Here is a 119,644-nt window from a genome sequence, read left to right as displayed (position 1 = left end):
CTGAAATATCATCCATAGTAATGAATAGTAAATAAGTCACAGTCCAGATTTGTTTGTACCAACTTTATAGCCATGCCTTTAAAAGTGTACTCTACAAATGTAATATTGCTTACAGCCGTCCACAGTTGGATCAGAGTATGCTAGCAGCTGCTAATGTAGCTTTGAGCTTCTTGTCTTAATTGTAGAAGTGTATTAAGTTGCTGTGCGTTGAGCTCTCAGGGCCACCGTACAATAGAGGTCGGGTATGTGTCTGTCTGTTTTTGAACTTGTAGGTTGTGTCCGCTATCAGACAGCAATCACTCATGATGTTCTATCCAGAGGACCTTATGCTGAGCTTCTTAGCAAAGTGAAAAACACTTAGGGACACTGCTGGGTTGTTGTTGTTTTTTTCGTTCAGTGTAATGCATGATGGTGTACAGCAGTGGCTCTCAACTGGTCTAGCCTCGGGATCCACCACCACCTCCTTAATGGCAGTTTGGACCTGAGACGGAACGAAACATCACGACATGTCATCACAAAACACAACAGTATAATAGTTAGCCAAAATGACCAGCAGTGCATAAAAAGAACATATTCCCTCTACAATTCATTCAGTTAAAAACCTTTTTTCAATATAAATAAACTGAAAAAGTGCAACATAAATGCAACGACTGCAGGGCTCATCAAGTTTCAAGAATGTAACTGTAGATATATCAGCGGATACATGGAGTGTGAATAAACGACTCTACTACTGCACTCGTGTCAGATATCCATGTTCTTCATAATAAAAGCGCAGCATGGACTTTTTGCACACATCCGCGACCCACTGAAAACAGCTCTGCTACCCACTTTTGGGTCCCGACCCACCAGTTGAGAACCAGGGGTATACAGTATAGTGATTTCTGAACTCTTCCTAAGTTAAAACATTAGATTTCTGCTGTTAACAAATGAACATGAACTTGTTTTCTTTGCATTATTTGAGGTCAGAAAAACATATTTTTATCTTAACCAGTCGTCATTTTCTGCAAATAAAAGACCTAAATGAGAATATTTTATTTGTAAGTTGGAGAAATGTTGTAAACAATTAAACTAAAGTTAATTTTACACAAACCTATAAATAGAAGAACCAGAGAAAAACTTTCTATGTACAGTAATCTGCTGTATATCAGGACAGTGATACAAAATATTAAACTCACTATATAGTGAACTAGATTTCAGACACATGCACACTTATCCGATCCAGTCGACCTGGACTCAAGTGACATCACTTGAGGCATAGATTATTTTTGTCCAGCTCCCTCTGCAGCCACAAAGACTTTCTACATGTGACAAAAAAAACCGACCTTACTGTGTGAAATTCAATGCAAATTAAATATTTCTTCAAAGTTATAAAAATGTTTTCAAATCAGATGAAACTGCTTTATTTTGTTTGAACAACCAACATCAGTAGCAGGGGTGAAACTTTTGCAGCTGGCACTAACTCTTCATCCCTAAGTGTCTGCTCTGCCACAGAGTGTGTATGAGCCCCAAAACACAGTTGTTTCTCTAAACTACGGTAAGCATCCTTTTGGATAAAGTGAAAAAAGTAGACCAGCAAACGACTCTTAGACAGTGCTTATTATAAGGTTATTGAACAGTAGCTGTTGGTTTATTGTCTTGGGATTGTTGGCCAAAGCATTCAGTTAGTTAAGCAGAGTCACAAGCCTTGTGCAACACTTATACACTTATATATTTAGAAGCAATTTTTATATTTAGCACAAGGCCTTCATACTTTCCCTTGTATTTTCTCAAACTGTTGCACAAAACAAAATAAAGGAGTTAAGCAAGAGGAAGATGAGAAAACACTGCAGGGGGGCAGCCGGGACGAGAGAGAACTGCAGAATAGTGGAATATGGGGCAGAGACAGGGAGACAGGCACTATCTGTTTGCTTGGTTCTTTAGTTCATTTCAGGTTAATTGAATCCTTTAAAAGTGCAGAGACACGTGAAAGAGGAGAGCGGGAGGTACGGCTACAGAGAGTAAGAGAACCGCCCGCCACTGGTAATGGCCTGGTTTGTTTGTTTTCATATCCATGGCGGAGAACGTGACCCAAAAGTAACGCTGCGGCATTACTCTGACAGTCCCTCTTAGTGCTGTCTGCGAACACAAATACCTCAGACCTACACACACACACACACACACACACACGGCAGGAGGAGAAGAGATGTAGCCTGTATCAAACCAAACTTTTGTTAGATAAGTTGGAGCTGTATCAATCACACTGCCGCCTGAATTCAATCACTTCTCCTGCTCTCTTTGCATATCTCTCTTCTGTGGATGCATCCTGTTTTCCTCCCTCCTCTCCGGGCGTCTTGCATTGCTGTTAGCTGATCAGGGAATTGCTCCTTTCATTGGCCGATCCTTTCATTCTCTCCTTTTAATCAAGCCTGTTAGTACTTCTTAATTAAGACATCACAGTCGCGTTTGATCGCCCTCGCTCGTCTTCGGTGTGTGAGAGAAATAAAAAGGGCATGGAGGAAAAAGAGTGGGGGGATACTCTAGCACACACTACTCTGTGTGTGTGTGTGTGTGTGTGTGTGTGTGTGTGTGTGTGTGTGTGTGTGTGTGTGTGTGTGTGTGTGAAGATGACTGAACAGCTTCAATTGGGTGCACATACACCTCCTCCAAACTCTGCCAGCTCTTGAGGCTTGTGGTGTGTACATCTCCCAAAGCCAACCTCCAGAGATCCATACTAGACAGATGGTATTGGAGGCTATCGAGCTCCCTACTGTCAGTTTGTTGTGATGATCACACACACCAGGCTGTCAATACTCACAGCCCACTAATCAAAGAGGGAGCGGAATAAAAAAACACAGCACAAAGACTATTTAGAAGGCAAACTTCACTTTTGCTTGATTTAATTCAAGCAAAAGTGAGACTTTTTGTTTTTTTACACCAACACTTGTAACTTGTGTCTAAAGCGTTATACGCTGAGGAACATTAGCCGGCCTTTGGCCTGGGTGTTTTTCCCCCCTAAAGGCAGCCAACACTAATAGTGCTTCTTCCCTCTAATGGTGCGGGTGGGTGGGATTATGTGTGTGCGTGGGGGGCCTCTGCTGTACATACAGTACGCTCACAGAGGGTCCTAATGGAAAGCTATGGGACCTCTATCCTCGGGCAAGGAGTGATGCATAGAGGGGAGGAAGAGGAGGGGGATGACAGCAGCCTTAGTCTGACAGGCCTGACCTATATCTCCCCTTTGCTTAATAGAGACAGGGAGATGGTAATTGGCAGATACACATTTGTAGTTATGAGCGCTCTCGATATAAAGCAGGAAGTGAGGGCGAGGGGTTTCCCTCAGCGCTTCAGACTCTTAAGGAAATCTGTTTGGAAAAGACACAAGATAATAAGACGCCTTTATCACACAAAAAATAATGTCATTTGCGTGATCATGAGGCTAATGGTGCAAGCAAAATGTGTGTCTGTCCCTCTCTCTGATTTGTCTGTCAGTTGTGTGTGTGTGTGTGTGTGTGTGTGTGTGTGTGTGTGTGTGTGTGTTCGTGAGTCAGACAGATGAAGGTACATTGTGTGTGTCTGCGGTCCCACTGGCATGTCCTGGATCCTGTAGCGGGATACGCAGCCCTTTCTGCCTGGTTTGCTGATGGGGCCTGTTCGGCTTCCACACAATTTAGCAAAGGAAACTCTGCACAACAAACATAAACAGACACAACCGAGTGATCCAGGGAATAACAAACAGGGAAAAAAACTAAACATAGAAGCACACAAACAGGCAGTGACACACGTGTAGATGCGCTAAGAGAAGATGTTTTTGAACATGAAGGGCAGGGATGACCTCATGGATGATTCAGCGATTGATTGGTATCAGAAAGGCTGCAGGCATGAAGCAAACTTTCTCTCCCTCTACGCTGATGACACTTCGCTCTCCACACGAGCCTTACTCCTCTACGATCACTCTCTCTGCTCCCACACTTTTTTATCTGAAGCTGAGGAACCTCTCGGGATTAGAGCTTGCAGCATCCCCGTCTCTCAACAAGCAGTCCATTTGCCCCTGAGGTAAAGGAGGATCAGAGAAGAAGAGAGAGGTCAGGATGGAAAACAACTTAGATCCTTAGAGCGGGGCATGGGCCCGAGCGGCGACGGAGCGCTGGCATGGGGAAGCAGAGCATTGCGTGCGTGTGTGTTTGTGTTCCTCTTCGGTCACTGTAGTTCAAAAGCTGAACCGCGTCCAAGCCTTGGTAATGATGCAGCCGGCCACAACAGACTACAATAACCAACAGTCTGTGGCTGGCCAATTACTGTCCGCCGCAATTATATTTCCAATTCAGAGGTAACAGGGGAAAGTGGCCCAACTCAACTAATCATTTCGAGCAATTACTTTTAAAACTAATTAGAATGTCAGGTTTTAGCTGTGCGTGCCTGAGCTCGGGGGAGGTCTTTGTTTGTGTTTTTCTTGCTGTTTTCACTTTGTCAAATCGGCGGGTTTGAAAGGAGAGAGCAGGAGGAGGGGGCGATAGCAGCAAGAGTGCAAGGCAAACATCAGCCGCTGCCATGGAGGGAGAGACTTGGTCATTATGGTAGTTATGTGAGTTTGGTGGGGAAGCCATTGTGTAAGAGAGTCTGTTGATGCCAGGCACTGTGGTGGACGGGGAAAAGTTCTTGGTTATGTCAGCTGAAATGCTGAGTGAGGGCAAAGCGTCCACAGATCTGTGGAGCCTCTGAGCCGGGATGGGAAGAAGTCTGAGGTAGACTGCACATGTCATACAGAGTTGATATCTTTATGTCAATATTGTAAGTAAAAGTGGACTATAGATATTACACTGAACAAGAAAAAGATTAACATTCTGAACAATTCAAAATTCTCATGTGCAAGCCAAGTTTATTTATAGAGTGTCACAGCCTGGCTCAGGGGAGGGACAAGAAGGAGAGGACCACACATTACTTATAACCAAAGATTTATTTAACCAAAGATAACTCGAACACTACCAAGGTTAAACGTGTTTATCAGTAATGACCAGTGTGTTGAATGAGTGTAAATGTAGTGTAAGAAACCAAGGAAACTAAATAAGGAAACAGTCTAACCCAAACAACAAACCATATGCCCAGGAAGAGAGAGTGAGACTGGCTGAATCCAGCAGCTTATATAGCTGAGGAGCAGCAGACACAGGTGCAATGATTAGCCGATTGCACTTCCTGGTTCTCTCCTAACAAAGGAAAAGACAGCCCCACACAGGAAGAGGGCTGTCACAAGAGCACTACTCATACATAGAGCAATTCAAAGTGCTTTACACAGTTAAGAAACAGAGAATTAAGAACATATAAAAGAAATGTGACATTAAGTAGAAAAAACAAAATATATTATGATATGAGTTCAAATCCGGTCAGAACAATACAACAGTATGCTTCAGCTTAAGTCTCCTCTCTCTTTAATTATAACTCGTCGGTTATAATTTTCTTTGTTTATAGAATTCCCAGAATTCTTTACTGTGGCAAAGTTCCATCTTCCCCTTTATTGTAATAGGCATACATATAGTAAACAGGCATATACACAGTGAACAATATATGTCTGAATTGAAGTGTGAACATGTTTTTTTGACCCGGTCTTCAACTCAACAACTAATTGATATCCACAGTTTATGGACTGTAACAATTCTTTGTTTGAACCAAATATCACACAACTGTTCCTCGTCTCTTTACCTCTAATTCTTTTACAATATGTCAACCACAATAATGTTTGTGCTGTATTAAAATCTTCTGGGCTTAATCCAAAAGGCAACTGGACTTGGTTGAAGTTCTTGAAAACGTTTGACCTCTCACCCGAGAGGCTTCTTCAGTTCTAACTGGCTGGTGGACGGAGCTAGAAATATAAGCCTCTGTCGGTCCTACAGAATCACCATGATCTGGATGGCCGAGAACCTTCACAGACATTTTGTTAAAACCTCACATCCACATATCCAACCCACAGATTGTAACACACATACTTTTCATTGCCTTGAGCAGTTTCTTAAACTTAAGATTTTAAATTATAATCCCCCTCTCCGTCAAAACACTTTTTTGAAACTTTTTCACTTGGCTTCACTAATGTGTTCCTTCTTCTTTATGTTATTTGTGCCTTGTTAAATTCTAACAGATCTATGAACATCAAGACATTTGAATTTAAAAACCTGAGTCGAACTTAAATATTTCTACCTTATTGTAACCAAAACCAAAGTAAACCCTTCTTTTAAACCATGAAGAGTTTAGAGTCATTCAATTAATAAAAGGTGAAAACTGTTTACTTCTGGGTAACGATCATCCGTGTATTTATCTTCATACATTAAAATGCATGTTTTAATATCAGCACAGTGTCTGACCTTGTACAGAGAATAGCAAGTCACTGAACTTTAAAGGCAAAAGGTGCAGACAGGAAATCTAAAGGACACATTTAGTTAAAAAAAAATAACCACATGGATAAATCATAAAACATGCTTTAGTCAATTCACCTTAAACTGAAAAACATGAACGACAGGACTGATTTTTCTGAGTTGTCTTGTAATTCCAGTGCAACATGCAACCTTCACATAAACTGTATTTTTGGTGTTTAAGTTCTTTATTACCTGTAATAATAGTGTTATTAATGGGTAATAATGGGACGATTGAGCCAGGTCATGTTAGAATATGATAGCTTACCAGTGTGTGGGTGCATGTTGAATGTGTGTGTCAATGTTTCCAATCGGAAAATCTGCAAGATGGGCTGCGCTCTATATTTTATGAGTCTGGGGGTTTCTTTTTATACCATACCACTCTTAGACACGCAAATACCTGCTATACATACAGCTGGTTAGGACACACACACACGCACACACGCTGACTTGTAAATGTAAAAGCATGCTTTAAAAAAGAAGTGGATGGTCCACCTCTGTGAGACTGAGCTGTCCCATAATGCACCGCTGGGCTACGGCAACTCACGCAAGTCTTATGTACATGATATTTAATGTAGGTTATCCAAACATTAAACACATTTCTCGCTTCCCTTGCATTATTATTTTCATGTCCATCATGATGACAAATGCTCCGCAGGTCTTACAATCTTTTTTAAAAATCCTCGAAAATTTGCATTATTCAGTGTTTGCTTTGGGCCACGAGTGTCCAAATGTGCACACACACACATGCTATACTCACAAATGAACACAAACGCAGAAAAGTGCCTCTGGTAGTTGTCATAACGGACCACCCCTGATGGACTGATGTCTCATTAATGGACGGCTTGCAGCTACAGAACGGCGTTACCTCTCCCACTTGTCCTGGGACATGGTGACAGATCTGCTCTTATCTACTAACAAGTGTCTGCCTCCCTGCTTCAGCACACAGACACATTCCCTGATTCTGTTACAATCCAACATTACATTTTCCCCGTTAAATCTGTGCCACATAATTGATCTGATGTCTCAGTTGAATAAATATGAAGCAGAAAAAAGGTGTTGTTTAGTATCGTTTCCTGTTTTATTTTGTCATTCACTACCCTCCTGTTGCTTTGCTTCCTGCCTTTGTGTGTTTTCCCGCCTTTATAACTGTGTGCCTGGCCCTTATTGTTTTTACCTGTGTCTTGTTAAGGCCTTGCACACCAAGTCCGTTAGCGTTTTATTTTTCCGTAATCCGATAAAAATCGTTACACACATTCTCTGATGTGTTTTCTTATTTTATGCATTTTTATTTTCTATCCGAAAATTCGCAATACGAGACTCCCTTTCCACTTCTGCCTGTCCCTCTCTCTTGTTGTGGACGTATATGTCCTGCAGGTTAAGCCACATTTTCTTTACTGCTTCAACTAACATAACACAAATCAAGGCAAATTGGTAGCTATCATTTAGCTGCCTACAGAGCACAATCATTCTGCCTAATCTTTAGTACATTGTTTATTTTGCGATCAGTACCTACCATCCCCAATTCAAGCTGTTCTGTAATCACCTGCCACAATCTGTCTTTGAATTCTGCATCTCTATATTCTTTGGTAGATTCACCGTATGGAGCTTTGTGCTGGGAGACGAAATGAATGAGCTGATCAGATGCCATTTTGATGATAAAGTTTGCATGTATGGTGGCTCTGAGTGGACAAACAACTCTCTAAAGGCTTTTGACGGATGCAAAAAAACTCTAATTGAGTGTTCCGAAAACGTTCAATGACGGACAGAATTTTTCGGATTCTGTGTGTAAATGTGATTGCCATGGACTTGGTGTGCAAAGGCCTTTAGTCTCACCTGTGTCTGATTACCCCGTGTATTTAGTGTTCCTTCCTTTCTGTGCCCGTTCGTCTTCATCTGTCTCGGTGAAACTTACCTTAATCTTTGTGAAACCGTTCGTTCATCTTTGTGAAACCTTTTGTCAGACCTTCATCAAGTCACCCATCTTTTCTCCAGTGAGTTAAGTTAAGATTTATTGAGTGGACTCGTGTGGATTCTCCTCGTGTTGTGTTGTTGTTGTTTTTTTGATACCTGACTCTAACATGTAAGCCTTTTGTTTTTGTTTTTGTGTTTAAATAAATCATTTGTTTAGTCTGCATCTAGGTCCTCTCTCTTCTTCGAAAATGTGACAGTATCTGAAAATGTTCTAATGTGGTTTTTATATGAACCCTTTGGAGGGAGAGAACACTTAAGCTCATAAAGATACAATTAAAGTAAAACACCAAACCAAAAAAACGAGCCTTGTTAAGGTAATGGAGTGATCAATGACAAACCTGCACAAATTCTGTGCTTTCTTCTAGACAAACCAGGCATTTAATCACAACATATTGTAAAGTGCGTGTGCCACAGTTCAATCTGTTGCCATGTAAGAAACGTGTTACAGGTTTCCTTCCCCTCATCCCCTCAAGGAGAGACACCGTGTATGGTTCAGTGTACCTGCATTAGTACCTCCCACTTTATAAATAGAGGCCTGGCTGAGGCCTCCTCCTCTGTAGCTGTGTTCATACTACAGCCTAAAAGCCTCCCAATTCCTTTTTTCTCCCTATGTGACACAGATCAGACTTTTTCATCAGTGTGAACAGCAAAAAGTTGCATGATGTCGCAATTTTACAATTCTGACCTGGGCTACTTGAATATGTTGTACTAAATCGGAATCCAAAACATGCAACCTGCATGCGACTTGTATTTGAACACTCAAATCGGAATTGGTCCACGTTGCCTTGGTGATATGCACATTTCCAGGAGTGATTCTAACAGAGAAGAAGAAGACTTGACCATGGAGGACAATGGAGACGGCAAATAACAGATTGAATTGCTATTTGGGTAGATGCCTCTATCCAATCAAAACTAGAAGGCTCATATCGCAACTGAAGTGTGTTTGAAAATATTTCGAGAGAAATTTGCCGCTCTTGTCCGTTTTGCCCGTCTCTGATGAAGGGGTCGCTTACTTGCACAAAAGTTTATGCACATCCAAAGTCCAAACACCCGAGAGCCATCCATGTTTTACAGAAAATGACTGTCAGCGGATGTGACTTCTATTGTTATTGTTGTTTGCACATGCAGGTCTTTTAAAAATAATTTTCTGTTCACGCTGATATCTTACTTGGGTTACATTCTAAAAGAGAACAGTGACCCCAAAAAATCAGATACGAGCCCCAAATCTGAATTTAGCATGAAGGCCTGCAGTATGAATGCAGCCATAGTCTCCAAACATTTCACCAGGACCGAGTGTTTGTAGGTGTTTTTGAAACAAATAGACAATCAAGTGCGACCCTTGTTTCCTGGTGGTTTGTGGCTCCGATCAGAACCCTTCATCCATTACACAACTTGATGCCTTAATTCACAAGTTCATGTTGAGGAAAAAAAAACGCAGAGCCAATGTGTTATTGTCTCATATTCATTATTTGTATATTTGTATATTAATTCTGTAGAAAAACAAAGTTTATACTGGCCTCTTTGAATTCGGCTTTTCCACAAAAGGCAATTATTTTTGCAGCATAAAATCAGGGAACATAAACATATTAACATAGGAATAAACATTTCACACGCAATAAATGCAGCGTTGAACCTGTTGCACATGTGTAATCCTGTATGTAACGGGAGAAGAATCACCTTCCTTTGATTGGTTTCAGCATCTTTTCATTCATTCATTGTTTTAGACATCAGTCGCACTTTTCTTTTCATGCCTTGATTTTGTTTCCTCTCTGAAGCTTAGTTTGTTATTGTGTTTTAAATTGACGGATGGATGATTTAGACTCCTAGTTACAAAATGAGCAGATAGAGAGGGAATGCTCTTTATTCTCATAACAATTAGTTTCATGCCACTGCACAGTCATGTAATTATCATTGTTGTAAATACTAATTAGATAAAAGGGAACTACAATTGTTGTTTGTGGTTATCTAATGCACTGAGGAATGACAATGAGAATTGTTAGAATAATATGTTTGTTTTTTTGCTTCTGTCTGATGCTTCATGAGCCGACCCATTAAAAAGCCTTATTATATAGCGTTACACATCTGTAATTGATGTTTGTCTTCATCGGTGCCCAGGCCGAGTCTTGTCGGAGCATCATGTTCCCTGCGAGAATCTCCAGGCTGGAGATGTGAACCAGAGTTTTCTGTGGAGTTCACGCTGTGAGGGCGAGGAGTGGAGATGGAAGAGAGAGGGAGACACAGAGAGAGGAGGCCGAGCAGCGACCAAAAGTGGAAAAAGAGGAGAGGTACTTTGATTGACAGTTGTCTGGCCTGGTGCCTGCTGAGGTTGTTCCCCCCGTCGACTGCTATTATCAGCTGAAGGACTTCCCCGTCGCCTTGGCAGGGACCGTGTCACCCCTCTCCCCTGGAGGATGCTATCCCATTTGGGAGGAGATGAATAGGGGTCCCCTCGCCCCGTATGAGGTCTGTGTGGACAGAATCTTTACAGAGGGAGCACAGTGGAATAAACAGGCTTTATGTCAACACCAGCATCTCCGACATGTCTGTGGAAAACACACCGCCTCATGGCAACATGGCCCTCCAATCGTTGGGCTTCAAACCGGTCCATTTGGGGGTTTTGTCTGTTAAGTGGCCCTGGAATATTTGAGTGTATCCACCTGTGCATTTACAGCATTGTAAGGTGCGTTCAGGTACACAAATTACAACAGTTGTCTGTCATTATCAGGTTTAGCTGATCTTAAAAGCTCTGACATCTTGAAATGAATCTTGGATTACAGCACGGTGATGGGGTGTGAAACCAAACAGTAGCGGAACAGCTCTCACCTTCGTTTGTGTGCTGAATGAATCATTACAGTTTAAATTAAATATCTTTTCGACAGCGTTCAGCATTAGTCATTCCGCTTATGCTAATTAGAAACTATCTGAGTGATTTTGACATGTATGTGATGGAACAGCTTGTCACGACATTTGTCCCCGGTTTAGCATTTTAAAGCTGCGTGTCTGCGAGTATTTGAGGTGCGCAGTTAATTTCTAAAGGAATGCAGACAGCTCACAGACAACACACAGACAGCTGCACTGTGCGGTGATTGGCAGGTTCAATGTGCTGTGTGTAATACAAGTAAATCCTTCACTTAGGCAGGTGTGTGTGCGAGGGAGGAAGAGAAAACACAAGAGACGCGGGGAGAAGGAAAGTGTGTGTGCAGGTGTCATGGACGGGTTTATTAAATTTTGTTCTTTTGACAACATCCCTACAGCGGTGGGTGTGGAGGCCCTCCTGACTCGCTCTTACATTTACATGTGTTGTTTTTCTTTCGCTCTTGGATCGGCGGTGAACGGGCCACCAGGAGGGGAAGTCTCAGGCAGGACACATGTGAGCGCAGACGGCTACAGTTTGAAGTCCATATCTCATATAATCAGACATGTGATTTTCCTTCATTGAAGAGCCATCTGGGTAAATGGTTCGGCTTTTATCTGCAGCATTGTGACCTAATGTGCTTGGTGAGTGTGATAAATGCAGAGGACAGTGTCCCTGGTGAGAAACTATAGAGATGTATTGCACACTTTATGTACACCAGTACACCTGAACCCACTCACCTCCACTGTCATCGTCTGCAGCAGCCTATAGATGACCAGATTTGGATCATGCAGAAACCCTTCTTCCTTTCACCCCCCCTCTCTCCGTACACACACACACTTCACTTCTTCACTCTCAATTTAACCCTGGTGTGTGTGATGGGGCCCGTGGTTAGGCTCCTTGCGGGTGTTAATGGCCAATGGAGCAGATATCGTAATGAGTGATCAATCTAGTTGCTTGCCGTCACAGCAACACATTAGCCATTCATACAGATTCAGTCCACTCGCCCAAGCAGAAGATCTGGATGCATATTTAATGTTTATCTTTTACAGATCTCGTTTAAGCGGACCTGTTCTTAAAGCAAAGTCTTTGAAAAGGTGGAAAAGTCCGTGTGAAGCCAGCGCCGGCGTGACACAATCAAACAAGTTCACCTTGGATCTCTAAGAAGTGATCCGCTTCTTTTTAATGAAGACGCAGAGAATTCCTCCTCTCTGAATGATAATGAGGTGATTATAACGATCTGTTGAAACGAACTAACAATTAGCACTAAAGCTTGCAAGAGGCACATTAAACAAGACTAAAATAATGTTGCAGGAGCTGAAAGAGAGCTGATGCATATAATGTCAGGAGGATGGAAGCGCACGAGGAGAATCGCAGCGACCCTGGGAGATCAGCAGAGAGGAGGAGAGTCGCTGAGTGTGTCTGCTTTTAAGTACCTCAATCATGCACCTGTCACTCCGTTTCCTCACGTTCACGTCAGTGTTTACCAAAATGAGGCCTGACAGAAGACATCAGTGCTGGTTTGTGTGCAAACAGCCTGTGTGGACGGCCTCATGGAGCCAGCCACACTGATGCATTTTTTACCAAATTACAATCATGCATTTAAAGCTGTTTGATGCAGGACAAACGTTCACTCGTCAGGAGGTGATTCAGTGTGAGTTTGCTGCAGGGGCATGGGCACAAGACATGCAGTGTTAATATGTAGCCGTTCCACTAGCATGCCTTAGCAGCAGGCTAATTGTAGCTGTCATCTCAGGGCAGTGGAATACAGTACGAGACACATGGAGCACCTCTGTATGTTAAAAATAACCCTGAATACATTTGCAATGGAACCCCCATTTCTGAGAGCGCAACAATTGCAGCATCATGCATCCCAAGTCACCCGAACCAAGTCTGAAAGCAGGTTTCAGGCAAGGCTGGTTCCAATTCAACTGTGATAAATGGGCAGATAAGACAATCAGTGCACACCGTGACACAGTGTAGTGTTAGCTGTCAAACCGGCGCTCTGCTGCGGAGGCCAGGTGCACCCACGGCCCTGCAGACGAGGAAGGAGGGAAAAGTGAGCGCACAAGGAGGCGTGTGCGTATAAATACCCAAAGTACAGTATTAAAGGGAGTTTGCACCCAGTTTCTTTGTATGTTATTGTTTGTGTGCATGTTATTCAGGCCTGTAAACATGGAGACTGATCTTTTTGGAGCATTAAAACCAGAGTGAAAGGACTTGTGATGCAGGATACGATCACAGTGACCCCTGACCCAGGATGGAAAGCAGGCCTGCAGTTGAGAAAGGTGCACCTGTGTGAAGTGGTGAGTTGGCCACATACCTGAATACCATCCGCCAATAACTGACAAATGTAAATTGTGTGCTCGGCTGGCTGAGGAGTCCATGAATGGGGCCGGCTGTTTGAAGTGCGTCTGCTGTATTGTTGCGGGAAACGTGTACATGTGTACATGATGCACTGTCTCCAAAGGGTGCCAAGCCACAGCAGGGGAGTGCCCGCGTTTGCACTTCTCTCTTCTCCCGGATACAATAACGAGTCTAATTGTGTGTTTGCACTTGTACACGTTGTGCCGCTGTTATTGCTGCTTTTTCTAGCGTCAGAACAAGCGTTGCTCTGCACGCAAAGCTAAAACACTCTCCTCCGTATAACTTAAGTGAGATGCACACACACACACACACCAGAGTCTGACAAAAATAATCTGATGTGGATTCATGGTTGGGATGATGCTGCTTTAATGCCCTCAGCTGTGGGAGGACTTCACCTTTGTGGCATGTACAGTAACTGCTGTGTCTTCTTGGAAAGTACTTTTACACTAGACTAAGATTTAAAGGAAAAAGGGAGTTGTGTTTTTTATTTCGACTGTTAGTTTCAACTTCAATAACGTTCTTAAAAAGATGGTTGGTGGTTAAAGTACAGCCAAATGGATGTTTAGTTGTGGGTTTTGGATAAATACAGATCTTAAAGACGCTTTTCTGCAGGATCTTGACTCCAGAATATCCTTGGACTTCAAATATTTTATACATTCTCAATATTTTTTCCTGCATTGTGCATTGTATACGATCATCTCTTAGTAGCAGTCATATTACTCCACTGTGGATGAAAACTGTGGATGATTTTTTGGGGAGTTTAGCAAGAAGCACAGAGAGGTTTGTTTGAGAGGTTGATATGACAATACTGCCACCTAGAGGCATGGAGAGGAATGAAGACTGACTTAAGCCTCATGCAGTCCTGCTGCAGTTGATGATAAAGGCCGATGCTGATCTATATATGTATGTCGCTTTCATTTTTACAGTATGACCACTATATATTACCAGTGTAAATTAGAGGGTGTTTGTGCATGCGTGCATTTATGTGCACCTGCATGTCTCATGAATCTGCTTATCAAAAGGAATCTAAAAGGCCTCTCTCGCTGCATGATGGTAACATCAGGTGGATCCGCCGAATGTCATCTCCGCTGAATCCCATCTGGCCCGCAGACGTAACCCGGCACATGCTGACCTGCTCTCATTTGCAGGACGCGCGGACAGGACTATAAAGAAGAGGAGATGCAGAGGAAGAGAGAGGGCTCACCTGTGAACCACAAATGCCCCGGTCAGGTGGGACCTGTTTTTGACCTGTTGCCACGGGGACCCTAATGTAAGAGGTGAGGGGGGGGGGGGGAGTGGCCATCTGGTGTGTGTTTGTCAGTGTATGCTTTTGTTTATGTGACCATCTAAAGGCGTTAATAGGCCAATGGAGTTTTTCAAGCATCTGTTACTATAAAAGACCTATAGAGCTTTCATACATGCAGGTAACATTTATTTAACTGTATATAAGGCTTGTGAGCTAAACTAGTTGAACACATAAAGCCTTTCTGTATCTCATTTGCATTGAAGTAATATCCTTTCCACAGATTTAGGCGACCAAAATAGACACTTAAGATGTTTGTGCGCATGTGTGCACGACCTTTGACCTTTCGTTTCAGTCCATTCTGAAAACCAGTCCTTGTTTGCATCGCCAGTACAGATTTTTATCATCAGCATCGACTTGCTTTTGCATGTGAAGAAATTTAGAAAAATCCCCTGACACTGACAATAATGTGATCCTCTATTCTTTACAGTCAAAGGTCATCTGCTTGTACCATCGTAACAATAACAGTCAAAACAGAATCACACACACTAATCGCAACAATAACATACACCGACTCAGACAGGGAATGACCTTTGTTGTTTGTACGGAAGAGCTGGTTGTCTGACGATCCACACGCATGCACGCAAACGCACCGACATATACGGACACACACTCACCTCTGGAGAGCATCTGAAAAATCTAATTGGGATTTAAATTGGCTAGAGGCCTGGGGGCCTTGTTTGGCTGCGTGGTTTTTGTCTGTCTCTTGGTTCTTGCTCTCGGAGGTCATTTAGAAAGTGCCTGTTTAGGGATGAGTGATTAGCAGAGATGTCCAGGGGCTTCCTACTCATCTGAGGCTTCCTGGAGAGGCAGGGGAGACCTGCTACAGTCGCACGAGTGAAGGCTGGAGGCTCCGGGGCTTTGCGAACCAATACAGCCGGGATTCTGAATCAGTGTCGCAGAGACTCTCTGTTTAAATTGCACCCTAACATTACCAAGTTGTGTTTGGGAATTTGCAGCTAAGTGAAGGTATTTTCTGCCATGTTTTATCCTCTTACCCCGGCCCTTTAATACCAAGAGACAACATGTTCCCACATTTAAACGACGGCATTGAAAGCGCGCACACGCGTTTTTGCACACGCGGGCCGACACACGCACCCAAACAGACAAGCATTCGATGGAACAAAGTCCTCCGTTGACCCTGACATCCAATTTAACAAACACCAGTTTAAAGTCCTGTTGACAAGAAGCAGGAAGCGAGAAGAGAAAGAGGATATGACATGAGGAGAAATCGGCTCCTTCTGTTCCTTGTCACTCCATATTATTGAAGACTTACCCAACATGCACCTGGGGGAATCAGTGTCTGTCCACCCGAGTCTCTCTGTCTCATGTTGCTCTGCCTCTCTCTAACGCACACACACGAACGCACACACACACACACACACACATTCGCTCTCCTTCTCTTCCCTCTCTCCCTCTTTTTCCTCCCTTTTTTAATCAAATGTGCGTCTATTGTACGCTTTCTTCTTCTTTTTTTGTGTGTGGTTTAAGTGTTGGGCTCGAGCGTGGGCATGTATGTCAGCCTGTGTATGTTTATACATATGTGTACATGTGTGAGCAGATGTTTGCCCGGGGCGGTCTTGTGTGTCCGTCCCTGATAGCTCAATAGAAATGTGGGACAAACTTGAAATCACAAAAGAACTTGGATGCATCCGGCACACATACGGAATAACTAACACGACTGCGATCACTTCATCTCCATCAAATCATAGCGTCCTCATTTTTTTGCGGCCTGACTATTCATTACATGACAATTTATTATAATTTGCATTATTTCTATGTGTTCAAGGAGGAGGAAAAATACATCTGTTAATAGCGCAAATCCCTTGATAACGTCCCTGCAGAATAGGCCTCTCCTCTCCATCTGATATTAATAGGCCTCAGATAGAAACACAGCTACAGTTATTACAGTTATTTATATATTTTACTTCACAAAGCCGGCATACCTCAGTGAGCACCAAATATATTTTGTCAAACTCTTTAATGGTAATTTAATGAACCGTGACCTTTCGGATGACAATTAATGCCAGATGTATTTCCTCAGCGTTCATTTATTACCGGCTAATTTTACCTTGCCTGCATTTTCTCCCCCGTGCAGAGATTCATGCAAGTCTAAATGAGCTCTCCGTCATTAGTTAGCCCTTCGCCAGGACAAAGGCGGCCCCCGTCCACTTCCTGGAACGCTGTTTGAAAACCCGGCTATCAATTCTTAATGAATGTGTTTATGGAAAAAGAGAGGCGGATATATAAGCTGCCTTTTTTTTTTTTATCATAACACGAGATTTATAATTGGGGTACAAACTATTTATAGATGTGTCACAAACTTAAGCAACCTTTTAAGACAAATTGAGAGCTAATTGATCCAGAACCAATCACTCTGACATTGTGTGCTTTTGGCATCCTCATGAAGTTTTTTTAAGCCTTATCATAAGTCTGGAGCAGTTTTTTTTTGGATCAAGTGAGACAGTCATCACAAGATCTCAGAAATATCTAGTTTCCTCTCCCCCCCTTTTTTTTCTCTCCCCTTCTCACTATGTTTCCAGTCTATCATACATCCCCCCCTTACTGGGATCAGTGGGGCCATCACGCGCGCACCTTTGATGTCTCCCAGAGTTAAGCTGGTTTTGAAGTCAGATTAGTGAATTGTAAACACCCTTTTAGACCTTCAGACTCTCCACAGAGTGAGCGAGGGAGAGAAAGTGAAAGAGTGGTGGGATTAACCCCGTACACTACGGCTCAAAGGTGAGCCGACGTAAAAACCCCGCTCCATACTGCATCTGCAAAAATCAGAAAGCGAGGTGTTCAACTCGTTTATCATTCGCCTTCCTCTCCACCGTCTCCCTCTTTTTCATTTCACTTTATTTTCCGGATGCTATGGAAGCAGACAGTAGATATGTGTGGGAGCAAGAGCTGCCCTCTCAACCCACTCACACACACACACACACATGCAGACATGCATACACACACATATGTACACACGTGTGCGGAGAGAGGGCAGTGTTTTTCAGACGAGAAGCCCGTCTGTCTCTTTCACATTCCATTAGTTCCTGGAGCTACATCAGAGGGCAGAGAGAGCACACAGACATTCCTGCAAGACGCAGATGTCAGGATCAAAAGTCAGACTGACTCCTGTACGCAGCGGGGGAGGAAGACAGGGAGGAAGAAAAGAGAGGGAGAGAGCAAAGGAAGGGAAGGAATTTATGCTTGGTGTACGGCGAGAGAGCCGGGCTGCATCTTTTTGAACGCGCCGTGTGTGGAGGCCCATAAAAGCAGTACATTTTCTGCAAACAAAAGCCTCATACACTGTGCTGTGTCTCCATCTACACCTGTAATGCTTTGTGTATTTACTGCTCTCACGGCGATTGTTGCTATTGTTACTTACCGCTCTCTCGCTGCCAGGCTGATGGGAAACCATGCACCATGCTGCCTACATCTTGTGCCTTGTTTCAGTTATTAAAAGGCACGGGACCAGATGGTGTGTGTGTGTATGTGTGTGTGTGTATTCGGTGTGTGTGTGTGTCTCCAGGTCTACACTTTGGCTCCAGGCTCTTCCAGAACTGGCACAAGCCCAACTGGGTCATCCATGCAAAGACTCGCTCTCTCGCTCTCTCTCTCCTCCTCACCAAAAGTGCATCTGTGTAGGCCTTTACATGGGAAATGTGTGTGTGTTTTTGTGTGTGTGTAGTAAGGATACAGTCTGTGTTATAGAAAGGATGGGGGGGATGCAGGGAAACGTAACGCCGCTCCTCCACAAAACATAACTTCTGCTCTGCATATGTCCGTCTCTCCTCCTGGGTCTCTCTCTCTCTCTCTTCTCTGTGTTTATTTTCCATCTCTTTGTTTTTTTTTAGCTCTTCCTTCCCCTTTCATCTCGAGCCAGGTGAACACACAGTCAAGCGATCAAGTGATGCTGTTTTTTATTTTGCGAGAACTATTGGAAGAGGTAGAGACAGAGAGAGGAGAAAATGAAAGGGGGGATGTGGGATTAGGAAAGGCCCAAAGAGCAAGGAGGAGTAAAGGTGAGTGAGGGCGAGCTGCAGACATATGTGCAGGGACACAGAAGTTAACGTTAGAGGATGGGAGGGTAAACACTTTCAGAGCTGTGCTGAGGAAAAAGACATGAAGACAGAAGGAGTTAAGAAGAGCCATGGGCCTAGCAGAGCTGTCAAGACGGCCGGGGAGCTGCAGGACTACAGACTGTCAGGAAACATCGCGTCCCTCCGAGAACAACCAGAACTCGTCTCCTCTCTCAGCGCGGCCGTGATTTTACACATATAGAGCACTTTTTTAATGTCTCCTCGTAGATTCTAGTCAGATATTAACATGTCAGTGTTACGCTAAGCAGGCCGGAGATGAGACAGGAGAGACTGGGACTCAGCTCGGAGCGAGGCCGCAGATCTTTTATCCTTCACATGATGTGTATTTTTGTTATGAAGTAAAAATGTAAATTTGAAAGGAAAGAGACTGCCTGTGTTTGCTCTGAGCGGTGCTTTCACTCTGTGTAACCTCTGTTTAAAGTCCTTGTATTTTATACTTTACTCGAGTGTTTACATTTAATCTACTTTATACTTCTGCAACAGACAAATATTTTGTTTTTTACATGAATTTAAAATAGGGTTGCACACTATCCGTATCTGCAGATAATGGCTTGAAAATTACATATCGAAATCGGCAGAAAATATTGGCAGAAAAATGACATATCTACTGACAAACAACACTTTTATTATGCCTAAATGTTCAATGATTCCCTAAAAAAGCTTGACATAAAGCTACGACATAATTATAGATTAAAAGGTCACAGAAACTCGAGCCAATGACCAGAAGTTAAACAACTTTCACAAATCTTAACTAGCTAACAGTTAGCTCACATTCTCGCTATTTTACCGGACTTAACAACATCAAACTCGCCAAAAATACACTCGTAACCAAAGCCAACGCTAACAGAGTGTAACATAAACATCAGTGCAAAACTAACTTACATATTCATGGACGCACACACGATGAAAAGAGTCCGTTGCTGGTCACTGACGTCTCCGTAGTAGGTACAATAAACAAGTCCGGGCAAGTCTTCCTCATTGCCGTGTTTCGGGGGGATGCTGCATTCAGGTGCGCTCAGAAACTTGAGTGATTAGACACATGACCTCTTGTACATTCCATCATGCGTGAAGAAGGGTGCAAGATGTCTGCGGTATGGTTTTTGGCCACTACAATAAGAGTAGGCATGATATCAATTCCACTACAGGGGAGACTTGATGTTCTCTGCAAGTAGGTGGAAAAAAATTACATGTGCCAAATATATCAGCATCAAAAAAATCCAATATCATGCATCCCTAATTTAAAACTAAAGTTGCTTTGCAGATTCCCATTATTAATCCAAAATATATGCATTGAAAGGTTTAAAGTCGAGCTGAAACGGCATTTTGAGAGTATCTAGCTTCCGTATCGTGGCGTATTTCCGAGTGAAACAGGACGTGCAGGCGGGACATATCATTAGAGGGATTTGATTTGATCGTTGAGAAGTGGGCGTAGACAGACGTTCTCCACAGCGCAGTAGCTAGCTAACTGACCGAGCGATTGATTGACAGGTGGATGTCATGATATTATTGGTTGAAATTGGTTGGTCCTAGCTTACGTAAGCACACGTGATTTTTTTGTTTTACAGGAAGAAAAAATGATCGGATTTTGATATAAGAATATGAAGAAATTGATTTTCAGTATTTGTTTGGCCTATATTGTCAAATAGATGCACAATATTACCGGGGATGTGATCTAAGAGGATTAAAATGACATTTTTCATTTCACCTCGACTTTAACATTATAGTGATTCACTCACAAATTCATTAAGAAATACATTGATCAGCCATAACATTATGACCACCTGCCTAATATTGTGTGTTTTTGCTGCCAAAACCGTCTGGCACCAAGACGTTAGCAGCAGAATCCTTTAAGTCCTGTTAGTTGTGAGGTGGGGCTCCATGGATCAGACTTGTTTGTCCAGCACATCTCACAGATGCTCGATTGGATTGAGATCTGGGGAATTAGGAGGCCAAGTCAACACCTTGAACTCGTCGTGTTGCCATAAGGGAATATTGTTTCCATGAAGGGGTGTACCTGGTCGGCAACAATGTTTAGGTAGGTGGTACGTGTCAAAGTAACTTCCACATGAATGGCAGGACCCAAGGTTTCCCAGCAGAACATTGCCCAAAGCATCACACTGCCTCCGCCGGCTCGCCTTCTTCCCGTAGTGCATCCCGGTGTCATGTCTTCCCCAGGTAAGCGACGCACACGCACCAGGTCATCCACATGATGTAAAAGAAAACGTAATTCATCAGACCACGCCACCTTCTTCCATTGCTCCATGGTCCAGTTCTGATGCTCACGTGCCCATTGTAGGTGCTTCCAGCAGTGGACAGGGGTCAGCTCGGGCGCCCTGACTGGTCTACAGCTACAAGGCCCCATACGCAACAAACTGTTACATTTCCTCACAAAATCTTCACTTGCTGCCTAACATATCCCACCAATGACCATATTTGCTTAATAGTTACTTTTGGAACTTTATTTTGAAGCTCACAGTCTGATTTACACTGTGGACTTGCTTTAACTTAAGTACCTCTTCCACCACCAAAAGCCTGGTGTCGTTGTTTTCCTGTGCTTCACCCTGCACAACACAACACACAAACTGTAAATAAACAGTATGTTATATCTAATGGATCCTGAGTGCTTCACTCTTGCTCGTTCTCCCACCTGCTAACCTCTCCCTCCACCACCTGTGTCTCTGCCGCCGGAGGCAGAGGGCACTGATTGCATTAGTCCTCAGAGGGCTGACCGGATCGATACAGAGTCACTGTTCAATCCAATACAATCACAGCCGTCGCTAATGAGAGGGAGAAACAGACAGGCGGAGAAAAGAAAGACTGGTAAAGATCTGCTCATCACTGTGTCATAGATTTTGTCTTTTGAGGCCCACAGATATACTCCATTTTACCTTCATCAATACTGCATCCTGATTCTGGCATTCCCTGTAGTCTGCCTCCATCTTTTCTCTCATCCGATTCCCTCCGTCCTTCCTGTCTCCGACTCTCCCATTGTCTGTCACCGCCTCTCTTTTTTTGGCTCCCTCTTTCTCTCTCTCGCACATCGCTGTTTAATGACGGTAATTTTCTACCCAGGTCCGAGTGTGAGCTGATGTGGCGAGGCTCTTGGCCCCCCGCTGTTCCTGATGAGGCATGATGGGAAATTACCCAGAGCTCTCTGTTGTCAGATTGTAACTCACTGTTTGGTTGTAATAAGCAGGCGAAACCCCTGCACGCGTGTTCGCGCACACACACGTATGCAGACACCTCTGATTGTGTGCATTAATTACACTGTGTGAGATCACCACAGTGACCACAGCTGTGTGGGCCACGCCTCGCTTTCCGGGTCACTTGGGTCATCAACTCCCCGTAACAGCTACAGCACCGTCGCTGTCAGACACAACAGCACGTAATGAGAGTCTGAAACACTCTCCTCCATCCATCATCACTTCCTTTCCTCCTCTTACTCTCCCTCTTTACATCCAGGCTGCGTGTGTGTGTGTGTGTGTGTGTGTGTGTGTACGGCCGCCTGCGGTTTATTGACTGACGTGGCCGAGGTGCAGGGCTCACAGGGGCACCACCGCTGGGTGAGTGGATGTTGGTGGAGAGGGTGGAGGAGGGGGGGGCTGCCCCTGTCACCGCGGTGTGTCACCTCTGCTGCAGCGCTGTCACCAACTAATGGAGCCGCAGTGGAGCCCTGTAAAGAGTCCTGCTGAGGTACTGTTTGAATCAGCTTGGGGCCAGTGGGGGACTGCAGGTTCTGTTTGATCAACATCAGCGGATGTTGGGAGGATGTCCACTGTCAGCTTAACTACAAATGACCATCCACAGTCAACACAGACAGTGGGGATTTGCTGTAAGTGGTTGTATGTTTAGGCGGGGTTTAAGAGACACACATACAGAAAGTAGCTTCAATTAGACGGCGCTGTGTCCTTTAATTTGAAGACAGAGAGGAGAACTGCATATAATCAGAATCCACAAAGTTACCGGAAGATAAAAAAGCTTATTTGATGGTTATTTGGTCACTTCAGTTGTTAACACCAGCTTCTTCCAGCTAAAACTCTTAGCTAAGGTAAAGCCTGGTCTCTGTCCAAATGACTCTGAGAGAGTGATCCATGCCTTTATTACATCCCTGCCTGACGACTGTAACTCTCTGTATGTGGGTGTAGAAGAGTCGTCTCTGCGGCGTCTTCAGCTCGTTCAAAGCGCTGCCGCACGTCTGCTCACAGGGAGGAAAAAGCATGACAGCATTACACCAATTTTGGCCTCTCTTCATTGGCGTCCTGTCCATTTCAGGATTGATTTTTATATATTTTTAAGTTTTTAAATGGAATGGCACCTTCTTATCTCGATCTCCTGCAATACTATACTCCAGTTAAAGCGCTTCTCCTTGAAGTCCCAAGTTCTTAACTTAAAAAAAGACGGGATCGAGCCTTTGCTGAGGCTGCTCCTAAGCTATGGAGCAGTCTCCCTATCCATATAAGAGCTGCTTAGTCGCTTCACATTTTCACATCTCTTCTCGATGGCCTTCAGTTTAAGTTGAGCTTGGCTCCTCCTATTTATTTTATTCTGTCCAGCAATTATGTTTTTATTTTTCTGCTTAAGGTTTTATCTCTGCTCTTTCTTTTATTCTTCTATTTTATTTATTTTAGTATTAGTGTATTATTGTGTATCTGGATTCTCTTGGTTTTACAGCACTTTGGTCAACATGAGTTGTTTTTAAATGAGCTCTATAACTAAATTTGACTTGACCGAATACAAGCACAACAGTGCCACTTCAACAATCCACCATGTTTGAAGATGCCCCGAGACATACTTTAAGAGGTATAGAAATTCTCTCCTTTAACTTCTTGAGCTTCCTGTCCGTCTCTAATATGCTTTAAAGACAAACATGTCTGAAGCACTTGATCTCATGAGTGCACGTTTTAAACCTGTTCTAGATTCACGTTCAGCTTTTTATGTAGCACAACGAGCAGATACACAGTTTAGCATTTAGCATCCATCAAATAAGGGGAATCAGTATGTTTTTAATGTCATTATCAAACTCATCAATACACTTCTGTTCATGATATTACTGAAATGAGTGCCTGTGATGTGATAATGGGTGCACATTTTTTATCATATATAGATATTTTAGGTTTGGATAAACGTTTCTATTCTTCTTATGGAGGACAATCATTATATAAAATACAAAAACGACTAAACAATGCTACGCAGAGGTTGATTTGATTCAGCAGGAGTGAAGAGAGACAAATAAATAACAGTCTTGACAAAGGCACGTTCATTATAACTTCTTATCCAACTTAAAGTCCCTCTACGGAGAAATGTGTCTCTTAATTTGACTTTATTTAGTTGTTTGACCGTCACACCTCACACTTACAATGGACTGTAAAGTATGAGACATGCTTCATCCAGCAGCTAAATTCATTTAAACAGAAAATATTAGCAAGTACATACATGCTGCAGTTTCTCATGGGGGTGAAGGAGCAGGACAAGGTGTGTATTAATTGATTTTCAACAAGTTTGTATGTTTTTTGGAAATAAGCCTTTATTTAAAATCATGATTAAATCTGAATCCAACATACAATATATCTTAATATCTCTCCACTCATGATGATCAAGTACTTGTAGACATGTACTGACTTTTAAACACATTAGGCACACCTCAGAAAGTCCACAGCTGAGACTGATAGGACGTGTAAACTGACTTTCTAATCATGTTAAAAAGAGACGCAGGATTAGGATTGTTCAATAATTTAATCATATATGTATGTTGTGTAAAAGCAGCTGGATTATTTAGCAGACTATTTATAATTTTAGCTGCACATTAACTGAATTATGCCAAAAAGAAGATATAATGAGCTCTATCAGAGCACCAGTTCTACTGTGATGCACCGTGAACGTCCACATCCCATCTTTGATATATCTGAGATATCTGTATCATATTGAGGGCATAGTAATTACATTTCTCCCCGCAGCGCTGGCTGCCGTGCACAGCACCTCCCTGCATCTCTGTGGAGGAACCCTCCTCAGAGGAGCTGCAGCTAATGGATAACGGTCAGCATTACCACTGTCGCAGTGCCGCTGGCTGAATGTGGACAAAATGGCAAGGCCCGACTAAACTGGTGTGACTGAGACCGGCCTCAGATAGGGCAGAATCAGTCTTCCTCTTACACACACACACACACACACACACACAGCCAGGGGCCAGGAGCTGACAGTAAATAAAACCAGAGTCCCTTCTTAATTAGCCCTCGGCCTGAGGGTGGAAACACAGAGAGAAAGTGTGTCAGTCTCTCCCCGTGTTGGACGCTAAGCTGCCACCCCGGCCCTCTGACCACACAGCCAAGGAACACATCAGCATCCCTCCTCATGTGCAGATGAAGCTTTATTTACTTCAAATACGAGGCTGTTTCAGATCCAGCCTTCCTTTCCTCATTTTTATCCGTTCTTTGTCATTTTTTAATTGTCACTCAGTGCAGATGCTGCAGAATGAGCAGTGACAGCCTCACGCAGAGACAGCAGAAATAGATAGTTAGACATGCACTCTAATGGTATGTAATTAGACGCAGGAATAAAGTGAATTTAAATTTAGGCCAGGATGTCATGAGATATCTGAAGTCACTGAGGTGAATATTATAAATGCTGATTAAATTTAACAATTACAAGGTAACGTCTGCCTCTACCTTTGTGCTTCAGTGACGTCTCAGCCTCGCACTCTAAGTTCATTATGAATCAAAATGAGCGCTTTCCTCAACATATCGCTCCATGAATTACTGACCCTCAGTGACATTTCTAATATTTAGCCTCAGCATGAAAATAATCATCTTTAATAATATCTCCTTTGTTTATTGCTCGATGGTTTGTTACATTCCAAATTAACCATCCAGTATAAATATAAAGAATACAGACAATTAATGTACGTCTTAAAAACATTTCCTACATTTAAAACAATCAGTGTCGCACACGTTAAAGGATGGAGCAGCTGGCTTGTGAGAGGAAGCCCTTCAAGCTGGTGATAGAAGTGCACTACTGACCCCTGCTGGTGGGATGTTGTCCTGTAAGAGTCAAGTGAACTATAAAGTCTGCGAAATGCTTCTCCTTAAAGTGTCTCATTATTTTCTATTAACATTTTAATCTGACCTAAATTAATCATGCTGTATTACAGTACATATAATAAGACACTGTCTTTAACATAAATCTATAAAATTACATTAAATAACTGAGAGTTTGAAATATTTTTGCAGTACTTTTCATTTTTTTATTTTATATAAAACATGATATACATTTATTTATATTGTATTATTGCTGCTGTTGGATGTCTGATAAGTACGACCGGTAAAGAGACAGGAAACGTGGAATAGATTACCATTATCATTTACGTAGTACCTAAAAGAGAAGGTGTAGAGTGGGACATCACTATATCGAAGGCCAACTTACATTCTCTGTAAACACTCTAAATACTACAAACCATCTAACTCTTGTATACAACAACCTGATTCATGACCTTATTTATCTCAGCACCTTTGTGCTCTCCATATTGTCTAGTGTCCACAAGTCTATAAGTGTTTTATGTCTTTTATATAATGCATATATATATATATATATATATATATTTATATATTCATACTTTTATATTTCTATTCAAAGGCCTTTTTGAATTTTAATGTCTGTGTTACCTTAATAATGTTAAAAAATAATAATACATTTTATTTGTATAGAACTTTAAAAGATACTCAAAGGCACTTTACATGATAAAGTAAAAAACAAAAACAAGACAGTAAAAGCGTATAGTCAGTGAAAAAAAAATCAAAGTACAGAAATAGTTGTTAATGGTGATCCAAATAGTTAAAAGTCTCCGGTTAATGTATTCTTGTAACCTGCACTATAACAAACAAACAAATCCTTTCTCAGCACAAGTGGACATACAGTACACTTTCCCAGCCAGACAGGCGTGTGTGTCACACCTGACTTAACTGTGGCAGGGGTCTGTGGGAGCAGCGGATTTACACCTCGCTGCCCATCTGATGTCACTAAGCCCCGGGTCAGAGGGAGGGGGAGAGAGCTTGTAAGTGAGACCTCTGGGGGAGAGCAGGTTCAGGAGGTTAAACCCATCTTGTAGTGGACAAAAGCTCAATCAGAAGGGACACGGAGGGCATGTGCTGGGACTGAATCATCAACAGCAGCAGGAGTGGATCATCCTTATGAAGTATTAAAAACAGAAGTATGACTGTCTGAGGGTTCATACCCTCCTCTGACCACAGCTGAGAGTCGTCTGAGACACATCTTTGCAGCTGTATGAGATCAGACAAGCACAGGACACACGTCATTAACAGCGCATGGCAGTGGCCCCGGAGCCACGGCGGGCTATGAGTGGACTATCAGTGGCCACTGTAAGGGAAGGCCCAATTAAGAACATTAATTATGCTTCCTTGGCACTAACTCTATCACTCTCTTTTTAGCCCGGAGAGCATTTAAGTCTGAGGCCGCGGCTGCACGCTCCCTCTCGTGCTCTAATCCAATCTAGCTGAGGAAGTTTGTCATGTTTGGCAGAAGTGGACTTTGCGGGGTGAGCTGGGATATCCAGATGGACAGGGGAGCAGAGTGGAGCTCATCCACAGGGTAAGGATGTGAAGTCGCACAGAAAATGCGCTGTGATCTCAAAGACTGATTCTACAAGGTTCTCCTAATGCGCTGTGAAAAACCTGTGAGGGAGGCAGATGCAACATGTTTCACATCAGCACGCCTCACAGCTCACCACTGACGCAGAAGAGGCTAAACTGATACAGGCTTAATGTCAATTAGAATTTCTAAATACAGTGAAAGAGAGGAAACAGTGCAGGATGTGTGCAGTAATTCCCCGTATACACTGATGTTAATTATAGGGAGTGAACTGTGCTTTTACTGTTAACAGCCCCAAACTGCCCGAGGCGCGCTGCCTTAATAAATAAAGGCTTTTATTTGTGAGGCTTCTTTTTCCTCTTCAGACCAAGTTCCCCTAACCCTCTGTTCACTAATTAGCAACATAATCAGGTTTACTAAATGTCATAGATTAGCTTGTCTTACTCATTAGGAAAGGCTTCATTCTTTTAACTATGCAAAAACTTCAGAGATTTGAGAAGAGTTACTAATTTGCGCTGGAATAAAGATGACATCTCTGTAAGAGAGGAAATGACACTTGAGTTCAGAGCACCACCTCGAAACAAAATACACTCTTCTGATTTAAATAAAACTAGGAACAAATAACATGGGACTTCAATAGATTTGAAGTAAAAATAGCAAAAATGTAGCACAGTCTCTTTGTTGTTAGTGAAACATTTATTTGGGGCCTATAAGTGAGATGAGTTTTCCCTGCTCTAGGCTGCTTTCACTTCTTCCTCCTCTCTTCTTTAAGTTGTGCTAATCAGCTAATGTAGCTAATGCTAAACCTCTTTGCTCTCTGTGGTTGTTCATTCCTGTAATAGAGGAAATTAATATGCGTTACGATGACCTTTGAGGCCACTGAGCTTGGGAATTTCACAAACTGAACAGGCACAGTGCAGCATACCTGTGGTAAAAGAGTAGAGATTTTCAAATAGCATGCTAGCAGGGCGCTGGTTTAGCTAAGTCGGTAGAGCAGGCGCCCCATATACAGAGGCTACAGTCCTCAATGCACTGATCAAAAATTCGACTCTCGGTCTGCTGGTCATTTGGTGCACGTCATCCCCACACAATGCAAAAAGTTAAAAAAAAATAGCATGCTAGCAAAGTTTAAAGTGATAATTTCAAAGATCTTACTTTGTTCTATTTGGCGGCATCTTATGGCGATAAACCGCAATAGAGGGAGTACACTTCCCAGATATCCAGACGTCCACGGTTGGCTCCCTTTGTTACGGTTGTAACTCTTGATTTTCCTGGCTGACGGTCGCCTTCCTTTAGTTTGCCTTCATCTGAGCTTCGAATTTGTTTCTTTTTCTTTGGATTTTCACTTCTTTATCACTTATTTGTCACTTATAAGTTGTATCTGTAGTCATCGATCTTTTCTTTTTTTGTTCAGCCATAGTAGATTACTGTTTACTCGCAATGCTTACAGAGACCGGAAAAGCAGCCGCTTAGCTCCGCCTACCCTCTCTGGCAGTCCAACCACTGTTGGGTGAAGGAAAACACGTCACTAACTGGGCACCGTTTGTGATTTTTTCCACGAAAGTCGCACCAGACACCCAGTCTGTGATACTGCAAATGCAAAGGCTTTCATCAGTGGGCCATAGGCTCAATCACCATTGTGTTACCTCATTCAGTGATAGATAGTGACTTGTTACAATGTTACAATTTCATTTAGCAGATGCTTTTTAATGATCAGCAGCATCAACAAGTTCAATATAGTCATCATCATCATCATGAATATCCTAATCAGCATCAACAACATCCTCAGTGTCATCATCATCATCAATAGCATCAATATCATTAAGTGCAGAGGTGTTCATGAAAGAGCTGGGTCTTCAGCTTCATTTATTTAAATGAAAATCTTCGAGATTATATCTTTAACATTGGTGGGAACATTTTTGTTGATTAGGTCAAGAATATTGTGCCTGGAAAAAATGGCTTAAAAATGTCATCATAATGGTTAACAATACTAAAACTATGCTGGATATATCATGTATGTGCCAACAGCAAGAGCTGCTGATGATGCCAACAGAAAGGAAATGTCACACGGGTAAATGTCCAGGTATAGAAAATGATGAACGCATTTTACTGATTAATAAAAGATCAGTCTGGTGAGGGAAATGCATGTTTAAAAAGTTTATCTAAAATCAAAAGCATGTTTTCATTATTCAGTACAAGTTTAAGTTTTTTATCTCCCTTTGTGACTGCAAACACTTCGATACTATGCTTCATGGTTAATAAGGACAGCGACTAAAAGCTTTTAGATATCTGCATCCTGCATCATATCTGGAATATGCTGTAACCACCAATGCAAAATTAAAAAACAGTAGATGGTCTTAAGTAAAAATCTCACCCCACATGACCATGGAAATGATAGAAGAGATGATTTGACTGATTGAAAGTTACAAAGTTTCTTTTTGATCAGCTTTAATGTCCACAGCTCGTCCCAACCTGCGGCTCCCACCCAAAGCACAACTTCATCATGATCCCGCTCAAACGTAAAACCAGACCTTAGTTTTCATGGCCAACAGAACATTAGCATGCTTATTGCTCTCACCGATTATCCTCACTATGTACGCTACATTAGCGAACTGTACGATTGGCCAACCCCCTGCCTGCACAATCAACAGAGAGCGTGAATGAATGATCAGCCATTAGCAGGTCGGGTGTGAACTGTGAAAATGGGCTCTCACACCAATGACTGCAGGAGGCCTTGATTCGCTTTAGCCTAGCCTAGCATCCCGCTAGCAAGGCCCTGCACTTGTTACACAGTGGCATCAGCTAGCGTTAGCCTGCCTCTGCCCAATGTAATGCAGTGGAATACAGACTAGTGTAGCGTGCTGAAGCCCAGTCTAGTGGAGTACACTGTGCAAGATCATAGTAAGACTCCTTGCTAGCATATGCTTGTGTTTAATGCAGCGACCTGCTTCTGCATGGTGAGTTTACACATACCCTGCAGTGAAGGTAGTGTGTGTGTGTGTGTGTTTGTGTGTGTGTATAATATCAGTAATCAGTGTACCTCAAACAGGCAGAGTATAACTAGGCCTGGTGTGGTGAGAGTGCTGTAGACCAGCTCTCTGCCGGCCCGTGTTGGCTGTTTCAGCCGCTGTATATGTGTGTGTGTGTGTGTGTGTGTGTGTGTGTGTGTATTCGTGTATGTGTGTGGTCATGGATTCTAAAATTGGAGACTCCACCTTGGGATGCGACCAGGACAGCAAGGCCCGAAAGGTTAAGGTAACAGGGAGAGGTGTCAGTGTATGTGTTGTTTGTCCTTCACAGTGTGTCGTGTTTTTTGTAGCAAAAAGTAGTTCCTCTGCTGGGAATAAATGTGATTGTTCATGTGCATTTTGTTCTTTAACACACCTTTGACCTCTATGTGTGTGTGTTCCAACTCTCACTGTGTGCCTGCATGTGTGTGTGTGTGTGTGTGTGTGTGTGTGTGTGTGAGTGGATCGAGCAGTGTAAGTCAGGTCTCTGTGGATGGGATGCTATCAGAGTTGCCAGCATGAAGGCAGCAGCATGTCGAGGGTTGTAGGAGGATTTCAGATGGACAGAAAAACTCTGAGAGAATCGCAGTAAATGTAAAACTAACAGAGTTTATTAAAGAAAAATAGGCTTGAAAGAAAGGTAAAAGCCGACAGTTGTGGAAGGTAGCACGTGTGGAAGGTCATCGCAGGATAAAGGAAAAATAAAACATATAGCCAAGAGATCCTCGGTGGCAGTTTGTCAAAATAAATTTAAAACTTGCCCAAAGGAATAAAGAGAAAAACACTTGTGAGGAAGTTAAAAAGTTAAGTACAACAGTCAATGCTTAAAAAAGTAAATAAAGTTTCACTCTGGTTTTCAAACATAATTCTCATACATTGGCAGAGAGATTTGTGCATGGCTTAATAATTCAGGTTGGAGATGAAGGAGACAATGTTTCAACAAGCTTGAGGCAAAGGATGGGCACATTAGTCACAACAGACAAACCAAGATACTTCCGATCATGAACAATTTTCTTCTTTATCGAGTTTGACAGCATGGAGGCGCGGGGATGAGACAGGCGAGAGAGCGTGATACCGTGCTCCAACCTCATGCTTATTTGGTTTTTCCACTTTCACACCCCGGTCTAATTTCACAGCACAGAGTCCTGGCTGCACCACGGCTCGCTGTAGTCCCTCGAAAAAAAATCAGTGGACCAGACTGGACCCGGGGCCCCTGACTGAGCCGGCGGCTCACTGATATCAGCCCAACACGAGGACGCCTGCGTGTGCACGGTTAATTTGGTTGTTATTGTCGCTTACGTGTCCCCACGGAGCCAAGGCGCGTTGGTTTCATGGGCCAGGTTTTAGTTCCACTCACTAGTCTAAATGCACACATGAAGGCTGATGCGAGGTCCCTCTGGGCCGCTCCCTTGTTCATGTGTGAAAACCTGAAACTCTGAGCTGACACTGACTACATTAGTTTGGTGCTTCTCATTTGAATGATAGAGAAGGCGAGGCCTCGGTGAGAAATTTTGTGTTAGTTAATGGACACATTTTATGATATAAAGGAATAAAATCCACTAATTGCATCATAAAGTTAGTAATCAAAGCTTCTCATGGAGCTTTTATTTTGGTAAACTTTGTTAAGAGTTTGTTTGTGCAATAAGAATAATGTATAAGCAGCCGATCCAAAACAGTGAACACACATAAACCCTGCATTACACAGTCGAGCGGCTCTATCTGTTCCAGCACTATTACTTAAACGATGACCGCTCTGTTCCCCGCTGCTGAACAGCCTGAGGACCATCAAATCCTAATCCCACTCTGTCATATTCACATCACAGCCCTTATCATGCTTCCTCTGTCCATCAAGAGCAACAAACATTTCATTATCGCTCTAAATCACTCGCAAATAACTCACTCAATCCATCAAATCCAGACCCCTCTGCACCTAAAGTTCCTTCGAATATTACCATCTCACTTCCTGCATCCTCAGGTCCTAATTGGCTGAGCTCGGGGACGTGGTCAGTGGCTATGTGATCTGGACATTGTGCGCGTAGCAGTCGAATAATGAGTAAGCTTTAAAACAAATAATGGCTGAGCTTTACTATTAAACTCTCACACTGGGGATTTGTAGATTAGTGTCGCTTTTGCGATCTCATACCCTCGACCCGCTGATGTGGCATCACAGACGCCGTTGCCCTGATCTTCATGCAGGCTTGGAGTCATGATAATGAGCAACAGGATGGGTGCAACAAGGGACCGTGAGACAAATACTGGGTGCATGTGCTGTAAAGTGTAAACACTCTTAACTGGATTCACCTGATTTGTGCCGGTTTATGCCTCAATGTGCTGAGCTGCGTTAGATATTCAGCACCCCGGCTCATTATAAGACCTAATTCAATTGACCTGGAGATGTATACACATGTGTGTGAGTATAAGAGGGCCAATTAGGAGGGCCGCGACTCTGAACTGCGCTGATTTGTTGTCCTGGGAGGATAATCGCCACAGAGGCTTAAAAGTAATAGTAAGAAACTCAGGCTTGTTTTGTAGTCCCTTGTCAGAGAGGGAGACAAAAAGAGGGAGAAGGAGAGGGGGGTCAGGACAGGCCCAGCTAGTGTCCCATGCTTACTTGGGTGTAATGACCCATCAATGGTGACATCTTGTTTCATCAACTTCTGCTTCCCTTCACTTGTCTGTCTGAGCCGGGTCTCTCTCTTTCTCCTGCCCTTCTCCCCTCCTGCCTCCTGAAATCCATCTTCCTCTCTCATGTTTTCACGTCAGTGTAACTGCCTGTACGCTTCTGCCACATGTAAAGGAGAAGCCTGAACCCTGTACAAGAGGATGTCAGGATTCAGTGCATGTGGTTTCTTTGTGATACAGTGTCCTGTTCTGGTCGTAATGGTTAAAATCAACATCACACATCAACATAAATCCAGATGACAGATCCTTTCCAGGATATAAACAAATGAAATATATATACTCAACCATCTCCTCCTTTCCCCCCCTTTTTTTCTTTCCATGTATTTTTGTAATTGACTGAATATGATGTTACTTTTTTATAAATGAAAATGCGTAAAATTAAAAGTGTAAAATTAATTAAAATAGTTAGTCTGGTGTTCATTAAGAAACTCTACTGAAGCTTATTTTGTAATGTATCCAGCACAGTTTGCCTTTAATAATTAATGTGGACGACAGATGATGTCTGTATGATTACAAAAGTCCCAAAGTGTTTCAGTTTTAAAAGGACACATGATGACATTGATTTATTGATGATTCTGCACCGACGTGACCAGCTCTCTGAAACTTAAGTCACCTGGCTTTCGTGCCGTTGCTATTACCCCTTTCCCACCAAAATTAGCACCTTGATGCAGATTCTTCAGACCTGGGAAGACCCGCTAATAAATGCCGATTGTCTCTGTTCCCATTGCCAGTGGAGTATACTCCTGTTGGTCCCTTTTCTGCTGCGTCACCGCCTGACGTCAGAAACGCGCCCGAAACAGGGTTAGTAAATAGTGAAGATGTTACGGGGGTTAGATCTTTATTGTATCTATTCCTCATTCAGTCTGTTTATCAAACTCGGCGCTGACAAATTTGGAACGATGTTCGAGCGCTGCTCGGACGGAGACGAGCGGAATTTGTAGCTGAGATGACACGGAGAAATTACCGATGGAGAATGGCATCACGCAAGAAAGAGGGGCGGAGATTAGCGTGTCGACACGAGTTTGGTGTTCCCATCAATGCCGATCGAAGCCGACGCGATACCTACCCCGGTCTACTGCAGAGTCATTTGACCCGGGTCTGAATGCCGATTGTAACCTTTCCCAGTAAGCAAAAAATCCAGGTGTTAGCGGGTGTTTTGACCAGTGGGAAAACGGCTTAAATTGTGTATCAGCTTGTACGTCTTGGCAGCGCACACACTGAAGAGAATTGAGCGTTTCTTTTCCTCTTCGGTAATGTCATTTTCCAGGAAAAAGTATTCAAGTCCCTCCACATACTCGACCCAGTCGCCGTCCTTCTTGACGAACTCCGCTAGCGAGCCGACCGTGACCATGATGCTAACTACTCACAAACTTCTTCTTCGTGTCCTACTCAAGTAGTGCCAAAATGTGTTGTAACCGTGCAGAAATAATGCACATACACTTTATCACCGTTCAAGGCACTTGAATTAAAACTGTTTGTAAACATACAGCTGCAACAACGACATCACAGTGCGGGGATGGTTTTACGACTAAGAGTCTGGGGGTGACACTGATAACGCCAAGGTTCCTGGGGGTTGCTGCACCCCAGTATATGGTGTATGCAGTATATACTGACATGAACTTAAACTGTAACAGAAATTGATTGGGTAACAACAATTAATCAATTAAGAAAATAAGTTTCACTTTAATTTATAATGAAACTTGGTTTTTATTGCAGTACAAATTGAGTTATCACCGCACCTTTTATTAGATGGAGCATGTAAATACTGTCTGTGCCTTTGCTTTTATTTTGAAAAGTTGATTTGGAGGAAGCAAATAATACAAAAAACATGAGAATTTTATTTTAAGGAAAATATCCCAAAGAGATGGAAAAGAGGTGCAAATTGTGTGAACTCAAAACACCATAACAGCATAAACTGCATTATAATTTCCTCTGTCAGAAGTGTTTATGTGTGTGCGTGTGTGTATGTGTGTGTGAAGAGGCAGGGGGGCCCAGCTGACGAGGCCTCTCACTGGGACACTGTCAGGCCTGACCCGCCGCAGGCCCGGCTCTCAGCTCTACCTCTGACAGGCTTCATACTTATTGCTCAATGACATTCGATGTTTTCCTTCAGTTTGCTGTAAGATTGATTTCCCAGATATGTTTGAAATATCTCCAGAGCCCTAGAGCAGGGTGACTGGCACAGTGGCACCAAGAGAGAGAGAGGAAGAGAGGGGGTGCAGAGGAGGAGAGGGTTGAAAGAGGAAAGGAAGCAAATTTTAAAAGCAAATATAGACTTCAAAATGTGTCTGTCACCTGCAGAATACTCAAGGTAATTGAAGCAGTAGACTATTAGATAAAGGGATTAATCACTTGATTATTTAGTTACAAATGTCAGAAAATAGTGAAAAATGCCCATTTTTGTCTCCAAATGTCTTGTTTCATCCAATCCACAGCCCAAACCTCAAAGATTCTTATTTTAGATTCATAAAAAACCATAGACTGTATATAAGAAGTGGACGTAGTGCCTTAAACCTGCATTCTTTCTGATGGCCAGCAGGGGGCAAATTTACTGGTTTGTCTGATTGCATTGAACCAGTTGAAAATGACTCTACTTCTCAGTAAATGTATCACCTAAACAAGAGTAAAATAAAAGATAGTGATCGAAAAGTCACTACCACGGTGTTACAGCAATGTGTATCCACCCCGTTGTCAATATATGGTCACTTTTGGTGGCAGAAAACAAGGTCAAAATGCCGACAAACAATCAATACCCAATGGTTCACGACACTTACAGCTAGCTATATACAAGCTAGCCCTGTTGCTCGCTTACAAAACAGCAACAAAAACGGCTCCTGCCTACCTGAACGCCCTCATCCAGGTCTGCACTACGTCTCGCCCACTACGCTCTGCCAATGAAAGGTGCCTGGTACTCCCATCACAACAGGGCTCTAAATTGCTAACTAGACTCTTCTCCTCAGTTGTCCCCTGTTGGTGGAACGAGCGACCAAACTCCATTCGTCCTGCAGAGTCTCTTTCACCTTTTAGAAACAGCTAAAGACCCAGCTCTTTATGAACACTTCCGCACTTCCACACTTCATGACAATGATGCTATTGATGATGATGATGATGATGATGATGATAAGATAAATAAATAAATCTGCTTCTTTACACCCTGTGCGTTGCCTCTGTGCACTGCCTGTTGGCACCAGCCGCACTTGAAGCTGTTTGTTGGCTCTTACTGACTTTGTTCCCTCCTGTCTTGATCGTTGCTTGTGTTGTATTAACTCTCAGATGTACGTCGCTTTGGACAAAAGCGTTTGATAAATGAAATTGTAACACAAGCTATAGTGAGGAACTTGTTGTGTCGACCTTGGCGACCCCTGTGGACAAAGTGGTACTTTTTCTGTCTTTGCTGATCTCATAATGTGTAAGTAATGTTTTCTGACAAATAAATCTCGTCCTGCTTTCTTATTCATTTGTAACATATGAGTAATAGTGAATCTTTGCCATGGGAAAAAAAAGGCTGCTTCAGCAGCGTTCTGTTAATCGCCTTGTCCGACACGAACCTGGTGGCAGTAAATAACGATATAGAAAATGTCAATCTTCTTGCTGATGGCCTCTTACGGTTTTGTCGGTCATAAAGAAGCATCAGTATATATTTTAGGTTGTTTCATAACCAGCTAAAAACCTTTTCTCACAGGGGGAAATTTCTTAAACACAGTCTTTGTACAAATCACAGCAGATCTTCATATCAGAGAAGCAGTTAAACTCTAAGATGTTGCCTGTTAAATCGCTTTATAGACAAAATAATAAGAAAAAATGTTCTCTTCCTGTTGCTCAATAAATCAGTTAATTGACTGATTGTTAGAGCAGGGAATTACCTATCTGGCTTTTGTTGAAGTTCTGTTGGTTTAAGATTTCCCCTGCTCTTCACGCCGAGCAGAGTCAGTGGGTTCAAAATAAGGGGGACATATATGACCAGGACCCAGAGGGGCCTGACACTCCCTCTGCGTGACTCCTGTTGTGGCATCAAGTTCATCTCCCTCTCCTGACGTGTTTATAATGATTCGATGAGGCCTCATGATGAAATTTTCCCCTTTGTGGAAATGCGTCCTGGGTGCACATTACATTATGACATGTCTCATCACTGAGCATTTGAGCACATTTACTGCTTTGTTTTCTTGGGAGCGGGGGGAGGGGGCCCGTATCTACTGTTTTAAACTCTTTAATGCAATTTAACAATGCCACGTATTCTTTTCACGTTTCATTGGGGTCCTTTACGTGTGAAATTGCAAAGGCTTGCCTAGCCTGAGCGACACGGTGCAGCGGAGGCAGGGTCACACCGAAGCGCCAGATGTGGGAGGGAGAGCGAAATTAATTGCTACACAATGTTCAGTGGGTGTGTATGCACCTTCAGTGAATTAAGCGCTCTCAGGGTGTGACTGTTTGAATAACGGGAATTAGGTATGAGGCCTCTCACTCACAGCTGAAGCCAACTGCAGGCATTGCATCCAATTAGCTTATCTGGCCCCGAATTCTCATGCTTAACTTGCCGTTTGTCGGTGCATAAAGAAGGAAAACACTTTTGTGAACAACACATCGTATATGGTTGTTATTGTCTAGCTCTCTGCAAAGTTCTCACGCATACAATACAACTGTCTGAACTCTTATTTTGGAATATATGTGCAGCTGGATCCAGACTAAAAGACATGTAATTAATTAAATACTGCGGAAAGTGTAAGAACAATTAAGGACCAGGCACCTTATTCATGTGACATACACAGACAGTTGTAACGGTGACGACCTGAAAGCTGTGCATTAGGTGAAAATGGCAAAGCAATTAGAGAGACAATCACTTTGAGCCCATTAATGTGAATCTTAATGCTGTCCGTTCACTCTTGTGTTGCTATCAGATTAGCCTTCACAATGTGGTCGAAGGCAGAGGTAATGCACATTAATGACAGTTGGATGGCAGACATCAGGAGCATATGGTGCTCTCCTATGGCTATTACCAAGTTCATACCATCCCTTCACCAAGAGGCAGGGTGACAAGAAAATCAGATCCATTTAGAGGATGAATCCTCCTAAAATATGTATAATGGATACAGCTTTTTATCACGTTATTTCTCATGTATTTTTAATGTAGCTATATTTTACGACAATTATTTATTTTAATTGCAGTCAACCTGATTACCTAAAGGCAACAACATAGACTTTGGGGTCAACTGCAACTTCTTGGAGCTTCAGGTGGAGCCATTGGTTATTCAGATAAGTGATAATGGATATCTTGGCCAAGATTTCCTTTACCGTGCGTTTGTCAATGTTTACAGATCGACGAGCAAGTTGAGAGGCCCACTTGAGTTGGAGTTGTTAGACGACATGTACAACCGGATTGTTAGCTTTATACCTTTATGCTGATTTCTGTTTATAGAGATTGGTCAGATGTTAAACCGTCTTTAAGGATAGCCGATGGGTTGAGATATTGCAAACAGCAGATGCGGCCCACACAGGAATGTTTTTCCTGCAAACATCAAAAGCCTGCTGAAACGCCTGTGAACAAAACTACTGTAAAATCCAGAATATAAATCACACTTGAAGATAAGACGCAGTCTGCTTTGGGGGTATCCAAGAGGGAAAAAAGGTTTTCTATAGCTGTTTATTAATAAAAACGTGTATACAAGTTACTTTAACACTATTTCAGTTTATTTTAATTTAAAACACATTCCAAACACGCACAAATTACAGCCTACCATCAGTTTTCACCATGTCGAGTTTGCAATCCTGCTAGATTCTGGTGCTGTAGCTAGCGGTAGCTGGCAGACGACAACACTGATTTGTGAGGGCGGTGGCTGAAATGGCGATCATGACGGTGCACGTCTGTGACGAAGCGTTAACAACAATCAAGTTACAACAACAACCGGATAGCGCCATCGTCTGGGTAAAATACTGTAACACAATAACATACCTCTCTGCATTGTATACTGGTATATTGGTTGCACCGGTATGTCCCACTTTTTCGATTAAAAATGTATCAAAAGTGTGTCTTATACACCGAATGTTACGGTACTTGGACTTGGCCAAACTGAAGCTAACAGAGTGTAACATAAACATTAAGGCAAACTAACTTACATATTCATGGACACACACACAATAAAAAGAGTCCGTAGGCTATCACTGATGTCTCCTATTAAGAGCAGTACACAAGTCCGGGCATGTCCCTCACTGCCGAGACGTGCGTCGTTCAGGTGTGCTCAGAAATGAGAGTGCTCATCACATGAACTTTTTTACACTATATGTGGGATGTTGTGTTACACTGAAATCCAATGAATGTGTCATAGGTTACATGAAAGTAAAATGTGTGGCAGTGTCATGTTTGTTTGTTAAGTAAAACAAAGCTGAGTGTTAAAATGTTGGCAACAGTTGCATCATTGTTTCTATTTACTTTGTTACAGTCAGAAAGTGAGGAACATCTGATGAAAATTAAATATGCTTTTAAAGTCATTATGAGAACTGTAATGATATTATCAAGTATCAGTGCAAAAATCTTCCTCTGCCTGTATTCATATGCAGATGTCTATTTATAGAGATTACCTCAACACCTGTGGTATTAGGAGTGGCGTTGCACCATAGCATTCCTCTGAGTTCTACACTTACCATCTAAGCAGCTCACACTGACCCTAACCCACTCTGCCAGCATCATCTGTATCAGAGGAACTAGTAGTGGCATGCCCACTCTAATCATGACCTCGCCAAAGTCTCCGGTGTCGCAGCTTCTTCAAGCCCAGCCCAGCACAATGGAGCACCTCTTCCCTCCACCTGCCCCCTCCTGTCTCTCTATTTTCCTGGGCGATAGGAGGGTGGAGGGTTTGGGGGGACTTGCAGGGGTGGCTTGATGGAGAGGTGGTGGGGGGGGGGCACTCTGCTTCCCCTGGGGCTGCCTGCTGGAGCGAGGTGACCCAGCTTGTCGCTCGGTGACCTGTGAGAGGGACATTATGAAGTGTGAGTGGCTGTCACCCTAACCGCTTGTGACAGCACGGCTCCCGGCACAGCTGTGCCAGCCTGCCCCAGCCAGAGATCCAGGGCCCGTGGAGAGGGGGGCGCAGGAGGAGAGGCCGCTTTGGAGAGGGCGCGGGCTGTAGGGTGGGGTGTTCAGAGAGTGTGGGGAGGGTAGGAGTGGAAGGAGAAAGGAGGTGAGGGTGTTTGGGGCCTTTGCTCTTACTGGTGTAATGACTTCTCCATTGATTCTGGTGCTTTAGGGACTCAAGGCCTTGCAGCTCCGCAATGTCAAAGCCAGCACAGTTTGGCTCTAAGCTACAGGCAATGAGGGGATGTGACGGTAGAGGTGTACACGACCAGCTGTTATCCTGTAAGCCAGAGGGGTTACATACATGTTCTGGCATCTATATGTTGGGTCAGAAAGAACTTTCTAACTTCCTCTTCTCACTCAAAAGTGTTTCCACCTCATCAAACATGGTTGAGACACTGATTCTATTTCAAGAATATGTTTGGCCAACATTGCATAGAAAGCATGAGCATGGGTTTTGCTGTGCTCAGACTTATTGATTAATAACCAATTAGCCCCTCCTGACAGTTGGATCTGATCCATAACCTCAGTTGGTACAGATGTTAGGCCCAGAGTATCTGGTAATGTGAGCGGTGTACAGATGCAGGCTTAAACCTCTAGAGAGGCTTGCCCGCTCATTGGGGCTGTCTTGATAATATCAAACATGTTTGAATTACTATTTAAAATCTGGATGTTTTAGTAAGTACTTCCAAGCATAACCACATTATGAGAGAAATGCGTGATGCCAAGTAACATTGGACATTCAAGCTTTTGAGGCTAACGGTAGCTAGCATACAACTGTTGACCAAAAACGGACAGGTATAATCTCACCTCCAGTTTTTGCTGAAGAACTCTCTCTGAGTGAGTGTGCCTCCGTTAAGTAAACTTGTGAGTATTCTCCAGCAGCAGAGACATCTGAGGCATCTGCTGAAGGTTTAGACAGTGATGTCACAGTCATACGGAAGTACTGCTGTCCACTACACATAAACGTCTGTGTACGCGCTGAAGACATTTACTGATCCTTAACAGTTACATTTCGGACCGCAGCAGAAAGGTCCATCAGTTCTGTAACTTTGTAGCAGGAGAATGTAACGTGTGGACGCTATCACACTTCTTAATAAATAAAAGATTGAAGCTACTGAAACGCTATCTCATTCAGAAAAAAATTGATGCTACCATGAAGCTACAGAGAAATGTAGTTAAACTACTAACACCGCGATGTTACTACCCAACACTGCAATTGCATTACTTGTTTGTATATGCTGCCGGCCAATGTGGCTAGCAAATTCACTCGACATTGCACAAAAACACCCGCGTTTGGCGGGTAGTGAATTTCCAACCACTAGCACCACTTAACTAACTGCTTATCTAAAGAGCCATTTTTATATCTCACTGTCGACACTCCTTTAGTTTAATTTTACATTAGCCAGAGATACTCAAGCTAACGTTAGCTAGTTTAGCCAACTCCCCGCACACGAAGACTGTAGTTTCACTGTCAGCTATGAAACGTTACAAAAAATAACGTCATCCTCATATATTAAGAATGTTGACGGTAACTCACGTCCGCGTTGTCTAGTTTGACGTTACTTAATTACTTAATTAACATTAATGAGATTAATGTTGCTTGCTCTTTTAAGCTAGCCATCGACTCAGTCACGTTAGCCCTTTAGAATTCGGTATTTTAAGATACAAAGCCAACTGGAGTGTACGGTGAACAACGATATGAAGTTATTCTTAAAGTAAGAATCTCAAAATTATTCTTGTCTGTTATGGTTAGAAATGACGAGAAGGTGGGCAAAGCTTTCTTACACCACGTCCTCTAACAACAAACATTTACACCAACACTGGGGGACATCACTCCAGCAGTTTAGTTCTGTATAGCTAATTTCTCTAGTCATTACAACTGTGGATTGATTTTTTATATAACTCACCCATTTTAATTATATTAAGCTGGCCATCTGCTAGACGTCAACAGCTAACAGTGTTGGGAATTACGGCTCTTTGAAGGGAGCCGGATCTCATGGCTCTGTTCCTTTCCGAGAGCCGTTCAAAAGAATGGTTCATCGTCTTTATGATACAACGCTGTGTGACTACAGAGATGTCAACCAAAAAACAACTAACTTGGCGGAGGGTTATAATGTTGCTCTTCGTCTGCACTATGCTGTGGTGACATGATTCCGCTGCACGTGACCTAGTAGAGCGGAGTTGGAGTTGAAAAAAGCTGCCTGTGGTAATACGACATAAAGAGGAGTGGATCTTGGGCAGGCAGGGAAATTTAGGGACAAATATCCTGTTTCCTGGTTCCTGATGTTCGCATCAAAGAGCCGTTCAAAAGAATCTGATCGTTCGTGAACGTCACAACACTAACAGCTAATACAGACACTAAACTTAACCTCTCGGCCATGTTTGTGTTGTTAAAAACCTTTTGGTGATTTTTTCATGCAAAAATTGGACTCTATGGCTATCAGTAAACTGTGTTCTTACTTATGGATGACTCCTCTTGAAGTGTTGCCCGGCTCTAAATGAGCTCATGTGTCTTACTTCCCTTTCCCTTTTATTCATAATTTAAAAATGGCAGAATGGAGCAAAAAGGTATCTTTATGGAAACAATTTGACAGTCTTCCTCTTTTGTCACACATTTGAGTCCCCTGTGATTGATAGTCTACATTAGCTGTTACTAAAATGACCCCTCAACTGTGCCGCCTCGCTGCAGGCTTGAGATGAAAAATATTCAAACAGAAAAGATGACAAATAACTAGAATAAACCTATTAATGGGAGAATATTATTTTCGTATTATACAAGAAATTATATCATTAAGAGGAGAGACAAAACAACTCTTTTACCCAGTCTGACTACCAAACTGCCAATCCATGTACAGCAGGGTTGGAAATGAATCCATTACAGGCTTTCATAAAAAGTTTGACATGATTAAGATAAACCAAAATTCAGTCTAATTGGCTCATACATGGGGCGCACGCTTTAAACACTGACCTAAACCAGCGCCCCTTATTACACTATGTTATGCATCCAGCAATACTAAAGGAAAGTGTGTGTACCATGTGTATGTGTTTGTGTAACAGGCTTTGCCAAACAGGTGGCAGGTCTATGATGCCTGTGTTAACATTTACATGTGACAGAACTTTTAATTCAATTATCAAATGTTGCAAACTACCGTCTTTAATATATAAGACATATTTAAATTCATCATTTGAAACAGCTGCGTCAGCGTCAGTGAAGAAAATGGAGCAGACATCATGTATGGGGGAGGAATTTCTAAGTAATTGGGGCAAATTGATAGAAATTATCTCCCCCTGAGAGTAAACAACTGTATGGATAACATTTGTCAACAATATTTTGAACTGTAATAGACAAAGTGTTGGTAGCTCGTGACCATAAGTATATAATGTTAATTATCCTCAGCTGGATAAACCAAGCATTAACTTGATATTTGTAATTCCAGGTTCTCTAATCTCATTTGCAGCGCAGTACATTTTCAATCTGCTTCCTCTGGTGTAAAAGGAGGAATAACCAATTAAAATATTGGTTTTATTTTATAAGATAAAAAAAGAAAAGTGTAAAAATGAAGATTTGTTTCATGATGTTGAGCTTTCTCTCTTTTTTTCAGATTTTGCACAACCTATCTATTGATGCATTCAGTCCTTCCATAACTTTCCTCTCGCAGTATGTTTGAATCCCTGCTCTGTATCGAAACCTTGCACATTACTCCACACCTCTCTCTCTCTCTCTCTGTATGTATCCCTCTGTCACGGCTGACCTGCGTCCTCTCTCTGCAGGGCCTCTCCTGGTAGCGCCCAGCTGGCGCACTGTGGATCGGCTGGGCAGAGGCAGGAGGCAGTGCCAGCTCTACTGGTGCAGAAAGGGGCACACCAGGCAGACAGGCCCAGTGTCAGCAGCAGCAGCAGCAGCATGCTATCCCCCCGGCTGCCACAGTCACAACACACACACATATGTCCCGCATATATATTGTTGCAACCCGAACGCATGCACACCAGCATCAGTGGACCAATGCCAAATAGGTTTGGTCCGACTGGGACCTAGTTAACTGGGACAAAACATTTGTTTACACACTAGGCAAACAGGCACACAGACACATTCACATGGCAGGAGATGGGAGGCCGAGGAGCATAGCTGGTCTTTGGTGCTGTTTTCAGACTCTTAAGTGATTCATTTGACAATCCTGATGTCTGCCTGAGGCCTGTCATCCCCTGAAGGAGTCTGAACTGCATGATGGAAGTAATAGAGCACGTATCGAACGGCACGCATGTTATTGGCTTGTTTCTGTCCTCAGGGTCGACACTCGGAGCTCTTTGTAATTAAGAAGATGCAGACCGGGCCTCCTGCCTGTAGTTACCCCTTTGTGTCTTAAGCCCTGGGTATTTCTGTTCATTCTCTGCCTGTGTATTCAACTTGACCTTCCTCTTGTAGCAACTTTTTAAACCTGCGGCCCTGAAATCAAGCCTGCAGAATGAAGAGCAGCGGGGAGACAAGAGAACTTTTGCACCTTGATTTACATCTTTTATAACTCGTGGACTCAGGTGGTTTGGATAGAAATGTCAAGAAATATACAAAATAAGGCAACAATATTGTGATATATGCACCCGGCATGAATTTTAATAGCATCTATAGTTCGTCTTTTTCATTCATATGGGAAATGTTTGCCTGCAGGGAAATGAACTCCTTGATTTGCATACTGTTTGATTACATGACTCCTGAGTATTCATCCAAACTTCCTTATTTGTGTTTGTGCCTGTCTCTCTCTTTCTGTGTGTGTGTGTGTGTGTGTGTGTGTGTGTTCTGACCTCTTTCACACAGAGAGACCCCCAATTGTGCTTCAGTAGCCAGCCGCGCTCAGTGAAGCAGTGCCTATATGCTCACTGGCATTTCACACACCCAAACGCGTGCATGTAAACACACATGAATATCATTTATCCAGCTGGGGTCCCCATGCGACACACACACACACACAAACACAGATGCACACAGACATCAGCTTGGATATGGAAATAGTGGTTGGGGTCTTATCCCCTAATGCACGCCTTGCATGGCACCTCTGTGCGGCAGAACCCCCCCCCCAGCCACGTCCCCCCTGTCCGACTCCCGCTCCACTCTGCAGGTCAGCCCACCCTCCGCCGTCCCCGGGATTCGAGGCGCACTTCCGCCTTAAAAGTTGTACACCACTACCTTTGATAATCAAGATAGAAACTAATTGAGCTCACCCATGCGGAAGATGCTCTCGCCTCTTCGCGTACACACACACTTTTTGAGGAGACGGGGGCCTATACTGTTTCAGCTCATCCAACTGTGAGATTCTCCTTTCCCCTTTGCAGTCCTGCCATCATCTCACTAATGGTGTTTCTATCTCTTCTCCATAGGAGGTAAATGAAGCTTTTAAGCAGGGTGGAGGGAAGGGGGACCGCTGGAAAGATTAATTGACTTTCTGCAGAGCTTCACTTATCCTCCGCCGGCACCTTTTGACTTGTGAGTGTATTTGTGTTTGGATTACGTGATTATATCGCTGTTATTGCTGCAATTTGTGGTTTGTTCAAAACTGTGTCAGGAAATATCAAACTGTGTGCCATCAACCGTTTTATCCACACTGACTGCCTGGCACCTTTATGCAATTAGGGCAAATCTTGGTTACATCGTTTTATAAATATTTTGTGATAACAAATTAATGTGATAAATTTCATTCTGAACTCATTTGTTTTTAAATATGGTCAGATGAGCAGTCAGATAGTCAAAATGCAGTCACAGGAAAGGAGATAAAAGTTGCCGTAGACATTCTGTCTTCACTTTTTAATCTCTTAATTAAGTTTGTCCCTTATTTATTCTTAGATAGATGTAAAACATCTTATTCTAAGGAGCAGAAATAACCCAAATACAACATATCTGGCTGTTATATGGTGGCTAAGAGAGCTCAGTGCAATGCACTGATACATATATGTAGATACAAAAGTGAAGTTAAGGGGAAAGAGGGAAACAATTTGTTTAAGAATGCATACTGTAGGTCTTTCTGAATCCATTTATCATTTTTGTGTACCATATAATTATAACGAAGCAACAAAGCTAGAGGTGTGGGAGGAAATGGGATAATGAGTTCTGCATTTTATAAATCTGATGCGATCAAAACGTACCTACATTTAAGAGGCACAAATGATAATAAAGTTAGTATAATTGAACTTTCCTAAATATTTATTAGGCACATTCATGTTCCAAGGAATTGAGTCATGTCAACACACTGTATGTATTTTGTAAAGAAAGGTTACTCAAAGAACAATATTGCACCTATGGGGGCTTAAGCAGCCTGAGGTGGGACACGTTTATGTGGATTATCGAGGACGATCAATCGTATTTCCTGTTAACTGTAACTGTCATGACCAATAAAGCCTGCAAACACTTAGGTCAGTAAAAAAAAGTATAGAGAGTCATTACCTGATATCAAAGCTTTATTGTAATATGATAAAATATAAGCATTTCAAAACGTCTCTTAACAACAGCTCCATGGAAGACGGTCTCACCTGCTGACCTCTGTGCGTATCGTAAGGATGCTTATGCTTATATAAGAATGGCAACCAAGTGTGGAAATATTCTTACAGTTTCAGCCCTCTTTAATCATCACGAAACACCAGATGGTTGCTAAGTAGATACTGTACTGTACAGATAAGTACCCATGCCATTAATGTAAGTTATTATAAAGTTTGCACATTGTAGCCCTCTTGCTGCCTAACCTCACACTTTGTTCCCCGGCTGCAGGTAAAGAAATGGACGACTGAAGTTTTAAGGTAAATGATCGTGAGTCTTAACACTGAGAGAAGGCTCTCTTCACATGATTCAAGAAGAGAAGTGTTGCGCTGCTTGAAATATCTTAATTTTGTTTGTCTGGATGTGTCTATGAACATTGTGATGTGTTTTACACTCTTTCCTTTTGCAGAGTAAATCCCCTTTTGGTCTGACACACAGTAACAGAAAGTGTCACTCTTTTCTCTTTCTCACACACACACACACACACACGCACACACACGTATGAGGACAGTCCGTACATATACAGTCCTATCAGTTTCAGGCTGAAGTAACTTTGACTTTGACTCCGTACACTGGCATGGTGAGAGGAAAGAGCCAAATGTGTGAATGTACAAAGAGTTGTCTCCCCGCCCCCCACCTCCCCGCTGTAAACTCCACCACCCACAGCTGCACGCGCTTCTCCTGTCACGGTGATAATCTCTTTGTCAGGAGCCGTCTGTTACAGATTTGTCCGTCTGATTCGCTGAACGTCCGAGTGGCAGGTCTGGCTGTAGTGCCACAGGGTGTCCGAGGGTCTGTGTGTATGTGTGTGTGTGTGTGTGTGTGTGTGTGTGTGTGTGTGTGTGTGTGTGTGCGCTCATCCAGTGCCATAGGTGGTGGGATCTCCGTCCCTGTCAGAGTGTGTATGTCGCTTGTCTTCAGAACTCTGTTTAGTGACAGAGGAGGAATGTGGAGCAGAAGAGGAACAGAAACAGATACCAATGGGAGAGTTTCAATCTTGTATCTAAAAGCCAGTTCAATATAATCAGGGATTACCTACATCCTCCTTTATCTCTCCTTATTTTGCAGCCAGTGTTGCTCTGTGTTATTCACAGCTAAATAAGAAGTATTAGAAGGATTTAGTTTCCATATTTCAGTGTAATTTGCCTTCCACTAGATGGCTCTGATTTCTGCTTAGAATAACGTCTAATTACTTTATTCACAAATTAATCATTTCTCTTCTGAGTTCACAAAAAAGGTCATTTTTTTCAGGGACAAGATGGAAAATTCACAAACTAATACAGTGATACAGTTTTCTGCAGTGGTCGAGGGAAAGATATTGGAGTATCTTGTGATATTTCCAATAATCAAAGTGTTTGTAATGTGCAAATCTCGTAAAGTCAGAGCTGTAGTTCTCTGTTGACGTAAAATTAAACTGTTCGGTCTCACTTCTGCAAACTGTATCATAATGCTTGACAAATTCCATAAAGCCTCCAGGGCCGTGTTTTCCTTCACCAACTGTGACACACAGCACTCCATCCTCCTGTTTGTTGGATGCAATAATTAGTGCGTAAGATTTTGTCCTTAATTTTCTACAATTATGTGCATATTTTAGAAAATATATCTCCATCAAGAACAGTAAAACTCTTTCCCGTAGCATTTTCAAATTCTAATTGACGCTCGTACCTTGTAGACACATTTACTCCATGTAGCGCTTCTTGCACTGACGATCAGCTTATCACTGGGAAAACTGCCGCCACACAGTTGCCAACTGAATGCTGCTCACATTTCTTCACGTCTGATGGTGTTTTGTCCTTGCTTTGAGCTGCACTGTCTCTTGTTTTTGTTTTGTTGTTTTTTACCCCTCTGTTACAATGTTACAGCTTCATTTAGCTTTTGTCTAAAGCGACATACATCTGAGAGTTAATACAACACAAGCAACAATCGAGACAGGAGGGAACCTTCCCTCCGCAGGAAGGTCGGAGGTCAAGCTCTGCTACAGAACCACATAGCAATGACACTTCAGTGTACAAGGACCTGCACATGTCTGGTTAAAGGACGGCCAGGTGCAAACCAGGTTGATTAATAACTATAAAAATGTATTTCTCTTAAATGTGCTCTCTTTTAAGGAACACTACATCCCTAACCTGATGCTGTATGCTTGTATTACAAAGTAAGACTAAACGATCTGCTAATGATTGAATGAAATACTAATGATCCCATACAGAGCTGTTATAAGATGCTAAAATGTAAGTTTGAAAGTTGTCCCTTTATGAAAGCTAATCTAAATTCTGACAGTGCTGTAATTGTTGGGTTGAGTTATTGTTTCCCAAAGCTCTTCTTCTGTCTTTTGCCTTTCATCTCTCCCCTCCCGACACCTTCCCCTTCCTCTATCTGTTGTTTGGTCTCCTCTTGTCACTCCACTGCAATCATCCTCGCAGGGGGGCTTGTCATCTGTATCTACTCATATCCCAGCTTCCCTTTTGCTCTGAGCACTACTGCACTTAAATGTCAGGGCTGATGAGCCTGCCACACCCACCTGACACATCAGCTCAGTGCCTGCTAAAAGCTTTTATGGACCAGAGTGTGAGCCTGGTGGTTGATATAAATTAAAGCGTTCTCTACTTTTCTTTTTTTTAGGGATTATGGCTCTAAAGGGACAACTTTAGGTTAGAAATGGAAAGACAGAGAGAGAGGCGATGGTAGGCTGTGATTGGTTGCCATCTAGTGGCGTTGACAAACACTTGCTGCCACATTATCATGTAACTGAACTTTCTGAAACAACAATGTAACATTTCACACTTATTAAAGACAAAGCAAATGATGCTGATTTCCACCACCTTCCATTCATTTTTTAAAGGTTACTTTTTGGGGGCTTTTGTCAGGAGTCAAACCTGCAATCAGTACGTTGAGGATTGTACATTGGGGTACACTCCACCAACTGAGCTAATCCAGCGCCCCCACCTTCTATGATTATAAATGATAGAAATTCAATTGATTTTAATGCTTGACATTTTTTTAGTTTTAAATAATCAATATCTGCAAGAAACTCAGCCCTACTAATTTGTGTTGAGTCAATATGTCCTCAGTATCTGAGTTTCTGTGTGCAAGGACAAAAAGTTGTCTGGGTTTGGAAACTTTCAGGTGCTGTGCTGCATGTTAACCATGATGATGCTGCACTGATTAAAAAAAACTGTGACCTCAACATTTTTTTTTAAGATTATTTTTTTGCCTTAACTGATAGGACAGCTGAAGATAGACAGGAAATGTGGGGAGCAGAGAGTGGGGGATGACATGCACCAAATGATTGGCAGAACTGGATTTGAGCCTGCGATCAGTGTGTCGAGGACTGTAGCCTCCAGATATAGGGTGCCTGCTCAACCACCTGAGCTAAACCAGCACCCCAACTTTAATTGCTTTTCATATATGTTGTTTTTCTAAATATTAAGCATTTATGTTTTATATTGAAGTATCAAATGCTTTCTTTTAAAATGTTACATATCTCTGTCTTAACTAATGTATGTCTGTTTTGAACTATACCTTTAAGTTATTTTCTTGCCTCATGTAACCACTCATTTCCCCCCCAAATCTCAGAAAGAATACAATAAATAAAGACGACAGAGCTCCATTTAGCGCCTTCAGTCAGTTCCTTGTTTTGTGCACAATGGCTCAATATCACACGTACATGTCTTACTGGGACAACAGAGATAGACGACGCCTGCGAGCTAGTTCAGGCAGGCACCTCGAGCTGCACTGAAGTCACACTTGACATGCGTCACTCTCCACAATCACCTGACAAACACTTTCGGCGCTCTATTTAAGCTGCAAGATTCTGCAAGTTATTACCACCGCTGCTCGGCACCAGTACAGCGCACAACCCCAACCCCAGCATCCACCTACAGGCTCCGGCCTGAGGGGTTTAAGATGTTATCTCGGAGCTGCTGCGATACACATTTCAAACTGTAACAAACGTCTGACTGAAATATGTTAGTGTTACTAGTTTGTGCTGTGTGATTAGTCCAAATGTTTGCTGTGAAAAAGCCCTGTTGTTATTTTGAAATGCTTAATTTGTGACACACTCTTCTCGGTAAAAGATCAAGTAATTAAATGATTGCACATGTTAGAACATAAATGTGACTGCTGGATAAAATAAATCCTCTGATTTCCAATGCTGTTTCCGTTCTTTTCCTTTATTTGTAAAACTTTGGCATTGTAGCCAATAAACTGAATGATTGGCCAGGTATAGACAGTATGTACACTCTGAGCAATGGATGCACCACACAATATAATATGTACAATCTCAATATATTATCTGCAAACACAGTATTTACAGCCTGAAACTGTGCAACACATTTATATACAATGTAACCTCTTCTCTGGATGTTTAGCGTGACAATATATACAGTCTAAGTAATTAACAGTATTTACACCTTTAAACATCTGCATCCGTCCTCTGCATCACAACACATACAGTCTGTTATCAGGAAACATTGTATTTACAGAATTACTGTATCTCTGCTACAGTGGGTTACACATCACATCATGTTTAGTTTGACCAGTAAGTATTTGTATGAATTTAAGAGCGTCATAAATCTACAATCCTAAACTGTACAACACACAGTGTGCTAGTCGTATCTACAAACACCCTGTTCAGTCTTACCTCGTATTTGCGATTGTACAACTTATTAGATACAGTTAGGGCAGCAGTAGTAGGCAGTATGTACAATCCTCTGACACAGCGCTCCTCAAACATGTAAGCTTTCACACACTAACAGCAAACAGAGGTCCACTGACGGCAACTTCACACACTCGAACACATGAGCTATCACATGAGCTAACACAAACTAGCATAAGCTGCAGAGTTCTGCTATGACGGGGACATTTACCAAAAAGCAACATGATGCTCTTCAGACGGCCCTGCCTCTGTGTTTACTCTGAAGCTAAAGTACATTTTTAATATGTAATGACAAAACAACAAACTACGTTCAACATGACTACCTCCATACATTTAACAAGAAAGGCTGCACTTATGGAAGACAGCAATTCGTACAGTAAAGTATTATGAACAATAAGACTTCAATGGCATTGTTAACATAATGTATAATTCCCTTTGGTAGAATATTTACATCTCTAACATGCATAACTCTGACAGGAGGAAACATCATAATCTGAATGACAGTGCCCCATTTAAATAGATCTTCTGCTATATCTCTAATGTTGTATAAATGCGAGAGTAATGAAAGTGGAAGACGTGTATGTGTGTGCTGAAAATGACAGTAAACACTACTTGGCGTGCCGTTTGTGGCACTGAATACAGCTCTTTCTGATTTTGGTGATTAGACTTTTTGGTGATTAGTTTCATTATCGGCTGCTGGAGCTTCTATAGATGTTCATCAAAGTGGGAAATATTTAGTCCGTGTGTGATGTACTGAAGCTCTAATCGTATTCAGCATGCAGGACCGTAAAGAAGTAAATGTCCATGTGTTTGCTCTGAACATCAGATCAGCCTACTTTCTTGCAATGTTACATAGCCACTATGAGAAATATTATTGTTGTCAAATTACAGTTAAATGATTACTTTTTTTTTTACACTAGGGTAACTATCAAGTTAAGCTTGTTATGTAAATAGGAACTTTAATTAATTAAACCCTCTATGTTCAGGATGAAAAATGGTTGATTTTACGCCAATAATTGTCAAGTCGTCCAGCAATTCACAGTTGATCAATTTTACAGTCACATGTCATGTGCATGTGCGCATACTAAATATTATTTCACAGTATAAGATGTGTTTTAAATGTACACTTTGAATTGAGACAGCTAATGCTGATACCAGTGTTAAACTTTGAAACATGGTTTGTGCTTGTGCAAAAAGACTATATTGTTGATAATGTGGGAGTACGTTTCATATCTCTTGAGATTCATTTGGATAGTAAAGGCTGCTCCTTTTCTTTAAGGTCAGAACCACCTTTGGGACTCCCAAGTTTCTTCATCCCTCTCCTCTGAGCCAGGCTGGAGGACTGAACCGGCTCCAGGAGCGGAGCAGGGGCGCAGCGCCTCAGAGCGGAGTACGTGGCAGACAGTGCCCCCTGGTGGAACAAAAGCAGAATACATTTTACCATATGAATTCTTGCCTAATCCGTCCAACAGCTAAATTATGAGCAAACAGTGCCCCCTAGTGGACTGACAGCTGAACATTTTAAAACTCGAACACATCCTCACTACATGGATTCAAGGCGCACAAAAAAAAAAAAAACAATTATAAACATCTCTTGTGCTCTTACAATTAGGACGTAACTCAGAACACACAGAAACACTGAGCATCTGAAAATAACAGGTATTTGGTCTGATGTATGAATGAAATGTACTGTATAATTTATACTGCACCTTGACAGTCAGTGCATCTTGTCTGGTGAGAGCTTTATCAGAGAGCTGGTCTTTGTCTACAATCCAGGGGTGACGGAGAACCTAAAGAACCACATACAGGGATAAAACTGCATTACAGAAGGCTTAAATACAAAATACAATGTACAATAGTCTGACTTTATTATGAGGGAACATATGTATGTGTGGGATAAGTAAATACTGTGCTGTGTGTCAAATGATTACTTGATTAAATAAAAAAAAATGTGTATCTTTGGTGCATTTAATAATGTTTGTAGTGCAAATGATAAACCTATTAGCACAAAGAATAGTACCTATAGCCTACTAACTCATATAAAGTCACAGTATGGACCTACCTGGGGGGCGGTCAGGCGCTGATGAGGGTCCACATGAAGCATTTTGATCACTATGTCCTGCAGACAAAGCCAAGTGATATTAGTATATTTAGATACACTGTGATATAACAACCATTTAATTTTTGTGTGTGTATATAGGTCCCATAAAATAAAGTAAATTAACCTTTGCAGCATCTGACACCAGGTCCCAGTTCCCTCCTGTGATGATGAATTTCCCGCTGCCGATTTTAGCCAGAATTTCCTCTGCTGTGTCCTCAGAGCTGCTGGCAAACGGGCTGAAACTGGACAATAAAAATAAAGATTTACAGAAAGCAAGTCAACAGAGGTTTAATCAGACGATAGAGAACCTTATAAAACCTACAACTGAAATAAAACCACTGATATTATTGAATCTAGAGACAATAAAATCCCCTTGAAGAGAAGGTAAAAAGTAATAACCATTGATGTGACAGGGGTAAAATATGTTGTCTCTTATTGTTATTTCACTAGGTGGAGTGTATTTAAAACACATCCTGTTTATAGCAGCAGGGGGAGCTGTAGATGCAGTTTAATCACTTATAACTGAACCATTTACACCTTTTAAACACTTTGAAACTTTAAACTGACCCTGCGATCATGGTGTAGAGCAGGATCCCCAGACTCCAGATGTCACAGGCTGCATCATAACCTTGCTTCCTCAGGACCTGCACACACACAAACACACGCATGAAGCAGGCTTTTCAATAGTGCATGGTGGCATCAGTTACTGTGTGTGTTTTTGAAAGCTATGTCAAGTTTTGGTGATATATTACAGACTTGTTTTTATGATTACCTCAGGAGCCATGAACGTAGCTGTGTAACAGGGGATCATCAGTAAGCCATTCTCTGCCCTGAGTTGTTTGGCAAAACCAAAATCACAGATCCTGATGCTTTCTGGGAGTCCACTGTCGTCAGAATAGCGAATGTTACTCGGCTTCAGGTCTCGATGCACAACCTAAAGAGGGAAAAGACACACACAGTCGAAAACGCACACGTTTAGTGATTTTTCTGCAGTTGTCTCAAAGGAAATCAAGGGTTTCAACAGATCTCCGTCTTACCCCCTGTGAGTGTAAATACTCCACAGTCTTGGTCAGCATGCAGATGATGTCTGACGCATCTCTCTCTGTGAAGTTTGGCACAGTCAGAGCTCTGTCCAGCAGCTCGTCGCCTCTGATTAAATCCTGAACCAGGTAGACAAACTGGCCGTCGTCGAACACCTAAAGGCAAGAGCACACGCACGCCTGGCTTATTAAAAACTGAAAAAGCTGAAGAAGCTCTGCTTGTCATTTTAGTAGGGCTTTAACACTTACATCCTTCAGAGTAACAATATTTGTATGCTGTCCGTATCTTAACAAAATCTCGATCTCTTCTGCTGGATCTTTCCTCGCTCTCTCAATGACCTGAAACAGGAACAACACAGGGTTTGTTATTCATTTGTACTTCTCTCTAAATAGACATGGAGAGGATGCACAAAGGCTGTTGCTTGGGTGCAGCCTTTTCCCACAATACATCCATCGCCCACCTTATTCATATTTAATTTCTACATTTACATTTTGTAGCTTGGATTTTAGAAGCGTGTTTGAGGTTTGGCAAGCTTGGATATGCCAGGACAAGAACTCTAATGCTTTAAAATGCCTTGTTTATATTGTAATGTTAAATGGTAATTCTGATATTTTTAACCCTGGCCCTTTTTTCCCCAACATAATTTACATAACTAGAACTCTTTGTTACAGAGTAAGATGCTATTTTTAAAACCAGAAACAGCTGTGACATCGCTCTCTTCTAGGTCACCAGACTCCATTAACAAAAACATTGATTTTACCGGCTGAACAAGGGAGTTGATTTTTGACCACTGCCAAAATCTGTTATTTTGTTTGTGTTATTTTGTATTCAAATAATGTTGTTTTATATCTGAACTAACTTTTTAAAACAGTAATGATATCAAACAGTGACCCAAACAAACAAGTTAAAGCAGCAGTAGACAAGCAGCTCTCGGGTTCTGCAAGGTTAAATTACTGCTTTTGTCAATAAAGTCTGGTGGTTATAAGGAGAGCAGTGAAGACACACTAAAAGGTCTATCTCTGTCCGGATCAGTTCTGTTATTTTGTCAGACACTTAAGATAAGACAGAATAAAAGTGAGCCTGTCAGGGACAAAAACAAGCTCTAAAGTGGACACACTCAGATCAGGATATGTTGCAGCCATTACTGCTTGTTTCATGGCTTCAAGCTGAAGCAATCTGACGGAGCAATTGCAAAACCTTTTGTACCTGAAATCTGTAAAAAGTCTTTCGTTGTTTATCTTAATAATATCCTATAAAGCCCTCATGTTCACTACCTTCGCTGAATACTCCACAGCTGTAACTCTGTGCAGACATCTTCTGTAGACAGAGGCCGCCGTCTGTCCGACTTCCTCCTTGAGCTCATAAACATCACTGAAGGCCACATCACCACGGAGATGCTGTAGGGGACACAGACACACACACGTTTTTCCAATATTGCAAACATCTGTCATAGTCAGATGTGTCACAGTCATATATAAGTTTGCAGAATAATAATTGCTTTCCTCAGCAGTCATTTAATGTAGTAATATAGCTGACAGTGATTTATGAGGGTAGTGTTGGGAAAGGTCAGCCCATTAAATGTCCAGTCTCTTAATTATTCAATCAGTTGACTCATAAAAGTGATAAGTTCAGATTTACATAGTTCATTTATTATCCAATCAGTGTGCGGGTGAATCACTTGATTACATTTGGAGTGAGGGTGTCAGCTGTGTGCTTAAAGATGTCTACCTGTGCAATCGGATTAATGTTGCTCAGCTCCTGACGAGAAGGTGCCACAGTAGCAACACTGGACTCTGGATTCTGATTCTGTGCAACAAAGCTGAAACCTCGAAACAACTGGTGCGTGTTTGCGCTCGGAGGGATGCCAGGAGAATCTGGATGGGCAAAGACACAAAGATACAACCATGAGCATTCAATACGACTAATACATAATAATATATCAGTCAAAATGCAGCTGTAACAACCACTTGATACGTGTATTCAGTAAATGTCTTGTTCTATTGACACACACGTGTTAAAATATCAATATAGGTGTATGTTTGTGTGTGTTTGTATGTTTTATCACCTGTGGGTGTTCTGGATGTGAACTCCGGGTCAAAATGGAAAGTGTCTTCAGGTCTTCCAACTGTGGGTTTGAACGGAGGCCTGGTTTCCTTCTTGTACAACCTCTATAAAAAACAACGACACAAATATCAGCTCCTATTAGCAACAGCTGCTTTTACCACTAAACTGGAGCAAACTCACAATAGATACATGTTATAGTTAGATAGTGAAAAGTATGAACACAACACTTTTCATTGAATCGCTGTTTTTAATTCTTATGGCCCCAGTGAGAACAATGAAAGGTTGAGTTCCACAACAGGTAAGTCAGCAGTGGCAAAGATGGATCTTGGAACTTAATGAGGAGGGCAGAGAATAGAGACACTTGGGAAAAAGGAGAATAAAGTAAAGGTAATGCATATCCAATCATCCATCCATCCATTATCTGTACCGCTTATCCTGTTCAGGGTTGTGGGAGGCTGGAGCCTATCCCAGCTGTCATTGGGCGAGAGGCGGGGTACACTGTACTGATCACCAGTCAATCGCAGGGCTGACACATAAAGACAGACAACCTTTCACACTCACATTCACACCTACAGGAAATTTTAGAGTCACCAATGAACCTAACGAGCATGTGTTTGGACTGTGGGAGTACCCGGAGGGAACCCACACATGCACGGGGAGAACATGCAAACTCCACACAGAAAGACCCGCTATGTCCAAACTGGAACTATATACAAATCATATTGAAAATAATGTTTTTCAATAGCTCAAAGATCATTACAAAATCGAATTTATATAAAAGATGTGATTTGATGAACACGTAGTATGCTTATGCTGTTTTTTATTTTACCTAAATGTATTACTGAGCGTGGCCTGCAGGTGTCACCCTCGCAACAGCAGTCATTCCCTGTTTTGAACAGTCCGGATGGGTTTCATATCAAATAACTGTGACAGAAGCCACCCGCATTTGGAAAAAAAATGTTGGAGGGACTGTTGTCAGATATACTGTACACACTTTTATCTGCTATTTGATTTGCAGTTAATACTAACTGTGATGCATGGCTGATGAGAAGGTGAGGATGGAGATTTTTGTCTTTCTTCAGTCAGGCTTTATGAGAGAATCTCCTGAAAGATCAGGATATTTGATGAGAAAAGTCAATAAGATCCTGATGGACAGCAGAGGAAGCGTTTTGCCTGATTTAATTAACACAGTGTGGAGGCCTCTTATTGTTAGCTTGCCATATCAAGCCTTAAAAGCACCATCTGTAAACGGACAATGTAGTGGCGAGTAGTTAGCACAGGAGTGAGGAGTAACAGTGAGAGCAGGGTGAGGGCTGAGATTAGTGGGCAGGCAAAGACTATAATAGTGGATTTTGTTGTGAGTACTGAAATTACAGGGTCACTTCTAACAACACTGGATAAACAAATGTCACATGACCTATGACAATCTGAAAGCAATGGGCGCAACAGTCAAAAGAAATGAAAAATATGCTGTTTTTCACTCAATAAAACAATAAATCAGCGATTACTTTGCTGAGATTCAGAGTCAACAGTCTCGCTGGTGTTCACGTCAGTAAATCTAAACATAAGACTTTCTTTTCATTGGAAACTGTGTGACAGGGTTTCTTCTTAACCTGCATTTATTCAGGGAAGGCTGCAAGAATAGCACTCAAGTTTGCCAGAAACAAACAGAGTTTCAGAGTGACACTCACTGATGTTTGACGGGCGACTTAAAACAAAAGAGTGTTTGCTGCTGAAAGAATGATCCCATTTAACTCAGAGCACGTCTGAGGAGTGGATGTCAAGGTTAGATCATGATAGCACAGGTAATGTGTGTAACCAGAACATTTATGCATGAGCAAACTTCCTGTGAGAAAGCCTATTATAGATAAGAGGATTAATTACTATAAAGTTTGGCAAGAATGGCAGCAGGAAAAGCAAAGTTAGGGATTTTGCCGCTAAGTAAAAACCTCCTGCTGAAGATGTTTAATGAGTCGTGATTGTGTGTAGTGTGTGAACAGCTGCAGGTTTTCAATGACATCATGCAACTTCTACAGTCCAATGTGACTCAGATTTGTTTTTAAATTCAACCAGACAAGTAGTCTGAAAAAACAACAGCATTTCACATCTTAAACTTTTGTACACATAAAAGATTGTACTCACAGTCCAGTCTATCGAGGCAAAGAAGCGGTGTCTCTTTATTTCTTCCACTCCCTCCGGTCCGGCTCCTATTGGTCGCACAGATTGAGACAAATTGACAGAATAAGTCTATTATGTTCGCTGCCAAATTCCTAATGGATCTCCATATGGTCTGGCTGCCTGGACATTGGTGATATAAATGGTATTGTTTAACATTATTTACATACTATATGAAGACTGTGGAAGCTGAGAAAATCTTGCTGTGGCTCCAGGCTAGTGATTGTTAAAGTTACATTAGCACAAGCTGGCTATGAACAGTCATGATTTACAGAATATTTATTCTCCCACAGCTGGATGACGTTAAATAGCATCAGCAGACCAGGACTGTGTGAAGTATCTCATGCCTCTTACTTTTTGCATTCCTCCAGGTAAGAACTGAGCTCAATAACAGGTGATCCAAAGCGGCACTACAATCAGTCTGAAAACATATCTGCTTATGTGCAAGGTTTTTTGTAAACACTACCTAGTCGATTAGCAGGGTTCCTCTTGAAGAGTGCTCTTAATAAGCTCTGCACTTCAGGACTGAGGAACTGAGGCATTCCCAGCTTAGCCCTGCAGAGACAAGACAATGCACAGGTTCATGCATGCACAGATGTTTGTTATTACTAGTTTAACTTTTACTGTAAAAACTTTACTGTTCTGTTCCCATAGTTATAGCTGGAAATTCTGAGATTGATAATTAAAGATTCCCATAAGTAGTACTTAAAGGCCTATGAGACAAGATATGCATTCTTACAGGGAAAGCAGAAATCAATCAGAAATCCAAATTACAATAACATCCTGCACATGCAGCATATGACGACGAATTGACAGTGTTAAAAATTTGCCTATGATAACAGCGCTTAAAATAATAGATACAGAGAACACTAGTAGTCGGTCATAGTTAGAACTATTTAAGGAAAACAACAAAAAGTGAAAATAGTCTTGTTCTTACTTTAGAATAAGCGCCATTGTCTCTTTCCGATCTTTTCCTTGGAATGGTAACGATCCTGTCAGCATCTCAAACTGGAATACAGAAGATAACAAATGTCAGAGCACATTGTAGGTGACCAGTGGAAGGTAACACAGATGTGGATTGTTTAGTTGTTGTGAACAAGACTTTCTTGTGACTGATTAGACTAACTTTTAGAAACATAACATCCCACTGTCGGCCTGTTTTCGTAATATATATGTTGCTGGTAGGCACAAAACTAACATGAAATGTAGCTTTTGTGCTAATTCCGGCATATTTACTTTGAAGCATATTTCTGATAGGTTGATTCATGTGCACTGTCATAATTAAAAAAAAATACTCAACATGTTATAATTAGAGGAATTTTTATCTGTGCCCTTAATCAACTTCAGTGACCTCTCAGAATAACTTCAGGGAAAGTTGTATACACCTTAATGTCTCGCAACACCCTGAACCTGACCAACACCACTACTCATGAACAGAGAGTCCTATTTTCACAGCAGTGATAGTCAAAGACAAAATCCAGCAGAGATATGAGTTGATTCAGTAATAGATCATAAAGCACTCATGATCATCAGTTATGGATCTTTTTCAAGTGTTGCTTTGATTTATAAAAACAGAACAAAGTAAGTTGCTTAAACACAATTTGTTGTTTATGCCCATACTATATAAGAGGACTACTTTATTTGTAAAGCTGGAAGTTTTGCTCTGTTTTCATGGTGATCATCTCGACCATCACATGCACCTATCAGGTTCCACAGCTGTGTAAGCTACTGTTTTCCACATGGCTTTAATTAATAAAAAGAAATAGGCTCCTTATACAACTGACGTTTTTCCGAAGTCTGTCCAAAGTCCAGAGGGAGTATTTAGAAAAGCTAGGCTATTGCTTGTTTGCTTTAATTCTTTCTATTAATAGCCAAGGTCAGATAGGGCTGATGCCTTTCCCGGGTGCCCTGATGTGGCTGCCAGCCGTCAGTGAATGTAACCTCCTTTTTGAGTATTAGTCAAATAAGCCACCAGCCTAACAAAACAAGCAAAATCCAGCAGATGCACGATTACTGAAAGTGACGGGACCTAATCTGCCAGATATGGTAATTAAGCAGCTTTACTGCGAGAAGAAAGCCAAATTAAAAACCAGTACACTGGCTCATTATCTAAGAGCTGAGTCCTTGGCTCATAAGAAACAGTTAATTTATGTCGGCTGTTTTTGAAAACATGATCAGACAAAACCTGTGAGTCTGTAGAAAAAGGGACGATGTGCTCAGATCACAAGAAGCTAAAAGAGGCCGTTTAAGATTCGATGGTTCTTACCATAAGTACCCCAAATGACCACCAGTCCGCACTTTGTGTATGTCCCCTCCTGTTCACCACCTCTGGAGCCATGTACTCTATCGTCCCACAGAAAGAATATGCTCTTTTGTCATGGTCGATGGCCTCCTTACTCAATCCAAAGTCTGAAACAGGGAGGCAGAAGGAGGTCAGAACAAGGTTAGCAGAAAGTAAAAGATCCCTAAAGACAGGGGTTTGTTTGCAGTTGAATGCACTGACCTGTTATCTTTATGTGTCCTTCTTCATCCAGAAGAATACTGTTGGGGAAAATTAGCATTAAAATCCACGTTAAAGATCAGTTGGTTAAATATATGGATACAGAAGAGGGAGCCTGTATGAGGTAGTACTTTTCAGGTTTGAGGTCCCTGTAGATGATCCCCAGGCTGTGTAGATGGTCCAAGGCCAGAGCCAACTCTGCCAGGTAAAACTTCACATCCTCTTCTGTAAACATGACCTGAAAGGAAACAAGCCTTGTCATTTTACAAGGTAATACCTGATAATAAAACAACAATGCAACTTAATTCACATGGGACAGAAATATGCAAAAAATCATCAAATTATTATTATGGCTTATGTTCGCATTGGACTCTAAATCACCACAACACAACACCACGCCTTGTTTTTTAAATAGTCTCCCACTGCTGCAACAATAATGATTGATTTAGATTTTTGGTTGTAAATTGAGAAATAAAATATAACTACACATCTTTTTAAAATGTATCCAGCAAACCAACAAACCTGTGGTTGCATTCTTTATTTATTTCTTTATTTACCAATAAAGCATCAGCATTAAAGTAACAGACACCAGGTTCCCATCTACAACATTCACAAGGAGAATAACGACATATGTATTGAGTCCCAGCAGCCCTGGTTTCATAAAGCCCACAGGAGACCTTGAAAAGTAACACCGTGTAATTTTATTGGTGGAGATTAAAGATGAAGAGACAGGGAGCCAATCGGGAGCAAGCGCCTACCTCTTTAGACAGACGAGTGAAAAGATCTCCTCCTCTGAGAAAGTCAAGGATAAGATACAGCTTCCCCTCTGTCTGAAAGGCTACACACACACACACATACAGAGGAGTTATACAACACATACTGAGGCTACATGGTAGAAAAAGTGTATTTTGTGCAACATAAGCAGGGTACAGGTGAAGGACAAAATCAGCATCATTGCATTTTAAACACTCATTGCTGAATAGTTTTCCCTTTTTAATTGTAGCTGATCAATAACAATATAATAAGAACAACTCCCAGTGAGTAATAAGCTTAGGGAACAGCTCCAAAAGTAGAGTCTGAACACAAACCTATTGTAAATGTGAAGCCAGAGGGCTGCAATAAAAGGGTCATTTTTGCACGACAACGCTCAGCCTCCACTTAACTGTTGTATAAAAAAAAGGAACTGCTTTTTATTGTGGGAACTCACAGGGATTTCAAGGGAAATGTTTCAAATCAACTCTTAAAATAAGTCTGTCAGACAGCCAGACTTACCATAGTGCAGTTTAACTATAAATGGATGGTTCACTTCTGCCAGGATGTCTCTTTCCATCTTCGACCGCACGCGATCGCGAACTGAGAAGGAGATAATGAGGCAAGAGAAATTAGTTTAATAACATAATGTTCAGTTATTTATATCAGCCTGCATAAATCAGTACACGCCTCTAATAACGTGAGTAGGTTTTCTGTAGGCTGAAACAGCATTTACTTGATTAAAAGTGTAAACTGAATTAGACCCATCCCCTGCTGCTGCTGCTGATTGATGTGCACTGGAAACAGCAGCACGAACAGCGTTATTGCAGCATCTGTCTCCTCGACGGATTGAAACCATAACTATTTAAATTCCAGGGGTGCAGGTTAAGAGGATTAAAGCTTGTACAAAGATACTAAATCAGCACATGGCATCTCACTTCACGGTACATCCTCGTTTACAATAATCCCATTTGACGCAAAAACAGTTTATCTGTTTCACAAGTACGAACTAACCTCTTTTACCCTCAATCCTCCTGAATGTAGGGCAATCTGAGACAATCACATATCTCTTATCTTTCCTGTGCATAACCGCTGTTAATCTTTGTACATTTCCACTCAGGGACACAAAACAAAACAAAGTTGTTATTGCAGTGTAGTGTGCCTCAATCAAGATTCAGTATTTGATTCCATTTCTGGATGCATGTTACACCACACTGTTTACAAGTACTTGACACTGGCATTAGATCCATTAGAGACATCCTCTTTAGAATCTACTTTGTGTTTGTGATATTTTTCACCTTAAAGCGATGCCTCCCAATGTAAGGCAATATTAAAATATTTTTATATATTATTATTTTATAATATATCTGTTAACTAATGAGGCAACTGGGTAGATTTGTTAAAGTATTAGCAGTTTAACTCACTACATCTTGTATTTGAGCTTTTCATATTTACCTTTCAGTGTGGCTTTCTTCAGGACCTTCATTGCATATAGCTGTCCTCTGTCCACTCCTCTGATCTTTCTCACCAGAAACACCTGAAAACAACATCATCCTCATCATCACCATCCATCATTTTCATCAGCACAGCTAAAACACTAGTTTCAACATTACAAGAGACCTTCAGGAGTTAGATGGAAACTAAGTAATAATGGTTATATTATTTAGAACAGTAAAAACTGTTTGCAGTAATACACAGCAGCTGTGGTGGGATGTAACGAGTGCATTAACTCAAGTAATGTACTGTACACTCTCAAGGGACTTGTACAACTTAAGTATTTAGATTTTACATTACATTAAACAATTACTAGTTTGTCCAACAGCTTAGGTTATTAGTTACTTTTTAAAAAAGTGTGTCTCACATAAGACTTTGATTTCTTGGAAAGCAAAGCCCAACACAGTAGTTCAAATTAGCACGTTACAACTAGAGCAGTGCAATGCAACATATTATTACACCAGTAATATTAATCAAGATAATCAGAACTTTTACTTATATTTAAAAAGTACAATTTGTTATATTATACGAACTCATTTTTACTTTACTTTTGGATGCAGGACTTTTACCTGTAGTGGAGTATTTTCACAGTATGGTTTTGCTGTTTTTAAGTAAAAGTCCTAAAAAAACGTCTTCAACGACTGCACTGTTTTTAAGAGCATGCGCACCTGGTAACGCTACGCTACTTGCTTTACTCCTCAAATGTTAGACACATCCTCACCTGAAGTTTGTCCACAACCAAGCTGAGGTGAGTGCCAGTTAACATCACTTTTCATTTTCACACAAGTAATGCTTAACTGTGAGACACACAACAGCTTTGATATACTTGCCAAATACTAATACAGTGCGTGTACAGCAAGCTACGTAAACATCCTAGCGAAGAAAGCTTAATTACAAAGTAACTTTACAACCTGGCCTCACGTGACTGCCTGCCTGTAGCTTTGTAAAATGCGTTTACCCGCTAACATTTACTGTTACTCATACATAACTGCCCCATGCAGACCTTCAATATACTATACAGTAGCACTGACAGTTTAGTCAGACACTATCATTTAAAAAACACAATTGAAAGTAAGAAGTAAAGTACAAAAACAACGCTGTTCTTGAACGCAACGTAACAGACTAGGTTGGCATCATGGTCTGCCATTGGTTGACATTCGTTTTCATTATAGTTTAGTTTTTATTGTATTTTTTTTTTTTTGGTTAGTTATATTTTTATTATATATTTTCGTTATGTTAACACTAAGGCCGTTATTTTTCTGAATTGGGTGTTATCCATTTCTAGCAGGTGTTGGCAACATACAGATATCCAAAATCAAGGTCACATATTTGAGATTAAACAAAGACTGCATAAAAGAAGTGGAAATTGCCACTGTTAGGTCACCCATTGTTTTGTGTACTACTGTTCAAAAGCATCAAATTTGGCATTTTGGCTGTTGCCATATTGTTTTTCTTTTGAACCAGAAGTGACCATATTTGGAAGACAGTGTGAATACTCATTGTTACATCTGTACCCTGGTGCAGCACTAAAGCCCTAAAGCATACCCAGCTTGATTGTCAATTTTTCTCTAAATGGAACCATAATTTACAAAATAAACATCATCTTGTATTGAAGAAGACTAGAAACCAGTGATTGAGACCATTAACCCACTAGAAAAATGTTTACTGAGGTATGAAATCAACTGAGAAGTGGGGTCATTTTGTCATAGACTTCCATATAATCAGATTTATTCACCCACAGTATCATCAGCAAGTAATGACTTGCAAAGCACTAACAGTACATACAAACTATAATGCTAAACATGTGGACACCTGTACTACACACTGATGAGTACTTTATGTCAGTTTTTGCAGTTGGTTCCAATTAATTCCTATGCAACAGGATAGAGGATACTTGTTTTCTGCCCGTAAAGAAATGGTTTTGCAGTTTTGTATGGAACAAAGCCCTGAACTAACCCCCGCTACAACAGCTTCAGGATGGATTTCAATGCTAACTGTGAGCCAGGCCTTATCGACATAGATGTTAGACTTAAATGCTCTCGTGTCTGAATGGAAGCAAATCCCTGCAGGATCCAAACTCTCCTGGAGAGACTTCCCAGAGGAGTGAAAGCTATTAGAGCAGCATGTTAATGAATGAGTGTGCAATAACTGTCAGCCACATGTGTGCAGCTCAGATATACTGCCGCTGCTGTAGTCTGATTTTGCAGACAATCAAATTAGTGTCAGTATTTTAAACACTGAGTGCAGATGAAGAAGTGCTGCAGCTCTGTGGCACCATGTGATGATCTCCTGGGCCAGCTGGGAAAGTAAGTACAGTTGTGCATTGGGCCTGAGTGTCAATGCTTATCCTTTGGCTGGTAGTATCAACGCTCATTTTTATTGTGTAATTATAGCAGCATAATAATAAATGAGAGAGCTCTTACAGTTACCATATAGTATTTGTGTGCAGTCCAGATATTCTAGTGACACTGTTGTATTTGCCTTTTAAAGACGGTCTAAGTGATGTGAATATGATAAAGACTAAATGCAGCTGAAGAAGTGCTGCCCCTCTGCAGCAGCTAGCCTTGGTGATGACCTACTGGGCCAGCTGGACAAGTAAGGACAGAAGTAAGGACAGCCTGCTGCATGTAGCTGTCAGCATTTGGCAAAGTGTCTTGGCTCATCTTTTGGGTGGTATTGTCAACACTCATCTCTCGTGTTCCTCAGGATTCCGAACCCAGCACTCTGATCCAATGGATTTAAAAGATCCTGCTTTCTCTCTTCACATGAATTGTGGTGTGAGTTTTTCAGATCTCAGCTGTTGTGTTTAAAATGAGAATCTTGTACCTTTCCATAGGAGCCTTGTCCGAGGACCTTTAGCAGCTGGAACTGAGAGGGGTCTGCTTTCTCACAACCCTCCTTTACATGGTGGCTGATGTCAATCTCCTTAAGTATACTGTCCTCCTGAGAAAAGAGAGACACATGCTACTATTAGTATTTAATTCACATATTAAAGGAAAAAAACAAAAAAAATTATTGGGGATTGGGTGATTACTTTTGTCTCAAGGGTGAGACATGAGTGAGATGAGTGAATTACATCTAGGTTATTAATTATTGTTCATTCATGTAACATCCATCCATCCACCCATTATCTATACATCTTATCCTGTTCAAGGTGCGGGAGGCTGTAGCCCATCCCAGCTGTCATTGGGCGAGAGGCGGGGTACACCCTGGACTGATCGCCAGTCAATCACAGGGCTGACACATAGAGACAGACAATCTTTCACACTCACATTTACACCTACTGGCAATTTAGAGTCACCAATGAACCAAAGGAGAACCAGAGGGAACCCACGCATGCACAGGGAGAACATGCAAACTCCACACAGAAATGTCCACTTCGTCCAAACCAGGGTTCGAACTAGGAACCCTCTAGCTGTGTGGCGACAGCACTAACCACCGCACCACTGTGTAGCTCCATCTAACATCCATATTAATACAAATATAACAAATATAACAAAAATACAAACGTACACACACTGGTTGTTTACATACCAGTATGTTTTTTCTGCTAAGTTATGGGCTGATGTCACTGGCAGTGATGCATAGTGTAAGATGCCTTGTTCAGCCAATTCAGTCCACTTAGTGAAGCAAATGATCAAGTGCCAACCTGAGGCATGTTTTAGACTGGTCAGTGTGACAATATACTGTAATTCTGTGAAGCTTTCATTGTCTTTTAAACCAGTATAAAAAACTTACAGGGGTTGGTAAATCTAAAAAGGTTATTGTCTATTATTTAATTGTATTATGATATTTACATAGCATATGGATAATTTTCATGGTTTTTTTGTGCTAAATGTGCTTCCTGGTCTATATTGGTTGAGTAATCGACGAAGTTTCTGCCACTCTCAGGACATTTTGAGCCCGTGTTAGAAATAAATCAAGACAAAATACATGTTTCTAATAAAAACAATAAAATACTATACTGTAATATAATTTCTTGGACAAGCTCCACATGGAGCTAAAAATAGTTTAACTGTGAGATCTGATACTGCTGAGACAGCAGTTCTTTGATGCTATCTCTTCAGAGTGTCATTAACACAGCACATTTGTTTCCTGTAACAGTGCACCCTAATGGGTAGCATGCAGTAAAACTAGTTATTAGGCCTTAAATACAGCCTTTGAGATTTATTTTTATTGCAGCAATGAAAAAAAACTGCCAGCAGGAGAGATATTTCCAATTATAACAGAGCAGTTTCCCTTGTATCAGGAATTTTATAGAAGAAACTATGGATTCATTGCGCTCGTGCAAATAGATTCAAATTGGACACAAGTGAGATGATCTCACCCACTTTGCATTTCCTTTTGTTGTTCAGTGATAGAAATAATACTAAAATAGAGAGTTTTTTTTTTACAAATAGATCCTGTGAACAAGAGGAGAACTCTGCAGAGCGTCCTGTTCATCCTCAGTGAGACAGGGGAGAAAACAAACCTGACAGCATATCAACTGCCGCCGACACGACAGCATAGCAACAGTGCAGACCTGAAGCCCACATAGCACAATCTCTGATGTCAAAGGAATTTACATCCCAATGTTTTACACTTGCTTTGACTCCATTTTCACATCAGTTTGCGCAAATGCGTGAAATAATTTAAGGCTGAAATCCTACTATGTGGAACTGTATGAAATTATAATGATTACATTATGCAAAGTGGATAATACACCATGCATGAAGACTATTAGAGTAAACAGCAGTAAAACATCAACAATATGAGATGTGTGTATTTCAAGCACTGAGCATGTGAGTTGGGGTTTCTGCATGTTGGGTGATAAAGGTCTTTGACAGTTTTCTAAAGCAATCACCTGCTCTGATGTCACTGATTGGGGTGTGGCCTTAAGCGTGACATGCTGGTAAGTTTCAGCCCACAGAGAGTTGTGCAGTATAAGTTTGCTTTAAGTGCTTTATTGCTGTTTTATTTTTTCAAACAGGGCAGCTGGGGTGACGGTAATCAAGCCGATGGAAACATGTTAAAGGCCTGTGCACCAGCTTCTGTGATGCTGACCCTGAACCCTGACCTTCCCATGAAGGGGAAGGAAGCGAAAAGAGAACTTCCCCACATGGAGCATCAAGGCATGACGAAACAGACATGGAGAGTCAGCTGAGCAGGTAAACAAACTCAAGCAGACAGGCATTTTCCAGCCAGAAAGACTAACAGTCACACAAACAGGTAGATGGCCTGACATGTTGTTTAGTCCCCAATCACAACAGCAAAGACAAGAGGGGAGGGGGAGTGTGTTTCTATTTATATCTCAAACGTACAGGTATATGTGCTGCAAACAGCATACTGCCTCCCTCTCCTCCCTGCTGGCTTGTTTGGGCTATAAATAGAAACTCCACTGCTGCTGTGGCCGTCCACTGAATCAATCTGTCTGCACCCATTTATCCATCAACCTGCCTGCTTGGCTGCTTGTTTGCCTGTTAGCGTTTCTGTCTGTCTGACTACATTTCCATGTAGCCTGTCTTTCTCTCTCTCTCTCTTAGTCAAAACACAGTGTGTCTCTCTGCCCCTCTGAATTCTGAATTCTTGACAGGCAGGCAGGCAGAGCAACAGCTGTAAAGATGCTGCAATGACTCCTAAACCCCTCCACAAAATATCACACATTCCTCCCACACCCATCCGCATGTGCTCACAGACTCTTCACACATCCTCATCTACTGTTGACATGAGGCTGCTTCTGTTTTGTTTTTGTCTTTGTCCTCACAAACACACATGGTGCAACCTTAATGCAACCCTCCCTTCCAGCACAGCACAGATTAACACACTCGTACTAATGTCTTGTTATAAGAAGTTTGTTCTGCTCCTGGCTGTGTGTCTAAACAGTGTGACTAACCTCCAGTTGACAGAAGCCTTGGCTGTTCTTGTTCCTCGCTGCCTTGTTCTTCAGGTAGATAGAAAACCATCTCCGCACTGTGAATTTTCGCGTGCTGGTATCCATGGCAATGGGCAGACCTGTGCATCTATCCCATAATGATGATCATCTCCTTGCAGGAGGTCCTAAGGTAGACGCACAGAAAGAGAGCTTTTTTTTCTTCCTTGGTTATTTATTTGTCCTGCAGTTCATCCATCAGACAGCCCTCAACGCAGTCGATGCTTCTTAGTTTCTCCATCGTTCGCATTCCCTGCTCGTCTCTCTGCTGGGTTTCAGCCTGTCGTGTTCCCCCCTCCGTAGCTGCAGTGAACGCCAGCGAGCACGCAGTCAGAGTTGTAACAGAGCCGTTAATCTACGCAGACAGACGGGCGGGTTGGCGGAAGGGGCAGGTGCCGCCGGCTTTGGGATTGTGTTGTTTTGCGGCAGGCTCGCTGCGTGAGTCTGCAGGGAGAGGTGACGAATAAATCTGTTCCGCTGAATCAGGAGAGGTGTGTGTGAGCTCCCTCTTCACATCACTGCCTGAGCGTGTGTGTGTGTGTGTGTGTGTGTGTGTGTGTGTGTTATCCCCTGCGGCCTCTCTCTCTCTCTCTCTCTCACTCTCTCTGCAGAACAAGGGATTGTCACCAGTCACATTGTGTACCGGCAAGCTCCCGACCCCTCCCTCCCTCACTGCCCCCTGTTCCTGCTCCTCACCTCCCTCCCTGTTTCTCCCACCAGCGTACAGCAACAGCTGGCGAGGTCACATGGTGTAACCCAGCTACCTCTCTCCATCTCCCTTTTCCTGTGTCCCTTCTCTTTTGCTCCCATATGACATCCAATATCACACACAGAAACAGACATGATTAAACATTTAAACAAGTTACAAAACAGTCGTAACAGCAGAGGAATGTTTAAAACATTGTGGCTCAGATTCAGTGACATAAAATCTGAAATCAATTTTGAGGACAGCAATCAATTGTGATGACAAGCGAGGACGGCAATCACAGAGAGTACAGCATGGTCTGGTGTATCACTGGGCTCGGGTGTCAGTGTGTGTGTGTGTAGGTACTAGGATCCGTCACATCAGCAGCTTTGCACAACTGCAGTGTTACATAACCAGAGAGAGAGCGAGGGGAGACATTAGAGACCAAGGGTAGGAGAAATTGGGGGAGCTTTATTAGATGGAAGAAGAGGGTTGATCAGGACTTCTGCTCTACCTGTGTCAAGTGTCTGAGATTAAATAGGCTCTAAAATAAGGTTTTAATTCTTCAGCCAGGCTAGTTCACCTCAAACACTCAGTCTGTGATCCCCAAACTTGGAACGTCTCTAAAAACAGAGCTCATAGTGCTGTTTTCATGTATTCTGCAGGATTTGGACCACATTTAGAGCATAGTTGGCACACAGTTTCAGGGCATTTCAGCACTGTTGAAAGTGTAATCAGATGTGTTTAGTCAATCTGCAGCGCTGCGTTGTGGGAGGAGATTCAGGATTATGGAGTGGTGTCTTTGTCCCGGTGGGATTATGGCTCTGTAAGGGGATCATAACATTAATATTCATACTCACCGAGTAGATCTGGACACATACACACACACACGCAGGCTGAGATATAAAACTATAACTAGACTATGCTACGTGCATGGACAGAAAGGTAGAAATACAACCACTTTAAAACAATGGTCCTTCTATATTTATTCACCAGGTTCTATTTATAGGTTCACTTTAATAAATTAAAAATGCAATAGATACACTTTAATCATTATCACGTCTTATGTAATAACTCTGATGAATAGAGAGCAGATTAACAACATATTAAATGTTTATTGGCATTAAAAAAAATGACAGTACAAATGTTCATTTCAGTCATTTCACACCACAGCATTTTTCCACTGCAGCTGTAATTACAATTAACCTTACACTAAAGTGATTTATCTATACTTAGAAACAGACACAACCACACAGAACCAATAGAAACAAATCACTGTACAAATCTGTTGGGGATGAAATAGTGTCTATGAAAACATTTGCTACATCTGTTCGGAACAAGCCTTTTAATTCGAGATTTACTCTTCTACAAAATGTAAAGCCCATTTGATTTAAGCTCTCAAATATTGTCTAAAAGGCCTCTCAGCATCAAAATCACAGACCTAACCACGCCTGTGGCAACTTTAATTAATGTCATATGTACTTTGCAAACATAAGAAGGTTACTAATGATAACTATCACTAGTTTATAATGCCTGAAAGAAGTAGAGATGAGTGCAAAGCAAAATGATAGCCCTTGCAGCAAAGGCTGTCAAAACAATTGAAATCTGTATAATCAACAACAACGTCTGCAAGTAAGATATGAGGCTTCACTCATTTGACAAAAAGGTACAGGAACAGTAAGCTGCCTGTCTGCCTGCCTGTCTGCCTGCCTGTCGTGAACTCCCCATGATGCCCCCCCTGTTGAGCTGTGGAAAAAAACATGCCGTGCACCATCGGACTGATCTACTATAAAGGGTCAGAAAGGGACATAATCCCATTAAAGCACTAGGTGGTAGTCCTGATTATGTTGGATATAAAAAGAACACTGCACTTAAATGTGACTTTTCTTCAAGTTTCAAAGATAGAATTTACACACGGTTCAAAAATGTTTTCAGACTAAAGCCTGAGTCTATTTTTGACTTGCATTATCATTTAAACAAAGATGTTCATTGTTAAGCCTGAGAAAATAAGGCTATTGTTGTTGTACAGTACAGCTGATTGGTAAACAAAGACACCATGATTGAGTGTGTGAAAATAGGAGTGTAGCGTGTGTTGCGCTGAATTTTAAGCAATTATGTCTTTTTTGAAAGAGGTGGGTAGTAAACTGGCATATCATCGTGACACACACTGAACCCAGATGGCCTCTCAGGATCCATGAGAACGTCCTCGTGTCCTTTAGACATTTCTGTGGTAAAATGTTTCTCACAGTCCATGAGGGTGAAGTCAGGGTCGAAACAGATCTCAATCTGGCCCAAAACCTGGACATCATCTCTCTGTCAAACACAAAAACATACAATTTAACAATCTGACATGTGAAACCGCTTAAATAAAGCTACACCTGATATCAAACATGCACCTAAATATTCCTATATAAAACATAACAAAAATTAAACTATGAATTATGATTTCATAAATTGAATAAAATAAGAATACCCTTGATCCGTGGGCACACTGGATCTTCGGTTTTACATTGTAGAAGCTCTCTATGGCGTCTTCAATTTGTGATAACTAGAGAGAGAAACATTGAAGCACAGAGAAAACAAAAGTGAGAGGTTACCAACTTACTCTTATCAAGCATTTTCATGCCAAACATTGTTATTTACACTTTTCTGAGAATTTATAATAAAAAATATACCACAAAATAAGGTTTCAATATACCATAATTTGAGGCTTAACATGGATAGACCTACTTTGTAGTAGTCTTCTGAAGGGATGATGTTAAACTTGCGCAGGATTCTACAGAAACAGAAACACAGAGTGAGGCGTTGCTTTTATTCAGAGGAAAATAAAGTAAGCAAGTAAGAAAGCAAACAGGAACAAGGTACATTGAGACAATAGGCTTGTTCGAGATGAGCGAGGCCTGCACAGAATCCATCACTGCCTTGCCAAGCATATTGCATTACGGTTAGATTGTTGTCCGACTTTGTTGCTCTGAAAACCCGACTGCGCGAGGCTTTGAAGTCCCGCGGGAGCGAGGCGGTCGCAGTTTTCAGGGCCAGGCGCCGCAGTTGCTCTCCACCGACTGCACAACTCCATGCATGATATGAAACGACTTGCTCTGGTTTGAATGAAGCGCCTATTGGCTGAAAAAAGCCTTGACACTCCCCACAAGGAAGTGATGAGACTTCTGTCTTATTCATCATTATTCATTAAACTTCATGAACTGACGGTTTTATCAAAGTACTGTCCTTCACAATGTAATGCTTTACTCATTCCTCATGAACGCTGTCTTAATAAACATAAATGCAATGAAGTTTATATCGAAATAACTATCAAAAGTCCTGATTAAAATATAATGAGAACTTAATATTAAATCAAATTAAAATAACTATATTAATAATAATAATAATAATAATAATAATAATAACAACAACAAATGAAGACTTTATTCACTTCAATTTACAGTGAGGTGTTGGTATTTTAGATGCTTGACGAGGTGAGCAGCAAACTTGTCAGCAACGAAGTGTCCCACTTTATGACTCCTCCTCTGACTGCAGTCGGCTACTCTCGCCTGTTATCGAGGCAAGCCGGCAGTCATCTCGAACAAGCCTAATATTAACTAGAAATGTGTCATCGTTTTAGAGAGGAAATATGTGTGTGTATGTGCCGTACCTGTCCAGATCCAATTTGTGATACAGTTCCAATGCCTTGCTGAAGTACTTATGTTGACTATTCAGAGAATCTGCTCTGGCTGCACATGTTCCATGTTTGTGCCATTCATACTTCCTGTTGAAACAGACAAACAGGTGGCAGAAAGTTATATTATCATGTCAGATATATGTACAGGTAACACACTGCATGATTATTACAATCTCAGTTTGGCCATTTAAAGTAAGATCAACCACAATTATATGATTTTTTTATGACTAGACGTTGCAGATATCTGAAAATGATCCTGCAGCTAAAGCTGGCAAACAATCACTGTGAGTAGTATGCTTACTTACAACTAATCTATCAAAGCTAATGGATAAATGCACAAAACATTTTATAGTATATGTCATCCCTCTTTAAAGCCTGAAATGCACTACACACCATAACTTAGTAGATTATCAAGAAATGCTTGTAGTCATTTAGGCCAGGTGAGGTTTTATTGACTGACAGAAGTAATGGAAGGATTGACTGATGCATTACCAGAACTCAACAGACATGGGTTTAAGCAAGTCAGGCCAACTCTTCCTCATGTCTGGAAGCAGATCCTGAAAAAAGATCAAAAAAGTAGATTGTCATGTTTTTGTTTTGTCTCTGAATTTGATTAGATTGAAATAATCTTTTTATCTAAATATTCTGAGGAATCAAGTTTTTTATTATTTCTAAACTGATGAATGCTTATGTTCCTTCTCAGTATATAAAAAAACAACAGATCTTTACATATTGAAGAACAATGAGGAATTACTTGATTGAATTTTACACTAGTATAAATAGATTTGTGTTGTACCTCTATATTAGAGGAGTTGAAATGCCAGGATGAGTTGCAGTCGATCCCTTTATCTGGCCTGGAAAAAAGAAAGATTCACATGATGACATATCTCACCCGCCCTGTGTAACTCACATGCAGAGAGAGAAAAAGATGTATGACGACCAAACAACATTGACCCAAAATAGTTACACCCAACATGTAGTTAAATAACACTTACTGGTACACTGATAAATAAGAACACTTTATGAGCCAAACGAAACAGCACAGTTCTCATACATACCAGAGTCCATGTAGTGTCCAGTAGCTAATGTTGGCCTTACAGTGTTCCATCTGAAATGTATATATTAAAAAAAGTGTTGTTAAATCCAGCTGGACACATAAGCACAATACTTATCTGACACTTGAAAGATGCAGTATGTCTTGCATACTCTCTATCTATCGTGCCTGCCAACTAAAATAGAAAAGTTCTTCCTTTTTCCACCAAGAATGTCACATTGCTGGGCGGAAAGGGGAACTTCAGCAGTTCTGTTGCTTTGCAGTTGAGGATCTATTTACTGTATAATAAATGTTATATCACCTCAGTCATTGGTATGTCTGAAAAACATTCCCCAATTTACCTGATAGAAACTTCCGTGAACGAAAGTTTAATCATTAAGCAAAACAAAAAGTAAAAAACGGCAATATAATAATTAAAAAGGTGCAGTCAAAAAGCACACAAAGGGGATGTGTGCATTGTGTGACAGGAATGGTTAAAACTGCATTCTCAGTGAGAGAACTAAAGATTGCTTAATCCAACCACAGCGTTAACCAAGTCACACAGCCAGTCTCATGAGTCAGATATACAGATCACATGATATATAAGGATTAAATGTTGACTTAGCAATACAGTATCAAGGAAACATTCAGAGCATTATTAGAAGGCTAGGATACTATGTATTTAATCTTTTTATCATAATTGTTAGACAAAACGTTTTGTTACAACATTGGCTAAACTAACAGTTACAGTTTACAAATGTTACACAGAACCCATTTTAATAAGTGGCTAGCCTAACTTGATGTAGACTGACGTTTGATTTTGGCTAAGCACAGGCGTAATAATATTGATGATGTCTCTGTGTTATTAAAGCAGCTATTGGGCAATAAGTAATAAGAATTATTTTTTTAACACCTGTGCTATGCAGTGTGATATGTCAAATACCCTAATGCATCTTGGGAAAAGGGTTAAGATTTTTAAGAACACAAAGAAAAGGCAGGAAGAAACTCACACTACAGAAGGTGATTGGCCAGTGGTGGGTCAGGATCAGTTTGGTCCACATGTTGTGCTGATGATGATGATGATGTGTTACAAAGGCAGAGGACAGGGCTGCTGCCAGGCAGAGCAGGAGAGGAGCGCAGAGCCTCATGTCTGACCTAAGATAGAATATAATAGACTTTTTATGTAACATCTGCTTAGTGTTGAACATCATGAAAACCACAAGTTCCTCAAACAACTACATTAAAACCTTGACGAGGGTGTTGAGTTGTATGGTTAAACATTTTTGTCTGAGAAAAAATCCTGCATTATCAATACATTTTTATAATAATGGATTTTGTTGTAAAAGTGTATTACAGAATTGTAGATTATAACCAAGAAACAAAAATGTTGCATATACACACAGTAACTGCAGACAACAGGTTGTGGCTTTGTTTAGGGGAAGTGTGTGGCAACAAAAACTGCATGTGACAACTTTATTGGGTAATCAACAAAAACCTTCCACCCAACAATCTTTTCCTTAAATACACAGGCAGTAACAAAGTGCATTTAAAGCCTAGAGCCTGCTGGGCTAGTTTAGCAAGCAGTCAATAAATCCCATCAATTGTGTGAACTCCCCCTGAACATAGCTCTCTTAAGATTGCAGTGAAGTTAAGTTCACAGTGCAGCAGGCGAAGGAAAATCTTTGGTGTCCAGAAATACACACAGGATGAGTTACAACTTTCATGTTCAGTTTTAAAAGACGTTTTAAGTCAATGTCTGATCTGTTGTAGTCGATAAAGCGAGGAAGACTGAACAAGAACTGAAGTTTACAAATGTTGACGGGCAACTTTGAATTCAACTGTCAGGCACACGACATAACCACGCTCTGTGGTCTAAGTTATTTTCTTAATCTTGAATTTAAAGCCACAGCATGTTTCTTAATTAGTGCAAACGTTAAGTTCTAAAAACTCGGGAGTAACAACGGCCGTTGAAAGTTGAACTTTAGCCAGCTCAACTACCGAGTTTTCAGTGAGAGCAATCCCAAACAGACCTCGTAAACGGATTTTATGAAGTAATACATTGCTGTTTCAAAAAATGTAATGTTCGAATGTGTCTTACCTTGTTCCGGATATGTTGCAACAAAGTTACCCGTGCGCCGTATTGTGAATCATTAAAACAGTCTAACAAGGTTAGTGACTCAGGATACAGTGCGAGCTAGGGAACAGTCTGTTGTTTGTGTCCCGCTGCAGCTCTACTACCTGCCTGTCTGCTCAGCCAATCAGGAACGCCGTACACGTCATGCGTCATCACGTGCTAAGATGGGACGCTTGGTTTATTGTGCTGACCCCACCGGCTGCCCAGTGGGTACTTGGTTAGTTTGGCAATAAAAATAGGCTACTGTGGTCGGCGATTTGAAACTTTGTTCGCTGATTTACAGTATACAGTTGCCCCCTATCTTGACAGCTTGTTCCACAGTGTACAGTTAAATCTTAAGACGTTTAAATGATCATTCTAAGCCAATCCTTGCCACATTTTGTTTCATGTTACAATGGATTGTTATAAATACTAATAAACCTTTACAATGCCATGCAAGGGAGACATTACTTTGAGGAAAAATTGAAGAAAATTATTATTAATTATAAAATATTTGCATTGTTAGTAGCCTAATAGTTTATTTTTTGTAACTAACGGATTTGTCTGAAATGTTAAAAGGCTCTACAACAAGAAACACCACAAATACAATTACTCATGGTTTTAAATGTGTGTGTTTGCCTAGTGTTTTAAAATATAAATAAAGTTGCAACAGGGACATGAACAGTTAGACTATACTTACTAAATACAGGTATTCACTGTATATCTACATTGTTAATCTGTTCATTAACACCTTTGCAGTTGCTGCAGTTTTTGACCAGCTGCCATCCTCATGCCAGCTCAACATAAATCATGTGACTTAAACAGAGATTTCCAAAACCTAGAATGAACAACCTCTGCAGTTAAAGAGACAGTAAATTTTCTGTGAAATTGCCTCGGATCACGGTCAGTGTAACACCAAGGTCAAAATCACTTATGATTTCTAAATGAGTAATTGGTTTTACATTAATTTTTGCAGAAATGCGTGTCAGAAAAATCCTTGTAATAGAGAAACAGTTGAACTTTACGTATTTCATATCTACTTAATGTTTCTTTGATTGAAGAAAAAATATAAGTCCAGACTTTTGTCTTTGCAAAGTGCTGCGCACTAACGATTCATAATTTAAAGTTAATCCGACAGGCCTAACTTATTAAATATGTCAAGTGCCCAGGGGCCCCTTTTAAATAATGACTCATTATAAGACGTGTGTTAAATTGGGCAAGTAAGGAGACTCAAATTAAAGAATAATTCATCTTGCTGTATCCCCAGGGAGTGCAATGTCAAAAGGTGCCTGGAAAAGTCAAATTGTCAAATATATTCTGAGGGAAGAAACAGATTGACCATACAACCAAACGTAAGATATATTTTTAATTTTTGAAGATGATTTACCACCACGTCATTACCCCTGAGCCCAGGCTTACCAACGTCTCACTGTCAGCCAGCAGCATGTTGTACCTCAATTATCACCAGGCTTTGGTTACATAGTATACTACCACATGACCAACAGAGGGCTCTTTACAACCACACACGGTCGTCAGCTTTGTTTTTACCACTCAGATACACAAGGACAAAAGGTAGAAAACAAAGACTGTAATAGTACAAAGAAGTACAATTCAATATTGGTAATAATAAAACATGGTTAACTACTAATATGTCTCATGTGACAGTGTATTTTTCAATCAGGGTCCTGTTGGCTGTCAAATTTTCAGATGGATTATTGGATTATTGTGCAAATAGGAAAAATCTGGCTGCCTCAATACTGTTTCTTGTATTTGTCAGACTCTTGGATGTTCCGTCTTTTCATCTATCATTTCTATGTGGCAGAAAATAACTGCTCTCCTCCCTTTTTTAAGTGTCAAATCCCATTTACATATTTGAAGACATGTCAAGACGTGCTCTCACCAAAGAGAACCACATTTCAGACCTTTTATAAATTTCAGCCTTAAAGAAATTTTTGGCTTCTTTGTTGCTTCCATTCACACTCTTCTCTCCGTCTGCATCACTCACACGTCACACGCCTCCTCCCAACACCCCCTGCCCTGCCACTCTCTCTCCCTCTCTCTTTCCTTTTTTCAAAAGTAACTCCATGTTCTCGCATCATATGAATTCACCTCAGATGTGAAATGTGTTTCACAGCCCCTACACTGTGTCAGGAATAGTCGAGCTGTAACTGTAGCTAGTTTTATAAATAGGCCCTGGCCAAAGTTCAGCATGCGACACAGTGCCTGAAGACGCCTCTGAGTGCATATGGAGAAGGAGAGGACTTCAGTGCTGTCTGAAGAGCAGATAGAACCATTTAGCTGGATATGAAAAACAGCCATATAGTGTACATACAGGTTTCCATTGTATCATTGAATTTCACAGTGGCTGTCACAGTGTGATGGTGTATGCTATATTAGATCTGAAGTCTTAAAACTTGCTATAATTCAACAGCTACGCTATGATCTGTAAAATAATAAAAGGCCTCTGGTTTTTATGAAAGCTAACCATGTTGCGTCCTCTTCTGTTGAGCTAAAGTGCTGCTTTGTGTGTGTGTCTTCCCTAAAACCACCTTGTTCAGGTGCTATGCATGGTCTAAATCAGCTGGTACACCTTTCACAACAGTTGATTAGCATCACTTGTTGAGCTAAGATGCCACAAACGAGCAATTAGGCTAACATGTCTTTCACAAAAATAACCGTAATGGACCCGTTCTGTTCATCAAAATGTTGACTAGTTGTAGTGGCCCCGAGTCTTGAAGGATACTGGATATATATAGGCAGCTCTCTCTCCTTATAAGGCCTCGGGGAGAGGCAGGTGGGGGTCGGTTGGTTCTGTTGGCCTGGCGCTTGGTTTAGGCTGACTCCCTGTGGATTCAGGCTGACAACCGAAGTCGCTGCAAAGGGAATCTCAAGGGGTAAGAAAAGCTACAATTTTATCTTCTCGCTGTCTTTCTCTATATTCTCCACTTTTTAATCTCTTTTTGTTTGAATCCCATGTGGGGTCAGTGGGATGGAGGACTGGAGAGAAGATTGGGGCATAGAGGAGCCTCCAACCAGAGTGGATAATACTCAAAGTGATGAATGATTGGATGTATGGATAATGAAGAATGTGTGGCAATTTAATAGGAATAAATGACTTGTTTGAGGATAATAGCTGGTTATTACCTTGTTTGCAGCAGGACACAGATAGCAGGTCTGTGTGTGTTTATGAGGCTCTAATTGGTTTAAATGAGCTCCTACTGGACAGTCAAATTTGGTTTGGACACTTTAACAAATTGCTGTTATGTTGATCTGGGACTCTTAATGTGTCGACTTCATAGTGTGCTAATTTAATCTTTCATTTTAAGCTTATAACATTACAAGTGATTATTACTCGAGGATTACAGCGAGTGTCCAAATGATCAAGCTGCAGAATAACAGAGGTTTGTGCGGTTATGGTTGAGCGTTTTAGAGGTTTTCAGTTACAGATGGAGAGTCTCATGTGTCATCTGGCAGCCATTTGTGCTTTTACAGTGTTGGCCGAACTGAGAGAGGCAGAGGACGGACACTGCGGTATAGGGCCATTGGGACGAGAATATGACCTGCCTGCAGTGTCAGCTTCTCTGTGGGCAATGAATTAATTCTTATTAACTCAGGAAGCACGATGTCTCTCTAAGGTTTCTTTTCTTTGTGATTTTGTTACATCTGCTCTAACAGTTGCTATAAAAAGAAGTCATCCGGATTTCTCCTGTCAATATTGACTTAGAAGGCTGAGGTTAGAGGTCATGGGTTTGGGCATTATGGTGTCATCCATCTGACTGGCTTCTTGATTGGCAGTTTGGGCCATCAGAGAGCAGTTAAACATGATTTGGTGATGGCTGTGGTGACCCTAAAGCTTGGGCGAGTGTTTCAGAGATGTGGAAACAGGAGTGTGTTTGCCAGTGCAGCAACTCTCAGGAGCTTTCAGAGTGTGGTTTGAGTTTCAAGTGACCTGACTTCTGGTGTGCGAGGACTAAGGTGATGTAAGGCAATTATGTTCCAACGACGCGTGCATGATGTAAGACAAAGTTATGCTACTGCTTTGGTGTGTGTATTGTTTATGCTGGACACACAGCTAACAGGGAGAAGGGGTTCAAACAAAGTAAAGGGCATTATTATCCAAGGATAGAAACACTTGAGTGTTTTTATATTGAAATATTAAACAAGTTTCAGTAGAAGGCAGTAAAGCAGTGTCTCCCTCCTCTTCTCTTTTGCAGATGTGAATAAGTGCTCACACCCAGCTATCATCCTTTCATGTTTAATTTAGTATCGTTTCATCCATTTTTCTTTAAGGTGGAAAACAAAGTGGAAAGTCCATCACTGTTTAATGAACATTTAACTGTTTATGCTGAATTCTTTGGACAATCTTCATAGACACGGCTGGTCTAAAAATACACTTCACATTCAGGCCTTTTGTTTATGTATGCACACGTGTGTGTCTGTGTTGCTGTTGTCTTTAAATCATTATAGTGTCACCTTGTCATTCCTGAAGCTGACTATTGTGTTTATGTGTGTGTGTGTGTGAGACAGGGTCACCAACTCCATGTGTCCAAATACCAGGAGGGCATTTCTTTTTATATCGTCCATCATTCTAACTACACGTTGTCACAAGGATCTTTATTAAAGAAAAAAACTGGACTTTTCTTTCTTAATGCCCCGAATGTTCCTTAAAAAAACCCTCTCTGTCCTTCTCTACTTTGTCTTCATTCTTTTGGCCCTAGTGTTTGTGTTTGTTTCACTGTGTTTCTGTTCGTACTTGTAAGTGAGGATCTACTGTACTTTGTTACCATGTCAGTGTGTGTGTGTTGCTGGTCCAACAGGTCAGTATCTACAGTGTCACCATGTCACAGTGGATCAAACGTGGGAGTTACGACCGTGAATATCACCACAAACAGAGCCGATATGTGGTTAAGGAATACAGCAGGTATATGTCCCACTTTTATGTTAAGGTAACTGTAGACCTGTAATGTAGTAAGCTTTGCTTTACTAAACCTGCTAAACAGCCATATACGCTCAATATAGTGAAGACAACCGTGTTTATAAACCAAGACAAGGTTAAAATATAACTTCTTAACATTATTCTAACATCAAAACCAAACTAACCACAAGCTAAACTTGAAAATTATTTCCACAAGGGATGTCCCTGATTATCGGCTCTATTAAGTGAAATCCAAGATAAGTCCATGGTAACTTTCTGATTTTGACAGCAGTCAAAAACACCCCAGTGTGCTCTTGTAAAACAATGTGCAATACACAATGCACTTACTAGTTGTGAGCTACACAGCTAAAATTAAGGTCCAATACTGAGAGCACATATGAGTGAGCAGGTAGGCCAGGCTGCTGAGGATTTGCATTTGAGTTTCAAGTATTTTTCTCATGCAAAGAGAGGCTGTCCAAACTCTCCACAAAACACAGCCAGTTATGATGTAGGGTGACCAGTATAACTTGGAAACTTAAATGTGATATGTCTTCTGTGGGAAACTTCATCATCAGAATATTGGCAAGTATTAAGTTTTGTAGGAATCAGGATCAAGTTCAATAAAAACAAAACAAAGAAAAACTCTTTCACAGTGTTCACAGTAACTTTTGGTCAAATGGAGATAGCCTCACTATGGGGAAATAAATATGTTGCTGATAGATTTTCACTATGTAGCGATTTTAATGTGTGTTTGTGTGTGATTAAAAAGGAGTACCAACAGGTATTCTGGTTGCTGTGTTTCATGTCTTAATTTACAACTTTCTGTTGCTCATTTCTTTCTTGTGTCTTTTTTATCTTTTGCTCATAAGCCGCTAACCAGCGCACTGACAAGTAACAAGTGTTGACTTCTTTTCACTCACGTAGTGGTCATTTCGCTCGTGTAGAGCTTGTTTTCCTAATTGATTTCTTTATCTTTAATTACAAACTCAAGTATGGAGCGTGTGTGTGTAATGTGCCCTGAATAATGACTGATTTCTGATTGTATGCTCAAAAAGATCATTTCTCTGCAGAATAGGCAGAATAGGCACAATGAAACAACCTTAAAGAGGGGATATTTTGTCTTAGGCTTTAAATAAGTTCTTCTTTCGTCGCTGAGGTGACAAAGTGCATAGATCTCCCAATGGTTTACGCAGCCTCATATACTGTGTAAAGTCTCAAAGTCTGTGTAAATGGTTGTTGTACCCCAACCTGGCATCTACATGCAGAACACATAAACTAACACTATTTTTGTTGGGAAGGCCTGACATGCAACATGTCCCCTCCTGCCTCATTCTCATCACAGTGTTCAACTGCTTTGTGTGTTGCTGCCAGCTTGCAGCATCGCCCTGACTCTCTGGACTGCAGGGCACTCTCCTTTATTTTCCTCTGGTGGAATAACTTCACGCCTGAAGGCTTTATGGACAACATTCAGTGATGAAAGACACAGACTGAATGGAATGAAATTTGCTATGAAATATCAGAATCAGAATCTGCTTTATTGGCCAAGTATGTGGGCACATACAAGGAATTTGGATGTTTTTTCAGGAAGTTACAAGTTGGATATTGATGTAGATACACTGAAACCCTGTTCACCACTATTTCATGCCCACTGGTGTGCACAGAGAAATGTTAACCACATCTAAAACTAATGACAATGTGGTACATGTGATATCATAAACTCCCTCAGCCACAAATTACAATTAATACACAGCAAAGTCTTCCGAAGGGCGAGTTTAGACTACCATTTCCTGAACACAGTTTGATGATATCCTGCAACATACCCTCTGAAAAAAGCTTCTTCTGATGGAAGATATGGAAGAAGATCAAATTTTTATTAATCCCTGGGGGGAAATTCAGTCTTTTCTCTCTGTTACAAACATGCTACACATGCACAAACAGGATCTCATGGACATACACTAATGGAGAGATGTCAGAGTGAGGAGGCGTCAAGTGCACATGCGGCCCGAGCAGTGGGGGATTTGGTGCCTTGCTGAAGGACACCTCGACGGAGCCCAGGAAAGGAACCTTATCAGCTACCAGCTACTATCAGGACTTGAACCAGCCACCCTTTGGTTCCCAAGCCAAGTCCCCACAGACTGATCTACCGTCTAGAGAGTCAAGACTCTTTGATGTCAACCACATGAGTCGATTCATATACATTTCCTTAAATTGGTGTCGCTTCTCCCATCAAAAAGGGGTCATAGTAGAGTGTGTGTTGATAGTGTAAGGTCAGGCTCAGTGCGGGAGACTTCACTTTCCTGTCCCCTCTATCTAGATGTCTTGGAAAATGTCTTACAGTCTGTGCATGAACCAGAATCACACCCTGTTATCTTAAATTCTAATACAATAACCAACACAACCTCCAAACATGTCACAACACCACTTCTTAAGTCCTCATGTATGCCAGTTGGGGTCCTACAGCCCATGTTCCTCAGGCTTTGGGTATCAGCCAATACTGAGTACCACTTGTACTAGTGTTTGAATAATAAGCTATCAGCCTTATTGTTTGAAAGAGGATGGTTTCATTATTTTATGTGAAAGGCAGTTTGTAAAAAATCCTCAAAATCGACAGCAATTACTTCTCAAGTGTAAACATGTATATTTTGCAGCGTTACCGTCACCACTTGTGACTTTGGCTTTGGAGATATTACAAGCAGCTGTAGAACTTGTTGGCGTAGTGAACTTGAATACCTCCAAACAGCTGACACAATGGAGGATGAGCAGCGTCTGCCTTCTTCATGAACAAAATAGCCGCCTGGCACGCTGCTGAGGCATGAAGTAGTGCGTGCAAGTTCATGTGGAAAAGTAAAAGAAGAATTAATACCTCGCGCCCATTGTCCCAAACACAATCCAGCTATTTGAGTTGTTATTGGACCGATATCTGATATCGGTACTGAAAAAGGGAGCTGGCTTGCAGAGCTTGCTAGTGGCCTTGTTGCTTCTTATTTAGATGTTATTTTGGCAGAGATGAAACCTTGAATATAAAAAAAAAAGTGACATAGTTTAACAGTATTCATGCATAAATTTGGTCTGTATTCTAAATCACAAATATCTACAAGAATTAACACAATTCTCTGCCTGTATGAGGAGATCTTTGTTTTCCTGATTGTGTTAGTGGAACTGACTCACTGTTTGTCTTTAGCTCTGAGTCGAAGGAGGAAAGATATGAGCACAAAACACGAGTTCACATCCAGGAAATGGTAAGAAGCTGTGAACAACTTTCTCTTTCCAGACTAACAAACACTGGAAAAAAAAGTGTGTAATTATCTTGTACCCGAGATCATGTTATTCCTACAGTGAAGTAACACAGTTATTAGACAGAGAAGTGCGAGAAAATTAAAGTGAATATTATTGACGTGTTTGATGTTTATTGTTATTCTTGTTTCCCTGTATAGATTGCGGCGAAGATGTTGGACAAATATGTGCGTGAGGAGCCCATGATGAGGGGACCAATTTTCCTGGCCAGACTCAGATCCCACACCGTGTTTGAAAACACTCCAGTCAAGATCTTCTGCACTGTCGAAGGCTTCCCCTCACCTATTGTCAAATGGTCAGCAAGAATGAAAAGCTTATTTTTCTTTTAACAAAGTAATCTTATACAGAAACTTACATGATCTATGAATTTAAAACAGATCCTTTCCTTTAGAGGTAATCAGCTTTACACTGTATCCTGGCCAGAGGTTGGCTTATTATCTGTGTTTCTTACAGTAATGGCAGTGATATGTTAGCAGATATCAGTAGTTATTTGAAGATGTCTTGATGATGTTTTTATAATTTTCCTAGGTATAAAGATGATGTGATCCTGAACATTTCCTCTGGAAATTACCTGGTTGAATCCAAAGGTGGAGTCCACTCTCTGGAGATCCCAAGGTATATCAAGGCAAAAAAACACAGACCGAGTTTTTGACCACTCGATAAACAGATTTTCATATTAAAAGAGGCCAAGAGGGCTTCTACTTATTTTACTTGTCACAATTGTGGTACTACTCAGGAACTAAGTACTCTGCTATATAACATTTACTGTTATATTTTACATAAAACCTAAGAGGGAGCTGAGCCTGAAGGCAAAGCTCTCAATTTACCAGTCAGTCTACATTCCAACTCTCACCTATGAGCTTTGGGTAGTGACCGAAAGAATGACATCTTGGATACAAGCGGCTGGAATGAGTGTCCTCCGTAAGGTGTCTGGGCACAGTCTTAGAGATAGGGTAAGGAGCTCTGACATCTGGAGGAGACTCGGAGTAGAGCCGCTACTCCTTCACATCGAAAGCAGCCAGTTGAGGTTGTCCGGGCATCTGATTAGGAAGCCTCCTGGGCGCCTTCTTTTAGAGGTGATCTGGGCACGTCCAACTGGGAGAAGACCCCGTGGCCCGCTTGAGAGATTATATATCCAATCTGGCCTGAGAACGCCTCAGGATCCCCCAGGAGGAGCTGGAAAATGCGGCTGCCACCGCGACCCGACCGTTGATAAAGGGAAGCAAATGGGTGGATGGGTGGATGGATACACAAAACCTGCATTATAAGCCTGAGATATGACGTTCAAAAGGTTACAACCTTTCACATGGAGCAAAGGCCAAATGAAGGTTGTTGCTTTCATTATTTATTTATCATCTGCCCCTCGCTAGTCCCTCATCTTTGTTTTAGTGTTGTACTGCACCACTGGAGTAACCCTTAGAGGAGAAGTTCTGTATTTTTAAACCTGGGCCCTATTTTTACAAATCGGTTCAGTAGGTGGCCTCCGCCGTAGCCGCTATACGGCCGCAATGGCTGTCTTTAACTCATGTTTCCACCATCCTGTTCAGGTAACATCTCACCAGCCGCGGGATTTCAGAGCGAGACTTCTCCTTGGGCGAGACTTCTGTTTCTGGTGACACAAAAAGGATCTTACTCGTTAATAAAAGGACAATCTTTGTAGGGATCATTTTCGTAATGTTGTGGGACACCTGGAGTAACAATCTGAGCCTGTCGGAGGTGAAACAAGCACTTTTAGTGGACGTTCTTTGATCGGGCGCAGTTGCCCCAGGGGATTATGTTGCAGCCATTGCTGCTGTATCGCGGCTACCTCTCATAGTCCATCTACTGGACCGATTCCAAAAGTTTTTGTTCCTATGAGTCATTTTGACTCACAAATTTGTAAAAAATAGGGCCCAGGTTTAAAAGTACCGAACTTCTCCTTTAATTGTATATAGTTTTTCACTATGTACATAAAAGCTAGCGAGGACCAGGACACACAGTTTTGCAAACAGCCAGAGTAGAAACAGAAACTGTTCAATACAGCAATGCACCAATGAATGAATATAAAAGAGCATGCACATGATTTAAACACTTCAGCAGTCTAAACATTAAAACAAATGTTGAAGTAAATCAATGTTATAAGTTTGTTAGGCTTTAAGACTGTAATTAATTTCTTCAGAGTAGACATAACTACTCACAACACTTCCACCTCCTTGGGCACTGACCATCTGACTGTCTTCAACCATCTGATTATCATTCTTGTCGGTCCCCTCAGGATCATCACACAAATTCCAACTAGAATAATAACGTCAGAGTCACCTGACCGACTGTGTGGTTACAGATATTGGGGGAGGGGAGGAACATATCCCGCTCTCCCACCAATCTTAAGAGGCTCAGCTGTTCCACTGCTGACCTCAGTGCTACGTGATACTCCTGGATTCTTAAAGTCATCAGTCTCTCAGTGGATCCAGTCACCTCTAGCTCCATCTGTCTGTCGCTAACGCACAGATCATCCAACAGCCAAAATACTCCAAAACTAAAATAACTATTAAAGAGATTACCATCAGAAATGAATGCTTGCATTTTAAGTGAAAGAATGTCAGAACTAGTGACTATAAAAGACTTGGGTAAGAATTCAAGATATAAAAATAGGCTGACAGGTCTTGGAGGAGAAATCTCTTTTGAATTTCAAATTACCAGCAGCTTGTCATATTTTTAAGACAGGCTCATGACTGAGAGAGAAACTGCAGAATCCCTACCCCCCCTACATCTCAGTCCTAAATCCTTACACCATGGCATTCCTGTACACCCCCTCCTACATACCCCTATACACACACACATGCACACAGATGGAGCATAGTTGCATTTGAGGATTTATTGAATGCTATTAAGATTCATAAGTCATTTGCTGCTTTCCCTCTGCTCCCTGCTAAAACTAGCTGGGGCCACTCCTGCCAATGATGTCAAAGTCCTGTCTCTATGCCTACATCAGCCTACACAGCCTGCTCGGGCTGAAAATCATCATGTTAGATGACAAATTCAGGGAGAGGAGCATGAGTGTGAGACAGATTTACAGAGCGATAGAAGACAGCATAATATATTAAGAAGAGAGGGTGAACTCGGGGTTGAAGTTGAATGCACGGCATGCAGTGACAGTGAGACCAAAACAAGACAAGCCCCCTTGATTCTCTTAGTTTTTTTCTCTACATTTCTTCAACATGCACCTGAGGCTGTATTTTCTGTCACTGCAATCTGAGAACAGAATCGTCTGGATCACGAGCTTCTACAGTTTGCCTCCTTGAGGCTTGCAAAGCTTGTCAAACAGCCATATGGCTCTAGAGGGAATACAAGCAGAGAAAGCTTGTGTAAATATAATTCATAAGAAGCATGCCCATCACAAGAGACACAGAAGGTGATGTTTTACATCCTGCAACTTGATCACTGCATACATTTAGCAGCAGCAGATTTGACTTTAAAATGAGCTTTTCTGTAAAAATGTTCTGAGAATAGATTTTGTTACAGCTTTGTGGCACTTTTTACAAGAAAAATGTTTAATTCCAAATCCAAGTATAACTTAATCCATCCAAAATATGTTAAGTAGGATCAGACTTGACACCATTTTTTTTTCATGCAGGAGCGCCGTGAGATTAAAGCAAAGAATTCCCCTTATAACAGTTTAAGGTCCTGCTCTGTATGTGAACAGGGCGTGGATCTTTACGGTGCTCCCCCAGCTTCTGATCATCTCTGGCAACATATTGCATTATTGTGGGAAATAAAGTAATTGCTTATTCAGTGCATTAGTTTCATACACCATGCAAAAAACAAATCCCCATAGTTTACAAGTAGTCCTGTTGCAGCAGATCCCTGTGGGTATGCAGTACATCTGGTTTGTAGTCATTTCCCTTGTTTCTACAGATTGTTGTAGGCTAATGGGTCACAGAAACACCCAGGGACTGATAGGTGATGGAGAACATTGCTAGGATAGTTAAATTGATACTATATATTTTTTTTATTGTGTATTTTAGATGCACGACTGATGATACGGCCCAGTACACTGCTGTGGCTTGTAACATCCATGGACAGGCCTCCACTCAGGCCTCCGTCATTGTCAAGAGTAAGTCCTTCTATCTGTTTGTCTTGTATCGGATGTTGTAGTGTTGATTAGCAGGACTGAATGCATTCATGCCAGATTTGTCAAGTCTCTGTCAGTTTAATAAAGTCTTGAAATATCTACAGTCGAGTTTTTAATACTTCTAAGATCTCCAGTGATTGTTCAGTCCCCCTAGCTGGAGCTTCATAAGGAACTCATTTGTTACATATTGCTGAGACATCCAGTAAATCTGAGTCTGCACACTGTAGGCCATCAGTGTTCATTACTGCTATCCGTTACCATCTGTCTGCTGGTTCACCAATTTATTTGCCTCAATCATGACAACCTGCCGCTGCTCATAAGGGTTAACTTTGTTTTTCAATGATGTAGGGTTCAAGTTGGAGGATGAGTCTTGTCCATATGCATGGCTGCCTTACGAAGGTAAGCATCTTAATGAGCTTCATCTAAATGTGTCCGGAAATAGCAAGATACCATTTATGACTTGCACCACGACTAGACTATAAAATGTATCTGTCTTTTCAGTAGTGTATAAGGAGCTGTTACCACAAGCCCACGCACATATCTGAACATATCTCTCCCCACTCTTTTTCTTTTTTAATCTCTCAGCTGCCATGATTCCCAAGATCCATTACACCAAAATCCACATCACTTTTCTGGAGACGTTTGGCCCCGTGTTTTCTAGTGAGGGAGGATCTGCCTCTCTGACTGCTTCCATGACCCTGAGCCCCAACCTGGCCAACCTGCAGCCTGAAGCACAGTGGTATAGAGATGGTAATTGTTATAAAGCAGCATTTTATGACATTGTAATGACACTGTAATTGCTAGTAATATATACTGCCTGCCATGGCGTCTACCAGACCCAATGTAATCGTCATAGAGCCAGAGGCACAGCAGTGGAGAAATGAGAATATGTTATGGACACTATTTTTATTGCTAATTAATTATAATGAAATGAGTTAAGTAGACTCTAGTGATATACCCCAATTCATAAGTGATTTAATATGGTGTGTGTCTGCAGACATTACTTAAAGGTGCTATTAGGTATTAAAGCAATTTGTAAGGTTAATATTTTGTATTCAAATCACTTTATGCAGTCAAACCTCATGTTTAATTCAAGGAGACATATGTCTCCTGCTATTCAGAATTGAAGTTTCTAGGAATTATGCAGGAAGTGACCTTGAATTCAGCATCCTGTCTCATTTCCAGACACGCGTCTGTCTGATTCTAAATGGGTGAAGATTGAAACCGGCAGAGGAGTCACCACCTTGACTCTTCCTAACCTCTTCAAAGATGATGAAGGCCTCTACACACTCCGCATGGTCACTAAAGGAGGCACTGCTGAGCACAGTGCATTCGTCTCTGTCGCAGGTGAGGTGTGCAGGATGACTCTACCGTCGAAGACAAGCTCATCATCAAATCAAGTTTATGATGTTTAAGCTTTAAAGTAATAATCTCGAAGATTTTCATTTAAATAAATGTCTGTTAAGTCTCTATCTATCACCGAATGAGGTAACACAATTGTGGTGATTGAGCCTATGGCCCACTGATGAAAGCCTTTGCATTTGCACTATACAATGTTATTACAGACTGGGTGTCGGTGGCGACATTTGCGGAAAAGAAAACACAAGTGCACCCAGTTAGTGACGCGTTTTCCATCACCCAGCAGTGGTTGGTCTGTCAGAGTGGGTAGGCGGAGCTAAGCAGCTGCTTTTCTGGTCTCTGCAAGTGTTACGAGTAAACAGTAATCTACTATGGCTGAACAAACAAAGAAAAGATGGATGACTACAGATACAACTTCAAAAATAAGTGAAAATCCAAAGAAAAAGAAACAAATTTGACGCTCAGATGAAGGCAAACAGTCTAAAAATGAAAGCGACCGTCAGCCAGGAAAATCAAGAGTTACAACTGGAGCCAACCGTGGACGTCACACATGCAGCACTCAGGATATCTGGGAAGTGTGCTCCCGCAATTACTGTTTATTGAGATCTGAGATCTTCGAGATTATCACTTTAATTTCGACCATGATGATTAGTTGTCAAAGTAACACTTGACTTTTTGAATAGTTTTACAGATATGACAGATGTTTGTTGCTTTACAAACTCATGCTATGGTTATTAAAATGTCTCTTCCTGTGTAGATGGCCCTCCCCCTGTCCCCCTTGCACCTGGTGCTCCTATGGACATCAAGATCCACGATGCCAATAGAGACTATGTCATTGTGTCATGGAAGCCCCCAAATACCACCACAGAGGGACCAATCCTGGGATACTTTGTGGACAAGTAGGGGTTACTGATATAAACAACATAAATAGATAAAATGACCAACATAAAGACAAAGTGATTACTGTAAGTCGTCACATGGAGTTTGCCTTTTTATCTGTACATGACAAGGTTGTTGTCTGTAGCTGCAGAGCATCCTTCATTTTGCTTTGCATTGAACTATTGTTCATTTGTTTTAAGGTCTATTCTGAAGATTTATAGATAAGCCTCCAAGAGCTACAATGTACAATGCAGATCTCTATTACCTATTATTATTTATTATTAACATTTATAATTGTAATCATTTTATAAACTACATAGTTATTCCATTATGTTTGCTATATCAGATTAATTGTTGTAATCGTCTTCGATATGTTGTGGTCTCCATTTAAGGCCTTATGTGTTGGGCCATAACAACATAAAAGCTACAAAAAGGCAAAAATATGTTGTCATTTTGGAATTTTCCTGAACTCATTTTCATTATTTTCCAATTCTCTACTTTCTAGATGTGAAGTTGGAACTGAAAACTGGACCCAATGCAACGACCACCCCATTAAGATCTGTAAATACCCCGTGTCTGGGCTCTTTGAAGGACACTCCTACTACTTCAGAGTCAGAGCAGTCAACTCTAAAGGAATCAGCAAACCCTCTCGCATGTCTGATCCCATCGCCGCACTGGACCCCACTGAGTTTGAGCGGCTGCATAGTAGGTTTAAGTGGATTAGTGCAGAGAAAATGTCATCCTGACTTTTATATTACATCATGTAAAGACTTGAAGTTGAATGTCACTGCTGTTTTGGCTTGATTTAGAGGAGTTCTTACATTATCATATAAATACTGTAAATGTCTGACTTTGTTTTTACTCAATTGACATTTATTATAAAGGTAGTTTATGACTGATAAAAAGAGAAGTCTATCTTTTTACTGTGACCTGTTTTGGAGTTCATTTTATGCCACATTGTGCTCAAAGTTTACTTTTATCTTGTAGCCAAAAAACTTGGAGGAAAGCTGAAGGTTGTGTCTTACCATGATGAAGTGGAAGGTGAGTTTTGGCAAACATAAACATATCTGCATGTATTAGTATGATATCCATAACATCCTTCTTGTACAAATATATCCCTGTAAGATTAAAAGGAAATGAGTGCGTGTCCCTCAGTCAGATGTGTACTTTAACATCTCTGTGTGTTTAGCTGAGGGAAAGCCTCCAGGTTCTCCGTCAGGGATGTACGCCTCAGAAACAGACAGGACATACGTGGTTCTGAGCTGGAAAGCTCCTGCATATTCCAGCAAGGCTCCCATGTGGTACTTCTTAGAAAAGGTAACTAAACATGTCATATTGTCACTTGCCCTGCTTGACCCCAGCACTTTACTGAATGGTCACAACCTTAATAACTGTCAGATAGAGCAAGTTCCCAACCTTTGTGATTGCACGGACCAGACAGTGGCTATAATATTTCTGATGCACCAGTGGGTCAGGGGGCAGGTTGATACACACCTGATGGCAATCTACGAGTGTCATGTTTAATATATGAAGCATAGTGAAACCATAATGCCAAATAAACTACTGTACCAAACATCACAACTTTTAACTAAAAGGATTGCATATCCACTCTTTCCCGATCGTTTGCTCCTTTGCAGAGGGGAAATGTCTCTCAAACTCCGCCAACGCTGCAGACAGGTAGTCCTGTATGAGAGCCATCAGGTGCGGGCATCTGCTCTCTCCCGTGTACTCTGTGTATGTTTGGAACATGTCACAGAAACCTACTGAGTTTTCGCAGCCCTGGTACTGGTCTGCAGCCCGATGGTTGGGAACCCCTGAGATAGAGAACCATTTACACTGAATGCTGTGTATTTTAAGTGGAGAAAATGCCTGAAATAACTACTATTTAATGCTTGAGTTAGCATCCAAGTTTTAAAAATAGGCTGACAGACCTCAGAGGAAAAAGCTCTTTTGAATTACAAATCACAAGCAGCTTGTCTGAATTAGGACTGAGGCAGAGACTGAGAGAGAAACACACCATCCTCTCAGTCCTAAATCATTACACCAAGTACTACACTGTGCATACTGCTTAAACGTGCTTACCAGTAATGTAAGAATGCATGCATTACTTTTCACTACAGTCCAGTAAAGACTGATCCAAATCTAGTTCACGTACAGTTTAACAGGCAAACTACATGTGTGACCAAACAGCTGATTCTGTTAATGACAGTAACCATTAACAATCTTCTCTACTGTAGACATGTTTTAATGTGATTAATATAGCAGTTTTCTTTGTGCAGTAGTTCTGATAAAGTGCATAAGATCAGTCTTTTGTGAACTCACTATATTAATCAAAACACTATCTAAAGCTCTGCAATCAATCCAAGCTAAAATGCAGCACAAAATATCATCATGTGTCTGGATGCATTGTAAGATCAGTCCTGCTTCTTCCCCCCCCCCCACAGAGCTTGGCAGGCAGTGGTGCGTGGCAGCGTGTTAACACTCAGGTCCCTATCCGATCTCCCCGTTACGCCGTCTTTGACCTGGCAGAGGGCAAACAGTACCAGTTCAGAGCTTTGTCTGCCAATATCTATGGAATCAGCGAGCCATCCGAGCCCACCGGACTTATCGAGACTCAGGAGCTTAAAGGTGTGTTTCTGTCCATTTTTTCTATATTGACTACACTAATTCATAAATTGACCTCAAAAGTGGAATTACAACACACTTAAAGGGGGGGTATTATGCTAATTTCAAGCTTCTTATTTCACTCTGTGATACCTGTGAAGTAGCTTAGCATAATTTACAGTTAAAAAATGTTTCTCACACTGGTGCTCTGTGCAGGCCCTCATACAGCCTCTGCCTGAAATGACTCTCTGTCCCTTTAAGAAACCCCGCCCCTACAAGCCCACTTTCTTCTGATTGGCCAGCTCCCTGCAGCCTGCTGAGGCTGCACTTTGTGACATCACAAAGTGCAGCGTGTAGAAAAAACTGTGTGAAACCTGGCGTTCACAGCAGCCTGCAGCCTGAGCTGAGAAGCCTGGGGATTACGCCAACATACTTTTACCTACAGATTTGAAACTTCACCCACATTTAGTCTGGACATGCAACATTGTAACATTATATATAGGTCTTAAAATGTGAAACAGCATTTTACCCCCCCTTTAAGCTGCTGTTGTGTAATGATTATGCATTGTTATTTGTATTATTTGTATATGTAATTATTTTTTGCTGTTGTTGTTTTCAGGTGTGCCATCTGCTCCCGGTCAGGTGATTTCTACCAGGGAAACAGACGCCTCAGTCCTCATCCAGTGGGCTCCTCCAAAGGAACCCAACAATCTGATTGGGTATTATATTGACCAGTGTGTGATGGGATCCAAGGACTGGACCTCAGCCAATCACAAACCACACAAGAGCACCAAGTATGTTTTCAAACAAACAAAAACAGACTGTATTTCTTTGGTTGTTTGTCGTAACATATGGAAGCCATCCTCATTGTTTTAATCGTGTTTCTGCAGGTTTGTGGTCAGCGGTCTGACCAAAGGAGAGACCTACGTGTTCCGTGTCCAGGCTATTAATGAGCTGGGTCTCAGTGATGAATCCCAGGAGTCAGCACCTCTGACTGTTAAGGCCGCCCTGAGTCAGTATTAGCACCTTATTTGGTCTAACTGATGCTAATGAATGATGATTATCTGCTTTTTGATATCCTGTTATAATCTTTTTTTGATGGCTGTGAAGAATTGGCTTTGTATTATAAGTATAAAAATTCAGTACTGTTTCTTTAGCCATCCCCTCTGCTCCATACGACGTTGCACTGCTGAACTGTGACGGACATTCAATGGTTCTGAACTGGAAGAAGCCTCTTCGTGCTGGAGGAGCAAGCATCAAGGAGTATTATGTGGACAAGCGACGCAGTGGAACGACCATGTGGAGGGAGATTAATATCCCACCACTCACTGAAAGACTTTACAAGGTACAATGACAGACTTTGCTCCAGCTATCTTCTCAATTTATAAGAAGAATATCTGAGTCTATTTATACTGGATATGTTGTGCTCAATCAGCTGAGTTTGAAAAGTTTGTTTAAAATAATAATGGTGACAATTTACCAACAGGTTGAAGGCTTGACAGCGGGAGCAGTCTACCAGTTCCAGGTGTATGCAGCCAACCTTGCCGGCCTCGGACCAGCCTCCAAACACTCAGCCGACTTCACCTGTGATGCCTGGAACATGCCTGAGCCCGGTTAGTAAATGTCATCCTCTATCTGGCCTTTTCACCATCACTGACACATTTTAAAACTTGCCCAAAAATCATGAAGCCTGTACGAGTTTATGGCAGTCATGCTCATGTGTTTGGCATTAGGAGGAAGGGTATGAATGTCATTGAAATGCTCACACTTAAAAATGTAAATGTGGGTTTGTGTCTCTTCTCCTCTCGTTTGTGCATCCTTCAGGCCCCGCCTATGACCTGACCTTCTGTGAAGTGAGAGATGATTCACTGGTGGTTGAGTGGCAGAAGCCTGTGTACACTGGCTCTGGACCAATCACAGGCTATCACGTGGAGTACGCAAAGAAGGACTCTTCTGAGTGGACTACAGCCAATGAGAAAGCTGTCAGCCATCGCTTCTTCAAGGTGCGAGCATCTTTAATAAGGTTAATAAGGAATAACTTTGGTATTTTTAAACCTGGGCCCTATTTTTTACAAATTTGGGGGTTGAAATGACCCATAGGAACAAAAACGTTTGGAATCAGTCCAGTAGATGGCCTCCGCTGGCAGCCGGTTGCCCCTCTCTCCTCATTCTCTCTTCAATTTCTATGAGCTCTACGTCCGTATACTCTGGCTCAAATAAATAGGGATGAACATTAAATTTAAAATCCTCATCTTCATTGTCGAAATTAGGTAAATATTCAGCCATGGCTTTTTGAATATATTCTTGCTGTCATCTATGTAAACAAATCCTCCCTCCAACTCTAACTCACCATCCTGTTCAGGTAACACCTCACAAGCCGCGGGATTTCAGAACGAGACTTGAGCGAGACTTCTGTTTCTGGTCACACAAAAAGGATCTTACTCGTTAAAAAAAGGACAATCTTTGTAGGGATCATTTCCATAATGTTGTCGGACACCTGGGGTAACAATCTGAGCCTGTCAGCGGCAAAAACAAGCACTTTTAGTGGACGTAGTTTGATCGGGCACAGTTGCCCCAGGGGATCATGTTGCAGCCATTGCAGCCATATCGCGGCTACGGCGGAGGCCGTCTACCGGACCAATTCCAGAATGTTTTTGTTCCTTTGAGTCATTTCGACCCCGAAATTTGTAAAAAAAAAAAGAGCCCAGATTTAAAAGTCCCGAAGTTATCCTTTAAGGTTTTTAGGCAAAATTACAAAACATTTTCATTTTCCACCTTGTAGATTGTAAATGTGGGCTTATGTTCTTAGTAAATGTCTTAGGCTTTGTGTTTGTTTGAGAAAATAATTGACAGATTGATCAATAATTAAAATGATCAGTAATGGCATTCCTAAAGTTATAACGTAGCTCTTTTTTGTTTTTCATAATCAAACTTGTGTCACAAAGTTGATAAATAATCTTCTGCTGTGGCTCTGAGAAAAATGCAGAGACACTAGCTATTTTAAGGCTGCGTGAGTAGGAGTTGATGTTGCAGTTTGTCGAAATAACATTTAAAGTTGGCCCCTAATCCCTGCTCAATAACACCAGCAGATTCCTCATGGATACGTTCTTAGGATCTGTCACCTCGTGTACGCATTTTTATAGAGACCTGTCCTCAAACCACGCTGTTTTGGCGGAGTGCAGGGTCGATGCAGATACTGACATAGACAGACTTCTAATGAGTCTATGGATTCTCTTTAGGAAAATCTACTCAATATGCTTTAACTTAACTTTGCATAAAGTGTTACACTGTCAATAATATTATGGAGAAATGGGATACTTGAGTTTCTGCACTCATCAAACAAGCCTTTAGTGTTTTATTTAACCTACTGTACAATGCAGGGATACACAGTCATTAAACTGTGTGACACTGCCATCTAGTGGATAAAGTTAACAGTTACTGGGTTATAGAACAGGAAGAGCTAAGAAGGAAGAAGAATATACCACACAAAATCAAAATGATATGTAATTGTTTGATGTGAAAAATGAACGGCCTAGTAAAACATAGATTAGCTGCAAAATAGAACAGATTAATAATAATGAATGAATAGAAGTAGTAGTGGTTAGTAGTGGAAAAACATGCTGATATATAGTTAATGGTGCAGTTATCTTAATTTGCCCAGCACGGGTATAGAATAAATCATAGCTCTCCTCTTTTCCCCAGCACTCATTTGTTTTCATGTGTGTGTGTTTCTTAGGTAACAAGTCTGGTGGTGGGCACGAGCTACGTGTTCAGAGTGCGTGGAGTCAACGCTGCAGGAGTGGGTATGGCCTCAATGGCCTCTGACCCAGTGACTGCCAAGGCTGTGGAAGGTAACATTTATTCACAGACAGTAGGAGATCATTATCCACACATTTCTCTTTGATGCGACTCGACATAGTCAACAAATGGCTTTTTCTGAAAGTGCTGGAGGAAAGATGAAAGTGGGAAGTAAACAAATACGATAACAAGGCATTAAAATATAGAAGCTATGGACAATTCTTGCTGTGCCTTTCAAATACAAATGACCTCCTTGTGTGTGTTTGTCTCTTCAAGGTTCCCAGGAAGTATCCTGTGTTGTTGATGAGAAGTCAGGCGACATCGTTCTGGCATTCGAGTCCTGCCAGCTGAACGAGGGCTCTAAGTTCATCTGGAAGAAAGATTATAAAGAAATCACAGATTTCTCCAAAGGAGTGGAGATCAAGACAGAAGGCAGCGTGTAAGAACAGACACACAGACACACAACATATTTGTATGTACACACGTGAACAGTTGAATAATGAAAGAAATGCATTAAAATCTCTCCGTCTTTATCCGTCTGTCTGTGTCTCTCTCCTTCTCTACATGGTAGCTCTAAGCTGATCTTCAAAAACGCAGAGAAAGAGGACTTTGGGTCGTACTCTGTTTCTGTCACCAACACAGTAGGCGTGTCATCCAGCTATACAATCACTTCTGAAGGTAGGATTTACCCATCGCTTTGTAAGTGTGACTGTGGTGCTCAACCACACAGCTGAACTCTGTTGTACAAAATGTACAAAAACTCATGAATTTAATGATTTAAAACTACCACAGGGCCGTGCGGTGGTGCAGTGGTTAGCACTGTTGCCTCACAGCTAGAAGGTTCCTGGTTCAGACGTAGGAGGCCTTTCGATGTGGAGTTTGAATGTTTTCCCTGTGCATGTCTTGGTTCCCTCCGGGAACTCCGGCTTCCTCCCACAGTCCAAAGACATGCTCGTTAGGTTCATTGGTGACTCTGAATTGCCCGTAGGTGAGTGTGAAAGGTTGTCTGTCTATGTGTCAGCACTGTGATTGACTGCTGATCAGTCCAGGGTGTACCCCGCCTCTCGCCCAGTGACAGCTGGGATAGGCTCCAGCCCCCCTGCGACCCTGAACAGGATAAGCGTTATAGATAATAGATGGATGGAAAATTGTAATGATTAAGTAATCTATGGCCTAGACTTAAATATTATTATACCTGCTGACATGCTATGAACTGTTGCCTTTATTAGCTTCATCATCTCGTCCTCATTTACATTGCATTCAATTGCATTAAACACTTGTTTCCTGACTCTGTTAAAATACTGCAAGCAAATATCGTTCATGCATTGATAATGGAAATTTAAACAGCTGCATTGCAACATACAGTCAGGCAACTACATGAGCTGAGGCAGAGTGTAGGATGATATGATGAAAGTAATGAGACCGTGCTTAAAAACACACTGGTATATAGGCAGTGCACATCTTCTCCAAACTCGGGGCAGTGTGTGTGTGTGTGTGTGTGTGTGTGTTTTAAAGCCACGTCGACATGGCAAAGGGCTTTCAGTTAGAGAGTTTCACAATACTTTCTCTCCTATTGCACCACAATGCTACCAGGCTGTTATTCAGCGCGCCTTACACTGATTGCTTCCCATTTGGCCTACAGTTTTTTCATCCTTACTTATTGAAACTAATAAACTCCAAGGACACAAAGCTTCATTTATTTCACTTATTTCACAGGTGCTTGGGAGAGCTCCAATGATTTCATGACGCAGTTTGTTAAAGGAGTTTACAAATGGCCTTTGGGTCCAGTTACAGGCTTTAAACTGGAGTTTTTATGGACTGTCCTATTTGCTCCAGTTTTTGAGTGTTTGGGCATTTACCTGCCTCTTCCTATTAAACACAGTTACAGTAGTCCCAATGTGGTTTTATAAAGTGCCCTAGCAAAGCAGATAGTAAATGGCATCCATGCACAGAAGTGTAACATGTATTTAATGGCTTGTTTGTGCCCATGGCTGCATGAAATGAATAAGTTGTCTCTTTTTGTTTCAGAGTTGGCGAGGATGCTAGCACTGAGCTATGAAATCAGACACCCAAGTAGGTACCTCTGGCTGACTCTTTCCATCTCTCGTAATCTCTCTCTTTGTCCCTTTTAATCTCTCCTCTCTTGTACTTTTCTCTGCTGCCTCTTTAATCTGTCTCACCCACTCTCTCCATTTCTCGCTTTTTCCCTTTTACGCCTCATTTTGCTTTGTTCTGACTTGCTTTGAACCTTTCAGATTTCTTTCTTCTTTTAGAAGCACATTTCTCTTTTTATTTGATCCAAAAAAGGTCTTACCTGCCTTTGCATCACCTGCCTAACCAATATTCATGTCTCCTGTTCGTTTTTGCCTCTTCTCTTTTTCACGTCTCACCTCTAGTCATACCGCTGAAATCAGAGTTGGCCTATAAGATTTTGGAAAGAGGCAGAATGAGGTTCTGGCTCCAGGCTGAGGAGATTTCTTCCAAAGTCACCTACAAATTCTTTGCCAACAACAAGGAGCTGTCTGCAGCTGATGTAAGATACACTGCAGTTTAAAGCATGGGCATAAGAGGAGGTGGAAAAAATGGTTGTAAGCGGAAGAAATTGTCAGTCTGCCCTCTATGTACACTGAACATTATTCAGTCAGCTGCATGCTGCAATATTAAATCTGTAATCACAGTTAAAAAAAAGTCTCCATATTCAAAAAGCCTGTCCTTCAGCGTATTACGACCCTTTTCACAGCATTTAACTCTATTTTTCTGCAGCCAAACAAGATGGGCCATGATGTCGCTACAGGTATCATTGAGTTCATCATGGACCATTTCACTGAGGAGAATGAGGGAACATTTACCTGCCAGATCACAGACGGAGGAGGCAAAGCACAGAGCTCGCTGGTTCTGATTGGAGACGGTAAGAGAGGCCATTATCCCCACTGTCTCTCGAAAATGGTCAAAATACGCACAAACCTGCAAGAAATGACTAAAATCTATCCCCTTAAGAACAATGAACAATTGACAATATATGTTTATTTACTCCCACTGCCCTATTTTTTCAGGTATTATAGTGGCATTAAAAACTCAATAGTAATTGGGGCTCGAATGAAACTCACATCCTTATTGTCCTCCTTACTAATCAGTGGATATGGCAGGATGAACACTGCCTATTGAGACAGATGTAACATAAAGAATAGAAATGCTTGTGTCTTTGTTTGACTTACTGCATATCCAGAGACTACATTATGGAAATGTATTCAGCTGATGAATGTATTGGTGGATATGAAAACGTAATGGTGTTGTTTTTCATAAATGATGATATCACTCTCATACAGGGGACCATTAGCTAGCTAATCCACTGAAAGAATCTATAGCAACTACTCGCTACGCTTTGATCTTTTAATTATTCTCTGTTTACGTGTATCTGTGTGTGTGCGTGCACAGCTTTCAAGGCAGCGCTGGCTGAGGCTGACTACCAGAGGAGAGAGTACATCAGAGTCAAGGAGGGTAGGAAACACAAAACACCATCCACTTTAAAGCTTGTATGAGCTTTACTCTGCTTAGCTCGAGACCAGCACACCACTATGTTGCCTTGGAGACAGCTAATCTAATCAGTGAGTGTATGGGGAAGAAACAGACCAGCATCACTTAAACTCAACCTCAGAATTCAAATTGGACCCATTTCAAATAGCTGCTACATGACAATACGTCTACATTTAGAGATGTACAGAGCAGCAGCCACTGATGCACATGACGCTTCCACAGGGATGTTTTTAACATATGCACAAGGCAGTTTTTAGAGCTCATACATTTAAGCTCCTCTAGTTATTTGTCTTAAACTCATGTCCGTCCTTGCTTTCTCTCCTTCTTTTATCCACCACAGGTCCCCACTTCAGTGAGTTCCTGACACTGCAGGTCGGAGACGACTGCTCTGTCACTTTGGTCTGCAAGGTAAACACAGACAAAGTCAATAATTATCGAATATTTACTCTCTAAACAAATGGGAGGCCGACTTGTGGGGAGCTCATTAGCCATTCCATTGAGGCTGCGTCCAGGATGCAACGACGCTGTGTAGTGATTAAGTCCGTATTGAAAATAACCAGAATCACACTGTCAGGATTTTATCGTGGCTTTGTTAGCATGAAGTATATAATTAAAGCAATTTTAAAAATCAAAGTATTGTTCATATCCCTGGAGACAATCTGAAGCTGTTCAGTCTGTGTCTTCGTTTAACCCAGATAAGTGCTTTTTGAATTATGCGGGAACACAACAAACATGGAGTAAATTAAGTGGGTGAATGTTGTGACTATACACAGCAGGCATTTACCTCTTGTCAAGCATCTATCATTGTGTAGTTGGTGTAAGCATTTTATTATAAAATCTATTCTTTAAAATGAGTGCAGACAAACGTTCGTCTTGAGGAAAGAGGGTTTTTTAAATCCTCAGATTGGGTGAGAGTAAGTGCCTCGAGTATAGACATTTAGGTATCTCTTGGTCCTAATGAGCCACCGCATAAATTTAACTTCACACATGACTAACTTGTTGGATTTGTGTCTTGTAATGGGTTATAAAATGTGAGGCATGCAGCATTAACGACATTGCTAACAGGTATCTAGAAGGTGGAACTGAAGGGAATTTATCAAGGTGATTTTACCCACAGAACACCTCTAATGGATCTGTTACACTTCAACTGTTAAATAGGCCTGGTTGCCATGAAAAGATAAGCTGCAACACATCTAAAATCAGGACTGATAAGTGACTTTAAGAGGAACATTTATAAGGACAGTGCAAAAATGCAGCTTTTAGGCCAGGTCCTTCTAAGGCTATTGCTATAAAATAAGCTACAAGAGAAGCTTAAACCTCCTTTGTTTATGATGATAATATTAAAGATCAGCTCCAGTCATGTTTTCAGAAATATAAAATGTTCTGCTTGAAATACTAAATTGTGTCTAACATGTTTTTTCTGTAAAATATGTTGAATTAACTAAAAATCCTCCCAAGGCATCTCCTCCTTCTCCCTCATTAAAAATTCCTGAATCTGCATAGTCCCCGCCCACTATGCAGATTTCCAACCGCCCCCTCGTCACGAAAAAAAAAACACGTCTCTGCCATCGATTAGTGGCAACTTGTTCAAACTTAGCTAGCTTGAAATGTAGTAATGTTAGTAGCCAGTAGAGAGTTTGCAGAAAGTATGATGACGGTTACAGCTGGGTCGTGCATCGCTGAAGTGGTTGCCATAGGTTACACATAATGGTATGCATAGCGTTACCCCGTCCATTAACAGGATTGGCTCCTTAGGTTTGTGATGTCTCAAACCTGCCGATCTGAAAGCGTGTTGTTCAGCCTGTCCTTGGTACACTGCAGTTTAAAAGCAGACAGGCCCAGCCATGGAGATGACTGCTGATGTTGTTCCTGATTTGTCTTGTAGCACATGAAGAACACCACATGGAGATGTTTACAAGGGTAAACAGTTGATGTTCACTGGACAGGGGTCTTTAATATAATTTTTTTAAATCAAATGTGTTTTTCGTTGCAGGTTGCTAACTTGAAGAAGGAATCAGCTTTCCACTGGTTCAAGGAAGACACAGAGATCATCCCTGATGTGAAGCCTGACCTGGGATCCGGAGTCTGCAAACTGCCAATCAAACTGGTAATTGCACTTTGCTGCATTTAATCCCCCGAGTGCTTTGAAACCATGTACAATACTATTATTTTTATGCATACTTATACATACAAGGATGTAGTGAAATATAGTGTCCTGTACTTAGTCAAGACAAGAAGGCATTATTTTGTTAAGTGAGATGGTTTGTTACAAAAATGTGACTGTTTCTCTGATGGTTCAGAAACATGAACAATGTGTTTTTTCCTGTTTGGTTTCTCCTCTAGTTTTCTCTGAAGACTGCAGGGATTTATAAGGCCACCATCAGTGACGACAGAGGAAAAGATATGAGCCAAATTGACATCTCTGGAAAAGGTAAACACCCTTTTTTTTTTAACATAATTCATCTTAACGATTTATTACAAGAGCAGCTCAGTGAGTGCGGCTGGCTGGTTGTCGAACTGAGCAGGGGTGTAATCGCTGATGAAAAGTATAAACTGAAAAACCAGCTTGATGCTCATTAAAAAGTGGGAGACAGGAAAAAATAAATGATCTGAATTTATGTGCTGCACATGGTAAACTAATGAATTTTTAACAAACCCTCTAACCCCAACCTTGTTTTTCTGACTCCTCTTTAAAAATAGTTCTCGCCGTGTGACGGCTTACTCACCTCCTGGATGTGTTTCTTCCTGAGAAAACCCATTTGAATTTTCCTGGAAAAGTTTGTGTGAAATGTACTTACGCATGTACTCTGTAGGCTTTCATGCATTTACTTATGTATGCGTTTTGATGGCAGAATGAATAATGTCTTTTCAGATCTCCTTTTATCACCTCTGTGTTGGAGGGTTATTTCAGAACGTGAGGGAGAGATTAGCTGAGAGATACAGCTCTTCATACCTTCTTGCCTGGGTATCATTAATAAGTTTTGATGCCGCCAATAAACTGAAATTAAGCCTTTAATTATAGCAACAGCAATACCAAGTCAACATCAATTCTGTAATTGGGGAGTAGCATACACCCCCGATTTTTTAATTTCAACCTTTCTTTACTGAGCTTTGAATGCAGCCACCAGAGGGCAGCATCGCGACTCTCCATCCTCCTGGCTCTGTCCCTTACCTAATGTTTGTCTGCCTCTCTTCTAGTCTTTGAGGATGCCATCAACAAGATCAGCCAGCTGGCGGGTAGGTATCTGCCTTCTACACACACACACAAACACCCACACACATGCACAGAGGTGAATGCACAGGCATCGATATCTCACTAACAGACGTCCACATTACAAACAGTCCTAAACATCGCCATCATCATCAGCTCCCCACTTAAGGGATCAAGTCCAAATTGTCTAAATTTGAACACCACAGTTATAAGAGTTTTAGATCCATCACCAGCCTGATGCATTTCTGTTTTAAAACCTCACTGCGACACACACACACTTACGCACACACAGTTATCAGCATGTGGCAGAAGTTGTCATGCTGGAAGCATTTGGCCATCATGCCATCATGTGGTGAAATCACTTTAAAATTCAGCCGCGCTGTCACAGCGACGGCGTGGAGGAGCATCTTACTCCTATTTTAAGAGACAGTCACTTGACAGCTCCGCAGCAACTGTTACAGCGGTGGTTGCACAGGAGAAGAGGGTTTATTACTGTGATAATGGGAAACCATGGTGATGTGACCAGGTGCATGACACACTTGTACACTTGTAATGCGCAGTGAGCAAAGTCCCACACAGATATAGTGGAGTGGAAAGTCCCCTTTTAGGTACAACAGCTTTAAAAAAAGATACTAAAGCTTGTGATGTTTGAAGTGTTTTAAAGAATGCAGCGTACTAGCAGTGTGCTCTCTTTTTCAGTAGTACAATCCTGCTCTCCGGGCTGGATACAGATAGCATAAAAAGGAAAGTCTTGGAATTAGAGTTTTTCTGATACTGATACCAGAGATGGAAATGCCTGTTATACAACCTAAAATGCTCTATCTTGTGTCAGTGAGTACGCCATTTAATGGGCTACCATAATTTGTTAGCACCCCCAAAACAGATTTGTTTCTTCCTCTCAAAAACAGTGGCCTAAACAGGTATTATATATTGTGGCTGCAAGAAGCAGCTACTGTTTTAGATTGGGAAAAAACATTCTGGGTGAATTATCCTCTGATGAGAGATAAAACAAGAGTGCGGTGTTAGCGGAGAGTGTAACATTGGTCAAAGCTAGCAAAATGTTAGCAGTCAGCGTTTTCCCATCACATTTTTTGAGGCTTTGATTCAATTTTAAAGTTAAGATATTAATACAGGTAAAAACTCAAGAGAAAGTTGTTTCAAGTTAAAATCAGGGGTTTCTCCGACACTTTTCATCTGGCACAGGACGTCAGAAGGGGCTGCCAGCAGATTTGCTTGATTTAAGGTGCTCAGCTTGTTTTAAAGTTCGAAAGCCCTCAGTGTATCGAGCCAGGCTGTAAAACAATGAACCGGTCAGGGTACTTTTTGGTCATTACATTTTCCTTTTAGAAACAGAAATCAAAAAACAAAAATCAAATGGTTGCTTGATTTTCATTTCAACATTATAAATTTGTCATTTGTAGTTTTTCTGGTCAGAACCGGCAGATACAAAATTGAAATACCACTTAATTTTCTTTTTCTCCTTTATAAAACATAAAGTAAAATTGCAAGAAAACTGTGACAATAAAAAAACTATTTTTCATTTTCTGGAACTCGAGGTTCTTTCTTCGGAAGCTCTTTGTAAGCAAGCGCTTTTTGTTCAATGAGAAAACACAATATATGGTTAGCAAGAGAGCTGTCTGTCTGGTTATGTAGCCCAAATACAGCTAGTTAAAGTACAATAGTTATGATTGAAGTGGCTTTCACTAAAAAACAAGCAAGCTAACAAATAAACCAGCCAACTAGTTAGCGATAAATGTAGCTGAAGCATGTAAACGCTAGCTAAAATGTTCACTGAGATAACAACGGTCGCAACACCTGAATACTTTAACTCTAAACTAAATTTTGACTTGAAATATGCGACTATGTTTTTTTAAGAATAGTAATAATAATAATGATACATTTTATTTATATAGCACTTTACATGGTACTCAAAGTCACTTTACATTATTTAAAACAACTAAAGAAACAAAAGACACTCATGTCCTCTACTTTGAGTGACACTCTCGTACTCTCAACGTACTGCTGAAGGTCCATGCTTTGCTTGATGTCAGGTGATTGTGGGAACCAGACCTCTGCAGTAAAGTGAGACCGTCGCGTGTGTGCGTGCTTGATGCCGCAAAACATAAAACTAACAAAGAAGAACTTCTGGTTTTAGAAAATGACAAATAGGCAGTTTTTTTTGTCTTAGTTTTATTTATTGCTTTATAAAGGAAAAAAATAAAGTGGTATATCAATTTAGTATCTGCCATTTCTGATTCATTTTTCTTATTTTGAAATGAAAATCAAATAACCATTTGTTTTTTGATTTGTGTTTCTAAATGGAAAATTCAATGACCAAAAAGTCCACTGATCCATATCACATCCAAACAGGTCTGATAGTACACTATTAAAAGATAAGGGTAATATCTACACTTTTTTTATTGCACTAGTATCAGAGAGGTACTCTGTATCAACCAATACTCAAGTCTAGGTATTGTAATTGGTATCGGGGAGGAAAAAATGGTGTCAGAAGATCTCTACTTAAATTTGGTCTTTATATACAAACGACTGCAGAAAGAATTTAAAAAGGTTTGATTAAATCTGACCCAAAAAAAGTGCTTCCTGTCACTCAACCAGCCAAGAGAGACCAGGTTATCCAGGAGCAGATGGAAAATATGTATCTGATTCTGATTTCAAATGTGCCCTCCTCAACCTCTATCACCTCCATCACCTCCTCCTCCAGGAGCCAGTGCAGCTGAGCTGATGATTCACTGCACAGCGACAGGCATTCAGCTGCAGTGCCACATGAAGTACTACACCTCAGAGATGAACATCGTCTGGTGTCATGGGTAAGGAAATATGTTTATACCTCTAATAACACTACTACTACTATGACAACAACAAATACTGAGGAGGAGAGGTGTTTGTTGTTTTAGGAGGTTAAGAGTAAGTTTTTAAGCCTGCCTATAGAAATGCTCACCACGAACACATTATTGTGCTTCTCTCCCAAGTTAAATCGCCGGGAGTGGCAAAAACAATAAGCCGCCTAATAAAACTTGTGATGGCTGTTGGCAAGTGTTTTCATTATCCTGGTTATTGCAGTAAAATTGCCCAGCTTTGTGACAAAATCACACCCCTATCATTTTCCATAAAGAAGCAAGGTTTCTCTGCACTTAAAAGCACTCTGTCGTACCCTAGAGATTATAAAATGTGGAGGGAGGGGGAGGAGAGTGAGAGAGAGAGAGAGAAAAAGACAAAAAGAAAAAAGAGAGAACGATGACAGGGGTTAGTGGAGAGTTTTGTGTTATTCAATTATTCAAAGAACAAAAATTATGGAGATTAGATTTTTAACCTCTCCTCGTCCTTTCTGTGTGTGTATGTGTGTGTGTGAGAGAGAGCGAGAGTGCGACAGATAGCAAGAGAGAGAAATTGGTATCCCTATGCGTAACATTAGGCAGGCGTGTAAACATAAATTTCCATTACCTCTGAAGCTTCACAAACTCACGCAAACGCACACACACTAACCTCTCCTCTGCTCTCTGCTCCTCAGAGAGGCTAAACTCGGCCACAGTGACAAGATCATGATTGGAGGAACCCCTGCAATGGCAACAATGGAGGTATTGTCGTCCCTGTACAATGCTGAACAGTATATGCTTCTAAGGTTGATCATACTGTATGTGTAAACATGTAGCAATGCACAGGCACTGTTGCCCATCCATGTTACCTAATAGTCCTCTGAGTCTTTTCTCGGGGTGATACCAGGACAACTTTGAGACAAACCAAAAAGAGAATGTCACCTTTAGAAAAAGTAGCTGATAATTAAAGTGATAATCTCGAAGATTTTTATTTAAGTGTCTGTTAAGTCTCTATCGCTGAATGAGGTAACACAATGGTGATTGAGCCTATGGCAGTTAGTGACGTTTTCCATCTGCCAGCAGTGGTTGGTCTGCCAGAGAGGGTAGGCGGAGCTAAGCGGCTGCTTCTCTGGTCTCTGCAAGTGTTAACGAGTAAACAGTAATCTACTATGGCTGAACAAACAAAGAAAAGATCGATGACTACAGATACAACTTCAACAATAAGTGAAAATCCAAAGAAAAAGAAACACATTTGACGCTCAGTTGAAGGCAAACAGTCTAAAAGGGAAAGCGACCGTCAGCGAGGAAAATCAAGTGTGACAAGTTACAACCGGAGCCAACCGTGGACGTCACACATGCAACACTGTCTGGCTATCTGGGAAGTGTGCTCCCACAATTACCATTTATCGCCATTAGTGGCGCCAAAGAGAACGAAACTGAGATCTTCGAGATTAGCACTTTAAAACCATAATACATTTAAAAATACATTTAACTGTGTATCTACCTTTTACATTTTGTCTGATAGCTTTATAACTGTAATCACCTGGTTGATGAATAATATTTTTAAAACCATATATTTGATAAAAGTCACAAGATTACAAGCAGAAATAAACAACCTGACTGTGAGTAGTTTATGTTACTTATTATAATATGACTGATTGTATTCACAGGTGATCGAGCCAACAGAGAGGGACAAAGGCTCGTACTCCATCGTGATCACCGACCCAGAAAACTCACATAAACGCACACTGGACCTCAGTGGTGATGGTCAGTATCCTCCCTCCCTCGCTCTTTTATAGAGAACACAGTAAAAGTAAAGGTGGAAACAACACAGTCGCTTGTTTTTATGGAGCTCTTGGCTTCGATCTGTAGTTTAAGATTGTCAAGTGATGCTCCAACCTTTTGAGTTTCAAACACTATTGAACATTGGTGTTAAAAGTTTTGTCTTTCACAAACAAAGCTGCAGGTGTAGTGAACATCAATTCACATTGGTTACAATAGATTCCTGAGACAAGTACTGCTTTCACATTTCCCTCCTTAAGTTCTGAAGCTATGCCAAAGCTTTTTAAATATCACCCAAATATGTCAGTTTCAACTTTATTAAAGCATGTCATTGCTGTGGTTAATCATGACGGAGCAAGAAACAGACACAGTTTTAAAGCTGTTTTTTAAAGGGATTTTAAACTCAAAAGTTTCACTTAAAGGAGACTTTTGGTGTCGTAAAAAAGTGACAATGTAATTCTGTCTTGTCATTTACAGTGTATGAGAAGGCCTACGCCGAGTTCCAGAAGCTCAAGTAAGACGACACTCAAATGAGTTTCTTTACGTCTGCCGTTCTGTGTGTCTGACTAACTAACACTGCTTTTGAACTGTAAGTTTATTATTTAGTGGCTCAAAGTAATTTTTAATGATTTCCCAGGATACTGTAAGTTAATTTACTGAGAAGCATTTTCTTTATCCTTGTGTGGTTTTGATTAGATTTGATTGATAAAAAAAACATTTAATTTATCTTAGAGAGAATAAGTAGAGTAAAGCCTGCACACCAGTTTAGCCACTCAACTCTAACGCACACATCAAATTCAAACTGTACTGATCTCATTGTTTGCCTGCACCAGAAGTCAGAGCCAAACAATAATAAAGCACATTTAAAAACAACAAAAGTTGACCAAAGTGCTGTACGATCAAACATAAAAGCCGTAAAACCAACACAATAAAACACAAAGACCAAATGCTAAATGCTAGTAATGTCTGTTTAATCCCTCACCTATTTAATTTGTTTTGTGTGTATTTTTCTGTACAAGCTGGCCTACAGGTTTCCATTTCATATATACTTGTAAATAGTGTGAACCCTTGAGGTAATAGAGCTATATTTTCACCAATAATTGGTCAGGACAGCTGCAGTAAAGGTCGCTCTCCAAGCTCTACAAGTTCAACATTTCAGAATTTAAAGTGAATGCAGAATCCCTCAAGCTTTGCTGTCAGAAATACTACAGTGTATTTTAATTTGAGATATAAATCAATGTTAAAAATAGAAGCTGTCAGGTAGCAGAGATCCTCTTTCGTCTTTTGACTAATTGGGCCAAAGAAAAACTCCACATACTGAATTTTACAAATCCATTTAGAAAAATCAATTGAAACTCTGAACACTAAACACTGCATGCAGAGTGGAAACTGTCCAAATCCCTCTTCTAATTAACATTCAAAGAGAGACATTTAAGCACAAGATTTTCCAAACACAATGGAACAAGCGACACCCTGTTGCCCTTTTTGATTGAGCGTCAACATGCCTGGAGGAGAGCAGAGTTCCCCCGGCCATCTGGTCCTGCGGCTGACCTCTGGTCCTCTCATGCTGCTCCGACAGACCTCACCCAGTTATTACAAAGCAATATCATTTTTCCCATAGAAAAAAGATTCTGTTAAGTCCCTGACTGAACTACCGTGCAATTTGGCTCGAAACCCAGAATGCCTTGTGGCAAACCATCTGACCGCTGCCACGGACCCAAAAATGGGACAAATATTATGTGTGTGGTCAGTGAACAGAGCCAGGTGGTGGACGCAGGCCAGAAACAAACCTTACAATACAGGCTTAGATTAGATAAATTCATTACATTTTCCCTTAAAGTGAACTATGAGAAACATCTCTAACTTTTCTTTCTGTGTTTCAGGGCTGAGGCCTATGCTGAGAAGAGTGAGTTCATCCTTACATTCTCCTTCTTTCTTTGTGTACAGTTTTGTTTGTTGCACAAGTTCTTATGAAGGCTGCAGATGTAATTCGTGAAAAAACAGCTCCCATTTACAGAAAGTACAGAAAAACGTCAGGGTTAGCTGCGAGTCATTGTAGCCAAAATGACAAATTCTTTTAACATTGTTGAAACCAAGGTGGCTAAATGTTTAGATGTTTATCAGAATCAACCTCCTACATGTTTTCAATGACACTAAATGCGTCATCTACCACACAGTTTATCCGCTTTTGTGTATCAAATTGAAAACTCTTCAGCTGCTGATTCCAAGACACCAAGGCTTCACATTCCACTTTGTATACTTAAAGAGCTTTTAGATTAGTACGTTACATAAGCAAAAGTATTTGTCTGTTTGTACATTGATCACACACTTCAGTCAACTATATTGAAAAACATTTACACAGCACTGCACAGACCAAATCATGTAGCTTATGAATACCTAACATTTGCACTGTGGAAACTCAATACAGGCCTATCTGCAGTAAGACACTACAGTAACAATGTAAAGGTGACTGCACACTGCCCAGACAACGTCCAGCTCACCTCAACATTCTAAAGTCAGCAGTTGCTGGTTGCAGTCTTTAGAATGTTCCGGAAACCAACTGCCAGCTCCACACTGCCCAGACATTAGGGACTTTAAGCAGTGACGGCTGAGGGGCGGCGAATCTAATGTCGCTAAGCAACGATTTGATCTGGCAACGGATGACATGTGTATAACAAACAGGGAAAACTGTCAAATTAGCAGGTCTTTAACAAATATAGTAATAATCCATGCAACAACTAAAGGTTGATTTGAATATAAACGATTGTGCTGACTACGCCAAACCAGTGGTAGACAGCTGGGCGACAACGACAGGAAGTGCGCAACGTGGAACTTTATTTTTTTCGAATGCTGTAGCCGTCCCTTCAACCCATCGCTGCTTAAAGTCCCTATTAGCTGACAGGACAGACTTTTTGTTCTGTTAAACTAAAGTGAGTGCTTAATGGACAGATAGTTAACTGACTTTACAAGAAGAAGGTTGTGCGTACTGATGTTCCACACACGAGTGTAGGCTAGTTGTCAAGGGAACGCACACTCAGAATGTTGCAGGTTTGTTGGGAAAAGGCGCACACTGGTCTGACTTTCCGCGACTCCACCAAACCCGACCGGACACTTCAATCTCGGACTCCATCCGACAAAAACAGACTGTCGGCGCCCGACAGTTGGTGTTGGTCAGTGTTTTTTCTGGGCAGTGTGCAGCCACCTTAAAGTTACAGAGCTAAGATTTAACATCCTGTCTCTGTGTTTGGCCAACTTCATCAACTTCCCTTGAAGAAATAAACAGCAAATTATCTATGAAATTACAGACGATTGTGCATGTTCATTTGCAGTAATGTGCTTAAGCTTTCACAAATGGTAAATTAGAATAAGAAATGCTCTTGCTGTTGTGCACAAGTAAGAAAATGTTGTGATGATATATTGTTGACAGTTGAGCCAAAAGCACAGTTATTCAGTTACTTTACCTTAGCTATTTCTTGATTTACATATGTTACTGCTTGTTTAGCTGACTAAGAGGAAAGTTCATCATCATTATAGTGAGATAAAGATTGGTAATCCTAACAATGGTTTGTTTCAGATCGTGGTCAGGTGGTGGGAGGACTGCCTGATGTGGTCACCATTATGGAAAAGAAGGTAAGTGTCTAAGTTTATGTTTGTGACTGTTTGATTTCAGCCTCTGAATTTGTTCATGTTTGTCTAAGAGGTCATCTTTGTTCCTCCTGTAGACCCTGAGTCTAACATGTACAGTGTGTGGAGACCCCAAGCCTCAGGTCTCATGGCTGAAGAACGGAGCAGATGTGGAGCCTGACGATCAGGTAAAGGCTTCGGCCAGAGAGCAGATTGGAACTGGGCCTCATTTCTTTCATTCCTAGCTGCTACACAAAGCTGCTGACTGTTAAAGCCTCCACTTCTCTCTCCCTAACACCAGCTCCATCCTTTCTTTCCCATGATTAATTACCTTATTAATCAGACACAATTGCAACACTGTGTTTCTGTTAACTACAGGCTTTCCGGACACAGTGCTTAGGAGTCATATGGGTAGAATCCTAAAGAGCAACATAGTTTATACTTTCAAAATGCAATGCAGAACCAAGAGTATAATAACGGTTTAATATTGTGGCAGGAGTCTAAAGAGAACAACAGATCTTACCTTATTATTATGCACACACTCATAGTAAGTAATATTTGACTGTGAAAATCAGCAAATACCGGAGGAACTATTCAGCTGGTGATAAACGGAGTAGTGTATGTTTCAATTACGTTTTAATTAGTACTCAAACCTAATTAAGTGGATCCACTTTAGCTCCTTGTTGGAAGCTGACTTATTGCACAGCTGGAAGTCTCCATACAGCCTCCATATGTACAATTGAAGTGATCATAACTAAGGGAAACAAAGGGCCTCTATGTGCTTCTGTTGAGACTTAATCACCGTTCACAGTCCCTCACTGGAGGGATCTGCGTACTTCAGGTGAGGTCATTATTGTCAGCACACTCCTGTATAAGTAATCATACAAATCTTCCTCTCATAACTCATTGACCTACTTGCCAACCAGTATAAGTCTACAGTCTTTCCCCAGTCAGTGACGGCTCTTTCAAGAGCATCAGCATCCTGCGGCTCCTCGCGGCTTTGAAGATTGAAGTTTGAAAACCCCCGGTCCAGGTGGAATATGTGTTGAAGTTTGCCCTCTCCTTTATTCATTCCCTCACCTACTAATAATCTGTCAGAAACAAGAACAGACGTCCTTGGTGATGTGTTTTCCAAACCTCTGGAGTGTGTCTCCCCTACAAAGTTAGCACAGAGGCTACTGAAGATAAGAAGAGGAAAACAAACACTGATATACACAGATCAGGTGGATAATGCACCAAATGTGAGAGTATGAGAAAAGATACTACTGTGAAACTTCACCTGAAATCAATAATTGTATATTCTTCACGATGTGTGAGATTTTGGGGTGTTTTTTACCAACAAAACAACTTTAACATTATGTTTTTTATACTGTAAGCATACAGAAGAGAAAGTAGCAATCGTTAGATTAGCATACAGTGGTCTTATAAATGGACGCAATTATCCAAGAGCATGTAATATTTTAATTAGAAAAGGGTCATCAATTGATTTTTATTGTCAGCTTTTAATTCCTCAAATTGAAAGGCAAGTGTTTCTCTTAATAGGAACATAATTAACCTGCTACAAGTGCCACTCCATAAAGATGTCCAGACCTTGCAAATGAGTGGGCAGGTATTAGAGAGGGGAATTAAAATTCTGCATTCTAGCAGGCACCACACACATAAAACAAGTCAGGATATTTATTGTGTCGTGTGTCTAAAGAACATCCTCACACAAGTGTACTTTTAAACGTCTTATTTTGTGGTCTCAAGAAGTATTGATTGAATATGTTTTATTGTCATTCACTGATATTTTGGTTGAGCTAACAGGGCTCTGCAGAAAGAACAGACAGTAGACTTGAACAGATCATTAGTCCACGTGTCCATCAAGCTCATCAGCAGTGCTCAGCCTCTGCTAAAGGGAGTAATCAAAGCTGAAGCTGCTGCTCCGACTAAAAGATAAATCCATATTTTAATAACACTTGGAGTGACAGGACTTTAAATGTGAAATCATGCTTAAAGTCCCTCGGCTGCCTCCCTCACTTTTTCTACCTTTGATTTCGTATTTCAGTACGTGGTCTCCCTGGACCAGGGCAAGTTTGCCAGTCTGACGATCAAAGGTGTTTCCATGGAGGATTCCGGCAGATATACCATGATTGTCCAGAACAAATACGGAGGGGAGTCTGTGGATATAGTGGTGAGTGTCCCTGCTGTGTACCACAAATTACAGGATTTACTCAGAGCCATGAAATGTTTCCGACCATCTGCGGCACAAATCTTGTCTTTTCATTGAAGCCTCACAGCGAGATGTGTTTGTGATCACACGTGTGTAACTCAGAGCTGCCACAGAGCTCATATTTGACCTTGTGATGGATTTCCAACTTTGATTCAGTTTTATTCTCCATCCTGGCCTAGAAAGTCTTTACTTTAGACTCAAGATGATGTGTTTAAATGCAATAGAGTGTCTGCATGAAAGACATACACCATCGAAACTCTTTTTATTTAAGGAGCAATTCGCCCCTAGAAAAATCGACTGTCTGTCAAAGCTGGTGTTCTCTGTAATCGATAGAAGCAATGATATTTGAAATTGGCGTCATAGCTGTGGAGAAAGTTGTATAGACAGCTCGTGGTTTCACCCATCCTACAATCCTACAACACCCAGCATGCGTTGGGCCCCATCCCTCTGAAAGGAATGGCCCAGCGAGAGACGCTGGAGTGAAATACTACTGTTTTCCAGTCAAGGACATTGATCGCTCTGAAATACAACAAGATATACCGGGGGATCGTCTAAAAAATCTTCAGGTCTGCAGTCTACATTTCAAACCTGACGATTTTGACCGAGACGGGACATCGGAGGTGGGCATCCTAGATTGAGGAAGTGTAGTTTAGCAAGCTCCCTGGCCTCCGCCAGATGATGCGTTTTACGTACTCTGGTGGAGGTTTTCCAGGGCCCATTGGAGAAGTGGATAGCGTCCTCCAAAGGCACAGTGCGAAATTGCATTTTTTCTCCCACCAAAATGGCATTAGCGCCCCATAATAGCATGAGAGGACTGAGGTTGAAAATTGGCGAACTGGCCCTTTAAGAGTAAATACATAATGTTTACATATCATTAACACTTCTTTTTCTATCCCTGTGTGTCTTCAGGTCAGTGTGTACCGTCACGGTGAGAAACTCCCTGAGGCCAAACCAACCCTGACCCCCAAAACAATCATCCCTCCCAAACTCCCCATTGAGATGCCTCAGCCCAAGGCCCAGCCCGCTCCAAGCCCCGCCCCCTCCTCTCCTAGCCCCGCCCCCAAGGCAGCTGCAGGAAGAGGGGTGAAGAGCCCCACTCCTACTAGGAGAAAGTAGAAAGCATGACTTTCATAAATGAGAAAGAAATGTGTTCACACTCAAGTAAACCACACAAGCTTGTACGTGTTTTCTCTAACTGGACTGATATTAAAAGTTTAAGAAGAAATGAGCAAACGCACATGGCGTTAAATTAGAGAGAGAAACCCTGATAGCTAAAATTATAACTGTAATAGTTAGAAAAAAAATGTTTTACTGTGATATGAAAACAAAAAAAAACTGGAATGAATCAAATGAAATTTAAAGCTAGTTCATATCAGGAAATGAGTTTAAATGAATTAAAAAGAACTGAAACTTGAATAAAGTTTAAACTTGATGAAAACGTTGCTGGAAAATGAATAAAATATTGTTTTAATTTGACTTTGGAATCTAAATGAAGCAGGATCACTGAATGTGTAGATTTAATGTGTCTGCCTAAAATAAAGGAATGACAAACACAAACTTAAATATATGCTATAATTAGACTTAAAGTCACTGTCACCCATGTTAAAACAACATAAAGATTACATCAAAACTTCATTCAGTATCCTGCGGAAAAGAGATCTTATTTTCCATTAGTGCCTGCATTTTTGATGGTGTGCAACATATTGTGCTTATAGAGGTCCTTGGCAGAAACTCTTATTTACCCCTCACACTTCTTCATCAGTATCGCCCTTTGAAGACCGGGCCAAGCCAAGTCGTGACTCTGGAGGGAGGTGGGCCAGTTGTGCCTATAGGGAGGGGTGGCTCTGCATGTGATCAGTGGTTTGGCTCGGACTCACGGTCATGAGACGAGTTTTATACATGAAGGATTTGATTTACATGTTTCAGAAAGTCTCAATCCTTTTAATGGTTTCTGCAGGATGTTGATGCACAAAACAACACACGCTTAATATAACGGCTGCATCTGGATTTTAGCTGTCCCTTCAGAAATAATGGTAACTGTCAGGACGAACATTTCACCACAGGTACAGAGAGAAACAGTTTGTGCTGTTGAAAGTACTTATTAATCTCACACCTCTGTGAAACGATGGGTGCAAATATATTTCACCGTCCGCCTTGACTTCACCATGTTGAGATATTAAACGTGATGAAGATCAGCTTGCACTGAATCACCACTTAGTAAACCAGAGCCACAGAGCAGAGGAGTCACAGCAACACTGCTGCCTCTGACAACTGTTAGAACTGAATTCAGCTTCACATTGACTCCGACTTTAAGCACCAAAATATTTTGGGAATATCTACATGCACTCTAGCTTCCAGCTAAATATCAATTATGTACAGTCCTCGCGGTCACCAGCCAACAGCAGATAAAGACGCGCACATCTGAGCAGGTTTAAAGTGCAGGAAGAAGAAGATGAAGTGATGGCAGAGCTGATGAAAAGATGGCTGATGAGATTTGTGCTTCATTAAAGCTGATGAGAGGAGCTGACTGAGAGAGAAAGAGAGGGAGGGGAGCAGGGTAAATTTGTTGTTTTCTGTGTTTGCTGTTGCTAATAAAAGAAAGAGATTACACTTTGCTGAGCCTGTTTATTCATTCTGTCAGAGAGAAAGAGAGCGAGAAACAAGAGACAGCTTGTGAGAGAACTGGGATAATGGAGAGGCTGAAAGAGAGGAAGTGAGACAGCGAGGCTGCTATTGTTTTGTGTTACTTTTTTGCCGCCGATGTGTCTGCTCTGGCGGCAGGAGACGAGCCTTGTCACGCCTGTTAACAAGTTGAGAATGAGCTGAGTGATTGAATGAAATGGAGAAAGCTACAGTAACAGGGCTGCTGTTTGTGCGTGTCGCTGCGCGCGTGTAAGTTATTTTGCTGTTGCCCCGTTTATTGGACACGAAGACAAGTCTCATCATGTCATCAATCGTGTGTATAAGTGTGAAAGGAAGGAAGAAACGGACTGAGACAGAGCGCGCGTGTGAGATGAATGCAGATAATTCAGTGTTGCGTGGCAATAAAGGACTTCTGAAGTGTGACAGAGGAAGACAGGAAGAGGGTGAGATGTGTGTGTATTAGAGAGAGAGAGGGAGATCTGAATCATTTTGATGTTTCGCTGATCATCTGCTGTGAGATCATTTTCCTGACTTTTTAATTAATTTTCACATTTTTAATCAACATAATTACCGACAATCCCGATGTTACCATGACTACCAACTTTTTAATTTCAATAAACTTGGGAAAGGACTTATTTCTGCGAAGCACGCAGACACACAAATAGATGCATACATACAGACACACACACACGCGCACACACATGGATACACACACACACACACACACACACATATAGACGGCTGCTATCTAAATGGAATAGCTAGCCAGTACTGATAGCATGAAATTGTGTTTCCAAATATAACACCGTGTCATTGGAGTGTGTGAGTGTGTGTGTGTGTTGAAAACAAGACTATAGAATATGTGCTCTTCTACACTCCTCCACATGGGGGCACTATGGTAACATGCACACACACTGCAACTTTTTCACTCACTTTTAGGCACATGCACGCACGCACAAACACACGCACACACTCACGCGCGCGGGTAGACAGGCCTGTCCTAATTAAAGCAGCGCTGTTCAAACAATGAGATAAACTAGGAGCAGAGACATTTTGTGGGTGTGCACTGACACAGCCACATTTTAAAATATGGCTGTTACACACACACACACACCAGCTAAACGTGCACGCACGCACACTTTTTAATTTGCAATTTGCATTGTGGGGGTAAATGCTGACAATTATTGTGATGATGATATTGATTACTGCTGATTTTTGCCCAAAAGAGAGAGGAGGAGAGATATAAGATGCAAGGGGAGGAGGAGAGAGAGGAGAAGCAAGCAGCATGTTATCCTGTTTCAGCACAGATGATCATTTCTTTACTTTACCGTGAGAGGAAGGACACTTATGGGAGAAGGGGGAGGAAAGGTGAGAAAAATATGGAGAGGGAGGGGAAGAAAGTTGAGAAAGAGCGAAGAGAGGGAGCAGATGACAGGAAGAGGTGTGGGAGAGTCAAAAAAAGGGAGGATGGAGGGAGAGAAAAGCAAAAAAGTTGGGTTGAAATCTCGCCACTTTAAATCTGCACTCATTCTGAAAGAGCGTTGCATCAGATTCCCATTGTTGGCTTTCACCTTTTCTCGACTCGTGCTCATTGAATCCACACTCCAATCAGGCAGCAGCGGGGTGCTACGAACTTTGTTATATCTGAAATTAACCTGCCCCTTTCAGCTCCAGTCTCACAGGAGCTCTCACACAGATCAAGAAATCAAACGCTGGATCGTAAATATGAAGTTTGACATAGTGGAGACAGCTGGAACGTGTCCTCTCATAGATCACAGTGGGAAATATGGAATCTGTA

At 41.3% G+C, this 119,644-nt stretch overlaps 3 protein-coding genes across 3 annotated transcripts; 1 reads left to right on the top strand and 2 right to left on the bottom strand.

Annotated features, from left to right (window-relative positions):
* Positions 1–51,010: 51,010 nt before the first annotated feature.
* On the bottom strand, positions 51,011–69,826 carry rps6ka2 (ribosomal protein S6 kinase, polypeptide 2). The gene is made up of 22 exons (XM_069667011.1): positions 69,501–69,826; positions 66,455–66,571; positions 63,590–63,671; positions 62,657–62,737; positions 62,143–62,222; positions 61,516–61,622; positions 61,388–61,425; positions 61,151–61,293; positions 59,822–59,892; positions 59,351–59,439; positions 58,852–58,916; positions 56,711–56,813; positions 56,374–56,519; positions 55,920–56,042; positions 54,894–54,983; positions 54,642–54,800; positions 54,377–54,538; positions 54,172–54,248; positions 53,729–53,846; positions 53,566–53,622; positions 53,213–53,293; positions 51,011–52,914 (listed from the first exon to the last, which is right to left on the bottom strand). Exons 1-22 carry the CDS (start codon positions 69,603–69,605, stop codon positions 52,747–52,749), a joined length of 2,262 nt encoding a protein of 753 aa, XP_069523112.1. The 5' UTR covers positions 69,606–69,826; the 3' UTR covers positions 51,011–52,746.
* Positions 69,827–71,284: 1,458 nt separating this feature from the next.
* Positions 71,285–77,143, bottom strand: rnaset2 (ribonuclease T2). The gene is made up of 9 exons (XM_069660347.1): positions 77,032–77,143; positions 75,944–76,088; positions 74,959–75,008; positions 74,697–74,754; positions 74,393–74,457; positions 73,874–73,987; positions 72,952–72,997; positions 72,695–72,769; positions 71,285–72,534 (listed from the first exon to the last, which is right to left on the bottom strand). The coding sequence occupies exons 2-9, from the start codon at positions 76,079–76,081 to the stop codon at positions 72,334–72,336; spliced, it is 747 nt and encodes a 248-aa protein (XP_069516448.1). The 5' UTR covers positions 76,082–76,088; positions 77,032–77,143; the 3' UTR covers positions 71,285–72,333.
* Positions 77,144–79,862: 2,719 nt separating this feature from the next.
* On the top strand, positions 79,863–117,795 carry myom2b (myomesin 2b). The gene is made up of 39 exons (XM_069657931.1): positions 79,863–79,940; positions 81,864–81,967; positions 85,143–85,200; positions 85,396–85,550; positions 85,784–85,870; positions 89,260–89,348; positions 89,715–89,765; positions 89,952–90,116; positions 90,552–90,713; positions 91,483–91,624; positions 92,110–92,309; positions 92,592–92,645; positions 92,794–92,921; positions 94,049–94,232; positions 94,828–95,002; positions 95,099–95,220; positions 95,366–95,553; positions 95,695–95,821; positions 96,033–96,211; positions 97,945–98,059; positions 98,283–98,445; positions 98,578–98,684; positions 100,035–100,079; positions 100,403–100,539; positions 100,770–100,914; positions 101,442–101,504; positions 101,881–101,948; positions 103,534–103,647; positions 103,884–103,971; positions 104,739–104,777; positions 107,474–107,579; positions 108,281–108,347; positions 109,256–109,352; positions 109,845–109,881; positions 111,251–111,273; positions 112,942–112,997; positions 113,090–113,179; positions 115,039–115,164; positions 116,113–117,795. The coding sequence occupies exons 2-39, from the start codon at positions 81,885–81,887 to the stop codon at positions 116,317–116,319; spliced, it is 4,242 nt and encodes a 1,413-aa protein (XP_069514032.1). The 5' UTR covers positions 79,863–79,940; positions 81,864–81,884; the 3' UTR covers positions 116,320–117,795.
* Positions 117,796–119,644: the final 1,849 nt, after the last annotated feature.

Source organism: Semicossyphus pulcher, unplaced genomic scaffold, assembly GCF_022749685.1.
Source record: "Semicossyphus pulcher isolate SPU_LCO1_2020_fin unplaced genomic scaffold, fSemPul1.0.p SCAF_1, whole genome shotgun sequence".
NCBI lineage: Eukaryota > Metazoa > Chordata > Actinopteri > Labriformes > Labridae > Semicossyphus > Semicossyphus pulcher.
The sequence above is the reverse complement of the archived record's forward strand: the minus strand, read 5'-3'. Positions and strand labels throughout refer to the sequence as shown.

Bases quoted from the DNA above. Each gene is read 5' to 3' on its own strand.
- rps6ka2 (XM_069667011.1), bottom strand. From the start codon at position 69,605: ATGGATACCAGCACGCGAAAATTCACAGTGCGGAGATGGTTTTCTATC. The intron at 56,043-56,373 runs GTAGACATCTTT...TGTCCCCTACAG, and splicing joins ACATTAATCCGATTGCACAG to CATCTCCGTGGTGATGTGGC. The intron at 54,984-55,919 runs GTAGTGAACATG...TTCCTGTTTCAG, and splicing joins CTGTGGAGTATTCAGCGAAG to GTCATTGAGAGAGCGAGGAA.
- rnaset2 (XM_069660347.1), bottom strand. From the start codon at position 76,081: ATGAGGCTCTGCGCTCCTCTCCTGCTCTGCCTGGCAGCAGCCCTGTCC. The intron at 74,458-74,696 runs GTACAACACAAA...ATCTTTTTTCAG, and splicing joins TCAACTCCTCTAATATAGAG to GATCTGCTTCCAGACATGAG. The intron at 72,535-72,694 runs GTATTCTTATTT...TGTGTTTGACAG, and splicing joins AGTGTGCCCACGGATCAAGG to AGAGATGATGTCCAGGTTTT.
- myom2b (XM_069657931.1), top strand. From the start codon at position 81,885: ATGTCACAGTGGATCAAACGTGGGAGTTACGACCGTGAATATCACCAC. The intron at 95,221-95,365 runs GTCAGTATTAGC...CTGTTTCTTTAG, and splicing joins GACTGTTAAGGCCGCCCTGA to CCATCCCCTCTGCTCCATAC. The intron at 104,778-107,473 runs GTAGGTATCTGC...CTCCTCCTCCAG, and splicing joins CAAGATCAGCCAGCTGGCGG to GAGCCAGTGCAGCTGAGCTG.